Source organism: Diabrotica undecimpunctata, chromosome 1, assembly GCF_040954645.1.
Source record: "Diabrotica undecimpunctata isolate CICGRU chromosome 1, icDiaUnde3, whole genome shotgun sequence".
NCBI classification, from domain to species: domain Eukaryota; kingdom Metazoa; phylum Arthropoda; class Insecta; order Coleoptera; family Chrysomelidae; genus Diabrotica; species Diabrotica undecimpunctata.
Window position 1 is genome coordinate 81386020 of NC_092803.1, and position 139291 is coordinate 81525310.

The 139291-nt window shown below is 31.7% G+C and overlaps 2 protein-coding genes across 2 annotated transcripts; both read left to right on the top strand.

The window, feature by feature from the left end:
- Positions 1-40035: 40035 nt before the first annotated feature.
- LOC140432681 (uncharacterized) lies at positions 40036-92586 on the top strand. The gene is made up of 4 exons (XM_072520741.1): positions 40036-40215; positions 40274-40598; positions 85383-85629; positions 90654-92586. Exons 1-4 carry the CDS (start codon positions 40036-40038, stop codon positions 92584-92586), a joined length of 2685 nt encoding a protein of 894 aa, XP_072376842.1.
- An 18023-nt stretch (positions 92587-110609) lies between these two features.
- On the top strand, positions 110610-111545 carry LOC140432692 (uncharacterized). Its single transcript, XM_072520752.1, has one exon. The coding sequence runs from the start codon at positions 110610-110612 to the stop codon at positions 111543-111545; it is 936 nt and encodes a 311-aa protein (XP_072376853.1).
- The last annotated feature ends 27746 nt before the right edge of the window (positions 111546-139291 follow it).

Here is a 139291-nt window from a genome sequence, read left to right on the forward strand (position 1 = left end):
TACGGTCTAATAAGTAAATAAATAAATTAATTACCTAAATGATTCATTTTATATAAAAATAGGTTATAAAAATTTAAGTAATACATACATACTTTATTTAAAGAAGTTAAAGTAAGCCAATTTATTTTCTGTCAATTAAGAACAGATTTTATTAATGCCCATTATATTATTGGAAAAGATTTTAATGGTTTTAGGGTCTTACTATTTTAATTACCAAGAACTTAATCTTTATTTAAGTAGAATTAGAATAATAAATTTCAAACTACCTATATAGGGGAAAATATTAGTGAAATATACTTTCATTATTAGTATATCTATAGGTAAAAAGCATTTAGATTAAATGAAATAAAAATATGGCATTTAAACCATTTAAATTATTTAATTTTCCTACATTATCAAAACTAAATTATGCTTTTAGTACCCTCGCGTGAGCTTGTTTCCGCTGGTGTAATTCGGATTTTTAAAAATACTATTTTGCAATATTTCCTATTTTAAAGCTCAGGATTTATCGTTTATCCATAAAAAAATAAAAAAAAAATCTGACGTAATGAAAATCCGTAATTATTATTCGATAAATATTCAATATTCAATTTTAATTTGTTACCCCTAATTTATTATAATAATAAAATTCAAATAGAGAAAAAATGTTGGTAAAATAAATTGTATATCTAAGAATATCATTTTAATGTCTATAATACAGTGATATGATATCTTTTAATATCTTCCCATGTTCTACTGACCAAATAGATTTGGAGTTATACCTAGAAAACTGATAATTTCTGCTTTTTAGTCAAATATTTTCCAAAACTTCTATAAAACTGCTCCGGTTTTAGCTAGATAGAAAGGAGGCGGGTCAACTATATGAGTCTATAGTCTAAAAAACTTAAGATTTTAGTAAAGACGAAAACGTTCGCAAATTGTCTGTAAGTTGGTTTTTTAATCTTTACAGAAGAGAGAAGTAGGTACTATTGTACATTGAACCTAATTGGTTTAAGTATCGCCACTTAGCTAAGAAGCCGATTATGTAAGAAGAAACTACCACATATGTCTATACTTTTAAATCATCTTATACTATTTCATAAAAGTCTAATAACATTTATCTTTTATCTTTCAAAATGTTAATAAACCCTTACAATAAAGACATAGATTTCTTGGTTATTATCTTCAATGCGACTACGTTTACCATATTTGTCCAAAAAAGGCGAAAACCAGCTTTGTTATTACTGACTATAAATATATCTTAAAAGATTCTTGATTATTTTCTGTTTTAATGAAAAGATATTTCATCAGTTGCACAAACATGATATATTGTAATTTAGTCCTGCTTTTGAACGGCACTTTCGAACTAAATATGACTAGAAGTTTGAATATTATTAAATAGATAGAAAGCCGGGTCCAAACTATGTAAAAAACATGTTAATAACAAAGTTGTACAACTGTGTTCTGTAACTTGTTATAATATAAGTATCCCGACTATATATCAAAAAACAAAACAACAAAATTCAGATAACATTTGCAGCATTTTAGCTGGATAGCTGGTAGATAGGCAGTATATAAAACGGCGTCATACGTAGAGGATGCCGTCACAGCAGCAGCAGCTTGTGTAATTTTGTGAAGGCGATACCGCCGTGTTAAACGAAGATTTTGGGTGCGGCCTTTATTGGCAGCTCGAGCAAAATAAAGTAATACAGCTCTTTTAGCTGATCTGGAAAGAGATGACATAGCCCCATCGACAGGAGGCAATATGTCTAATGTGATGGCAATTTTAAAATCTTCTTAGGAATAAAAAGTTCTGATTTTGAATTTCTCATAAATGAAATCGGTCATAAAGTTAGGCAGGAAAAACAACATTTCGAGATGCAATTCCAGTAAGAGAAATATTAGCAGTTACGATAAGATCCTCAGCAAGTAAAGATTCCTGCCAAAGTTTAAGCTATTTATTTAAATTTTTTAAGCAAAGTATTTTGAAAATTGCGCCAAGTTTGTGACGCTCTCACTGATTGTTTAAGAGACAGAATCAAAGTAAGTATATTCTTTAAACTTTTTATTCATTGTTTTAGAGAGAAAGTAACATTTTTGTAAAATTTAATTTTTCAGTATTATCTTCTGCATCTGTGCATGATTGCGTGTCAGTGTCTATTTGGATTGATGTAGCTAGAGAAGTAGCAAATCTAAGTATAGTAGATGGAATGTAAAAAGGCTCAGATGTATTGTATGAATGAATGCCTGTGGGAGTAGCTGGTGAAGTAGTGTGTATCTGTGTAGCGAAAGAAGTGGCGAATGTTCCAGGTTGTACGTTTGAACACTCTGCTATGTAGAGAATATTATGTATGCCAAAGTTTCGCAGGAGGTTGCTACGTCATATTCACTATATATGTATATATATATATATATATATATATATATATATATATATATATATATATATATATATATATTAATCACGGAAGTGATAAATAATTAGGACTTTTGTACGGAAGTGATACCTCTCCTTTTTAAAAATACTTTTTGGTTTGATATGTATGGCTTCGTTAAATGTAGCATTTTTTTTTAACTAAAGGTGAAATTAAATTTAAAACATATTTAAACTGAATCCTATTCATTCCAAAATATCCATAATATTTTTCATCGTCATCAATTAATTCTCTGTATAAAGTCCAGTATTCACATTCCTTCTTCCTTTCTCTTAGCATTGGATGTACTTCAAAACTTCTTTTAAACACAGTTTTTCATTTTTCATCGTTAAGTAGAAGAGCAATTGCACACAATTTTTGTCAAGAAAAGCGAGATCATACCTTCACCGAACCAAACTGAAACGTTCTATGTATGAAAATGTGAACGCGCAGTCCAATTGCTGGAGTGGAAACGCTACGTGCCAGAAACTAAACGTGCACGATAATATATGCCGCGACCTATAGGTGTACGTGCAATAGTTTCAGCTTCAGTTTTTTCTTGATGTTTTTTTTTATAATTTTGCATCTTTTATTTGGCTGTAATCTCTCTTCTTACTGTAAAACCAACAATTTGAATTATAGTTACATGCCTAATAGAAATTCATTTAATGTAATCAATTGGCAAACAATATTTATGTATGTACAGAGTCAAGCAGCGAGGATTAAACACAGCCTTATTTTTGACTTTCTTTGTATTTTTATAAAAAACGAAAATATAAAAATATAAAAATTTAACACTATATATAATAACAATAATAACAGAATATAAAAATGTTAGTTAGAAAACAATTAAACTTTAAACAAAAGAGCAACTACGTGTAAGTATGTAGTCGAGTTTATACTCTGCCAATGATGGTCAAATTTTCAGATTTCCAATTCTTTATTAAATAATTACAAAAAAAATTTCTTAAAGCTCCTTTGCTTTACCAAATGTCCTCCTGTCAGCCGAACCACCGATAATAACACGATGGAATACATGGCTGGTATTATTTAATAGTCCCAATTTTAAAGCTCATAGGGTTTTTACTTTATTCGTTAAAAAATATAAAATACATTTTACATAAAGTCCTTTATAAGAAGTGTAAAATCACATGCAAAGAAGATTTTTATTGTATAATTATATTATTATATCAACACCAATCTTATAATATAATATAAGTTAAAATATTATTTTAATTATATTTTTAAATATTTTTTTGTAAATAATTCTTAGTATATTATAGTCAAAGATTCTTTGATATTAATATTCTTTTGATTACCAAGTGTATCGTGTATAGACCGAGTTACCAATATTGAAGTCCAAAAATGCTACGACCAACAGAAAGATATATTTATATGCTTTATAGACTTCGAAAAAGCATTTGATAGAGTAAGACACGACCTACTATTAGAACGTTTGCAAGAAGTCGGTTTAGATGGAAAAGACATCAAGTTCTTAAAAAACTTGTACTGGAACCAAAACGCCAGAGTTAGGATCGAAGGTTCCACATCCGCAGAAGTAGAAATTAGGAGGGGAGTTAGACAGGGCGAGTTAGTTCTGTCGCCTTTGCTGTTTAATCTTTACTCCGAGTTTCTATTTAAAGAAGCATTGGAGGATTCCAAGGATGGAGTCAATGTGAATGGCGTAAATATCAACAGTATCAGATACGCCAATGATACAGTGTTAATTGCGGATTCCGACTTAGGTCTACAACGACTCATCGACAAGACCAACTCGACCTGTGAGCAATTTTGTATGAAAATAAACATTAAAAAAACCAAAGTGATGTCAATCCGAAAAAACCAAAACGTACCTCAACCTTGCACAATAAATGGGCACATTTTAGAACAGGTCAACAGATTTAAGTACCTGGGATGTTGGATCGATAGCAGCCTAAATCCTGATCTAGAAATAAGATCGAGAATAGAACAGGCCAGAAAATCTTTAGAAAAAATAAAAAAACTGCTTTGTGATTCTCGAATAAAACTCGAAATTCGACTACGTTTACCAAAATGCTACGTCTGGTCGACTCTTCTATATGCAGTTGAAACGTGGACCCTTAAAACATCAACCGTAAATAAATTGGAGGCCTTTGAAATGTGGATCTACTGGAGAATACTCAAAATTTCATGGACATCGCATACCTCAAACGAAGAAGTGCTGCATAGAATAGGCAAGGAAAGAGAACTTTTTAACACAGTAAAAGTTAGAAAAACATCATACCTAGGCCACATACTGAGAAATAATAAGTAACAATATGCCCAACTTATAGTGAAAGGAAAAATCGAGTGAAAGAGAGACCTAGGAAGGAAAAGACTATCGTGGCTCAGAAACATCCGACAATGGATAGGGCTAAATTTTGAACAGCTAATAAGAACAGCTGAAGATAGAGAAGAGTTTAAAATTGTAGTAGCCAACCTCCATTAAGGAGAGGGCACTTTAAGAAGAAGAAGAAGATTAATAATATAAACATTTTAAGTTTGTTTATGTAACACAGATGCGTATTTCTTTGGTATTTCTGTCATCGTGATGCCGCTTAATATTGCGCGTCAAATAAATATCCACTTAGGTTGGTGTTGCAAGGAAGAGAATTCTCTTCTTTGCAAGTAGTATTGCAAGGAAGAGAATTACATCACTCGACGATAGATTGCGGAAGCAGTGAGTCATTATTTGAGTCCGGATTTTTCTTTAATATAGTGTAAAGTTAGTGAGCAGTTAATAGTTACAGTTAAGTTTGGATTGAGATTTAAAAGAAATAGCTTGTGGGTGTAGTCTTCTAAGCCGGCAAATTTTTTCGATTTGAAAGGTGAATTTGTACTCAAAATGCAATCTGTCAGTTTTTGATGAGTTAATCACCAAGTTGTTCGTGCTATGTTTTATCTGACAGATTTGTAAGACGGAGTTTCTAACAATTTGAGAGGTCCACTTGGTTTTAAGAAGAAGTTAAATGGCCAAGTTTTGAAGATTGCATTTAATTGTCATCCAGGATAATCCGATGCCCGTACTAGTGTCTAACTTCCAAAGAATTGTCTATTTGTGTTAACTAATCACTACAGACCAATTTGCAGCTTGTGTGGAAGACAATTGTGTTTGATTTGAGTGTTTTGGTACAATTCCAATCCCAAAAACTTCTTAAAAGCAATAACAGCAAGAGTGATATGAGGTACTTTTTGTTAAAATTTTTATAAGTAAAAATAGACATTTTTCATTAATAAAAAAAATTTTGCTTTTATGACAAACTAAAATTATAAATAATTTGAATTGTTTTGTTTAAAGGTTAACCTCAATGTAAGCTCCGTTGAAAAATCTAGATATTTTCATTTTTAATAACAATTATTTTAATTCCTACAAGTATCGCCCAACATCTGGAGCTTGTTACAAATGTAAATCGTTACAAATAGCTCCATTGTAAGTTTTGTTGATAAATTTTGTTAATATTATTTGTAATAACTGTTAATGTGAAGTAATAATAAATATGTAATGTTTTTCTCTAAACCAGCAGTTGTAGAATTATTTCCGTTAAAAATATTTTCACTTTTAACATTATTTTTGGAAAGAAAAGCCTTTCTTTCCATCCAGCGAGAAGATTTTTTTAAACGGCGTTCAAATTTAAATAGTTTAGGAACCTTCTTGTGTGTTTGTTGTCTAGGAAATCTTTGTAAGTATTTTTTTTATTTCTTTGTATTTACCCCATCTAGTTCCTCCATTATTCACTTTCTTACGACCCAGCTTTCGGTTTGTTTGCTTACCCTATCTCCAGTCCAGTAATTGCTCAGTCCCCACTTTCAACCCCCTATAAGTGATACCCAATATGGTAGGCAAAATATAACCGTTATACCGTTTGTAAATATAAGTTGCCAAGGCCGTTTATCTGATGGCGGAGTATTTTCTAATACAACATTTAAACAGTTACTTGAAACCTCTTCCTTAAATCTCTTATCAATAAAAGTTTTACCAGAAAGATAAACCAATGCTTTTTGAGCCCACAAAGGCAGGTTGCTATCTTTACAATTTTCTTCGAAGGGGTAGATAAACTTTATTCTACTGTCCACCAGGAACTGTTGATTCAGCGGACACGCTCACGGGAGAACTAATATCTAATACATGGAGAGCGAAGGTGAGCCAAATGGTACTTGGCTAAGACTTAAAAGGATTACTAGAAAAACCACTGCGCTACCTAAAGAAATACGCGAGGATTTTTTGTTTGTTCTTTACCAGTGAAGACGGGAAAGTGCCGTGGCAGAATAATTTTAGTGTAAAATTTAATAAATATATATATATATATATATATATATATATATATATATATATATATATATATATATATATATATATATATATATATATATATATATATATATATATATATATATATATATATAAGACCATAGCAAAAAAGGGCATGAAAAACGTCAAAAAAAAAGAGAGAAAGAGCTAAAAAAGAAACATTTGCAATAAGGCACTAAAAAACATAAAACAAAAAAAAATAAAAATTAGTAAAACTGATATTTGCGCTGTTAAAATTTTTCTTATGTAACTCAATATATACAAAATGTAAATTGGTTAGTAATTTAAAATGTGCTTACCTCAGCCGCGTTGATATTTCTAGTGTCCTGTGTATCAGTATATTATTTGGGAGAGAGACCACCTTCAATAGAATAAGGTGTCTCATTTTTATCTTTTAAAAATAAAAGCATATTAAAAAAAAACACTTAATTTTATAATAACATCGACTTCATCTCAGCTTTTCCTTTTCTTCAAATATCGCTGAAACTACCCAATCAGCATGCATATATTTTTTTTCAACTTCAATTGTATCTGTTTTCATTTCTGCGGCTATTTTAGTCCATGCGTCGTGTTTTTTATTTCTGTTTTTAAAATCCATAAATGTATGATTCCATAATCCTCGTTGCTCACAAAATAGCTCAATTAAATGAGTAGTTAGTTCTTTCGACCATTCCATCGCGTAAATAAGTCCACGTGAACAGAGCAAGGAAAAATTTAGCAAAAACACTCAATAACGAACAAAGCGATATGACTCTCCGACGGGTTGCTGCTCGCGTACTATGCCAGAGAAATGTTTCAATAACATGTTTTTAAGTGTAGATCAGTCGCGGTGCGATTTTACAACAACGGTTCATAACTTTCTTTGATATTTACCGATATCTGTTGGATAACATAAAAATGCTATATTACCAGCAAAATGATATACAACACTGTGTTTTAAAACCTTGTTATTTAATATGTTTTGTTACATAGTCTGGACCAAGCTTAAAAGGGAATTAAAGACTCTCTTATAAAAACTCTCGTATAAAAACTCCTATTTTTTGTAGGTCTAAATGAATGTTTTCCACCAGGTCATCATTAGACTTTCATTTTTCTTGAATCTAACTAGAGACAACAGCTAGGTTTACATTTGAATAACACAAAATTCCAATATTTTAAGTCAACATATATACGTTCTTGTGTACACAACAATCTTAATTGTGGAGGCCGTTAACAAACTATGAGGAATAGCAGTTGATTGCATTATTTGCTATTCCTCATAGTTTGGTAATACACCTTATTGTTATGAACTTGCACTAAGACACCAGAGTTGCATGTTCATAACTTCTATGTATTTGTTTTATAACAATGCCAAAAATGCAAAATTATCGAATTCCACTATCACACACACATCGAATCGTGACAAGAAAATGGTGCAACATAAGCTAGCAAAAGATCAACGTCATCGTATTCACAAAACTTACGATTTGTCAACGTACTAAATCGATATGAACCACAACCCCAAACATTATTTTTTGGTACACTTTTAAAGTTTATTAGAGCCTATGTAGAATTTGAATCTTTATACTACACTGCAATTGCTGATTAATTCAATGACATATCCTGATGAAAAAAAAAAAGAAAGTTTACGAATCGAGTTTAAAAATCAAATAGTAGTTTATATAGGAAAATGTTGTATTAGAACAGGAGGAAGAAAAATCGCCTTAGATATTTGTGAAGTGTATATATTTTTCAAGATTTTATTTCAGGAGTTTCATTTGTATACCACAGAAAAAATTAGGAAATAATCCCTTAAAAAACCTGTAATAAAATACTACTGCATACTTTTTGAATATAATATGTTAATTTCTTATGACTTAATTTCTTTACCGTGCTATTTTACTTTTGGTGCTGAATAAAAATTTCGCATAACTCAGTGCGTAACTGACCTTACAAAAGACGAAACAATTCCCAGACTTTTTATACAATTGCGATAATTCTGTAAATTTTACAATAGTTTGAGATTTCTTTCTTAATAGCGTTTGTAATGTGCCTGCGGTTAATAAAACATTAAAGCGATAAATGTACTACTTCCTCTCAGATATAGAAAGATAATTGGTTAAATCAGAAAATATTTGTAGTTCTATAATTAAATTTCAAAACATGTTCTAAAAATTAATTCTTACTTCAAACGAATTTTCGTTTTACGCGATCATAGTCGGTCCTATGGCAGTAGGACCATACAAACTTTAAGTTTAACTATCTTCCATCTATCCAGCACTAACACTACTGCATGTTTCTTAATCCATTTCACAACCCGTGATGAGATTTGATCTCTTTCATAATTCACACTCAGTCTCCTCCACAATGCGTCTTACCGCACGTGCGCAGCTGTCAAATCCTCTTCCAAGATCTTCAGCCACTGCTTGCCCTTGTCTTTGGTTTAGCTTTCCTCCTTGGTGTTTTTATGATTTCGTATAAAATTTTCTCTTGAGGTCTTAGAACATTATGAAAAACTTTTAATTAGTCTGTTTGTGAGAGTAGGTACATCAAGGTGAATTACTTGTCTGATTTTTTAAAAGAAAAAACCTGAGTTGAGAGCTTTGCTAAAGTATTTGTATTTAAATACTAATATTAGGAATTCAGGATGGAAATGGGTCAACACTATTGAAATCTACTTGTTATTTTTAGTGGCTAATACTAAGGAGTATACACATAATTTTAACTCAAAATTAAATAAAAATTAAAAAACAAGTTGCGTGTTGATCAATCCAGTCACTAGCATTGGAGCAAAAACTAAATTGTTTAAATAATTCTTGCGACATTTCTGAACTTTAACGCAATAAGGATCTTTTGTGTGCCGTTTTACAGACATTCACCAACTCGACAAAACATGACAATTTGTTACAAAGTAGCAATGAAATTATAAATAAAAAGGCAGACATTTGGCAGAGAAAACAAAAAGGCTGTTCTATTACTAAACGGTCCTATAGACATATCTCTGAGTTTAAGTACCAAAATTAATGAATCGCGCTTTAAATTAGTGCATACTCAATATAATCCATATTTGGCCCTTAAAAATTATTATTTGCTCCAAAATTAAAAAAATTGCTCCTGTAACAGATTTTCAACTGCTAGTAAATTAGTTTTTTTTAGAAAAAAGCTTGTATGTTTAACATTTACCATGGGAAAGGAATATAATAACACACTACCTTTCCTGGATCTTTTAATCACTAAGACAGATACTGGATATGAGACTCAGGTGTATAGAAAACCAACACACACCAATATGTGACGTGTGTGTGTGAGAGTGTGTGCGTGCGTGGGTGCGTAAGTGCGTGCGTGCGTACGTGCGTGCGTTTGTGCGTGCGTGCGTGCGTGCGTGTGTGTGCGTGTAAGATATGGCACGGAAACAAGTCCATTAGCAACAGAATGTTTTATTTATGTTTAAAGATATTTTTTTTGTTCTTGTTTGTTGTTTTTTTTTTAGATATATATGTATTAATCACCAAAGTTATACTAATTTATGTTTTAACTTTTACATCCTTAATAAAATTTATTATAGATGGTAAGGTTTCTCTATTAGCAGTTGCCAAAATGTCTGATAGACTTAACGGAACAAATATTTCATTTCAATAAGAGTTTGAATTAATTTATTAGATTTGTCTAAATATTTGTTGCATCCAAAGAAAATATGGTTAAGATCTCCGTAAGAACTTATATCACAACTGCAAGATGGTGCCGGTAATATTCCAAGCTTAAATAAATGCGACAGGAATCGACCATATTCGTTTTTTAGCGAAATACACTTAACGAGAAGAATTTGGTAGTAAATTAATTGAATATGTATTGGGGTGGGAGTGGTAAAGTGGGGTGTATCTGGAAACAACAATATTCTCCCATTGCTGTTCCCATTTCAGCCTTATTTTATTTTTTATTGAGTTAAATATATCCCTTACTGTATAAATATTGCAAAAGACTCCATTCTGCACTGCTTCCTTAGCTAGAGTATCAGCTTTTTTATTTCCTGGTATACCTGCATGGTCTCTAACCCAAATAAATGTTATATTTAAATTTGCAATCATGTTTTTTAAATAACATAACGTGGAACACTTCATTCCTTCAAGTTTTGTATTTTTTACAAGTCTAATGCAGATTTAAAATTTGTTAATATTACTCCTTCGAGTACGTTATTGGATGTTAACCAGGTAACACCTTTTTTCAATTTTATAATTGCGCTTTTTGCAATTTTATATTTGCAAAAGCTCGGCAGTATAAACGTTAAAAACAGGTGGTAATTTAGTGGTAAAGATTCAGTATACTTGGGAAATATAACTCTGTGAGTTTTTATTAAAGCTTTAAAAGGTATGGTGTACATTTATTGTAATTTGTTACTACCAAACAAATTTTGGACTCCATTGGTCACAATAAATGCGTCTGCGAGCGGGGAAGAATTTTTAGTTCCCAATACTGGTTTGTAAGTCTTCTTTTACAATACGACTTATTGTGTTGATCATGTTTGACTCCCGGGCTTTTAGTTTTAACAAAATATTTTTGCGATAATAAGTGACGGCTTAAAATTCAAAGGAAATTTATTACATTCTACCAGTATTGCATTCACTGGGGAGGATATCATTTCACCCATACAAGTTCTAAGACATTTATATTGAACTCTATCTATTTTTTAAGGTTATTACTTGAAAATCCGTATAAACAACATCCTTATTCAAATCCGTTCATCCGTTCTATGGATCGCACATAGGCTCCATAGAACAATAAAGCTATACTAGGGGTTGCGCCCCAACTTCGATTTGTTATGCACTACATAATATAAATTAAAACCTTTCTCGCATTTGCTTATTCGATAACGTATATGACTGGACCATAGTAATTTTGTGTCAAGTATGATACCCAAATATTTATATTCCTTAACTACCGACAGGGTACGCCTACACAGGGTAAGATTCCCCGGTGCACATAGTCTATGCCGAGTAAAAAACATAATAGAACACATTTCTGTGAAGAGGGTCATACCTATTTCGTCTGTCTATGCAATCACTGTATTCATAACGTTCTCTAAAGCTTCAGTGCAAGCATCATAAGTATCTTGAATGGAGTGTATACAGATATCATCTGCATATTAGATACATTTGATGGAATTAGAGAAAAGTTACCATCTGTTTTATTAAAAATTGATTATCCTGTATCGTTTATAAATAAGGATTTTCAAGAATCGATCGAATAGAACAGAACGACCTAGAAAGAGATCCTATAGTATACATAAGCATTAATACGAGGAAAATAAGATAAAAAGATTATCAGAAAAACTTAAAAAGAAAGGAAATAAGTTCAATATTTCATCAACAAAACCAAACCTACCACTGAACAAGAACGAGCAAAGAATTGTATTTATAAATTGCCTTATGAATGCCATCAGTTTTATTGTTTTATTTAGGTGAAACATTAAGGCTAAATAGAGTAAATACAACTGGCAACCAATTTGGACTGAAGATCAATAGAAAGAAAACTAAATTTATGGTGATCAGTAAAAAGAACATTCAACATATCGACCTGAATATTGAAGCCGAACGTATTGAAAGAGTACACCGATTTAAATATCTGGGATATACAGTAAATGATAAGTGGGATCCAGACGTAGAGATTAAGATCCGAATTGAAATAGCAATATCCAAATTCATCAAAATGAGAAAGCTCTTAAGCAACCACCACCTAAGCGTTAACCACCGATGGCGCGCCACGAAATGCTACGTACTCTCTACGCTACTTTACGGAGTTGAAGGGTGGACGTTAACAGCAGCAACTATAAAGAAGTTACCGAATCTAGAAATGTGGCTGTATCGATGCATACTGAGAATACCTTGGACAGACAGAGTGGCCAACACAGAGGTATTAAGACTAAAGGGTAAAGAGGTGGAATTTTTAACACATGTTAAAAGAAGGAAAGCGTCATATCTAAGCCATGTGTTTCGTAATGATAAGTACAGTCTGCTACAGCTTATCGTGGAAGGCAAAATTGAAGGTAGAAGAGGTTTGGGCAGAAAGAAGAAATTCAGGCTGAGAAACTTGAGAGAATGGTTTCAAATACCAGAAGCTGCGAACATAATACATACGGCACAAAACAGAAACCTTTCGTTTGATGGTCGCCAACCTTCGGTAGAAGACGACGACACATAAAGAAGAAGATTAAGGCCATTAAATGTTAGAATATGTAAACAAAGTTATAAATAAATAAATAAATTTTCTATTGAAAATAGAGAATTTGATAGATCTCAAATATGAAAACACTTATGTGAAAATGAACATAGGTTTCAATGAAACGGTTCAAATATAGTCCTAAGAGAAACAGATGGTAAAAAGAATAAAACCAAAGAAGCGGCTCTAATCTAAATGAGACCAATTCTGTCGCAAATTCCTCGGCAGTCGGCAGAACGCAGTAGGATCTGGTTACCCATATTAAAAGAGGAAAATAATAAAAGGAAAATACGACTATTAGTAAGTCAGTAACATATCGAGTATACATCATTTATGTTTTTTAAATAACATACATATAAAATCAGAATTTAGTGTTTATTGTTAATTATATAAACATTAATTATATTGAATGAACTCTCTTAAAATAAAGCCATCCCAGTAAATATCATTTTAAAGTCGTCTACTTTAAAATATATCATATATGTCTAAATTGTCAATATAAATGAGTCAGAAAAAATTAAATTATTAGGAGAATTTTTCACCAAATAACAAAAAACAAAATAATGTTTGTATTTTGGGAACGATTTCCGAAGTGGAAATTGAAACGTCAATAAACTTATTTTAAACTTCAATTGTGGCTTATTCCCATTAAGATAGTAATAACTTTATACAGATTTTTAATGAAAATTTATAATAAATAAATAAATCCTAATATAACTATAAAAGAATTAAGATTCTTTTGAAATAATGGTTACCATCCATAAAAGTAAACATAAAACAGAAGTGAAAGTAATTGAATACATATTAGAGTATGCCACAAAACGCCATAAATAATATTTATATTAACAATATCGCTGTAGGACATTTTTGTATACCGTTGGTTAATTTTCACCTACTTAGCGGATTGGATTATGAATAGATGTTCCTTAATGTGATGTTATGTTGTTTGTTGCGTGGTTTATTGTACAGAGTGGTTTTTGCCTTCTCGGCAAGCCGTCTGTTCTACACTGGTTGTAATGCAGCTAATATACCTATTGCATGTATGTCTTATATTAAGTCCCTAATATCGGACTTAATATAAAACTTCGGCTTATCTGCTATATATAAACTCTCTGACAACAGCCGACAGACTGTTTATTTCGCTCTGATGTACCCCGAACTGTTGTATCAAAAATAAATCAAACCTCATAGCAAGTGAGGAAGCTTTTTCTTCTTCTTCTTCTTATGCCGTTTAACGGAGGTTGGCGACCACATTTTTAAAAGCTTCTCTGTCTCTTGCAACGTGGAATAATTCGTCTACAGTCATGTTTGTCCAGTCTCGAATATTTCGCAGCCATGACTTCCTCTTTCTACCTATTCCCTAACTGTAATGAATGTTTATCTGTAAGACCTTAATTGGGGATATTAATACCTATTTATGGCAGAGACATATAATGCGACCAGGACAACGTCTCTGCTTATTCTCTTGTAGACTCTGCTCTGACTCTACGAATATATGAGTCACAAAAATCACTTATATTTTAGTCCTCTTTTGTGCTATCTATTTTTGTATCCATGTAAATTTTTCCCCATGAGTTGAAACGAAGGTCAACACAGTGTCAAGGCTATAATTTGTCATAGTTGGTCCGCTTACTAAATGATTGCTAAAAGGGACCTAGGGTATTTTTTATGTTTTTTGATTCGAAAGTATAACTCTTTAAGAGTATCCAGTTAAAATTTCAGAGTAATCGGAGCAAAATTGATGGAGTTATAGGATTATTTAGAAGTGAGTGAGTTAAGTGAGATGAGTGATGTGAGAAAGTGAGGTGAGTGGTAAGTGAGTGAGGTGATTGAGTTATGTAAGTAAGTGGGGTGAGTGAGTGAGGTGAGTAAGTGAGGTGAGTAAGTGTGGTGAGTGAGTGAGGTGATTGAGTGTGGTGAGTGAGTGAGGTGAGTGATTGAGATAAGTGATTGAGGTAAGTAAGTGAGGTGCGTGAATGGAGTGAGTGAGCTTAGTAAGTGAGTAAGGTGAGAGAGCATTCACATAAGAATTGAAATAAGTACAGTGTCATAGTTATGTACTCGCCGCAAATAACAATCGAATTACTGGAGCGGATAAAATGGCTGCAGGTGCCACAAAAAAAGACAGGCATCGAGTTCATCGAAAGCAGGAGCAAAATGATGCTCCAGATATTTTAGCAGGAAACACGTAACTATATGGGCCTTTTCTAAGTTTATTGTAAACGCGTTTTTCTCGAAATATTTTTTTTCAAGTCGGCTTTCACTGTATCTCAAAAACTACTTGATCGATCCTTCTTAAATTTTGTACACTTCTTTTTTAGATAAATTACTAGGTCGCAACGTCAAAACATCATCCATTTTGTTTTTATAATTAATTTTTTTACTTCTACAATTTGAAAGAACCTTAAAGTGAACAACATCTTAACATTGGACCTAGCGAAACTCATAAACTAACGAAATCTTTCCTAGTTTTTTTTTTCAACAGACGATCTAATTATAATTTAAGATAAAAACCGCAAAATAACTATTTTTTGCATCTTGGAAAATTAGCTGCCATTTTCTTAATTTTTAATATTTTTGTAAAAAAATTTTAGATAATACTCTTGAAATGTTGTACATAGTGTACTAATGTAATAAATAAATTTATATTTAAAAATTAAAAAAAATCTTAAAACTATGTTTAAAATATTGAAAATAAACCCTCTCCCCCCCCTTAACCAATACTTTTCACCCTTTTCATCGCATCCCATGGACATGAAGGTATACAGTCAATACATGCGCACGCGCAGTAGTCGCAGCACAAGTCTCACCGTAGATTAGGTATCATGTACTTCGCCTATTCAGCATGTTGGAGGTGAGTGTGTATTGTATGCGTATTTTGTGTATATGAGTAATTGTGTGTGGCACTTTCAAATAGCCAATCTAAAGTTAATGATATAGCAGCTGCTCTTATGTTATGTTCTTAGTTGATTCGTGGCTGTTTGTTTGGATATGTCTTATTTACATCTGTCCTATTATCCTATATATCCATATGACGTTCTTAACAGGTTACTAGAATGAGAACTTCCCCAACCAGTCTATCCTAGGTAGAGTCCTATTCGGTATAGAGCTTCCTTTGCACAGTTTTAGACACAGTTTTGTAGAAGGCAAAACATGAATGAAGTATTTAGGAACGAGCAGATAGAGTAATATTTTGATATTTTTACGACTGTTTGCTTAATAGTGAATCGTTTTTGTGGATTCTGTGTGTAAATGTATAGACAAATGTAAAGAATTTTTCCTGTGTTTTATTTATAATAGTTTTCAGTTATGTGCTTCGTTCAGTACCTCTTTTTAAGAACCTTCGTAATATCTGGATTCTTTTTTGTTTCCTATACTTTTTTGCTTTCATTTCGCTACTTAATATATGCTAGTATTCTTCTTTGAATTCTCAACTGCTCTTTTTCACCCTGTCCCTAACTTTTTTCTTAGTTGTAGGTATGCATTTATTTCTTTGTTCTTTGTTATGTATTTTTCTTCTATTGTAAACCACTGTCTGGCTTGTCTATTACCCAATACACTTATGGACCCTTTTATGTATATATTTTAAGTAACCTCTCAACAGTTGCTAAATTTATCTTCAGATATTTAATTAATATTACGCTACAAATTTCCATAAAATAATGTTACTTGTAACTGAAAAATTTTTATGATTCTTAAGTTTTTTTTTAATGTTTTTTTTATTATCGATCAAAACTAAAATAATTTTATAAGGTAATATTGTGACTTCAGAGAAAGTTTTGTCTCTCAGTAGTGGCGTGATTTGTTATTATTTCCTTAATTCTAGTCGCCAATGTGATTTGAGTCTTCTATCTTATTCTAATTCTATTAATTATTGCAGTAGGGTATTTAGATAGAGAACTCTTGTTTAAACATAGAAAATTTTTATATCTTCGTGTACTGCTTTTTTTTAACAATAAAATTTATGGTCACAATTTGATTTTTGTCTGTAAGTTTTTTCCCTTATAATTTACATAAACAATATTTATATCATTTTTTTATATCAAGAATATCTTTATTTTCCCTTTATTTTATATCTTTAATTTACGGATGTATTTGCAAAAAAGCATTTTTTTGCACTAATTCATGAATTTTATTAATTTTTTCATTAACAAAATAAAATGTTATTAATGCATTGAAACATCGGGAAATTACCGTCTTTTAAATTTGTGCGAAATTTCCCCCCGATCGCTCAAATAGTTTAAAAGTTTAATTTGTTTATCCCTTAGGCTAAATATTTAAACTATTGAACTTGCTCTATTAATGATGCTAGACACATTTAGCAAATTTCATAGGATTCTTTAAGAATTAAACTATCTCAGAAGTTAAACGCATATTGGGTTTTCATCGAAATTATTTACAAAATAAACGTTTGAAAAAGGGGTATGTTTTTACTTATAAACAATTGTAATTACTTCTATATTTTTCAAGCTACAGACTTGTACGTAAAACAGTTGGATAGCTGTTAAATTTACACCCCTCGAAAATCTCGCAAAAATCCCGGAAAATCAACATATATTTTTTTTCATTTTATATCAATGATGTAATAATAGTTATATATTTTATAAATTAAATTTTAGGTAGTTTTTTACATTACATTAATATTATAATGTTAAATTCCTTATATCAATTATAATTATGTTGATTTTCCGAGATTACCGGGGGGAAGGGGGGAGGTGAAAACTATGTCATCATTATTAATATTGCGAGCGACAGACTACTCCAGCCAAATTAAAAAAAAAAAAAGAAGTTTTTACGATGAATTTCAAATGGACTCAATTTTTTCGAGGTTTCCCATATTTCCCGACCAGTGAAAACTATGTAGTAGTTATTCATATTTCGACAAGTTATCCCAGATTAGAAAATAAGAGGCTTCTAGCTGCAATGGAAGCAGAGATAATGTAAATTTTTTCTACGTGTTTCAATTTGATCTTCCGATATCGAAAAAAAAAACGGAGCTGAAACAGCTGTCCCCTCCACTTTCCTATGTCGATCTTTCGAAAGTACCTTTGTTTCGAAGGGCTGTAAGTTTTGAAAAATTGGATGAATTTTATAGCTAAGTATAGCTTTATGAAGCTTCAATGTAGAGTTTAGATTTTTATTCAAAATTTTTGCAAATTTTACTTCTTAATGTTTATAAACAATGGAGATATGATTTTTTTTATAGTCCCTAACTTCGTTCTTATTGGTCATAGAAGGTTTTTTTTAACGATATTTTTTTTAACAGCTATCGAATGGTTGTACGTACAAGTCTGTAGAAGAAAGAAAAAATATAGAAGTTATTACAATTGTTTTAAGTAAAAAACATACCCTTTTTCAAACATTTATTTTGTAACTAATTTCGATGAAAACGCAATATGCATTTAACTTCTGAGATAGTTTAAGTCTGAAAGAATCCTATGAAATTTGCGAAATGTGTTTAGCATCATTAATACAGCAAGTTCAATAGTTTAAATATTTAGCCTCAGGGATAAACAAATTAAATAACTTTTAAACTACTTGACCGACCGGGGGGAAATTTCGCACAAATTTAAAAGACGGTAGTTCCTCGATGTTCAAATGTATTAATAACATTTTATTTTGTTAATAAAAAAAATTAACAAAATTTATAAATTATTTATAAATTAGTGCAAAAAATTGCTTTTTTGCAGAAATCTCCGTAAATTTTTTATCAATTTTAATTTAAAAAACGGGAAAATAAAGATATTCTTGATATAAAAGAATGATATAAATATTGTTTATGTAAAATATAAGGGAAAAAACTTATAGACCAAAAATCAAATTGTGACCATAAATTATTGTTTAAAAAAACGCAAGGTCAATATACGAGTACTTTTTCATCTATTCATCATCTAGTAACCCCCACCTATGTATGAAAAGCTTTAAATATCTGCGAAAAATGTTTCGAACTTTTTTTAACCAGACTGGGCTATTGTTACAAAAGTAATTTTAAAAATTTAACGATGATGAACCTTATTAGGCGATAGAAATTTGTAATATTTAGGTGTTTACCCTATTTTCTGAAGAAATATATTTAGTTGGCGATCACCATTACGAAAACTGCTTATCTTCTACCACATGGAATGATTGTCCTGCGTTTAATATCTGAGTCCATTAACGAATGTTTTTTAACCAAATAACCTCTTGTTCCTACACCTCTACGGCCTTCGGTTTTGTCTTGGATCAGCTGTAGTATTCTATATCGATTTCCCGATTTCTAATAGAAAACTAGACATTTTTTTTAATATTTTTATTATATTGAGGTTGATCTTATAGATACCAGTTCATTTTCAAACCAAGAAACCTCTTCTTCCTACACCTCTACGGCCTTCTATTTTGTCTTGGATCAGCTGTAGTATTGTATATCGATTTCCAGATTTCTAATAGAAAACTAGACATTTTTCTTAATATTTTTTCATTATATTGATCTCGATCTTATAGATACCAGTTGATTTTCGAATACTGAACTTCCTGATTTATTTTTTTTATCTCTTTACAACTTCCCAAATGAGCTTTAAATTAGGCTAAAATATATTCTATGGATTCTTTTATAAAAGTTTTGATTGATTAGCCGAGTAATAATTATTAGCGAAATAATAATTTTTGTGTAGTTATTGTGTTGGAAAAATGCCTTGTAAGTAAAGTCTGTTTTATTTTCATAAAAGACTTATCTGTAAAGAGTTGTTTATTGTATCCGAATGACTGCGGTGTGTTGTGTGAATAATATTCTAAAAGAAGATTGTTTTTTTAACAAAACTTTTCATCTTTTCCCGGAGTAGATCTTACGACACAACAGGTTTATGAGCTAGTAAGTTGACCACCACTACTTGTTTTAGTACTCGCACTTAAAATGTTCTTTCCATCCTTCATACATTAATTAAATTAATATAACTTCAATAAGTAAAATAATAAAAAGACCTTGGGTTAAATTTTTTAAGTCAATTAGGCAACCACCCTGTATACTACTTAGAAGTCACCGAATATAATTGTTCTCTTAGAAGTAACCTTGAACTATAGAGAAAGTATAAAAGCGGAAGACAGCCACGCTAATAGCAATTGTAGTAAAAAGATAGTTATATAATATTATATACATTCGGAACTAGTACCGTTACCAATGCTTCCACAATGAACAGGTGATTGCGAATGTTATTTCACCTTTGCCACGGATATTGGCATTCTCTGGAGATTTTTATAGCGTAATAACAATTAAGTTAACACTAGATAATATGACAGTATTTTATTATGTACAGAACTATGGTAAAAAAAATATTCTTTGTCTTAATTTCAAATGTTAATGTTTGTAAAAAAAAATTTTAAAAACTATACAATCAAAGATTTGGAGATAATTTTATGTACGTCAGATTAATGTTAGGTGCTACTTTTACATCTTATTTGTTTTCTGTATTTAACTCCAAAACATAAATACATATATATATATATATATATATATATATATATATATATATATATATATATATATATATATATATATATATATATATAGCAAAAAATACGACCGTTGATTAAATGCAAAATATATTCAATGGTTGAGAGGTTTTATCGGTCAATAATGGGCAAATAAAAGTCGTCAACTACTTTATTGATTTATTCGAATACGTTTCGCTTTTATTTTTAAAGGCATCATCAGTTCACTACAAATAAAAAAAAATTAGGAATGTAAGTAAACAACCAACAGGGTTCATACTTACAAAAACAATTTGTAGGGCTTTTAGATGTTATAAAAACTCTAGGATAACTTAACATTAAAGATTAACAACTAAACGAGAGAAACGAAACAAAAAAATACAAGAAAAAATGTAAGAACACTAGTTCATTTGATTTTAACCGATGGCTTCATTTGAATGTTGGTTTAAGCTCTTTCGAGGGTCAAACCACACTAATCTTTTCGATTGTTTTCTATAAGCTCTAGGATGTCATAATTTTCACATGTGGCTTGTTGTCGTACATATGTTTCTCTGGAATGTAGGAAGTAGGTACGATTCTTGAGGGAATTAGCGGGCGGAACGGGGACAGACCTTTTTTAAAAAAGGATTCATTTATTCCTTTTTCTTTAAAAAACAACCAAACAAAAAAAATGGAAAGAAGAATGGGAATGAAGTTACTGTCTTGTAAGGGATTTTTTTATTTGTTTTGTATGATGAGAGAGTGATATATCTGGCTCAAGTTGTCGATGTCGTTCTAAAACATCCATCGTCCCTAAATAAGAGAAAAGTACAATTGACAAATTTGATATACAAAATACAGCGCGTAAACTTAGTGGGCAAGTTAGTGAAACAAAAGGCCATTGGCAATGATAAATGAAGGAATACAAATAATAATGATTTGGATCAAAGAAAAATTTTATTTACTACAATGCCTGATAATGCCGAATGATAGTACGGGTGGACGAATTATCGGAAAAATATATATTGATAGATTACAAAAACAATCTAATGAAAATTAATAGTAAATTGATTGAATTGGACAAAAAAATGAAAGCAAATAAAGAATATCAAAAAAAAAACAGAAAAACGGATAAGAAACAAAATTTAGAGCTAAATATGGTAACGGAACAAGAACTGAGAAATAACCTCAGAAAGTAGCAAAGAAATTTAAGAGAAATTAAGGCCTCGGAGTAGAACCTAGAAGAAGAATAAAGAAGAAAGAAAATAACTACATGGAAGTCATGATAAAAAGTGAATTTAGAAAAAAATAAAAAAAAATAGCAAACCTTGATGAAAAACAAAATTGGAAAAGTTTTAAAAGATGGACGAGGAAGCCGTCATATAGAAACAAAAGAATGAGGACGTAATTGAGACCTTAGTGATTGAAGAATGTATTTTTCACGATAATATGGAGTACGAAACCAATATATGTGATCTAGAGGGTGAAAAGAAAGAAGGTTAATTTCCGGAGAAACCATGGACAATGAAGTACACTTTATTTTAAAAAATTATAAAGAGTTCAGTAATGAAGAAAACAGAGTTACAAGAAATTATAAACATTCATTTGAGATGAAAAATTTTCGATCAAAAACGTACAGGATTCCGTATAAATACCGACAACATGTTAAACAGGAGATAGAAAAGACGATAAAAGACCGGTTTATCGAAAGATGTGAATCTTCATATATATAAGTCCCATAATCATTGTAAAGTGAAACAGTGGGGATTTGAGGCTCTGTCGTCTAAATGCGAGAAACATCAGGACACCGTGTCACAATATGAATTACCGTGAATTTTTTTTTTTTTTTTTTTTTTTTATTTCAACTTTAACGTGCTCGGCAACTATGGCCACTTACACAGGTACTATAACATGTATTTTCATTACACAAACATTAAGTGTTACATTAAAAATATGTTACAATAATACGGAATGATAATAATATGTTATACAATGTCTAAATTAAAATCTAATTATATTTTTTGATATAAGTGTTCATCTCTAAGAAATTGTAGCACAGCTTTTATTTGGTCAGGGTTGTTTAGAATATCTCGTACTTCACTTTTGAGTTTGTATTGTAATCTTCTGGCCAAATGTTGATGACATTCAGTGAGAATATGTTTGATTGTCAAATATGATTGGCAGATTTGACAGGAGGGACGGATGCTAGAGGACATTAGGTAGCCGTGTGTGAGTTTTGAATGTCCTATCCGAAGTCGTCTTATCACAATGAGATCTCGTCTTGAGAGGGCTGAATAGTCAATTGTAGGCTGACTGGTTATTGACGGTTGTATTTCGTGTAAGATCGAACGGTTAGAGTTCCAATGCTGCTGCCAAAGGAGTCTGGTTCTTCTTTTAGTATATGATTTTAGGTCCTTACAAATTTGAATTTTATCGGTGATTTCAGGTGATGCTGTAGCAAGTTTAGCATAGCGATCTGCAGTTTCATTGCCTTCTATACCAATATGAGATGGCAGCCAGATTATGGTAACTGTTATGTTTTGGGACAAGATAATTTGGTAAGAGTCTAGGATCTTTTGGACGATTGGATGAAAAGTAAATATATTTTTGATAGAATGGATTGATGCTAAAGAGTCTGTGCATATGGCAACCTGCTTATTAGGTGGAGATATATGGTTAAAAGCTTGCAATATACTAAATAATTCGCCAGTATGAACGCTGCTGACGGCTGGTATAAGTGATGACTTAATTAGTGAATGAGAGGTTGTAACAGAGCAGCCTACTCCTGTGTCATTTTTTGAGGCATCCGTGTATAATATTAGGTCGTATTTATTTGTATCTATAATGTCTTTAAATGCATTTATAATGATCTCTTTCGGATGTTTATTTTTATCGAAGTTGGTGAGCGAGCTGTTAAATTTGGGTGTGGATATGATCCAAGGAGGAGATGGAGGGGGATAAAGAGGAAGGGTATGTGTAAGAGAGATATCATTAAGTGTCTGTGCTAAAATTAGTGAAATAGGTTTTATTGGTGGTAAGGAATTGGTATTGTGTAAATTATACGTGGACATTACAAATAAGGGATGCACTGGATTAGAGGGGTTAGCTGATACCGATGCTGCATAAGAGAGTGGCAGTTGTTTTCGTCTTATACAAAGAGGAGGTTCGTTAGCTTCGCAATAAAGATTATCTACAGGACTAGATCGAAAAGCGCCAATACAAAGACGAAGGGCTGTGTTGTGAATTGAGTTTAGAAGGTTAATATATGTTTTGGAGGCGGATATATATATATATATATATATATATATATATATATATATATATATATATATATATATATATATATATATATATATATGTGACAACCATAATCTAGCTTGGAGCGTATTAGTGATCTGTATATTTTAAGAAGTGAGTTTTCGTCAGATCCCCAATAATGATGTGATAGAGTTTTTATTATGTTTAGTCTCATGCTCGTTTCTCCTTTTATTTCAAATATATGGTGCTTCCAAGTTAGTCGTGAGTCAAACGTTAATCCGAGAATTTTGCATTGTTTAACAACAGGAAGAGGGACATTGTTGATCAAAATAAGTGGAGATGGAGAAGGGGGACGTCTACTAAAGTTTATAATTTTGGATTTTACATAGGATAAAGATAACCCCATGTCACTAGTTTTTTTAAAAAGTGTGTCAACAGCAGTTTGAATAAGCTTCGAGGTGGTAGAAGAGTTTTGTCCATGACAGTAAATTACTAGATCATCAGCATACATGATGTGTTTAATAGGGGAAATGAGATGAGAGCATAAATTACTTATTGCTAGATTAAAAAGTGTAGGACTTAGTACCGATCCCTGAGGTACGCCATCAGTTTGAGTATGAGTAGAAGATAAAATACCGTTGACAGAGACTCTGAACGATCTAGAAGATAAAAAATTTCGTATGAAGTTAAATATATTACCATTAATATTAAGAAGGATAAGTTTGTTTAATATACATTGCCTACTAATAGTGTCAAAAGCACCTTCAATATCAAATATGGCAGCTACGACTTCTTGTCTTTTGTTTAAGGCCTCTGATATATGAGTTTGGAGGATTACAAGGTTGTCTTGGGTTGAACGGTTCTGACGAAATCCTGACTGTTCACTATCAAATATTTTATGTTTTTCAATGAACCATAGGAGTCTTTTATTAATCATTTTTTCGAATATTTTGCACATCGTACAAGTTAGTGATATAGGCCTATAAGAGTTGGCCAAGGAACGTTCTAGGTTAGGCTTTTTAATGGGTATTACGATAGAGGTTTGCCATTGATTGGGAAATTGGTTAGATGACCAGATTAAATTATACATCTCAAGTATTTTGAGTAGGCTACAGTTGGAGAGCTTTTTGATAAATATGTAAGGAATGTCGTCAGGTCCAGCGGCATTGTTTTTACAAGTTTGAATAACTGATACTAGTTCTTCAAAAAGAAAGGGAGAATTAAGATGTGTGATGTCCATTATTGTTTCGGGTGAGGCACAGGGTGGGGCGTTAGGTAATGGTTTTCGTAAGGAGGAATCTATTTTACTTTTGAATTTAGTATCGAAGTACGTTGCTAGGGTTTCACCGATTTCTTGATTGTCAGTGATTGTAGTGTTATTTACAGCAATACTAGAGATTTTTAGGTTGGTGTTGTTTCCTTGGATTTGCCTAATCTTTTTCCAGAGATCCGCCGGATTGGTGCTTGAATTAATAGAGGATACATATTCTCTCCAAGATGATTTTTTACTTTGTTTTATAATAAATCGGGCTTTGGCTCTGGTTTTCTTTAGTTCAATGAGATTCTCCAGACCTTTTTTTTTACGGTAATTTTTAAGAGCTAATTTTTGTTGTTCTGTTGCGGTTTGGCAAGATGTATTCCACCAAGGTACTGCCTTTCTTTTATGGGAAATACTATTTTTGCCTATGTGCAAATTTGCAGCTTTAAGTATGGAATCTGTGATTATTAATAGATTATTGTTAATATTGTCGGATAGGGATAGAGAAGGTAAGGTGTTATCTGTTTGTGACGTATAGTCTATCCAGTCGGCATTTTTTAGACGCCAGAAGTTTCTGGTTATAGTTTGTTCATGGTTGGAGATATCAGATGATATAAATATTGGAAAGTGGTTGCTGTCATATAGATCATCGGAAGTTTTCCAAGTTAGTGAAGTATATGTTTTTGGGTCGCTAAAACTAAGATCTATCGCCGAAAATGTGCCAGAGGAAAAGTTCAGATGCGTATTAGAGCCTGTATTTAGTATACAGGAGCCTGTGCAATTGATAACGTTTTCTATAGTTTTACCTTTGCCATTAGTGTGGTTTGACCCCCACATAAAGTTATGAGCATTGAAGTCACCTACTAGAATATATGGAGCGGGGAGCTGATAGATAAGATTTAGAATTTCAATTTCTTTAAGGGGGTAGTTAGGAGGAATGTATACACTGCATATCGTAAGTTTATTAGGACACCAAGTAGTTACGGCGATAGCCTCGAGTTCCGTGGTGATGAGGAGATGGGATGAATATATTTCACTTGAAATAAAAATAGATGTCCCACCACTGGCTCTGTCACAATTAGTTCTGATATAATGGTATCCTTCGAACTTTTTTAGTGTGGGAAGCTTAGATATTTTTGAGTTCGTTTCTTGTAGACATATGATATCGGGTTGTTTTTCTGTCACTAGTTGTTGGATTCTTTCAATACGGGGAAAGAACCCATCGCAGTTCCATTGGATTAAATTGAAGGTGAATCTTGAGTTGAAGGGGTAAGGGGCAACTGAGATGGTTGTTCTGGCTGTTGGGAGAGGAGGGCATTGGTTTCATCATCGGTTAGGAGTTCAGATGAGACGCTGATATTATCAGAGTCATCTGAGTTTAGCTGTCTTTTGATTTTCTTTTGAAGTCTCGTAAGTCGATTTTTAAGGGATCTTTCCTTAGTTTCTGAATGGAGAACTGTTATGTCTTGTAAGAGTCCTTCAATATTTGACGTAAAAACAAAAGCTTCATTAAGTGGACTAGGATTACCATGTGTATTTTCTAGGAAAGCAATAAACTGAGTCTCAGTCAAAGTTAGACCAGATGGATTATTTTTATAAATGGCCGCTACGGATTGTAGTGAACTAGCTGTTAGATTATGTTCCTCTGATTTTGTAGTTTTTGTTTTTTTCTTGTGAGGTTTGGAGACAGTGTTTGTTTTTGTGGATAACGGAGGAAGCATTTGGTTAGACGCTGGTTCGGGTGTACTTGCTGAAGATAATAGAGAAGAAATATCAGAATTGCTGTCTGTTGATATAGCTCTTTTTTGTCCTTGTGTGGGTGGAATTGATGGGTGTGTAGTTTCAGTATCTATTTCAGTGTGGATTTCTGTGCAGTTTGAGGTAGTTAGGTCTGATTGAACAGGAGTGCTCACGTCAGAAATTATATCAGTAATTTCGATGTAGAGGGCTCTAGATGGGGTAGTTCAGTTTGAGAAAAAGTAGTTGGATTATTGGTACATGAGTCAGCGGTATGTCCGACCTCTTTACATAAAAAACAATGCAATTTATACGTAGAAATAAATATTCTATAAGGTGTGTTTTCATATGTAATAACGAAGTTTCTATCTACTGAAAAGTTCTCCTTATCGGGGATAATATACGTTACTCTTCGGAAGCTCATTATGTGTGCATAACCTTCTCCGAGTGCACCACATTTCACAAATGACACAGGAGAGACCAGCTGTAATCCAATATCTTTAAGGGCTTTCTCAATTATGGAATGTGGAATTGAAGGAGATACGTTAGATATAAGAAGGCGTTTGGCTGGGGTGATAAGTCTTCTGATGGGAACTACTGTAGAGTTGATAGAGATATTTTGATGTGTTTTTAGAAGGTTATCGACAACTGTAGGCGAGGAAAGATAAATACAGATGCGGTTATTTGGGATACGTGATGCAAAGGTAATGTTTTTTGGGATAACAATATCCCTTATAGCTTTAACATAGTCAAATAAAACTGTATTTGGAAGAGCATGCATTAAAATGGCTTGCTCCTTACGTGGGAAAGTAGGAGGTGGAGGTTTGGATAAAGTAGCAGCGACATATGATTTCGTGGGGAGGACTTGTGAAGTTGTGAGGTTTTGATTTGAGTTCATTTTTGTGAGTGTTCCTGGATACCAAAAACACTTCACTTAATTTTTAATATTGCAACAGACGTCCTAGTAGGACACTGTGGATAAAATAAAAGGAATTTAACAGTTACCTGTATCTGCAGTTTTTCTTCAGTTAAATATAATAATATTATAGTCCAATAATAATCGCTGTTTCCATAACACACAAAATAATTCGAATTATCACATAATTATAACAAACTATAAGAACTGGTTCGTAAACTGGTAGAAATCGAGAAGGTAATTAAGACTATACCTTTAAGGTAAGGTAATGTTTACTCGTTGGCTACCTGAATGGGAATGAAATTTAATTTTGTATTTTTTCGAACCAGGAGTCTCTTGCGAAAATTAACCGTAGGACATTTCTAACGTAATAAAATCTTACCGTGAATTAATAAAGCTATTTTCGGGAGAATAACAGGAACACATATATTTTGTATGTAGTCAATATAACTTGTGTATGAACCCTGACGGTTAACAGAGGTGACGGTTAATAGAGAGACGGATAATCGAGGTTCCACTGTATTATATTTATAGAATCGGTAACAGCTGTTTGTAAAAAATCACTAAAGAAAAAATTCCTACAACCGAATAAAACCAAAATTTTTAAAAATAATTACTTTCAGTACAACGTATTTGCTTAAATTTTGTTAGAATTCTTTATGTTTAACTGGATGATAGATACATTTTCAATGTTACACAATATCTTTATTTTACGAAATAAAAAAAAAATGGTGTGGAAATCTCTTTGGTGGAATGTAATATTTCATTTGACGATATAAATAGGTATATGATATTCTTTTTGTCCTCTCTTAAAATATTTGTCCCTTATCGAATTTATTTATTATTATTATTAAAATTCTTAAGAGTTTTTAAAAAACCTCGAATACTTCTTGAAGCTACTCAATATCTGTCTATCTATCTAATTATCTCGTGTACTATAATTTCGCGAACATATTGGTTTTCGCCGGGAGTCTAGCGATCAGTCATCATTCTTTTCGACAGTGTATCATCACCGCCATCACGTATCTGTCAAGTTCGTGATGAGGGAGAAAATGAAAAAGATTCGCCGTGAAAAATATATGCAACGGTAGGTATTTAGAGCGGCACTAGGTAATATCGAGCGGTATTATGTAAGCGAATGTTTCGTATGAGAAGAGAAAAACTTGCGAGATAACAACTTAACACACAAACACCATGTGAAATCTGACGAGCGATCTTATCGAAGAATTTGTTTAACGAAAAACGCAAAAACGTTGTTGATTTTTACGAAGATTATTTAGTTACTGCTACAATTCTTTTGGTTTTGGAATTCACAAACAGCAAAAGGTTGAAATAAAAAAGCTACATATCCTAGTGCTGCTTAAAATTTATTCAGAAAAGAATTTTAAAACATACAAAAGAAGTTAACAATAATCCGTAGGGCTTCTAAACATCATCGTTATTTTACCTGTAATAACTTGTATCTACAAAAGTCGGTAAAAAACGAGATAATAATTGCACAGCACATTTTGTTGTTTTTTGTTCTTAACAAGGTTAGTGTAGAGTAAGAGTATCTTCCGTACATTAAAATAAAAAAAGAGAGCCTGTAGGCCCCTAGCTTCTAACAACTTGGTTATTTAGCTCCATTTTTTTCGGTCCCTTGCTTTCTCTCTCCAATTTCTCACGCCTATTTCTGACAAGTCTTGCTTTACTGCTTCCAACCATTTTTTCTTTGGACGTCCTCTTCTTTTTTTTTTCCCGTTTCTCCCTCGTTCAGTATTGTTTTAACATTTCGATTCTCTGGCATTCCTATAATGTCACCAAGCCATCTAGCTCTTTGGGCTTGTATTTTTGCCTTAATTGCTGGTTGTCCATACATCCTTACTATTTCTTTATTCGTTCGTCTTCTCCAAATATTATCTGCCGTCTTTATTCCTCCGAAGATTTTTCTGAGCATCTTTCTTTCCCAGATCTCTAGTTTTGTTTCTTCCTGCTGGTTCATAATCTACGTTTCACTGGTATACATCACTGTGGGTCTGAATACTGTCTCATAGACTCGCAGTTTAGCTTTTTTTGACATATTTTTTGCTTTCAGTAATGTATATAGTACTGCTTCCTTTCATTAATCTTTTGTCTATCTCTTTTTCTTGTTTTCCTGTATTCGTTATGGTTACTCCTAAGTATTCAAATTCTGACACTTTTTCAAAACTATAGACCGTCTCTGCTCCTTTCATTTTGATATATTTGTTATGTCTCCTCTCATTTTCATATATTGCGTTTTTCTTTGGTTTAATATTAATCCGCTTCTTCTTCAAATTTCCGGAAATTTTTTTTTGTTCTCGCTCGTATCACCACATCATCCGCGTAAGCTATGTACTGTTCCCTGCTATGAAAATAGTCCTGTTTGTGCTTATATATGACCTTCTTACGATTTGTTCTAATACTAGGTTTAATAAATTCGTTGATTGCAGATTGTTTTAAACCTCTATTCACTGTGAACTGTCTTGAAATGCTTCCTTCCATTGTTACCCTGTTCATCGTGTTCCTAAGCGTTATTCTCATTAGCCTTATAAACTTTTTTGGTGTTTCTAATGTTCTCATGGCCTCATATAACATCGTTCGATTTAGAGAGTCATATACTTGTTTAAAATCGATAACCAGCATATGTAATCCTAAGTTTTTTTCGTATCCCAATTATTTTGTATTAATTTTAACATACTCATTTGATCAGTAGTTGTTCTTCCTGGTCTAAAACTTCCCTGGTATTCTCAAATCACTTTGTTTTTATTATATTTTATTAATCTTTGTTATCATATTTTATTAATCTTTTCCTAATAATTTTTGCAAGTATTTTATAGACGACTTCTAATAGCGCTATACCTCTATAGTTTTCACACTCCGTTTTGTCTCCTTTTTTATAGATAGGACAAATAAGAGCGCTATTCCATTGTTTCGGCATTTCTTTCTTTTGCCAAATTATTAGTGTCAAGTGAAATATCCTTTTCTTTAATATTTCGCCACCTTCCTTAAAAATCTCAGCTGGGATTTTAGGTCTCTTATTATTTCTTTTACTTCATATAGAGTTGGTTCTTCGCACATCCCTTCTTCATCTTCTTGCCAATTCTCATTTCCCTCAAGTTTCTCATGTTGGTCTGTATTTAATAGGTCTTCGAAATATTTCGCTCATCTGTTTAATTTTTCTGTGGTTTCACCTAGAGGTAAGCCTTCTTTGTTTCTGCAATACTGTGGAATATTCTTTGTAGTTTCTCTGGATTTCTTAACTTTTTGGTAGAAATTCTTTACCTCTTTGTTTGTGTAGGCTTCTTCTATGTTTTTGAATTGCTTTTCCAGCTGTTTTCTTTTCTTTTTTCTGCAAATTCTTTTCACTTTCCTTCTTCTTGCCACATAGTTTTCGATCGCATTTGGGGTATTTTCTTTATCTTTTTGTAGTTTTGCCCTGTTTCTTCTTGCCAAAACATTTCTACATTCTTCATCGAACCAGTCTTGCTGCTTTTTTATATGCTCTCTTCCTATACACTTTTCCGCTGCTTCCGACATGGCTGACTGCATGGTTTTCCATTCTTCATTCATGTACTTTTTGACAGGATTCTCTAGTTTTTTATTTATTTCTTTCTCTAGTCTGTTTACAACCTGCTTCTCTTGAAGGCGCTCTAATTGGTAATTTATTCTATCCCTAACAGGTTTTGGTATTGTTGGTAGTTCTTGTTTTAGTTTTGCTATTATTAGTGTATGGTCACTATTAGTATCTGCCCCTCTGTAACTCCTGTAATCGATTATTACCTTATCATGTTTGCTTTCAATTAGGACATGATCTATCCGATTTTTTATTTTTCCATCGGGAGAAGTCCATGCTATCTTATGAATGTCTTTGTAATCAAACCTTGTGCTAGCTATCTTCATTTTGTTCTCTGTATCAAATTATATTAACTTTTTCCCGTTTTTATTTGATTTCCTATGTAAACTTCATCCCCCTGTTATTCTTCTATATATTTCCTCGTTTCGGACTTTTGCATTAATGTCACCAATGATTATCTTTCTATCGTATTTCTGTATATTCCCTATTAGGGTGCTTAGCTTCAGTGGGCGCATGTACATTAATGATACTTATCTTCCTATACTTTCTTCTAACTCTCAAGTAACATATTCTGTCTGATATTGGTTGAAAATTTACAATTGCTTTGTTTACTTTCTCCGACATCATGAATCCCACTCCAAAATATCTCTTGGTTTCCCCATTAAAGAGTGTGCTCTTTCCTCTTTTTATTATTTCGTTTCCCAGTTGTTTCGTTTCTTGCAGGGCAAGGATATCTATTGTATATTTTTCCATAATTTGGTCTAAGTTTCTTAAAGCTCCCTGCTTATAAGTACCTCTCACATATCTCAATTTTTATTATATCCTTGGATTGTTGCCTTTCTTTTGTGTTTATTTTTCCGTTTTCCATGGTTGTATTCCTTTGCCTTGCCGTTTCGGTATATCTTTCCGGTTGTTTTTCTTCTACTAGTTTTTTGGCAATTTTTCTTTAGTTTTTTTTTTAGTTGTTGTTTTTCTTCATCATATATACACTCTTTCCCATTCACGAATAACTTCTTATAACCTATTTTTGCCTGTTTTCCTTTACTGTTTTCTTCCTTTGCTATTTTAACTATTTCTTTCTGTATTTCTGTTTCTTTTGCTGTCAGATCATTATTTATGTAAATGCGATCATTGACTGTTTCCCCTTTGTTTGTTTCTTATCATTATTTGTATCTATTTTTAAACTCGATATAATCAAAACTTTTTTTTACTTTTTTTCTTCAGTTGTTCCATTCTGTCCTGTAATTGTTTCACATGGTTTCTTAATTTGCTTTTTTCCTCCTTTATATCTTGCAGTTGTTAATTATTTTACATTTGTTCTTTCCTTATTTGCTCTATTTCATTCATCATTTCTTCATTTTTTCCATTAGTTGTTACATCATTTTAAACATGACATCCTCTTTCTCTTCCGTTCTCTCCTTGTCACTTTTAGAAAGTGTACGCTTTGTCATTTTAGTTCTTCTAAAATATTCATCCTGGTCTCTTCTCTTGCGTTTCGTTTCTTCATCTGTATCTATTTCGCTTCTTGTTCCCTTGTCATTTCTATTTATTTTCCTATATTAATTAAACTTTTTTTAAAATAACAATTATTGTTTATTATTTTAATTTAATTTAATTCGAATCTTAACTTTAATCTAATTTAGTTTAAGGCCGAATCTGGATTTTTGTAATAAATTTATATGGCTTTAGTTTTATATTTAATTTCTTGTCTGTACTAATTACTTTCCTATCTGCCAAAAAAAAACCGTAAGAATGCTTAAGCAGATCGACCCCTCGGACTTAAAACATTCCCCAAAACCAGTTTTTTAATCTTTCACACAATTATTGTTCATTTACTCAAAACTTGTTAAAATTATTAAAATAGTTCTATCTTACTTGTCTGATGGTATTTCGTTTACTCACTACCATCGCCTGTATGCACTTAACATATATATATATATATATATATATATATATATATATATATATATATATATATATATATATATATAATTTAGCTCCCCAGGCCTAGAAGGCCCATGGCTTGGGTTACTATTCTTTTCCATTCTTTTCTGTTTGTTGCTTTATTTTTCCAGTTTGGTATTTTAAGTTTTTCTATGTCTTTTTCAACATCCTTCTTCCACCTGGTTTTTGGTCTGCCTTTCTTCCTTTTTCCTCCTATTCCTCCCATTAGCATTCTTTTTGGCAGTCTCGTGTTTTCTATCCTTTGGATGTGTCCCAACCATCTCAGTCTTTGTGACTTTATGATTTCTACGATATTCGATTCTCCATACATCTCCTCTAATTCCATATTTGGTCTTTTTATCCATATACCATTCCATAATTTACCTCCAAATATTTTCCTGAGGACTTTTCTTTCCCAGACTTGCAGCAAGACTTGCTCGGATTTGTTCATTGTCCATGTTTCACTGGCATATAATACAATAGGTCTTATTACTGTCCTATATATTCTTATCTTAGCCCTTCCAGATATGTTTTTGCTTCTTAATAAATTGTTTAGTGCAAAAATACAACGGTTACCGGCCATAATTCTCGCTTGGATTTCTTCCTTCATATTTGGTCTTCTCGTGAATGTCGCTCCTAAATACTGGAATATTTCTACTTCTTCGAATTTATATGTTTTTTCATCTGGTATTACTGTCAGATATTGTTCTTGTAGGTAATCTCTTTCTGTCCATTCCATATATTTGGTCTTTTCTTCATTTATATACATCCCTTTTTTTCTCGCTTTCATTTCTAATCTTTTTATTATTTCTTTTAATTCTTTCTTTCTTTTCTTTATATATATATATACATATATATATATATATACATATATATATATATATATATATATATATATATATATATATATATATATATATATATATATATTATATATATGTATATAAAATAAAGTTTTATTTTATTTTTATTACATAACGTGTCAGTCAATAATACCTAACTACTTTATATATATATATATATATATATATATATATATATATATATATTGCAAAACAGCAAAATGAGTAATGAGTATTACAATACTTACTAAAATCATGATATTATTTGAACGTACTTTTCTTTTTTAATAATAAAGATATCGATGATTTTTTTACGAAAAAGTTTAAAAAATGAAGCTATCTCGAAATAATATTAATAAGATGTAAAAACCACTATATTTTTACACCCCGTATATGGGGAAAGCATTGGCATTTCCCAGAAAACATTAATTCACTAATTACTTAGTAGTAGATCTGCAATGAGAAAAAAAATGGTTGAAATCCAATTAAGGGTTCAAAAGAAAAATAGCTTAAAAATTATGATACAGTTGAGGAGTCACGTAATGCTTTGAACATACTTTTCTTTTTTGATAATAGAGATATCGCCAAGAATTTTTTACGAAAATGTTGAGAAAGGATGAGGCTATCTCGAAATATTAATAAGACGTAGCGTTTATATCTAATACATTCAACAGAATGTTGCAAAATTAGATAAAAAACACAACTTTATTTATACACCTCGTGTATAGTTAAAACGTTGATGTTTCTCAAAAAAAAAAAATTATATAGATATTAACTAGAAATATACCTACAATATAAAAAAGAATTCAAAAAGAATTTTAGATACTGAGCTTTATGTGCAAATATATTTGTGGAATATATTTAATTTTATTATCAGAATAACAAATTATTACTTTCTTTTATCTCTTCTCTTCTCGTGCGATTTTATCAGGAACAATCGGGAGAGTTTGGAGCTCTGTAACATATATACTGTATTAAAAGTAGATAACCCCAACAACTACTAAGATTCCTAAAGCTTGTTTAATTGAATAATTTTGGTAATTATTGCAGTTTTAGAAAAATTGGAGAAGTGAACCGAAATATAATCCAATTATGGAAGATGAGATGTCTTAGATCAATCAAGTATTACTGAGGATCGTAGCCAGCTATCAGTTTTCTGGATCAGTTTTCGTATTACCAAATGATTTGATAGTAGTTCTTAGTATATAATACATTTAAAAAAAAATTTATTTTGGTGATAAAGTCTAATTTTTTCTTTCGAACATATTTTCTATACTTTACGATAAAAAAGTCTTGTCCGGGATCTAGAAGTCAAAATATTAAATTTACAATTATTGCAAACGACTGATATGTTTTGTACACAAAGCGGCAGGCGGCAGGCAGGTAGTCTGCCTACCGCCCCAACTCTCTTTAGATCGTTTGGTGCTTGCATCGGTATCATAACCAAACTTTTAATGTGTTTTTGTGCTATCTTGTTAATGGCTGTTTGGAAAGTTAAAAAAATATATAAACATATAGGTATTTTTTAAAATTTGACCATAGCTCTGAAGATGGCTTTTTTAAGGCGAAAGCGACCAGCTAGGAACTAAATGCTTTACAGACTTTTAAAGTAATTGTTTTCAATTAATTCATTAAATTTACATTAACAAATGCTTTACAATTTTTTACATATTCGTTTTTACTACCAAATTATAAATAAGAAAAAATATACGAACTAAAAATATATTATAAATATGTGAACTTCAAGCGTAAAAGAATACGTGATATAAATAATAACGTATTGAATAAACTACATAACAAACAAAATTCACTGATTCACATCCTGTTTGATTAATATTCTGCTTTTGTCACATCATAATTTTTCTAGAATTTTAATATTTATAGAAACGCTTCTTTACTTCATCGATGCCGCTAATTTGTATTACAAGTATCTTTGTTCACATGGAGCAACATCCTTAATGCCTTTCTCTTAAATTAATGTTATTAAAAAGGTGATAAACAAGGCAATAATTGCAGTCTTGCAAAGAAAAGTAAATAAAGTTACAACACAATATATATATATATATATATATATATATATATATATATATATATATATATATATATATATAAGAAAAAAGAAGTACTTGTGACTCGTTTGGAACAAATATATAGTAACTGTTTTGGATGGGTTGGAGTCAATAAAAGGGCTATTGGTTAACTATTTTTTTAATCTCGAGCTTTCAACTGTGTTTACAATTATTATCAAGAGCTAAAAAAGACAAAATATCTTACAAGGTTGAACTAAAAAGAAAAAACAATTTTTGTTAACTTACCAAATAAAAATTAGTTTAGTAAGTAAAAATTACTGCTAATACATCTTCAAAAATAATTAATATAAAAATGTTTTAATCCAATAAATGTTTCTCTGAAAATTTTTATAATTTTGAAAACATTTTTATAATACAAAAATAATTTTGTTTTGTGAATAAGATGTGAATAAGAATATGAGATAAGTGTTTTGAAAACAAAACACTTATCAACTTTGTTTTTGATTCTAATATTTTTATATTTAATGGTGTCTTTTATAAACAAATTTTTGGTAGTCCTATGGGATCTAGTCTTTCACCCATTCTAAGTAGCTATGTCATGGATGATGTTATCAGTGATTGTATCAGTAATTGCACGTTTTTCATTCCTTTTATTAAAAGATATGTAGATGATTTAGTTTTGGCACTTCCTAAACACAAAATTCATGAAACAGTCAACATTTTCAACAGTCATAATCAACATATACAATTTACAGTTGAGGAAGAGGTAGATAATTCTCTACCATTCCTTGACATGAGAATTGTAAGAAATACAGACAATATGTTGAAAACCAGATGGTTCAGAAAACCCATATGTAGTAATAGATTTATAAGCTATTACTCTCACCATCCAAATAAGATGAAAATGAACCTTATAACAGGATTAAAAGAACGTGTTTTAAAACTTTCTCATCCAGATTATCTACAAGAAGATCTTCAATTATTAAAAAATATTCTAAATGAAAATTCTTATCCTTCAGATATGCTACATAGGATGCTTTTTTCTAATATTGGTAATATAAATAACTTAACACCATTTTTTGCTCAATCTCAAAACATTGTATCTAACAATCAGAACATCTATTATCATTCACTACCTTTTATACCATCATTAACACCTAAATTAATACAAACACTAAAGGTTATTGACAATATAAAAATAGCAACAAAGAACATCAAAACTATTTCATCTTTATATTCTAAAACTAAATATCCTATAGACAAATTTGAAAAAACGAATTTAGTATACAGCATTAGTTGTACTCAGTGTGAGGCTGAATATGTTGGTGAGACCGGAAGAAATCTTTCAAATCGCATTATTTCTCACAAAAGTGATTACAGAATTAAAAAGCCATCTTGTGCTTTGGCAGAGCATGTAATCGATAAAGACCATATTATGGATTTTGATAACATTAAAATTTTATGTAGTGAAAGTAATAAATTTAAAAGGACTTTTTGGAAATGGTTTGTATTAGCAAAAGTGATAATAATTTAAACAAAAGATCACAAATTCAAAATCTAAGCAAAATTTATAATTATATTCTTTCTTTATGATTTATATATAAAACTTGTAAAATGTCATATTTAATTCTCCATATATCCTGTTACATTTTTTCAGACATCTGTCAACAGTGAATAAATCTTCTTCTTTTTTGTTACTAAACAAAAAAGAATGTTTAAACGAAATTTTACTTTTGGCAATATATTTGTCAAAAATAAAAATTTTATGTTGGCATTTATGACATTGAGGCTTATTTGTAATTGGTTGCTATTTTAACTTATTTATAAATTCAATTATTTTTGTATTAAAAAAATGGTTTTAAAATTATAAAAATTTTCAGAGAAACATTTATTGGATTAAAACCTTAAAACATTTTTATATTAATTATTTTTGAAGATGTATTAGCAGTAATTTTTACTTACTAAACTAATTTTTATTTGGTGAGTTAACAAAAATTGTTTTTTCTTTTTAGTTCAACCATGTAAGATATTTTGTCTTTTTTAGCTCTTGATAATAATTATTGTATTGTAATCTATAGATCAGCATTTATACGCATGTAGCCATTCTATACCATTCGATTTTATATATTTTTGGCTGATAGAATTACAAATAAAGAAATACTGCAAAGTGTTGGTAAAAAAACAGAACTAATCACTACTAAAAAACAAGAAAACTGGAATATGTAGGCCACGTGATGAGAGGACCACAATATGAAATTTTGAGACTCATAATACAGGAAACGACTTATAATGGAAGGGAATGTGGAAGGAAGAAGAAGTCCAGGAAGAAGAAAATGCTCCTGGTTAAAGAATTCAAGCGACTGGACAGGCATGGACAGACATTCGATACTAAGAACAGCTCAAGATAGAGAGCAATTTGCTGTAGTTATAGCCAACCTTCAGTAATGGAGAAGGCACCTTAAGAAGAATACAGGAAAAGATTCAAGGAAGACGATGGATATCAATGTACATCTATTAATTTGTTTAGAGCAGCAAGTTTAAAAATGAAGAGAGCCATTATGATTGCCAACCCCCGTAGGGAGACCGGACTCTAAAAAGAAGTAGTCACACTACAAATCTCACCGTATGATAAGCCAATTCTGGTGGATGCGGTTTTCTGATTATGTTCTGATTGAGCGTGATGTAGGTGTCCATGTGTGTATGTGTATTTTATGTTTGTGTTGATTCATTACGTTGAACCAGCAAATCTACAATTATTGACTTGGCTACTAAATCTATGTCATTTTTCTAGTTTATCCAGTTTTTCCGCGGGTATTTATTTAATTATATTCACACCTATGATGTTGTTCTTTGTTTCCGTGGGATGTTCCAAACTAGCCTAGCCCTTTAAATATTTAATATATTTATATCTCTGTTGTTGGGTATTTGATGCAATCATTATGGTTTTTTTTTCACATTTATTTTTATGCCCATATTGTTTTGAGCAATAGAAACAGTAGTATACATTTCTTTTAATTTGCATATTTTTTGGCAGCTAAGTCCAGATCATATGCGAAGGCCAGAATAACAAGATTTATTAAAAATTATTTCGCTATTGATTTAATTCGGCATCTCCAACCACTATGTACAAAAATTGTTCTAAAAAGGAGTCACGTCAGCGCCTTTCCCTGTCATAGTTCGATATGGTTTTACAATTTTTATAAACACTCGCCCATCGTTAAACACTCGCCTGTCGTTAATAAGCGAAACCACTTCTAGCGAAATGTATTTTTCTACTTAAATAGGAGAGCGCGTCTTCAAAAATGGAAGAAGAATAAATTTACAGAATTATAAACTTAATATCATACACAACAGCATATACTCACATAAAGATAGGTTAAAATTAAATAAATAAGAAATGGTTGAATCCTCGAATATATGAGTTTTACAAATAAAAGGCAATTATCTAGCACAGTTCTTTATTAAATCTTTCCCTGTGGCAAGATTTAATAAAGAACTGTGCTCGATATTTGAAATGAAAAATTATACTATTTTGGGAAAGATGGAACAAAATGGAAAAAACTGGCAGGTCCTAAAAATGTTCGTACTCGTAGTGTATATATTGTTTCCCACGTACCAGGCACAATTAAAGAAGCTAGAAATTTAATGAATACAATTGAATCTTGGAGCTTATTGCTAAATGGAATTATTGAACATATTGTGAGTTTTACAGATATCTACACTAGAGAAGTGTCTGTCAAATAAAAAAATAAAAACGATACCCAGCTAACAACAATTACGGAAATAAAAGCGTTCTTAGGTTTATTGTATTTAGCTGGCTTAGATCATAGTGCAAGAAAAAATTTGAAAGACTTTTGGCAACAAGATGGCATGGGATGTCAATTATTTGTAGCAAGTATGTCACAACGACGATTCAGGTTCCTTCTAAGAGTTTTACGTAGGATTTAACGTATTTTACGTATTTTAATTGCTATAGCGTAGGAAAATACGTAACACTAGACGAAATGCTATTTCATTTTCGGGGAAAATGCAATTTTAGAATGTATATTCCCAATAAGAAAAAAATATATGGCATAAAAGTATTTGCAACCACAGATTCACGAACATTTTACACAAGTCACATGGAAATTTATGCAGGACAACAACCTGATGATCCCTACAAAGTTGATAATTCTACTGAAGCGGTTACTCTAAGAATGTGCCAACATTTATCTGGGTCAGGAAGAAATATTACCATGGACCGATGGTTTACTAGTTATTCAGTTGTCCAGAAGCTTTTAGCAGATCATAGGCTTACTGTTGTAGGTACTATAAAAAGTAATAAAAGAGAACTTCCTACAATTATTTCGAATATAAAAGGTCGTCCTGTTAACTCCTCTATATTTGGTTTTGGAGAGTATCGTTTGGTATGGTATGGTAGTGTCGTTCGTACCAAATAAAGGAAAAAACGTTTTAATATCATCTTTACATGACACTGATAATGTTAATGAAGAATGCTCTAAACTCGAAGTCATTTTATTTTACAATGTAGCGTTCATTATTACTAGACAAAATAATCCAGATATGGAATTTAGCAAAAACAGAAGATTATTTGTAAAAGCTTTGGGATTAGAGTTGGTCAATGATTATATGACTTCTCGAGAAACAACATCAGGGTTACATTCATACATCCGTAGTTCAATAGGTAAATATTCTGGTCGGCCAATCCAACAACAACTAGATCCACCACTAAATTAAAGAGGCCACTGTATCAGGTGGTTAATATTTAGTTTTGAGTTTATAAGTAAATTGTTTCACATATTTTTTATACAAAAACGTAATTTTTGTTGTTCATTTAAATTTTTTTTATAGTTTTGTAAATTAACAATAAAACGATTACCAAAAATTAGTGCTTTTATTTCGTATATCTATACAAAAAAAAGCAGAATTAACATTTTTTTAAGACATATAGTATAAACATACATCAATAGGTATTACAAAAAAAGAATTTTAATTTGTATGTACCAAAGGTTAGAAAAAAAATGACACAACTTTTGGTCCTGACAGACCACCGTGGTGTACTCATTTAATTCTAAAAGAGGTCGTGCATCGGAGTGTTAACTAAACTCTTAAAATGCTAATAAAACTATGTGCCAGTAAGATTAATAAAAAACAGGTAGTGAATGAAGCGCAACAAGATTTTCGACAAAATACATTAACTGTAGATGTTGTGTACGAACAGATTCAAATATGGGCGGAATTTATCAAAAAATCCTTTTCGGATGACTGACCTAAATTGCAGCAGACGTCGACGTGGGAAATGGGAGGTAAAACACCTAATCCTAGACGTAAAGGTAAAACATGAAATCCTAGACATAGAGGTAAAACATTCGAAACAATGTGCAAATAATTGGCAAGCTTTTGGACCAGACGAAATAGAAATAGATGTAATAAAACTAATAGATGATAAAAACATAAAACTACTAACACATATTTTTAACAACAGGTATAAAAAAAAGAGAAATACCAAAAGAATGACTTAACTCAGAATTATACGAATATATAGCTATAACAAAGAAATCTAGTTCCAGCACATACGACGAATTTGGACTCATTACTTTAATTTACTTACATTACTTACTTACATTACTTTTTTGAGTCACTTACTAGAAATATTCTTAAAGATCATACAGAATCGAATTCAAAATTACTAGAAAAAAGTATATCTCTGTTTCATCTACTACCAGAAGACTTTTGATAAAGTTCGGTACAAAAAACTCATTAGTTCTGTATTAACTACAGAAAATAAAACTAGACGGAAAAGATCTCTGCATTAATTCAAAACCTTTATTAAAACCAAGAAGCAACCTTAAAATATTCCAAACACACTACTTAAAGCCTCCGTATACAAAGAGATGTCCGACAAGGCTAGGTCACGTCTTCATTGCACTTTAACTTGTACTCTAAATGCCTATTTAAACAAGCACTAGACGGCGCCTAAATTGATATAAAAATAAACGGTAAATATATTAAAAATATCAGGTATGCAAACGATACCGTTCTAAAAGCAGAAAGTAGATAAAGTTTATAATTTCAGTGAAGCAATGGGACTTACATTAAATCTTCAAAAAACCAAAGTAATGGTGATTAGCAAAACCAATGAAAATTTTCGCATTGGCCTAAATAGCACTCAATCACAAGAAGTTTTCAAATTTAGATACTTAGGACTAGTATTAAGTGATAAGTGGAATCCATATATAGAAATAGAAATACAAATAGAACAGGCTAGGAACATATACAATAAAACAACGATTTTTTTTATTAACATCCAAGATTTTTTACAATCTGTTCACAATAAAAACAATAAGTAAAATTGTTTGTCTTAACAATGTCAGGGAGATGTAAGGTCCAGTAACCAAAGCATCAGAACAGAAATATAGGCTTTTTACCAGTGTAATGCGCATTTACATAGATACGCGAATACGAATACTAAAAGCGGCATATATCACAATGGCTGGAGGCTGTTCCCAGCGTCCACTACTGCAGGTACTGTCAGGAACGGTTTGGTAGGTCCAATTGATCATAGCCCTTCAATCTCTTCGCTTGTTGGTTGTTGAGATGATTTTATGCCAGGGTGTTAGGATGCACACACAGCCTGTTTTGATATTGTTTAGAAATTCTCTTGCACTCTTCAAAAACTGTTAGTACCTGCAGATCCCTATGTAATCGTTCTGAATGTACCAAGGGGCATTAGCGATTGTTCTTAGAATTTTAGATTGAAATCTTTGTATTTTCATAACATTAGATTTGTTAACTGGTCCCCAGAGCATTGAACCATATTACCAAACTGGTTTTATTATTACTTTGTATATCAGTAGCTTGTTTTCGATCGATAGGTGTGAATTTTTTCTCAGCATCCAGTAAAGTTTTCTGTATTAAATTCCTAGTTGTAGTCTTTTTGTTCATATATGTTTGATCCATGTTAATCCATAATTTACTTTAATTTTTTGGCGTTTAAGCTATTCATTAGTTTTATTTAGATGTAGTTGCACTATCTCTGATGCTACTTCTGGATTACTATGAGATGTTAGGAAAGCAGTATTATCTGCAAATGTTGCAAGCGTTAGGTTATTGCGTTAGTTAGCCGTATATATCAGGTATAAGATCAGTCCGAGCACACTATTCTGAGGTACACCAGATTTGATAGAGTAGAGTTTTGTATAGGCTTCAATATACCTTACTGGATATCTTTTTTTTTATAAGGTATGATTTAAGCAGTTTGAAGTAAGTGTAAGGTAGCTTTTTATTTAACTTGTACAGAAGTCCTGTGTTTTACACCTTATCAAAAGCTTGGGAGGCATCTAAAAAGGCTGCAGTATAGTATTGCTTGTTTTCAAGACTAGTTTTTATTGTTGTGTATAATCTGTGAACTTCTTCTAGTGTAGACCATTGTTGTCAAATATTAGTTTGATTTTTCCTCATAAAAGTTTTTTAAAAACCTTAGAAATTACTGGGAGTAGACTAATCAGACAGTATAAGTTGACATCTTTGGATCTTTACCAGGTTTTTAACCAGAGTATAATCTGTGCCACTTTCCATTGCAAATAAAAGTAGTGCAGAATTAACATAGTATTAAAGATCATAGTGATTATTCTGTAGCAATCATGGGTTAGTTCTTGAAGGACCTGACCTGTAATGAGGTCGTATCCCGGCGCCTTATTATGCCTAATTTTTTATTATCTGTTTTACTTCTTTAATGTTAAATTTGGAGATTGGTTAACTCCATTTGATATGGAGCGTCAAGAAAAGACTTTCTTCTTGTTCTAGAGACACTACTTTGGTAAATAGACTAAATACTTTCGAAAGATGTTCTGCAAATGTCTCAGATTTCTCTGTATCTGTTCTTGCTCATTTACCTTTGAAATTTTTTTAAGGAGGTATGGCGTTTTGTGATCCTTTTACTTTTCTCGTCGCTTTCCATAAATAATAGTTTATATCTTTGAACGGCATTAGATTTATAACGACGATTAAGAAAAGGAAAACCTCGTACTTAGGCCACATAATGATAAATGACAAATATAACCTGCTACAAATATTAATTGAAGGAAAAATATAGGGCCGAAGAGGAGTAGGGAGAGCCATGTCATGGCTTCACAATATCAGAGCTTGTACGGGCATGAAAATTTAACAGTTGATGAATTTTTAAGAGTGACGAAGAAAAGAGAACATTTTGATATAGTGATCGCAAACCTCCAGTAATGGAGTGTACCAGAAGAAGAAGTGGATATTATATTCATGTCCAGAAATATTAGTGGAAATTATTGGAATACAGTAAACTTGCCTATATGTGCTTTGTATATCTGACTGAAGCCTTTGACTGCGTTTTATTACATGTGTTACAATTAGGAAAAATAAAGATTAGCAGTCCAACAGAATGGTAAAGATCATTAAACACATTTTTTCTAGAGAAACAGTCTGCGGACATGGCTTCCTAGAAGCCCAGAATATGACAATAAAAATAGTAGAAACCATCTGAATTTCTTTTATACGCATTGATTTGCTTGAAATTTTGGCAGTAATTGAAAAATACCCCAAAAGTCATAATTTACCCTATGTCAATATGTGCTTTTCCTCTGGAGGTGGTTTCCACCTCAACTCTAGGATGGAAAAAGTTTATTCAAAAATAACGATAGTAATCGCTAGAATAGTGCATTTTATGACAAAAATGTTCTTAATTTTATAAACGGTTGCACTGAAAGGGCTTAAAGATGGTGCTAAACGCATGCGAAAACAATCTTTTAACAATCATACCACGTTTAATTTTTAGTCTATGGAAATACAAAAAAAAAAAAGATAAAAATCTTCAGAAACAAAAACCTGTTTATTTGTATTTTAGCAATTTTTCTCCTACCTTCTAAACCAGTTAGACTTCCAGAATGCAATGCTTGTTTATAAATGAATTAAATTATAAAGACTATAGCTTAAACCAGGGTGGTTTTGGCAGGGATGAGTTTGTTACTTCGTGCGTAACAAAAAATATAAGCAGACTTCATTTTAGTTATAACTAACTTATTTTAATTTTTATGTAGATCACTTACACTAGTGGTCATTTTAAAGGTTTTTTAAAGAACATTAAAAAAGTTTCTACAAGTATTTTTGCATATAAATGAATAAAACTCTACTTTCGAACAGCCGTAACTTTCTTAATATTAAATTTACTGTAATAATAAAACACGATTTTCTTTGTTTTATAAAATTCATTTATATTCAAACAGTTTTCCCGATAAAGTCCAAATTTTTGGAGTTACTCGTGAAAAACTATTTAAAACATGCTCTTTTAATGTGTAATTGGTAAACTTTCAGTAACAAATAACTCTTTTAATTTAAGGAATTTAACAAATGAACTTGTTTTACCAACGAGTTTGGGTTTTAACCACCTCCAGAGGAGAAGCAAGTATTGTCATAGAGTCTATTTTGATCTTTGATCTATTTTCTATTGGGGGAACCTGTAACCCTAGAGAGCGCGTCCCCAGGTGGCGGATAGGGGAATGCACTTACCGGCCTGTTTGCAGCTAGACCGGCGGGTAGGTGGGAAATAAAATACCACCCGCGGACCAACAGGTGGGGTAGATAGGACTCCTAAGCCGTAGAGAAGGCAACTTATCTAAGAGAAGGATACTCTGATTTAAAACCCTGGTCCTCCAAGTTGGGGGTTGAGGCATCGGGCCAACTCCTCGATACTCGGAAAAAATGATCAAAGGTTAAAAATTTCAGCAAAAAGCCTTAGAATTCGGACGGATTAAACTATAAACGATATTCGCAAAGAAAATGGATTATGAATTTGGGTGCTTGGAACATACAAGGAATAAGGACAAAACAGGAAGAGGTCTTCCGTGAACTGAGTGAAATGAAACTAGACATCTGTTTATTAACTGAAGTAAAGAAAAAAGGAAGAGGAAATGAAAAATGTATTAAATCATGGCAAGAAATAGATGAAAGAATTATCCTCAAGGAAATTAAGAAAAATTGCCATGAAATAGTGGTAATTGGAACATATGCACCGGTCAAGGGTTGACAGCAAGGAAGAGTACTTTAACAAGTTAACAACTGTTCTAGCCACAATTAATAAGAAGAAAGAAATTTGGATCTTAGGTGATCTTAATGCAAGAACTGGAAAGAGCTCCAAAAGTGAAATAATAGGGAGATATGGAGAAGACATTCTGAACGACAATGGTCAAAGATTAATAGATTTTTGCGAGGCACATTCTTTGAAAATATTAAATGGTTTCTTCCCCCATAAGAATATACACAAATTTACATGGACGCAGCCTACCAGGAATTTAAAATCAATAATTGACTATTTCATTCAGCGTAAAGATTCTAAACTAAAAACGAAGGACGTGAAGGTGTTTAGAGGGCCAGAATGTGGAAGTGACCACCATATGATTATTGCAAATTAATGGTGACATTTAAGAGAGAACAATCAAGTCACAAAAATGATGAAGGAACAGACATAGGAACAACCATAGAAAACATAAAATATAACCTGGAAAGCTTTAAACAAGATTCGACAAAGTTCTTATATAAAATTAGAATAGCTCAGAAAATAAAAAGTATAGAAACAAAGGACTTAGACCCTGAAAGTCTGTATGAGGTAATTAAAAAATATATTCATGAAGCGGCAAATGAAGCACTGGGAAAAGTTGAAAATCGGAAAAAAGGAAAACCTGAATGGTTGTCAACGGAACTAGAAGAGAAAGTTTTCAAGAAAAAACAGGCATATCACATATGGCTTCAATCCAAAGATCCTCAAGACAGAGAAATATACGTTAAATGGAATAGAGAAGTTAAACAAGACGTGGATAAGGCAAAAAATATAAACTGGGAGGCTAAGTGTGATGAACTGGACAGATTTATGGGTGGAACAAAAGTGGCACAAGCTTGGAAAACATTAAAGCAGTTTAGAAAAAATGAGAAAAATGAAGACAACATTTCTCTCATAAAGTTAAATGAATGGGAAGAATATTATACGAAACTGCTGAAAGAGGATAGAGTAGAGTAAAGATGGGAAAAGATAAGGGAATTAATAGACAACAGAGGCGAAAGACAGGAAATCCCTATAATAACATTATCTGAATTGACGGAAACCTTAAAAGAGGTTAAAAACGGAAAAGCCGCAGGGCCTGGAGACATTTCCATAGAGCTGGTTAAATATGGGCCGACTGTACTTTTAGAATTAATAGTAGACCTTTTCAATAAATGTATGTGTGGAGACCAGGAAATTCCTAAAAATTGGAATAAATCTTATATAAGCTCCAAATATAAGAGAGGGAATAAAAGAGACTGTTCCAATTATAGAGGAATTAGTGTGACGAGCTCTGTGGGCCGGTTGTACGGCAGAATTTAAAGAACAAAGCGGCTTTCGTACCGGGAGATCCTGAATTGATAATATATTTATCCTACGACAAATAATTGAAAAGCGTGTCGAAAGAAGTAGAGAGACCCATTTGGTATTTATAGACCTTGAGAAAGAACATGATAGTGTCCCGTTAAAAAAAATTATTGAGGTCCTCGAAAGGTCCGGATTGGATTCGACGTATATTCGAGCGATATATAAATTGTACGAAAATGCAGTTAGTTGTGTAAAATTGGAACCAGAACCTCAAATGAATTTAAAGTCACTAAAGGCCTAAAGCAAAGATGCTGTTTGTCACCGACACTCTTTAAAATATACGTCCAAGAAGCATTGAGAAATTGGAGAAATAAATGTAGATTTATGGGCATCGAAGTGGGACAAGAAACTCTGTATACATTGTTGTTTGCAGATGATCAGGTGGTGGTTGCAACCGATGAGGAAGATATAAATTAAATGAATCGAAAATTATTTAAGGAATATGCCAAATGGGGGCTTACTGTAAACATAAGCAAAACAGAATATTTAAAAATTGAAGGAAATACCACAGATCTGAGGCTTGAAAACGCAGTCATAAAAGGCTGCAACCAGTATAAATATCTAGGAAGCATCATATCAGCAGATGGTAGAGTTAAGATAGATGTACAAAACCGAATAACCCAAATGGAAAAAATGCATCCAAATACTGAATTCATTACTGTGGTCTAATAAAATAAAGATGCATACCAAACTTCGCGTATACAGAGCAATTGTAGAACCAATTACCAAATATGGTGCCGAATGTTGGACGATGACAAAGAATGAACGAGATAAAGTAGACGTTGTGGAAATGGATTATCTTAGAAGGTCATGTCGAGTATCGAGAATGGAAAGAATCAGAAATGAGGAAATACGAAACCGTACAGGAATTAGAGATACTCTTTCAGATAGAATACAAGAAAGGTAATTACAATGGTATGATCACGTGATGAGAATGGAGGAGGAGCGGTGGCCAAAGAAAGCCTTAATGTATGTTGCGCCAGAAAGAAGGAAAAGGGGAAGACCACCAAATTCCTGGAGAAGAGAAATTACAAAAACAATGCAATTTAGAGGCTTAGAAGAGGGAGATTGGAGAGATAGGAAAAGATGGAGGCTGAAATGCGGGAAGCGGCAATCGCCGTAGGACCCCCGTTATATGATGATGATGAGCTATTTTCTATCTACTGTCAAAATTTTAAGCAAATCCATGTATCCAAAACAAATTCTGAGCAGAAAACTGTCATATCCTAGATTATAGGGAGTTTGCTAGGTTAGCAAAGTATTCATTAACAAAACTAAAGGGGCTGCCAGTACTATATATATGGGCATCAGCTTGAAAGACTTTTAAAAACATAGGTACTGTAGCTTTCTTCATTAAAGCAGGAGTAGCAGCAATGATTCAGGCTGTAGACGCACTAGTGTTCCTGGAGCGGCATATCTTTGCAAAGTGCCGCTTTTTAACATAGGATTTGCAGATGGGCTCCCAAGGAAGACAATTCTTCCTTGAACGTATTGGCTCACCGCATTATAGTCATAAAATCGCACTATAATCATAATCATAATTCTAAAAAACATTATTTGTGTTCTGACCTTAAAAGTTAGCAGTCCAGTTGGTAGCAGCCGTCGCAGTGTCAGAATTCGTTAGGGAGCTCTGTAACTCTAATGTATAGTTCCCAGGCAGAGCGCTGATTTTTTTGCTTCGGGTTTTGATTTTGTTATTGCGGTTTTTATTTGCATTATCCTGATAGTTGAGTTCCACCATTTTCATCATAATAGCCATATTTTAAGTTTCTTCCAAAGTTAACGTCAAACTTTCTAACAATATTAATTGTATTTTTGTGAACGTCATTCCAGCGATGAAAATTCCACGGATCGTATCATTTTTGTTAGTCTCGGTATCTACAGCAGTACAAATTTCAGTATTTTACTATTACGGCACAATAAGAAGGAGACTAACAGTATTAATGATTTCTTGTGAGCATGGACAGTCTGGTGTGTCTATTGTCTTTTAGTGGTTAAATTGTGATAGGCATGGATGATGTTATTTAGTTTGAGGTATATTTACCAAGCGTTTGAACAGATTCATTGTAAGTTTTATAATATAAAATAATTGAATAGGTATATATACTCGTAGCGAAATAATATAGACTAACAGTCGTAGCTTTATATTATTAGTGTCTAGTGCAGCAGTACCATCAGCAACAACAGCCTGAGTGGCAAATTAGGCAGGTAAAAAGTTCATAATGTTTTTTCCAGTGGATCAACTCATTTGCTGTTTATTTAATAAATGGATTCCCATCGAACCTCTCGGACCTTAGATACTTCTCAAAACATGTATATTAAGGTTTTACTAATAGAAAAATAACTTGGCAGTGACACTGACATATGTCAAACGGTGCCAAACCTGATAGAATAAAGGTGTTTACAATATGCTAAGTCTACAGCCAATTCAATATCAAGGAGGTTAATAGTGCATCAAACCTATGAAGTAAACCATAGACAAATTATTTATCTAACCGTCTATAGACATATTATACAAATAGACTGACTCTTAAAATATAGGCCCGTTCCTCCAGTGCAACAAAGAAAACTGACATAAAGCATTCCCTGAATCTGTTTCTAATGGAACGGGTTTATCAGCGAGTCTGTATTGCAATAGTCAGTCTGTTTGTATTATATGTCTATGTATCCATCAAACAGGTTTACCTAACCTATAAGAATATTTTATATCTTCTTCATTATTTAATAATGTACAAACTCCCAGTCTATTTACTTTTCTGACAGATAGTGTATCAAATAAAAAAGAATAAACAAAAACATTTCGGCACTAACATAACAAATAATTTAAGTTCAAATAGTCCCAACATTTTTTGTTCTGTTTTGTCTACATTGCCTTTTTATATTTCGTGTGAAAGTATTCGTTCGACGTTGCCACTGTGGTAGCCAAATTTGTAATAAATTCAATTTGATATTTATAATATTTTAACGTCAAAGTATATCATTTAAATACGATAAGTTATTCTAAAGTAAGGCTATATTCAAAATTCAGTCTAATTTGATTGAAAGTCAAAGTAGTTGACTTTATGAAATAGCGTATATAACTTTAAAGATATACAAATCAAAACTGCTTCAAACTTATGGTGGCCCTAATCTAGTGGCTAATATACTGCATATTAAGCCGAAACGCAAGAGTTCGATCATCGGCACCGAGAACGAAATTTTCAGTTTCTCAAAATTGTACAAGCTGTCGCCGTTATTCGGAGGGCACGTAAAACCACCAGTCCCGGCTATGTAAGTAGCCATTAAGTCATGTTAGGGGCGCTTAAGAGACTAAAATCTCAAACTCCAGACCTAAGCCAGAAGATCACACAAATTGTACTTTTGTTAGCTTCAAACTTAAAAAAAAAACTTTTGAAAACTATTACTAATATAACATTTAAATGTTCTACTAATTAAATTACTAGAATTACTAGAAGATCTAGAAGAATCTATCACTCTAGCTCAAACGGAAAAAGGGATTCTTTTTAAGTTTTTGTACTAATCAAGTAAACTGCATATCACGATTTTTCTAAATGTTGTTTCAGTATAAGTATTGTTGTTTTCTTTATATTTTGATCTGCAAATCGATTAATTGACTTGTGACGCACACTTTTTTATATTTTAAATCGTCCCCCAAAAATCATTATTTCATTCATTACCATATGACATTATTTGTCATAGATATTGTTAATTCTGATTAGCGTTTTTATGTAATAAATTATTATATTAATAAATTTTTATCATTTTTAGTCGTATACTTCTTGTAACGGCATCGAATTCACTAACCCCATTGCTTCTTTTTATTTAACCTACACACTGCAATTAAAATAAATTCTTACGACCTTTTAGGGTCCTACCTACTTTGAATCGGTCATTATCCTCATAATTTCCTCTTAATTTGTGCATTAAGTAACACAAGACATGATAGTTTGGTTCGTCTCTCGCCTTCAAATGGGCAATCATCGCTCATTAATACCAAAAGTAATAACTTTACTGCGTATGGAGCAAAAGCAATGGCAGTCGTGTCGAGATTTGCCAATTTTTCGTGAGTTTTCAATAAAACTGCTAGTTTGGAAATTACCATTTGTTTCAAATAGCTGATGTTAATTACCTACCATGACAAACTACACGTAAATAAATTCCCCCCTGATCCTACAAAAATTTTGTTTTTTTAATGGGTTACTTGAAAATATAAATAATAAAAACATTTAACTTTAACCGTCCTTTGATGAAATTAGTACGCTTTAGGAGTAGTTGTTGGCATGCCAGAAAAATAAAATGTTTGTGGAAAACATGTCCGAACAGTGAATGCATTGTACCAGTAAAATTAGAATATTCCAAATTTTTATGCATCAGTCATCATTTTATCGTTATTTTAAATTGAACTTGGACGTGTAAATTTTCGTGTTTTCTGGTTGAGCAATTTTAAACAACATCTAATAAACAGTTCAAACGCTATAATTTTGCAAGCGTATGAACAACATACAAGTTTGTGGGATGTTGATTCTGATTATACAAACACAGCAGTTAACGAATAAACGTATATCCAAATATTGCAATAAGAATGGCAATTGATGGATCTCAATCAGGAACATAGGTCACTACAGGAAGAAATAAAACGTAGATATGATATAAGCAAAAGTCGCCGTAGGAAAGATGGCCAAAATATAGAAGGACTCTTAAATTTCACGGACTCTAAAAATGTGGTTGATCAACTGCTTAATATTCTCAATACTGACATACGGATGTAAATCTTGGACCCTACGACACGCGGAAAAAAGAAAGAGAGATGCCACTAAAATGTTGTGTTGCAGAAGAAAGGGCAAACAATTCAATTCTCAATGAGCTTTAATTCAGCAAACGGCTGTTCAACAAAATCCATCTCCCACAATTAAAATACTTTGGACATGTTATGATAGTAGACATAATAAACATCTTCTTCTTTTTCTTTTTATGTAGACCTGACTCTGTTTGTTTTTCGGTATGCCTCCAGTAAGCTGTTGTTCCATCGTTTTTGTGGTCTTTCTACTGATCGTCTTCCTATTGGGGAACCGTCTCTTGCCGTCTTTACTACTCTATTTGTTATTGGACTTATATGATCGTTCCATTCTACTCTTTTATTTCCTACCCAGTTCTTGATGTTCTCCACCTTGCATCTACGTCGTATATCTTGTACGTATATCTAGCTCTATCACATAGTGTCTTGCCATCAATTTTTTAAGTATTTTCATCTCTGCTGTTTCTAACATCCTTTTTGTCCTCTCTGTGTCAGGTCGTGATTTGCGGCGTATGTCATTATTGGTCTAATGACTGTTTTGTAAATTCTGCCTTTCATTTCTTTTTCGGCATTTTAATTTCTCCATATTGTTTTATTCAGTGAGCCTGCGGTTCTGTTTGCTCTATTCACTTGATCTTCTACTTCAGTTTCGAGCTTTCCGTAGCTAGATGATGTGATAACTATATATTTAAACTCCATCACTTGTTTTATTATCTGACCTTCCAGCTCCAATTTACATCTTGTAAATTTGCTCTTGTAACCATGCATTTTGTCTTTTGTGGAGAAATTAAGATGTTAAATTATCTGGCGGTTATATAAAATTGGTGCAACATACGTTGCAAATCGTCTTCACTTTGAGAGAGTAGTATTGCGTCGTCCACAGAGTAGATTATTTTAAGTTGTTTTTCTCCCATTTGGTATCCTTTTTAGTTCTAAATTTTTTTTATTGTTTCATCCATAATCAGGTTGAACAAGGAAGGACTCGGTGGATACTTTCGATCGTTTTGATTATTCCTAGAGGTATCTCTCTTACAACGTGTATAATGTCCTTTAATTTGACCCGGTAAAATTCCTTCTTAAGGTCCACGAAACATAAATATGCCGGTTTGTTGTATTCTAATGATTTTCCTTGCACTTGCCTCATTATAAATATAGCGTCGGTGCATGATCTTCCTGATCTAAAACCTTATAGTTCTTTTGTTAGTGTTATAATTTCATTCAGTTTATTTGTTATCACTTTGGTTGTTAATTTTAGTGTTATGTTTAATAAATTATTTCCTCTGTAATTTTTCGGATCCTTTGGTCTCCCTTTTTGAAGAGAGGTATTAGGATGATTGATCTTCATTCTTAAGGAATTCCGTTTTTTTCTTCTTCTTCTTCTTCCTCTTTATAAGTAATTCTGCTTGTTCATTGGCGGATTATTACATCTATGGAAGGTTGTCACTCCATCTTTTGCGCGGTCGTCTGATACTTCTTCTGCCGATTGGTGACTTATTTCTTGCTATTTTGACGCTCCGTCCGGCTCGCGGAGATAAGAATACGGCCGGGGTCAGAAAGCCCTGCCTGTCATAAGAGGCGACTAATGGGTAGGAATCGGGAGGTGGAGAGTTTGTAGAAACGCACACGGTCGCTTCGGCGACACGGTCACCGGTCTGCACTCCTAGTATCCGAGACGAGACTCGTGGGACCACTCTACTCTCATTCCAAAAGAGCCTGGTGAGGTTGAACGAGCTGGGCCCGTACATACCTCTCCTGACCTTGTGTCAGGCGTGGTGTGAATGCCCCGGCACGTACCCACCGGGAGATCCAAGAGTAGTAGAGGAGAGATCCTCGGCGGCGACCTGTCTACGTGCGAGGTGGAAATGCCTCCGCCTGCCAAACCTACCCGCCCGGGGGCGGGATAACGGGTAGGTGAGGTACTCGCAACACAGGTACTACGGGGAAGGTGGAGCCCCACGAAACGTTTATTTGCATACGTGGTGTGGCACCTTCACTTTGGTGTCGGACTCGTAGAGGCAGAGGTTTCGTTAACGGACGTATAGCCGACGGGCCAGGTAGTCCAGGGTCCTGCCAAAGCAATTTGGAGGGCGCAAAGCATAGCAATGCTATTTTGACGACACGGGTCTCCTCCATTCTGCTTATGTGGTTATTTCATTTTTTTTTATTTTGTGCCCATTTATTTATACACTGGACGTTACATTTTCTTCTAATGTCTACACTTCTCTTTCGATCTCTCAGCGTATTTCCTGTAATTCATCTTAGTATTCTCATCTCTGCCGTTTCCAGTAGCCTTTGTGTTGTGGCTGTGTCGAGTCTTGTTTCTGAGGCATATGTCATTATTTCTCTTACACTGGTTTTTTAAATTCTTGATTTTATCTCAGTGTTAATGTGTCTGTTTCGCCATATAGTGTTATTAAGGCACCCTGTCAGTCTATTTGCTTTTTGTACTTGAACTCTTACTTCTTTGTCCAGGTCTCCATAGCTAGACAGTGTAATTCCCAGGTATTTTATTTCCATTACTTGTTCAATACTGATGCCATCAATTTCTATTTTACTGTTTATATGTACTATTTATCTGGTTGGTTCTTTGCTGACTACTATTGTTTTAGTTTTCTGAGATGAGATTGTCATATTAAATTTTTTTGCTCTTATGTTAAATCTGTGGACCAGTATTTGCAGACTATCTTCATCTTAGGCTATCAATATTGCGTCGTCTGCGTAACAGAGTATTTTGATTTCTTTGTTTCTTATTCTGTTTTGTTTTATTAATTTTTGGATTAGTTTTAATAGTTGTTTGGTCAGATCTGGTCCTCCGTACTTTGGGAGTTCATTCGGTATTCTGTCCTTTCCTGGTGATTTTTTATTTTTTAATTTTCTTAATGCTTCCTTACCTCGCTAAACGCAACCATTTTCGTATATTTATCTTCCTTAATTCTTTTTTCTCAATATTTATTTCTTCATTCGTTGTCACCTCCGGCGTTGAAGGTTCATTATCGTCACGTTTAGCAAATACGGATCGAAATAAGTCTACCCATGTTTTCTTCTGAATATGTTAAATTTTTATGTGATCGTTTATCTCTTTTCTTTGTCCTCTGATCATTCTCCATATTTTTTTTTGTTTTTCGTAGAAGTCGTGTTCCATCTGTTTTAAGAAGTTCTGTCAGTGTTCCCTTTTTATGAGTTTAACTTAAGTATTCGTTTCATTTCTAATTCGTTTATAGTGGTTAAATGCCTGTTGTATTTGTTATGTTATGTATTGTAAAAAGGCTTCCTTCATTTCTTCACATTTTGTCTTCACTTCCTCTCTAAACCATGGTATTTTCTTTTTTGGTGTGTTAGTGTTTGTTACTTTCCCCGCTCCAAGTGATTCTGTTGCTGCTTTAATTATGTTTTTTTATTTGAAAGTCTTATTATTCAAGGAAAGGTAGAAGGCCGAAGATCGCAAGGAAGATTCCTAACAAAATTATCCATTAGATTACAGGTATATGCAAAAGACCTATGCATAAGTTAAAAGAAATGATTAGAGACAGAGATCTTTGAAGACGGAAAATACACGACATCACGATGACCACTGCCTCCGAGAGGTCATGATTGAAGAGGGCGAGAGAATCAGGAAATGTTAAAGATAAAATATGTTTACTGAAGAATGCTTACACCTTGGAACTAATCAAAATTTTAAACACAAACAAAATATTGATAACGTATATAAATCGAAAGTACCGTGGTTCCCAGTTGCTGATAGAATTTTGAATGAAAGGGTTCGAATAAGAGGCACACAATCAACAGAATTTATAATATTTTATTGGGTTAAAGTTATTACATTTGAAATCATACTCATTTGGCAAGGTACAGCACCCTCGTCGCAGAACCAATCAGCTAATTTATATCTAACTGGAGCTTCCCTTTAGAAATAATAATTATGACTCTCATTTGTTAGGGTTAAATCGAATAAACCGGTACCTTTAGTTTCGGTTCTTCACTAACCTTTTAATACCATTCCACTTTCAATATCTTCCTGATCCAGATTTCCTCTATTTTTATGTAAGTTGTACTTGTTTTTCGCAGTCAGTTATGTAGGCACAAGCTACTTTTACAACAACATCAACATTTTGAGAACCCAACGTAAGTGGTTTTACAAATGCACAAAAAATAAAAATTTTTGGTTTGTAGTTTAAGGGTACGGTGAGAATAGAGTTTCAATAGATACTCTTTCAATGGAAATAAATTATCTGCTAAAAAAACAGTATTATCAGGTATAGGTATTAAGCGCATTATTTTTCAACATTAGCCTTAATAAAAAATGGCTTATTAATATTTTTCATCCAGCGGCCCACCGTATCGTGAAAAGTTCCGGTTTGGATAATTTTTTGCTCATTTTTTTTTTGTTATATTTGGAGCCCAAAAATGTAAAATTTAGTAGAATTTAGCAGACAGTTAGAAAACGAATTATTTTCATTATTTAAAACATAAGGTAACAATCAACAGTGACTACTACACTCATTTATTTGAAGACCGAAATCGTAAATAATAGGCATCATTTGTTAGAGAAAAAATTGTTGGTATATCAAGATAATGCACCATGCCCTAAGATGATAAAAACGATGGCAAAAATGCATGAATTGGTGTTTGAATTACTACCGCATCCAATGTATTTTCCAGATCTGGCCCCCAGCGATTACTACCTTTTTTTTTCGATATAAAAAAATGCTCCATATCAAGAGATATCGCTTCAATAAGGAAGGCATTGCTGAAACTGAAACCTATTTGAAGGAAAAATAATTCGTTTTAAAAGTGTGGCGTCGAAAAATTAGAAAAGAGTTTGAATTTTTGCAAAAAATGGATCTCGAAATGGTCAATAGTTCAGCAATCGCGAGTTTTTTCAATAATGCTCTACATTTTGGGACCAGAATGTATTTTGGGCGAATGCTCAGAATGCTCTTTAGGGTTACAGGTTTTTGTGTTAAAAAATGATACAGGTTACTAGCCGAATACATAGTTTGTACCGTGTTTAAAAACATATTCGTCAACTGTTGCAGAAATTAAGTTATTTATATTTAAACAATATTTGCATATAAAAACTTAGATGTTGCATAAAAAAATGGGAATACATTAACGAATAACTCATAAAGGTAGAATGTGAAACTGAAGTATATGCTCTGATTGACAATGTTTCAGATCCAAAAAGTGAGATAGCGGGAAACTTCGGAGTGGCAGAAAATACTGACAACGGAGAAAGACGTAATAACATCGCGAAACGTGTGCGAAATACAACTTAAAGATAGATTATGTAATGGGCAAACTAAAAACAAGAATAACATTTGACAACACCAGGGTATACAGAGGATCCGAATGTGGCTCTTATTATTGTCTACTAAAAGCAAAAATCTATTTTCCATACTACAAAATGGCCTATACGGCATAGCAGCATATGAGTTTATGAGCAGCAAAGTTTATGAGAGATAGAAAAATACAAGCCAAAAAAGGAATACTGGTGAAATTATTCCATAGCATAGCTGGTAAAGGAAAATAACAGAGCATATAGTATATAATTGGTAACAAAGGATCAAGGGGAAAAAAATTAAAAGGATAAATCGCGAGGTGAAAAAAGTGATTTAAACAAAAAATTAGTATTGGGATAACAAATGCGAACCAGTAAGTAGCTATCTAAGGAGTACTAGATCAAAAGAATCTCTCAAAGGGTTGTTAGGACCCTTAGGATACATAAACAATTCAAAACTATAGAATCAATAGGCCTAGAAAACTGGAAGACCTGTTACGGAAATTTTTAACAAAACAAGATACTGAATTCTAATATAAGGACATGAATATATTTATATACATAAGGGACAACAGAGTAGATCACACTACATCTGACGAAGTGTATAAAATTTTGAAAACATTTAAAAACTGTTGAACTCCTGTACCAGGTATAATTTTAATGCAATGATTACAGAAAGCACCTAATAATTTTTTTAGTTGGTCGGCCCGGTTGTTTAATAAATATCTGAATGGAGAACAACCACCTGAAGACTTTAGAAAAGGCTTACTTATATGTTCAAGAAGGGTGACAAACGGAAACTAGATAGATATATCTTGAAAACCCGAATTGAAAGTCAGTTTGTAGACTCAAGACCAGCGTTGCTTCAAAACTGGACTATTCTGCGTAGATAATACTTTTTATATTCGACAAATTACAGATAAAAAACTTGCGCAAAACCTAGAAATGCAGTTAGTTTTTATGGGTTTAAAAAAAGCAGAATATCAGTAGCCTCTGGACTCCAATGAAGTATCAAAACATCAGTCACACTTATATAAAAACTGTAATATATTTTTCTACAGTAAGAATATAAGCTGTGTTAAAATCGGTACATCCCCCTGTCGGAAATTTCACCTATTAAAAAATCGAGACAAGGATGTTGTATTACCCCAACCTTCTTCAAAATATAACTTAATGAAGTGTTAAAAGAGTGAAAACACAAATATGGTAGAATGGGTATTGAAATAAACAACGATACTGTTCTCCCTGTTTTGCCTATGATCAGGTTAATCTAGCAGGTGACGAAAAAGACGACCAGTACGTGGTGAGAAAAATTAATGAAGAATGTTTCAAATGGGGTCTGGAAATTGGAGACTTGCCAATATAAAACCGATCATTAGTAAAAACTAGCCACCAATTCAAATATATTGGGTCATTCGTTTTAGAAAGGGGAGGGGGCAGCAACAGAAAAATATGTCATAGGAAAAAACTAGGAAACGTTGAAATTAGAAAACAACATCCGGTAATTGGAAACAACTAAATGGGAGAATAGTTGAAAAACTCGTAACGAAATTTTGGCGTCGAAGTTGTGGATTAACTAAATTGGACAGTCACTAATAAAGATATAAGAGCGAGATAGAAGGTTAATATAAATATAATATATCACAGGAGAAAAAAGATCAAAGTAGTACGGCCACTTAAGGCAAATGCCAGATAATAGATGGCCTTTGAAAATATGGAAGTGGGAGTCACATCATCGCAGAAGAAGAAGAAGAAGCAGATTAAGTCATAATTGGAACAAGGCAATAAAAGATGCCATAAGAACCAAAATCCTCCAAAATTATGAGTATAGAGGTAAGAAAAGGTGAAGGCTAGGAGACCAGATATGCCGAGTGGTGTAGACCTAGTCGCATATATGAATATAAATAAGTTCTTCTTATTTTACTAAATAATACTATAATTCTTTTACCACCCTATTGATAACTCCCCAAGGAGCATTGAATGCTAAAAAAGATAGAACTTAATAGACTTGAGGCATTTGAAAGGTAATTTTATCGGCGTAGAGTAGTAATATCATACAATAGCATAGTTTAAACACAGAACTTCATCACAGACAAACGTACGAGAAAATAAACAACACTTTAAACATTTGAATACCTTGAACATGAAAGTAAACCATGTTAGTATTGTTAAATCTGTCTATAAATATAAAGAAAGTTAAAATAAATGGACAGAATTAGTCTATTATCTCTGTATTAAGGACAAAAACTATTTTTTTTTATTTTCTTACTAAACTTTTATGGTAGTTCTTTGATGTTTCTTTTCGTTTTTCCAATCGAACCAATCGATACGTTTATATTTCTATTTATTTTCGAATTTCCTACAGTTTTCAAAGCTGCTCTGCTATCTCTTCCAAGATAGCTTTCTAATAAGCTATCAGAACAATATCCCTTCCGACGATTCGTTTAGACTACTTTTTTTTTAACTAAATACCACTTATATATATTTTTTTTAAGATATACTCGTTATACCTACATACTATGTTATACCGTATTCCATATTTAAAATTGTTTACCTGTCGTCTTGCTCTCTACATGTAATAGTATACAGTATGGTAAGATAAGTATTAATGTCAATGTTAAAAGCATTGACAGAATGCCGAGTAGATCATCACTACACTAACATAATCAAATATATCTACCAAAATGCCATAGCTAGCGTAAGAATATCTGAACAAGAAACAAGTAAATTCTGTTTCTAGCGAGGAGTACGGCAAGAAGACACAGTCTCTCCAAAGCTATTCACGACGCTTTTATAATATACTTATAAGAGGGCACATCTGAACAAGCATGGTACCAACATGAATGGAGAGATGCTCAGCCATTTGAGATTTACAGATGACATCGTCCTTATAGCCGATCGTATGGATGATGCAATAATAATGTTTTAAAAATTATATAACGCTTCCTTGGAGGTCGGACTAAAGATTAATATGAACAAGATGCAAATAATGACTAATCTGGTGCTAAATCGAAATATTGCTGTTGATGGAAGGGATATTGTACAGACTACATCGTATAAGTACCTAGGACATGAAATTCGGTTGGGCAGAGATAACCAGACATGTGAGTTCCCACGTCACATAGGATTAGCCTGGGCAGCGTTTGGTTAATTAAACTACGTATTTAAATCGGATCTACCCATATGTCTCATAAGGAAAATCTTTGACCAATGTGTATTACTTGTGGTCACTTATGGAGCGGAAACATTTACACTCACAAAAAAGGTAGTTAATAAGATTTGCGTGACTCAGATGGCTATTAAGAGCCAGATGTTGGATGTATCTCTGAGGGACCGAATCCCAAACGAAAAAATACGTCATAGAACAAAAACAACAGACGCTATTGAAGAAATCACGTCTTTAAAATAGAATTGGGCAGGACACGTCGCCAGATTATCAGACAACCGATGGACAAAACGTATTTTAGAGTGGAGACAAAGGCAAGAAGCAATACGGAGCAGAGGACGCCCACCAACTAGATGGACTGATGATCTGAAGCGTGTTAGCAATAACTGGATGCAAGCCGCACAAGACAGAGACAGAAGGAAAGAGCGGAGCAGCTGACCTATGTCTAGCAGTGGACGCATACAGGTTAATAATGATGATGCTAAGATAAGTGTGTTCTCCTTTAGTGTTAAATGACTTTGGTTCGATCCCTGCTACAAAAATTAAAAAGTATTGTTTTGGTAATTGCTGCGAATGCCCGGACAAATGAGTACACGTAAACTCATTACCAACTACCATAAATACCCTCATAGAGAGCACAAACTCATCAACGCAATAAAAGCAGGGATTTTAAAATAGACCCAGAGAGATTTGTAATCTGATGACTGGCTAATCTGCACCCTGTTACAGGTAAACGGTTGCAATCCGCTAAGGTTTGATAATTTGAAAGAATAATCCAAGTCCGAATGCAAATAAAATAACCAAGTTAAGGACTTTTTCAGATATAACTGGAAATAGCACATGCTGACAAATATTTTCATTAAGAAGTTTACTATTTAGAACCTATACAGCTGAATTTTCAGATTTCAATTTTGATTAGATTGGCAGATACGTCTAATAGGCTACTCACCGGGAAACTCCCGATATAAATATATCAGTTAAATTTTAAAGCAATTAGTTTAAAATAATTTCTAAATTTAATAGATTACAAAGTAAGAAGTGTATTAGGTAACAGGCAATCTTTCGCATTAGAAACCAGTGCCTTGGAACAACATTACTAGTGATGGGTTTACCTATATACGGTGATGAGTTTACCGATCTCCAAAGAATGCCGGTGATTAGTTTGCTATATCTCGGAGGGTGTAATAATTTTATGGGGGCCTATAAAGTGATGAGTTTGTAAACGTCCTGACAAAACACAAAGTTTAAATATGTCTAAAACAGTTAGTTGTTCGAATCGACGTTAAAGTTCAGGTACCCTATATCTGTGTAAGAAGAAGCGGTGCAAGATATATCTGATTTATTTTCATTTCTTGGCATTCTTACACTGTATATATTTTCTTAAACGCGATGCATGATGTCGGGGTTGTGACCAAGAGTAATTACCTTTAAATTTGATATTTTACTATACCCAATACCGTTTTTCTTATAATTTTACGAATATCATCCGAAAGAAAATTTCTTACTTCAGTTTGACTCGTGGTAAAATGGGAAAACTTTTTATAAAAATAAATCAATAATTCCTAAAAGAGCATATATATGAACTATTTTAAAATGATTTTTTTTATTCTTGTTATGTTCACATATATAGCAATATTTTATTAGCAACAAGAGCTCACTTTTTTTGTGCTTATATTGTTATTATCTAACAGTCGATATCTGTTTTTGTTACTTGTATTGCATTACATATAAATCGTTCTAATTCGAAAATATTTTATGAGTTTTTTAGCAAAATTTTTCACAGGTCGCTGATACAATACTGCAACTTTTCCTCTGAAGTTAGTTACTGAGCTTCTCAATCTATCTAGTATCTAAATCTTATAAAACAGAGAAATTATTGATTAATTTAGAAAGAAACATGTTTTAAAATTTTCTTCGACATAGTTTCATTATAAAAATAATTTTCGTATATTATTACCAAAGTAAACCACATAGTTAAAAGTTTTGAAATATGTTTGGTTTTTTATTCCTCGTGAAATGTTTTAGTGTCCTCTTTTCAAAATATGTATTTAAATATTTAAAACGCTTACAGTATTTTGAGAAGTTTTATTAAGTCTATGTCTTAATGTGTGGAAATGGCAAAAATCTTCAAATGTCTTTCTCGCCATGTATTGATATTAATCAACAAATAAAGTAAACAATTCCCAGAAGATGATTATATTATTACTAAAAAAGAAATCATATCCAACAATCACACATGAACGTTCCCATTCGTAACTAGAACAAAAAGTACTTTGTGAATGACGTAACGTTTAATATACGGTTTGGTAAGAACACAACACACTGTACATGCATGACGGATCTTGATATACAAGCGAGAAGCCTACACAGATCATCAACATAACCTTCAACACATAAATCTAATAAGAAGGTGAGATACGATCTTTCACAAAACGTAATGAATGTGTTGGATGTTTCGGATATAGAAGTGGTAAAGAGAGCAGCGGAATTAGAGAGGATGTGAGGATTATATAGATGCATTTCGTTTCGAAAATATCAGAATTGTAATATGCTGGATGTTTTATCATCAAGGTATGTAATAATTGATGTTCTTAAGAATATATTCGAAAGAAAACATTAATAAATAAAATATGATATGTTACTTTGCGAATTAAGTTATTAAGAGAGATAAGAAAGATTTCGTCCAAGATGTAGAATAATTTATTGTTACTTATTCTTTTGCAAACATACTTATTAACTGTTGTAGTAGTTCTCACTGGTCGTTGGTTGAAGAATTGTCCCTCTCTGAAGAATCATTTTTATATTTCCAGATTGTAGGATCAATGAAACTAATCGAGTTTGTACACCTACCGCTGCTCATCCGGTTCGATACGGATTCAATACGCAATTTATTAAATAAAAGAAGCTGCTTTTATCGATGTTAATTCTTCTTCTTCTTCTTTTTGCATCATAACCCTGGATGGGTCTTTGCCTGTCTGGCTATGTCCTTCCATTCAGATCTCTCTTGTGCCCTTCTTCTCCATTGTCTTATGTTCATTGTTTTCAGGTCGTCTTCCACGTCATCCAACCATCTCGTTCTGGGCCTTCCTTGTTGTCGCCTTCCTATGGGCTTCCATTGTAACATTTTCTTTGTTGTTTTTGCATCGGTTTGTCTCTGCACATGTCCCAGCCATGACAGTCTTTGACTTTTTACAAATCTTACAATGTCATAACCTTCATTTAACTCATTAACCTCGTCGTTTCTCCTGTTTCTCCATGTGCCATCTTCCTCTTGTACCGGGCCATATACTTTCCTCAGTATTTTTCTCTCGAATGTCCTGAGTTGGGCTTCATCTTTTTTCGTCATTACCCAAGTTTCACATCCATAGATTACTACGGGTCTAATCAGTGTTCTGTAGATAGTCATTTTGGTTCTTTTGTCTAATAATTTCGATGTCATCAATCTTTTATTAGCATAGTATGTACGATTCCCGCTGGAAATACGTGCAATAATTTCGCTACTTACGGAGTTATTCTGATTGATTTCTGTGCCGAGATATGTAAAGACATCCACTCGTTCGATAGTATAGTTGTCTATTGTGATATTATTTTCATTGTCAGTTATTCTTTTGACTGTCATATACTTCGTTTTTGCTTCATTTATTTTGAGACCCCTTTTTCTTGCTTCAGGATCAATTTGTTTGAACACTTCCATTAGTCGTGGCTTATTCCTACTAATGATGGCTACATCGTCTGCATATGCAGTAATTTGTACTGATTTGGTGTTTATATGGCCGGTTATATTGGTTTTTCTGATGACTGCCTCAAGAACTAGGTTGAATAGCATGGTTGATAGGGCATCTCCCTGTCTTACTCCCATGTTGATGTTAAACAAGGGAGTCAGTTCTCCATCTACTCTGACTGCGGCTTTTGAACCCTGCAATGTCATTTTTATGAGGCTGATGTATTTCTTAGGTATACCTAGATTACAAAGGTCTTCCAGCATTTTGTCTCTTTTCACACTATCAAAAGCTTGTTTAAAGTCTATATACATATTATATAGGTCTATGTCGTATTCATAAGCTTTTTCTTGTATCGTTCTTAGTATGAATATGTTATCTGTAGTGGCTCTATTTGGTCTGAATCCATTTTGATAATCACCAATTATATTTTCGGAGTATTCTAATAATCTATTGTAGATTATACCAGAAAGAATTTTGTATATTACATTTAGCAATGTAATTGGCCTATAATTCTGGCATTCCCTCTTATCTCCTTTTTTATATATTGGCTGTATGAGGCCAACTGTCCATTCCTCTGGCATTTGCTCCTTCGTCCATATTAATGTTATTAGGTAATGGATTCTTTCCCAGAGTTCGGATCCTCCATGCTTTAATAATTCTGCCGAAATTCCGTCCGTTCCTGGTGCTTTATTATTTTTTAGTTTATTTATTATCTGAACTACTTCTTCATAACTCGGATTTTCGATGTGCAGCTCCGCCATATAATATATTGCCTCGTTCTGATCATTTTCGTTGTCTGCATTTAGATTTTCTTCGAAATATTGTTTCCATCTCATTATAATTTTTTGCTTCTCTGTTAGTAGTTCTCCGTCCTTGTCTTTGCATATCGTTAGTTTTGGTCTATCGATGTTATCTTATCGATGTTAATTATTTTCTATTATTTTAGTTAAAAACAATGTCATTAGAGCTCTATGTGTCACCCAAGTAAAACTATGAGCAATATTTTTGGAAATAAAACAGATCAAAAATCCCATCAAATAATGTTCAATGTTCGCCGTACAGTTAATTTTTATTAAATAAAGCTACACCACTGGTAAAGGCTTCCCGTGAAATGTTCTTTTCCTGTGAAACGTTTTTTGACTTGTTTCGTGCTAAATCAGTTCGACGAAGTAAGTAAGACGAAGTTAGTTCAGTCTTCAGTCCCACTGTGATAGACGTAAAGATAAGATCATTATTGTAATAATTAATCGGTACGTAATGAGTTTGCCAGTGAAAGACACTAGGGGCACTACTAATTATCTTATATTTGGTGCACCTGCGAATATACCTTCTAATGTGCGATATCTACTTATTAGAAATAAACTAAAATGTATGGATTCCGGCAAGGATCCTAGTGTTATTTTCAATTACTTACCAGTGAAATCGAAACCATCTGAGAAAAAGCCTCAGTTCCCACTGTATCAAGCAATCGTATTATTCGATTAATTCGTGATATCCTGAGTAAGTACCAAACTCTCATCAGATATCCAAAACAAAAACCTAATGAGACTTATAATCTAAGAGTAAAAAAAGTTCAAAGATGATTCAAAAAAATTTTTGATATCGCTGCATGTAAATGTGTTCCTTCTGATTTATGTGTTTGTGATAGGAAACGTAAAATACCACCTCTAGAAAGAAACTTTATACAAGCTCAACGATCAAAGAGAAAATTTGTCATTGAAAATGTTGATGTAATCAAAACGGAAAAATTACAACCCAAGAAGAACGACAAATTAAGGCCAAGGAGTATGAAAGAATTTCAAAAGAAAAAGAGAAAAATTATCTTAAAAGATCACAATCCCCAGTATAGTGTACAAGATAATGTTACAAATTTTAAGGAAGACAATATATCTATCCTATTCATCGGATTCTGAGTTGTCGGATGAACTTGAGAATATTTCAGACAAACACGAGGTTAAACCTAAAACTTCAACAATCATATCACGTCGCAGTACCAGTCAGCAAATGAGAATATCTATTCCCAATTTAGCATGGATTTCGGATCAATTTGGCATATCAGACCGGTCCGCAGCAGCACTTGCATCTGCACTACTGCAAAATATGGGAGTTATTTCGAAAAATGCCACCTCTTCCGTTATTGACCGAAGTAAGTTCCGACGAGCACGTCAAAACACCGTTTTGCTGTGTAAAGTGAATTCAAATCATCCACCGCAGAGATAAGATACTTCGATGGCATAAAGAAGAAAACTCTGTGCCAAGAAAAGGTTGGAGATAAACTTCATCACAAATAAAAACCGAAGAACACATTTCGTTACTTGAAGAACCAGGTTCTAAATATCTAAATCACATTACTCCAACGTCAGGTATAGGAAGACATATTGCCACATCTATATTAAACTTTTTGAAGAATCCGGTATTGGCACAGGTAATCTTTTAGTAGTAGGCTGCGACGCCGACGGTACAGCAGTCAACACTGGGAGGAAGAATAGGGTTTTGCGGTTTTTAGAGACAAAACTGAAACGTCCTTTGCGGTGGGCAATTTGTCTGTTGCACATGAATGAATTGCCCCTCCGGCATATCTTTCAATATCTCGATGGAGAAACTTCGGGACCTCGTGAATACTCTGGCACTATAGGTAAACTATTGGAGTCTTGCGAAAATTTGCCAGTAGTCCATTTTATTCCTATTCATACCACTCTATCACAATTAGATGCTGCAGTTATAAGGGACCTTAGCAGTGATCAAAAGTACTTATACGAAATTTGTCATTCAAGTGAAGTTCTGTCAAGTGAAAATCCGTGTTTGATTTTAAGATCTTTGGCTGAATTTGTGGTAAAAGTTTATGTGCCAGTGTTTAATATTAAAAAAAGCCATCTTGTAGTGAAGGAGCAAGACACGTCTTTAAAGTGATTCACTTGTCACGCTACCTGAGCAACGAGTTAAAAGCCGTCATTGATCCTGTTATCAAAAGAAATTCGTATTTTTGTCATCCGGAGAACCTTCTCCTAGTGACGCTTTCTGATGATCGTCCTGCAATAAGACAACTTGCCTTACGCAGAATGTTGAAGACGCGCACAAAGATACCTACTTTGGACACGAATGTAAGACAATTTTTAATTCCTGATTTAAATTTCAATGCTAGTGAATATTATGAACTTATTGATTGGCAAAATTGCTCTGTTACAATTCCTCTCCTTTTATGTGCTACAACTGATGAGGATATTAGAAAATGTATTAATGGTGAAGAAACTTTTCCAATAAATTTTCTGTAATTTCCTTGTCATACTTAAGCAGTAGAAGATGTTTGAAAGGTTGTAACAGAAGCTTCTAATTCTGTCCTCGGCTATGACTCCAGAGATGGATTTATTCGGGCAAGGATGCCTTCAAGAACCATCTTACCTCGATTTAACACTAAGGCGCAATACAGTGCATACATTTTTTAGGAGTGTAAAGACAAGTAGCCGTTCAATTTCCATTTAATAGTCTAGGATATAATATTTAGTTGAATTTTTTTAAGAGAACCTGTTTATTTAATAAATAGTTTGTTTTCTATATTAAAAGTATTTATAAAATAAGGGATTTGTATTTTCTTGTCTATTTCAATGTAGAAGACTTTTTGAAACTATAGAAGTTGGTAAAAAGGCTAATAGTCATTAATATATTTAGCTTCCGCGCTATTACATTGGAAAAAAAAATTTATTATTTTTTTGTTTCACCCTGTAGAAACCCGAAGATGAAATAAAAAAAAATTAAAAAAACATGCTACTTCTCTCTACAGTAAGCAACTTTTCCGCGCTAATACATTAGAAAAAAAATTTATTATTTTTTTTTTGTTTCACCCTGTAGCACTCTGAAGATGAATGATGTTTTTGTTAGTCAGAGAAAGGTTCCGTTTAATTTTAGGTAACATTTTAAAATGCGACTTAAAATCCTAAAATCTCATTTCTGAACCAGCTTTATTTCTTCTTTACCTTTGTCCGTTAGACAAAGCCTTAGACGTTCATTATTTCATTATTTTCAATATGTTTTCCTGTGATGTAGAATGTCTCCCCAACTTTTGTAAGGTCTTCCTAAAAGTCTACGGCTAGTGCGATTGTCTTTATTTACTATTCGCACCCATTTATTTTAATCCATTGTTTTTGTATAACGCCATCATATTAAAATCGATGTTAGTGTCTCTAAGTGACTACCTACTTTCAGATGGTTTTTCCATATGCATGGCCCGACATTTAATTTTTGTTATTGTTTATATAAGTTTAGAGAAATTCTGTAACATATGATTTAATTTCTCAAAAGCTGTCCATTAACAGTATTTTGGTTTTCTTTCTTCTTCTTCCTGTCGTAGCACTACAACCCGGGATGGGTTTTGGCTGTGTGCACAACTTGCTTCCATCTCTAAGATCGTCTATGATAGTTTGGGTCAGTGGGTAGCCACATTGTTTTAAATCTGACCCTATGTTAACTCTATATCGCATTCGTAGATGTCCTAAGGGCCTTGTCCCTGTCGGGGTTTCCTCCCAGATTAACTTAAGGCGGTTATTAGGGAGTCTGTAGACATGGCCAGGCCATCTTGGACGTTGGGATTTAATCTCTTGGATTACATCGCTAGTCCGATATATCTGTTTGAGCTCGGCATTTGTTCTCATTCAGTGTTGGTTAGTATTTGGATCGTCATAATGTCAAAAGATTCTTCTGAAATTTTTTCTCTCAAAACATCTGAGTTTTCTTTTCATTGCTTTTGTCAACGTCCTTGTCTCGTACACATACATGAGCACCAGTCTAATCACTGTTTTATATATTCTGATTTTTTATGTTCGTGTTGGGATCTTAAATTAACTAGTGTTTTGGAGGCTGTATATACATCTGTTTGCTGCCTGAATTCTCCCTTTTATCTCTTCCGTGCTATCGTTATCTGTGGTGATTGTCGCTCCGAGATATCTAAAATTCTTGACTCTTTCAAAGTTATATGAGTCTATTGTTACATTTTGCTTTATTCTTTCTCATCTCTTTTGTCTGTTTATGCACATATAATTGGTTTTCTCTTCATTGATCCTTAGACCGGTTTTTTTTCTTTATGTCTAATTTATTGAAAGTTTCTTTTACACTGGAGACTGTTTCCCACAATGTCAATTCTCCAGGATTATTTCTAGGAAAGTTCTGCCACTTCATTTCACATCTGATCCCTTTCAAAACTATCGTATGCTTGTCGGAAATTTATGAAAAGGTTATGGATAGTTCTACAATATTCCCATCCTTTTTTAATCAGCCGCCTTAGAGTAAAAATCTAATCTATGGTCGATCTTGTTTTTCTTAATCCGGCTTTGTAACCTCTTATGAAATTTTCTACTAAAGGTGTTAGCCTATTTAATAGAATGTTTGATAAAATTTTGTATGCTTTATTAAGTAGAGAGATTCCTTTGTAATTAGAGCACTTGGTTTCATCTCCCTTTTTATGGTTGAAGATTATTACACTTTAGTGTTATTTTGTTGGTATTGGCTCTTCGTTGCATACAAGTGTTATTAGTTTGTGTAATTGTCTATGTAAAGTTTTTCCTTCATAATTAAGAAATTGTTAAAATGATTTTCTTTACCTAGTTGTTTCATATTCCCCTCTGTCTCACTTTTCCCCTCCTCACTGTTTCTCATGGTAGCTTCAGAACCCGTAGTCGCTACCTGTACGATTTGCTCCCATCTAATTAGGTCGATTATATCTTCCCTTCGATTTTATATTCTCAGGATATTTAAATTTTTTGAGGTTTTTAAGATATTTACATCTGATTCTGGGTCTGCCTAAGGGTTTCTAGCCAAATGAATTCTCCTCCCATTTTCGTTCGATTAGCCGTTTACTTTTGTCCTGCCACCTGAGCTTCTCGGCTTTTACCTAGTTGATTAATCTTGGGTGGCCGTGTAAACTTTAAAATTCTTCTGTTCTAATAAGATATTGCCCACTTGTGCTCTTAGTTATAGGATAATACATTATATTTTAGTCAATATTTTGCGTTCAAAACGCCTAGGTAGTAATATATTTTGTTTCGTGATATTTTCTGAAGTTTCTGAGCCGACTGACTAATAAGTGTTCTGTATATTCGGATTTCTGTGTTCAAAACATTGTTGTGAATTATGGTAGTACCCCCATGCTGGAATTTTTTCACATATTCAAAATGTATCATCTTTTTCGGCGTATTCTACCGATAATGGTGCAGCCTCCATTACGTAGTCGTTCTTTATTTCTGTCCACGATTGTCTAATAATCAGTTTTCTGTGTCATGTTGTACCGGTTTTTTTTCTTATATCATAGTCCCATCTTAAATATCGACATCTTCTTGGTCTCTTGCTGTCTCTTAGATACCACAATATAATTCTAGGCGACCATCTGTTCTCAATTCTTCTCGATGAATGTCCCGCCCTCTGCCACTTTAAAGATTTAATTCTATGGATTACATCAGTGACCTTGTTATATAATGATTCATACTATTCTTTTTTGATCTTTGTTTGTTAAACTCAGCATGCATCTCTCTATTGAGCTTTGAGTGACTTTAAATTTCGCCCTAAACTCTTTTTTTAGTGTCCAAGTTTTGTAGCCGAATATTATAATTCGTAGTATACACTGGTAGAATGCTTTCTTTTTCAGATGCAGTAGCATCCTCGATTTGAATATAACTGCATTTTTACCAAAAGATGGCCAAGTCAGTTTCAGTCTTCTGTTTATTTTTGGGAGTAAGGTGCTAGATTTATGTATTAATTGTCCCAGGTATATATACTTGTCTACTGTCTCAAGTGCAGTGCTGTTTATTATTACATCTTGGACATCCACTAGCTCGTTGTACATGGTTTTTGTTTTTGTCAAGTTTATTTTTGGGCTTACTTCATTGCTAGGTGCATTAAGGTCACTTATAAGTTATAAGTCACTTAAGTTCTTGTAGTTCTGCACGATTATTAGCAATTAGAACGATGTCGTCTGCAAATATTGGATGGCTGAGATATTCTCCATCAACGTATATTCCTTTGTTCTGCCATTTATTTTTGCGAAATATATTTTCTACAGTTATAATGAAGAGCTTTGGTGATATTTTGTCTCCTTATCGGACGCCTCTGGTAGTGGGAAATTCTGAAGTGTTTTCACAAATTTTTGCTTGTCTGTATATAATTGGTAAAGTCTCTATGTACGGTTTGTCAATACCTTGGTTGGTCAAAGCTTCTATTACTGTCTTGGGATATATAGAATCAAAGCCATCTAAAAATCTATTAAGGTTAATGCTAGAGGTATTTCACACTATTTAGCTCTACTCATTAGTTATCGAAGCGTATGAATATAATTCAGGGTACTGAAGTCACTTCTGAAGCCAACTTTGCTCTCTTGGTTGGGCAGCATCTAATGTATTTATTAAATGTTGTTAATGATTTTTGTGAATATTTTGTATAGATTGATAGTAGACTTATAGGTCTGTAGTTTTAGATATCCCCTTTCCTACCTTTCTTATGAATGAAAATTATGTTTGCTGTAGTCCAGTGGTCTGGTATGCATCTTGATCTTAGACCGTTCGTAAATATGCCTGCCAGGATTTTCCAGGTTTTTTTCCCAGCGTATTTAAGCAGTTTCAATATTATTATGCCATCTATTCTAGCTGCTTTACCTCTTTTCATTTTTGTAATTGTCGATTCTACTTCTTTCGGAAGGTAAATATTCTAGGTTATTCATTGCTTATTTAAGTGTTTCATGTGCTTTACATAGTTCGCTGTAGAATTTAGTCACAAGTTGTATTATTTCATTTATGTCTATAATTCTGGTGTTTTTGTTTTGTTTGATAGAGCACAACGATTTGCTTCTTCCCAGTGATTAATGTTTTTCTTGTTTTTTTATATATTTTTTGTTTTTTATTGCATTTTTACTATTCTTTTATTTTATGTTTTTATGCCTTTCTTCATACTTTTTTTTTATTATCTTTCAAAGTTCTGTGTATTGTAATTCTCTATATGGTGCTACTTACTTTCATTTCCCTTTTTTTTAACAATATTTTGCTAAATCTGTCGATTTGGTCATGTATTTTTTTATCTGTTACCCTTGGTAGTGATCTGAATTTTCTTTTGAGATTGTTAATATTTATTCCGGTTACCTTTAGTTTTGTGATTAATTTTATTCTTTCTAGTTTTATATCTAGAACAATTTTTGCTATGGTTAGTCTATAGTTTAAAATTTATATATTACCCTGACATATTTTATTGCAGACTCTTGTTGATTAGAATGAAGTCAATTTTGTTTTTAGTGGTTCCATTTGGTACTACCCAAGTCCATTTTCTGTTTAATTTTTCAGAATGTATTTGCAGTAGGCATGTTTTGGTAGTTGAAACTAAGCCAATTATTTATTTTTGGTTCGAATTTTTTGTATAAAAGTATCCGTTCCACAAATTGTATGTCGCGATAGGAAAAATATTTAATAATGACAAATTATTTTTAACAAAAATGATTTTCTTTGTTTCATAGGGTACAGTGCAGTTAAAAAGCTACGTAATAAAATAAAAATCATAGCAATACATCTCTGTTAAATATTTATTAAAATACACAATTAATCGTCCTACTTCGCAACGCCATAAACACAGTTGCATTAAATTACTTATAGAAATATGGAGCTTATTTGGCACTAAAAGTTTTATACCGTTCCTATCTGAACAAGTCTTGCCACACACAGCAATTATAATTGTGCATGTACTGACTGTAAGTACGAACGTTAAGGTTCAAGTATTGCAATAACGATGTTAATTGTTCTCATTTGGTAATGTGGTAATTAAATTTAAAAGAAAGTGAAAAACAAAGGGAAATACTTGAAGGAAATAGAAGGAAAGTAGGCATATAAGTACGGTTTAATTTTAGTTCGTATGACGATTATTATACAATATAAGATTATTTTGCTAATTCTGTTTTGGGAACTTTTTTTTATTTTACAAAATAGTCGCATCAACCTCTGAGGTTATTAGCGACGTATATACATAAGATAATTTATTTACAAATGTTAGTTTTATTTGACCAAATGTTCAATTTTACAATTTTCTCCTAAGATTTCATTTGTTGATCGAATGATGTGGTTGTTCTGTCTCTGCAACTGGTATCTTGGGCACTCTATAAGTACATGCTTAACACTTAGTACGGTATTACAGTTTTTACATAAAGTGGGATTAATGTGACCAATTATGTGTCCGTGGGTAAGTCGGGTTCAAATAATATTTGAAGACGTCACAAAAATAAACAACGTAACAACGGGTAGTTACCATCGTATAGTTAGAGCAAAAAATAAATATTTAAATGAAAGAAGAGAGAAAGGGGATTTTTAAAAAAACAACGAGGATAGATGCCTTTAAACTAAGAACAAATGAAGAGCAATTCCGAGAGGTCTTAGCGGATAAGTTCGAATCTGATCCTTCACATAATCAAGATCGAATTGACGATATTATTAAAAACATAAATAAAAACCTTCTCGCAGCAGGACAACAGTCGCAAAGAAAACAAGGACTAAAGAAGACAAAATAAGCAATGTAACTAAATAGCTAATGACGGAAAGGAGACAACTACTAGCGCAAAACAAACGCCATACTCAAGAATACAGAGAACTTAATAAAACAATTAGAAAAGAACTAAAACGCGACATACAAAAATGGAACGAGAACTTAATAGAACGAGTCATTGAAAACAACAGAGGTTTAAAACAATAAAGGAGAACGTCAAAAGAAAAATAAAAAACGTGGGATCAGAAGTACTACCAAATATAAAGGGATTCGAAATAGAAAGAGCTTTAAAACAGCTAAAAAAATAAAGCTTCAAGACACGACGGTATAATTGCCGAGCCCTTGAAAACAAGCAAGATATTAACAATCTCTGTACTAACAGAGCTATTTAATGGATGTCTCCATAATAGCAAGATCCCTAAAGACTGGAACGAGAGTATAGTAATACTCTTACACAAAAAAGGGGACAAATGTGATCTACAGAATTATAGACCTATATCGTTGCCCAGTCAAGTATACAAATTATTTATGAGAATTATTAACAACCGGTTAACGTACAAGATGGACAATTACCAACCGGTTGAACAGGCTTGCAGATGGGCGATGGACAAAGAGGTTATTGGAATGGAGGTCAAGGGAAGACAAGAGAAGCGTCGGTCGACCACCTACAAGATGGACTGACGATTTAAGAAGACTCAATAAAAACTGGATGAGAGCGGCGCAAGATAGACGGGGTTGGAAACATGAGGAAGAGGCCTATGTTCAGCAGTAGACTCTTGAGGCTGGATGATGATGATGATGATGAACAGGCTTGCTACAACTATGATTTAATTTTCGTTGTTTATTGATAATTCTTCTGTAGCCAATCCGAAGTGTTGGAAATTGTACCTGTGTGGGACTGTCCGAAATAGATCTACAGAAAGGAAAATTATTTGCCCTAACAAAAAGTAGATGATGATCGTGAAGAATCGTGTATTTTAATAATGGTAATTTTCGTGCAATTGAAAGTTTATTTTCTATTAATAATTTGAGAACTAGGGATCTTTGCGTAAAGTAATTCATAGAAATCTCATACGTAACAGGTGCCGAAGGTCAACTGACAGAGGTAATTTTCGATCCGACTTCCAACTTCACCATTCACGCTCAGACTTCGTCGCCAGTCGGAAGTCGGACCTTTAAGTCATCCCACTAGATGTTCTGACTCGTACCACTAGTTGTCCAACTAATCCAACCAGCCCACTCACGGTCCGATTTCAGATCCAACTGCAGAAGTTGGACCACTAGTCGGACTAAAAGTCGGAACGTAAATGGCCTGTCTAACGAGGAAACCAACAACAGATACAAAACTTGTGTTGAGAAACCAGCACTTTGTTTAGGACTTTACTTCGAATTGTGGCACATATAAGCATAAATCATTATCTAATGAGGAAACTTTTATATATTGGTTAAATAAAATATTTCTCATAAGTAAACTTATATATTTATTTGAACTGCATCAATCTTCGTGTCCTTCTAGGCATACACTAAATGCTCAGAAAGATCAGAGCGGCTATAACCGTCAGTCATTTTTGCAAAAAAAATGGATTATAAAATCTTTTAAACTACTGGCAAAAATTTCAGACCTATAGAACTCGCTGCATACAATAAATATACGTCAGGCATATACAGATGTGACCAAATTAAGGTATATTACTCATGCCAAAAATACAGTTTACTTTAATGCACACATCATCGACTTCCAGCAATATTTAAAATCTATCTGGTAAAAATCAGCACTTTGAAAAAAATATATATTTATTGTCCATAAAACTATAGCATAAATAAGTATTTATTGGTAAAAGCTAGGGAGAAAACCTGCAACAAAAGCACTTGTCTTGAGAAACCAGCTCTTTGTTTATGACTTTGTTTTAAATTGTGGAACATATAAGCATAAATCATTATCTAATGAGGAAACGTTTACTTTTATATTTTGGGTAAATAAAATATTTTACATAAGTATATATATATATATATATATATATATATATATATATATATATATATTGTGACGATTGGGGTTTATAGAAAATAATTTATAAGTTATATACTACATAATATTAGATATAAAAAAGTATTTGATTATTTTAAATAAGTTATATACTAGAGAATTTAATAAAAATATATTAAATTAGCATATAATAATTGTAAAAAGTTGTATTTTAATATTGTAAATATATATAAGTGAGCCATGTGCTAGGCAACCAACTATACATACTCCAAGTGTCAAATTAAGAATCATAATTACAAATATAAGTGGGGTTATATTGTTTGAAATGTGTATTTTATTAAATTAGAGTGTTAGTTACTAATTTAATTATATATTCTGATCTGAAAAGCCTAAATGTAAACAAAATTATTAATAGAAAAGAATGGAATTCTCTGGATCTCCGGAGATGGCCATGTTTGCGAAATGGTTTGTTCCAGAAAATTCAGACAAGTATTTGATAGAACAAATTGGAACATGATATCTTACGAGATGGTTCTAGAAATCCAAAAACATATAAATACCCGTGATTTGGATTCAAGATGGCAGTTTTTGGCAGTTTTTAAGTTTTTAGTCAGAAGTCAGGCCAGTTTATTATGAAAGTTAGTAGAAAGATACAATTAGTTAGTGAATATTGAAGTAAATTGTTCAGAATTTTCAAGAAGTCAGTCAGAAAAGTTTAGTAAGAAATATGAAAGTTAGTTGGAGTCAGTGAATCAGGTACAAATAGTCGAATTGTTTAATATAGTGAGTTAAATGAAGATTAAAAATTATGCATATAGTTAATGCACATATATAATTATACACAAATAATTATTGGAGATTATAAAAGTATATTGGAAGAAATTAAATTATATTATGGTTGGAGATTAATATAAATCAACTTATAATAATTGGATATTGGTATATTGAAAAGAAGAATAAATATAAATGCTGTTTGCTGGTTTGGTTGGTGGTGTATAGATGCTGGTGAAGAAAAATATATCTTAAATTGGTAGAAGCTGATAATTGAAAAAAGTAATTTAAAAAAAAAAACAAGGATAACTGAAGTACGAAGACATTCAGTGGTGATTAGAATCTATATACTTAGTGGAAAATAGTTCATTTAGGCATTCAGTGAAAGAAAGGTACAAACTTTTGTTAATATAATTTAGTTAGTGTCATAACAATTTCAATTTTGAAGATAGTTTGTTTAAATTTTAGATTGTCTATAGAATTTAATTAGTTTTATAAGAATATCAGTTTAAAGATAGTTTATTTTAAATTTACATTGACTAGGTTAGATATATATGTGTGTTTCATAATAGTTATAATAAAGATAATTTAAAAAAGTACTTACAAGCTAATTCTTTGAGAACCGCGATAAAAACCCTATATATTATATTATTAAAAATACTCATTGCTCATCATTCAAACAAAAAACACATCAAAACAATTTGGCGCCCAACGTGGGGCTCTCTATTTAAAAGAATTAGTTTGGGAAGATAAGTGCTCTCATATAATTAAATTAATTATCAGTAGAAAGGAAAAATTATAGAATTTATTTTTAATTATATTTGAACAAGTAAAGTCTCAAAATGTCTCAAGGAAAGAAAGGTACAAGAAGCAAAAAGAATGAAGAAGATGTGGAAGTAGAAACACAACCTATACAAGAGGAGAGTTTAGTTCAAGTTACACAAGATACTGCAGAAATGAATCCAGAAAGAGAGGAAAATGTCAATATGGCAGCTTTGATGTCATTAATGATGCAGATGAACAAGACAATAGAAGAGAATTCAAAAGAAATCAAAGAAGACATAAAAAAATTGGAAGAGAATTCAAAAGAAGTCAAAGAAAACATGAAAAAAATGGAACAGAAATTGGAAGAGAATTATAGAAAATTAGAAAAGAAAATAGAAGATAATAATAATAAAATTGTAAAACAAATGGAAAAACAAATGGATAAAAAACTTGAAGCTGCAGAAAAAAAAGTTGCAAATGAAATAAAAAGTATACGGAATGACTACAAGAAAAGGATAGACAATGAGAGGACAGAAGTAAAGAGGATTATTCAAGATAATAAAATAGATATAGAACAGAAAATAGAGTTACAGAAATGTAACTTAGAAGTAAAAATTAACGAAGACAGGAGAAACACAGAAGAAAAATTAGACGATATACAACAAAATATCCAAATAAATAGTAATCAAATAAGAAATGTGGAACAGAGAATAGATGATATTTCACAAATGAGAGACATAGGGAGACCTTACTTAAATTTAACAAATGAGACTGGGATTAAATTCTCTGGTAATATAAAAAATTTGCATCCTAGAGTATACATAAATAGTTTAAAACATAAATTAAGATTTGTGAATAATATTAATGATATTAAAGATTATATTAGAGTGACATTAAATGACAATGCAGCAACTTGGTTTGCTAGTATTGAAAATGATTTAGATAACTTTCAAACATTTGAAAATAAATTTTTAAATTATTATTGGGGTGAATTAGAGCAAGCAAAGTTTAGAGAAATTCTATATTTTGGAAAGTATAATCAAAATTTAAAATCAAATATGGTAGATTATGCATTGAAATTGATAACAGTTGCAAAATATTTAGAACCACCACTTAGAGAGGATGAAACAGTCTTAAATGTATCTAGACATTTTGATGCTGATGTTGTGCAAACCGTAACTGTACAAAATATTCAAACAATAGATAGTTTTATTAATTTTATTCAAAGAATACAAAGAGGCAATATGACAAGTAATAATAACAACAGAAAAAACAATAATAACTTTCAATATAATAAAAATGATAATCAACAATATAGACAATCATATAACAATAACACTAGGTATGGTGATAATTTACAAGATTTTAATAATAATAACAGTAATCCAAATAGACAGAACTTTAATAATAATACTAGTTATAATAGACAAAATTTTAATAATAATACTAATTATAATAGACAACATTTTAATAACAGTACTAATAATAATAGACAAGATTTTAATAATAGAAGAAATACAGAGCGACCTAACTATAACAGACAGGTAAATTGTGTTCGAAGGAATAGAAGCTGCGAAGACAGGGAACGAAATAATACAAGGCAAGAAAATGTGAGTAGAAGTCATAGTAGGGAAAGACATAGTACATCAGATCCAAGTGGTCAGATACAATCTGACAATTCTAATAATCAAAATTTTGTGCAGTAAACTTTCTGAATTACAAGTTAGGCCATTGCTATTATGAAAAACCTTCTGAATTTATTTCTTTAGATGAAGAGAAAATTATTGAATCTATTAATTTAATTTATATAAATGCTTTGGCCAAAAATAAAATGATTAAAATTATGATAGATACTGGTTCAGAAAGTACATTAGTCTCGGAGAATTTTATTTTTAATACATTAAAACTATCAGATATAATAAAGATTCCAAAAATTAAAATTATTGGTGCAAATAATAAGAAGTTGGGTGAAATTGATAAACTAGCCAATTTTAAAATTAATATTCTTAATAAAGAAATTAATATGCAAGGATTTATTGTCAAGGATTTATGTGTTGATATATTAATGGGAAATGATGAATTGGAAAGGAAGAAAGTAAAGATAGATTTTGAAGAAAAAATGGTAACTTTGGAAGGGCAAATAATTAAATTTATGCAGAAAGATGAGGTAGAAGAAGGAATAAGAGTTGATAGGATATTATTAAAAGAAAATAATGATGTTTATGAAGAAGAAATGTATTTTGATGATAGGGAAATGTCCCAGAAGAATGTAAAGAATAATTATTGTAGTGAATATTTAAGGAATGGAAATTTTAAGCAGATAGATGCCTACGAGGCGGAGTGCGTAAAATTGGAAGCAAGGAATAATGAGTACATATTGAAGAATAATGTGATTTGTAAAGAAGAAGATATGATGAAAGTTTTAAATTGCCCTGAAGAATATAAATCAATAGTCATTTCCATATTGCAGCAACACAAGGGACTTGTCAATAAAGAAAATAGAATTGCACAAAATTATATCCATAGTATAAAAGTTAAAGAAGAAAAAGATTTTAAAACAAAATCATACCCAATACCATATAAATACAAAGAAGAAGTAAACAAAACAATTAATAATATGTTAGAAGATGGAATACTAGGAAGAATTACAGAAATGTCATTTTTCACTAAAATCGATTTACAGCATAGTTTCTGGTTAATACCTCTAGAAAGAAAAAGTAGACAGTATACAGGATTTCAGATAGATGGAGTAGTATATCAATTCAAAGTAGTACCAGTTGGGCTTCAATCATCTTGCAGTGTTCTATGTAGATGTCTTCATGATATTTTGGATCAATATGAACATTTTGTAATTCACTACATTGATGATATATTAATTTTTTCTAAAACGGCTGAAGATCATGAGAAACACCTAAAAATTATAATAAATAGATTAGACAAAGTGGGACTAAAAATAAATCAAGAAAAATGTACATTTTTTCAAAAAGAAGTCATATATCTAGGTTATAAACTTAACACTAAGGGAATCGAAATGGATCCAGAACGGACACAAGTCATTCAGGAATATAAAACACCACACAATTTAAGAACTTTAAGAGGATTTATTGGAATAATTAATTATTATAAAAGGATGATACCAGATCTAAGTATAAAAGAAATTCCATTACTTGAACTACTGAGAAAAGGTGTAAAATGGAGATGGGATCAGAGAAGAGAACTAGCATTCCAAGAAATTAAAAACATTTTTCTGTCAAATTTGAAAATATACTATCCTGACTATACACAGCCATTCATATTAAGAACAGATGCATCAATAGAGAGATTATCAGGGGTATTATTACAAATACATGATGGGGTCGAATACCCAATACAATTCATTTCAAGAATCACAAAGCCACATGAAAAGGGTTACTCAGGTTCAGAATTAGAACTAGCAAGTATAATACACTGTGTCACAAAATTAAGATTTTATTTGTTGGGTAATGAATTTACAATAGAAACAGATCACCAAGCTTTAACGTCTATATTAAATAACAAATATGGAAACAGTAGAATACATCGGTGGAGTCTAATACTTAGTGAATACTGCTTTGAAATCAAATACATTTCTGGAAAATCCAATATAGTGGCAGATGCTTTATCAAGGTTAGAAAATACATCACAAAAAGGGCAGCGAACAATAAAAATTGGATTAAATCAATTAGTAGAAAGTACTGGATTATATTCTAAAGAAGAAATTATAAGAGATCAGATCAATTTGAGTGAAAAACAAAAAGTCCTTAGGAAAGATGGAGTATATTATAAAATAATAAATGGCATAGAAGTATATGTAATAACTAGAACTTTAGCAAAGAAAATATTGAAAAATTTACATAACAATTATATGCATATTGGTTCAAGAAAGCTATGGATGCTATTTAGGGACAATTATTTTGCAAAGAATGACATAAGTATAGCAAAAGAAATTACTACCCAATGCCCAATATGTCAACTAAACAAAGAAAAGAATTTCAAAAACCAGAACACATATAAATCTAATGTTGTATATGAAAAACTAAATACAGTTTCCATGGATTTTATTTCAAATTTAGTTCTCAGTCCAACAGGAAAAAAGCATATACTAGTGATAGTTGATTTATATACAAAATTTATTAAACTATATCCCTGCTCCAGAACAAATGTTAAAACATTAAAATTATATATTAATCAATTTTTCGAAGAAATAGGACCATTTAGAAATTGCATAATAGATAATGCTACATATTTTAACAACCAAAAATTTCGGGCATTTTGTGAGAAAAAGGGAATCAACATTCATTTTACAAGTATCAGACATCCTCAGGCAAATCCTGCAGAAAGATATATTAAAGAAGTTATAAAATATTTAAGGATACTGTGCCAAAACCAACATGAAACTTGGCAGCAACATATACCACAAGTAGAATAATTTTTGAATAATACACATAATTTGAATACAGAGGAAGTACCAGAATATTTATTGTTTGGCCATATAGGAAACAGAAAGTGGATTAGTGAATATAATCAGGATATGTTAGAACAAGTAATGCAGAAAGTGAATATTCGAATTAGGAGGAAAGCTGAAAAATATATCAGAAGACAAAATCGAAATATAAAAAAACCAATCACATTTCAAAAAGGAGACCTAGTGTTAATTCGTTCACTTAGAAAAAGTAATGTTAAAGAAAACCGTTGTAAGAAATTACAACCAATGTTTGAAGGTCCATATACAATTGAAAATCAGAATGGACTAAATAGTTATGTGTTAATAGATGCAGAGAACAGACTAAGAGGCATATTTCATATCAACGACATTTTTCAATATCATTAAGAGATTGAATAATGATTTCTATACCTTTAACACAAATATAATAACACTAATAACTTACTGATATATCCATTTTATTCAATAGACTTGATTTGTTAAATGGTAGATGGTAGATTTCATTATTTTGAATCAATTTGACATCATACTTGTTGAATTTTGTATATATGGAAATTAATTTGTACCCTAAAAATCATAATTTGGGGTTAGACACAAAATTGATACTATAATTGCTATAAAAATGTCTTTCTAATATAATAAAGTAAAAAAAAAAAAAAAAAAAAAAAAAAAACTTACCAATTTATATTGATGAAACTTATTTTGAATGGAAATAATTACTAGATTTTGTCTATAAACAAACAGAACACCATATCGATTATATTTTTAATTAAGATTATATTTTATTCTCTGATATCGCATCCATTGCCCCATTTGACATGACAGTTTGACCATAGAATAGCCGAACTGTGCTCCGTTGTTCTCTGCTTTGATATAGACAGCGAACAGGGATGTATTTAACACATTTTAAATAAAAAAAAAAAAAAATTGAATTATTAATTTATTAAATTTAATAAGGTATGAGAAAATTAATATTTAAAAAAATAATAAGTAAATTATTTATTTTAAATATTATTTTTGGGGTATTGTGACGATTGGGGTTTATAGAAAATAATTTATAAGTTATATACTACATAATATTAGATATTAAAAAGTATTTGATTATTTTAAATAAGTTATATACTAGAGAATTTAATAAAAATATATTTATGTGAGGGCATTTTTAATAAATTAGCATATAATAATTGTAAAAAGTTGTATTTTAATATTGTAAATATATATAAGTGAGCCATGTGCTAGGCAACCAACTATACATACTCCAAGTGTCAAATTAAGAATCATAATTACAAATATAAGTGGGGTTATATTGTTTGAAATGTGTATTTTATTAAATTAGAGTGTTAGTTACTAATTTAATTATATATTCTGATCTGAAAAGCCTAAATGTAAACAAAATTATTAATAGAAAAGAATGGAATTCTCTGGATCTCCGGAGATGGCCATGTTTGCGAAATGGTTTGTTCCAGAAAATTCAGACAAGTATTTGATAGAACAAATTGGAACATGATATCTTACGAGATGGTTCTAGAAATCCAAAAACATATAAATACCCGTGATTTGGATTCAAGATGGCAGTTTTTGGCAGTTTTTAAGTTTTTAGTCAGAAGTCAGGCCAGTTTATTATGAAAGTTAGTAGAAAGATACAATTAGTTAGTGAATATTGAAGTAAATTGTTCAGAATTTTCAAGAAGTCAGTCAGAAAAGTTTAGTAAGAAATATGAAAGTTAGTTGGAGTCAGTGAATCAGGTACAAATAGTCGAATTGTTTAATATAGTGAGTTAAATGAAGATTAAAAATTATGCATATAATTAATGCACATTTATAATTATACACAAATAATTATTGGAGATTATAAAAGTATATTGGAAGAAATTAAATTATATTATGGTTGGAGATTAATATAAATCAACTTATAATAATTGGATATTGGTATATTGAAAAGAAGAATAAATATAAATGCTGTTTGCTGGTTTGGTTGGTGGTGTATAGATGCTGGTGAAGAAAAATATATCTTAAATTGGTAGAAGCTGATAATTGAAAAAAGTAATTTCAAAAAAAAAACAAGGATAACTGAAGTACGAAGACATTCAGTGGTGATTAGAATCTATATACTTAGTGGAAAATAGTTCATTTAGGCATTCAGTGAAAGAAAGGTACAAACTTTTGTTAATATAATTTAGTTAGTGTCATAACAATTTCAATTTTGAAGATAGTTTGTTTAAATTTTAGATTGTCTATAGAATTTAATTAGTTTTATAAGAATATCAGTTTAAAGATAGTTTATTTTAAATTTACATTGACTAGGTTAGATATATATGTGTGTTTCATAATAGTTATAATAAAGATAATTTAAAAAAGTACTTACAAGCTAATTCTTTGAGAACCGCGATAAAAACCCTATATATTATATTATTAAAAATACTCATTGCTCATCATTCAAACAAAAAACACATCAAAACAATATATATATATATATATATATATATATATATATATATATATATATATATATATATATATATATATATATATATTTATTTGAACTGCGTCAATCGTCATGTCCTAGGCATAAACTAAATCCTCAGAAAGACAGAAGCGGCTATACCGTACGTCTTTTGCAAAAAAACTGGATTATTAAAATCTTTCAAACTACTGGTAAAAATTTCAAGTGACCAGTTTCGAACCTTTCAAAAAACTGTATCCAGTAACGTGTTAAAAAGTTGTTAGCTGTACAATACATTTTTTTTATTGAAGTTATAGTTCTATACGCGCGCTCCACGTTGGAAATTTGTATGGGAGTGAATCTGTGAAATCATTACATATGTAAGATAATAAGTAAGAGAGAGACAGAAGATATATTTTCTCTCTCTCCCTCTCTCGAATAAAAAAATGTTCCTCTTGTATATATATTTAATATTATATATATATATATATATATATATATTATATATATATTATATATATACATATAATATTATATATATGATAAAATATTTATTAATAATATTATTTATGTTGTAATGAAACGACACTATTTCGGTTACGCCAATGTCCTTATTTAACTAATCAGCACAGAGCAACTTTTCCTATCATCATTTAAATTAAACATTACTATTATTAAAGAATAAACAATAACAAATTTCCTTTGTTAAGGGAATATAATCATTTTATATCTCATTAGGAAATTACAGTCAAAATATTTTTTATTTAACTGCAACTAATTTCTTGTTTAAACTTCAATAGAAAAGTAAATAACATTTGGACGCTTACTGAACTTTGCTCATTAAAATAATAGAAAATATAAATTCTGATAGTAACGTCAATGATCCAACAAACAATATGAAATCTCAGTCAAGTAATAAAAATAGATAATTAGTAGAGAAAAGTCAGTTAACCAGTCAACGCGTTTGATCACACCTCCTCTCAAAAATCGATGTTAGTTGAAATAAAATAAATAATCGTCAAAATTCTCGGAGTGTTTAAATTAGTGTTACAAATCTCTTCCCGATCCATTACATAAAATTTTTGGTGTCAGAAGTGGGATATATAAGGTCAAAAATACTGAAAAAAGAGTATACCTAGAGTTCCCTTAGGTCCGGAAGAAGCATCACTAATTTTGAACTACCACAGCATCCAGAAATCAAAAGCAAAGCATCCCAGAACATCCAGAACTCCAGAGCATCTAGAACTCAAACCAGAGCATCCCAGAGCATCCAGAAATCAAAGCAAAGCATCCCAGAACATCCAGAACTCCAGAGCATCTAGAAATCATACCAGAGCATCCCAGAGCATCCAGAACCTCCAAAACTACATCTGCAAGAAAATGAAAACTCTCATACTGTAAGTCGAAATTATTTTTATTGAATTGTACGATTTTGGTTACCATATAATTTTCATATTTTCTTTTATTTTCTTTTTGCTTTCATTTTCTTCACTACTTATATTCATACCGTTACTATATTTTATATCTTTTATTTTCCAATTCAAATCCAAAAATGCCTAATTCAGTACAGACAACTAGTAATTATATCTCATTAGAGATGGCAGAAAAAATGTTAATAAAATACGATGGCGATCGAAACAAAGTTCACGAATTCATTGATAATTGCACTATGGCTTTGTCTTTAGTAGACCAAAGCAACAAAAATCTTTTATTTATAATAATTAAATCTAAAATATGTGGTAAAGCAAGAATGCTAATTAAAAATAGAGATTTTCAAAATTGGACTAGCTTAAAGAATCATCTTTTAGACGGATATACCGACAAAAGAACTGAAGGACAATGGCAACTCGAACTACATTCATGTAGGCAGAATCAAACTGAATCTGTTATGTCCTTTGCAAATCGAGTAGAAGACTGCTATGTTAAGCTACTCAGTACCATTAGCGAACCAGATGAACTAAAACGAACGGTACATACAGAAATTCTGCAAAATCAAGCGCTTAATGTATTCCTATTAGGCCTTAACAAGGAAATAGCACTAGTAGTAAAAGCTAGAAAACCAACTACGTTAGAAAATGCAATTAGTATTGCCTTAACAGAAGAACAGGAATTGAAATCGAAATCAGAAATTTTCAAGTACCAGAACATAGGTAATTCTAATCCCAAGTACTGTCACAATTGCAACAAGAACGGACATACTTCTCAACATTGTAGATTAAAAATCCAATCTTCTAGTTCCAGTTCCAATAGTAACAATCGATATCAAAATAAATATTCTTTCCAATCTCAGCCCAGTACCTCATATCAGAGCCAAAATTTCCAGAGACAAAGTATTCGTCATACAGACTATACTCCTAATACCAAAATTTGCAACTACTGTAAAAAATTGGGTCATTTAATTCATGAATGTCGTAAAAGACAATATAATAATCAAGCTAGGCAAAATAATAATCAACCACGAGACACTAATTCAACTGACAAACGGATCCCAAAAAACTTTTCAGTTCCTTGTCAAGAAACGGCCACAACAAGGAACACCAATATAATTCAGGCCGCATCTCTACCCTAAATTTTCAGGGTATCACAACATATTTATTTCTCGACATACCAGAACTAAAATCTAAATGCAAATTCTTATTGGACACAGGTGCCACTATTTCTTTAATTAAACTTGAAAATTTAAAAACTGACACTCCTTGTTATGAAGATGCACCCATAACACTTAAAGGAATTGATTGTAATTCTGATAGTAATATTAAAACTATCTGCTATTCTCATTTTACATTACCTTTTCTTCAAAACCAAACGTTTACTTTTCATGCAGTTCCTAATAACTTTCCTATAACCTTCGATGGCATAATTGGCAACGATTTTCTGAGAACATTTTCTAAAAATCTTAGTTACGAGGAAGATTATTTGATCTTGACTAATGATTTTAGAATACCTCTTTATCATATCTACTCATCTACCACTAACCAACCATTAGGAAGTAATTCTGATCCCAATACAGCTGACCATAATAACCTAGATAATTTAGGGACTAATCCTAAATGGCCTAACTCTCAGTTTCCTATCATTATATCCCCAAGATGCGAACAAGTTATTAAAATTAACGTACTTAACACCCCGAAAACTCGACAAGGTATTATTCCCAAATTAGAAATATTGGAAGGAGTTTACCTCTGCGAAAGTTTAGTTTCCGTAAACAATCATAATCAAGCTTTAACGTCCATTTTGAATACTACCGAAAAATCCATTAAAATCTCAGATTTGCAATTAAATCTTGAACTTTTCGAATCCAACTCTAATTCTCAGAGTATAGCAATATGCTCTCCTGAATCTTCTAACTGTAATTCCAATCGACTTAATCTGCTTACCCAAAACCTCAAAATAGAGCATCTAAATTCTGAAGAAAAAACATCTCTTATCGAAATATGTTCCGAATATAATGACATTTTCTTTTTAGAAGGTGATAAACTAACATGTACTGACGCTATCATGCATCAAATTCCTACCACTTCCAATACTCCTATTAATGTAAAAACTTATAGGTATCCCGAGATACATAAGGCTGAAGTCAACAAACAAATTAAATCAATGCTTAATCACGATATTATCGAACCTTCTACTTCCGCTTGGAATTCACCTGTATGGATTGTTCCAAAGAAAATTTCCGCCTCCGGCGAAAAAAAATGGCGACTCGTAATAGACTACAGAAAATTGAACGAAATTAGCGTAGGAGACTCATATCCTCTTCCTAATATAATTGATATTTTAGATCAGTTAGGACATTCTAAGTATTTTTCAACCCTAGATCTAGCATCAGGTTTCCATCAGATTAAAATGGGCCCTGATGATGCTCCAAAAACAGGATTTTCCGTCCCTTCGGGACATTATCAATTTAAGAGACTTCCATTTGGTCTAAAAAATTCCCCTGCTACTTTTCAAAGGCTAATGAACACGGTTCTCGCTGGTATCCAAAACTATCGTTGCTTTGTGTACCTTGACGATATAGTCATACATGCGGGAGATTTGGAGACACATAATCGACGATTACGTGAGGTTTTTAAAAGACTCTCTGAGTTTAACCTGAAACTCCAACCGGAAAAATGTGAATTCCTTCGGAAAGAAGTTATGTATTTAGGTCATTCTATAACCACAGACGGTGTTCAACCCGACCCTGGGAAAATTAGTGCCGTATTAAATTACCCTACTCCTAAGAATGTGAAAGATATCCGTTCTTTCCTTGGATTTGTTGGCTATTACCGTCGATTCATCCCGAATTTTAGCAAAGTATCTCAACCTCTAACAAATTTACTAAAAAAGGATACGATTTTTAATTGGACCAGTTCCCAACAAGATGCTTTCGAGAAATTAAAATTGGCACTAACCTCGAAGCCTATACTTCAATATCCTGATTTCGAAAAACCTTTCATCTTGACAACAGATGCAAGCAACTATGCTATAGGAGCAGTTCTTTCTCAAGGTAATCCTAAGGAGGATAAACCAATTTCTTTTGCTAGCAGAACTCTAAATAGGGCCGAATCAAACTACAGCACCACTGAAAAAGAATGTTTGGCAATAATATGGGCCGATAAACATTTTCGGACTTATCTGTACGGAAGAAAATTCAAAATTTATACTGATCATCGTCCCCTAACATGGCTTTTTAACGCTAAAGATCCAAGCTCTCGTCTTGTCCGATGGCGATTACTATTAGAGGAATACGATTATGAAATCATGTATACAACCGGTAAATCCAATAAGGTAGCCGATGCCCTTAGTCGAATTAAACCACCTGAAAAAGCTACTGACATTCATATAATAAAAAACGATCCAGAGCCTTCACAAACTTATAGTGACTTTTTAAACGCTTTTCAGACTAGTCTAATTCTTAATAACAATCTATATGAACATAGCACGTCCTTCTTAGATACAGGTACCACTAATAATCACGTAATTCTTCTATCCCGTGATTTAGAATTCACAGGAAAACCTCTGTTGGACTTACAGAAATCTTTTAATCCCAAACCAGAACTCTTAAGCTCGAACTTGCAAATAGGAGATATAAAAATAATAGAAACCAATAATCAGAAAGTTTTCTATCTAATTCATAAAGAATTTCATTGGGAAAAGGCTGACTATGAGATAACCTTTAACTTACTGATGAAATTAAAAGATATTCCAATCAATGACAACATCAAATCCTTTAATATACCAAGAAGCAGTTCAAGTTTCGACCAATTAAACTTCAAAAAGTTGAGGACAATGTTAAGATTCATTTTTAAAGAAACTTTAATCGAAATACATATACACCATGACGTCTTGATTAAACCGAATACGGATATCATACCAAAAATACTTCAGGAGTGCCATGCAAATCCTACCTCAGGTCACTCAGGATTTCACAAAACATACAGTCGGATAAAACAAACTTACAAATGGGAAAAGATGAAGGAAGATATAAAAACTTATATAAAAAATTGTGAATCATGTCAGAAAAATAAGCTAATCCGCAAAAAAAATAAAGAGCCTATGCAAATTACAACTACCTCTGAAAAACCATTCGAACGTATATCATTAGATATCGTGGGTCCTCTTCCTATGTCTATGTCAGGCAATAGATTTATTCTTACCTTATAAGATGACCTTACGAAATTCTCTCAGATTTATCCTATTCCAAATCACGAAGCCGTAACTATAGCCAATATACTTGTCCATCGATTTATTTGTAATTTCGGAATTCCAGAAGCTATACTAACCGATCAAGGACGCGATTTCACATCCCAACTCTTCCACGAGGTATCTAAGTTATTTAAAATAAAAAATCTTACCACCACAGCTTATCACCCTCAAACCAACGGAGCTTTAGAAAGATCACATGCTACTCTAGCAGATTATTTAAAACATTACGTCAATCAAGATCAAACTGATTGGAATGATTGGTTATATTTTGCAACATTTTCGTATAATTCTTCTACTCATACCTCTACAAAGTTCTCTCCATACGAATTAGTTTTCGGAACTAAACCCAATATTCCTTCGGAACTTAATAAAACCCCAGAATTCAAGTACTCATATGATGATTACCTAGACGACTTAAGAATAAAATTACAAAGAAGTAACCAAATCGCTCGAGAAAATTTAATTAAATCAAAGGAAGTTAACAAATCCTACTATGATAAGAAATGTAAAAATGTAACCTTTCAAATAAATGACATGGTTTATTTAGAAAACAACCGGTCATACACAAACCGTTCAAAAAAATTATCACAACGATATACGGGACCTTATAAAATAATCGAAATAAATTCTCCAGTAAATTCTACACTGCTCATAAAAAACAAGAGAGTAAAAGTACACAATGACAGAATAAAAATTGCACATTCAAATTGATCCAATTAAATTATCTTTATTTTAGGATTGCATACTTAATTTATGCAAGCCATGGAAACAATCAATTAATAGATATCAAAGAAATAGAACCATCACCTGGAATATACTATGACCACGTAGCTCATGTAAACTTTTATGAATCATCTTGGAAATTGGTAACTTATTTAAATTTAGATTCCTTTAAGAATAAGCTAAAATTAATTGATAGTAATTTAAGAAAAACTAAAGAAATATGTATGCATAACTCCCTTAATTCACTTTCTTTATGTAACACATCGCTCTTAGTTATTGAACAACTTGCACCTGTTATTTATGAAAAGGACAAAGTTCTTCAAGACTTAGCCCATACCACGCGAGTCAAAAGAGACATCATCGATGGCATTGGAACTGTTTTTAAAACCTTATTCGGTACCCTAGATCATAATGATGCCGAATATTACGATGCTGCTATTAACAAAGTAGAGTCAAACGACAAACACTTGATTACTCTCCTCAAAGATCAAATTCAAATCGTACAGACCACGATTTCTAACTTTAATTCTTCTATTACGAATGTTGAACGTAATAATAACATATTTGACAAAAACTTCAGAACAATCCAGAAGCTAACGCAAGATAACTCCAAAAATATCTTTCAATTAAACCTAAAACAAGTGATTGACGAACACTTATCCCTAATCACTCTCCTAATTAGCGAAGTCAATAACGAATATAGCAACATTATTAACGCTATTCTTTTCTCTAAGACAAACCAACTTCATCCTATTATCTTAAGTCCTCAGCAATATTTATTAGAATTAACCAAGACTTTACCTCAAATACCTCCTTCTACAGCTTACCCTTTACCGCTGGAAAAGCAGAATATCTTAGAACTCTTAAGCTTAGTCGATGTTCAACATTACTTTTCCGATACGAAGGTAATTTTTATTGTAAAAATGCCTCTCGTGAGTCAAATACCTTTCCAACTTTTTAAACTCATTCCACTTCCTACAGTTAATAATGCACTACAACATGTATTCATTCTACCTCGATTTAATTATCTCGCAATATCAGAATCAAAATCAACATACTCTAATCTAGACAATCTTGATGCTTGTAAAAAGCTCTCCACTGAAGATCTCATATGCATTCATCATTACCCGATATATTCTACTTATTCAAGAGCCTCTTGTGAAACAGATATGTTGTTTTCACCAACAAAAATTCCCTATTCATGCGACATCCGAATATCTCAATTCTACACTGACACTTGGTATCCTCTCTTAAAAAGAAATACTTGGTTATTTATTTTACCCAAACCAATCTCAGTAACCGTTCAGTGCAAAAATAACAGACCGGAAGATCACATGATATCTCGTACTGGCATACTAACTCTTAATGCAGACTGTAAAGTCTACACAAGCTCCACAATACTATCTTCTTATAAGTCAACGTCCTTTCAAAGCGTCACAAAATCAGTTTTACCAACTATAAATATACTACAAGACGACTGTTGTAACAGTAGTATAAAGTTCAACTTAACCACTCTATATGTAAGTCCCAGCCACATATTTACCTTAGATAGAGAAAACCTTAGCATAGCAAGCCATAAATTAGAGGTTTTAAAAAACACAATTAACGAAGTAGAACAAGAAGCAAATAGTCCTATACAAATCCTTCATAATTCATACTTTTTATACTTCTTATTAACTTTAATAAAAATTTTCGGTATATACTTATTATACAGACTATACAGATATTGCAAGAAGCATCACAAACATAGTCATGATACCGGATGCATATCAAATTGCATAACTTTTAACTATTGTAAAGAAATTAAGAATTCTAGACAAGAATCTTTACCTTTATCTTTTGAATTAGCTTCAAACCCAAGCACTAGCAATAATGGTACTATAACAATCTCACCTAAGTTACGAAGAAGCGATAGAATCGCCTCGCTAAAAACTAACACGGATTGACAATTTTTCGCCATATCTAATAGAAAAAAAAACCCTATATATATATATATATATATATATATATATATATATATATATATATATATATATATATATATATATATATATATTCACAAATGTAAATATGTTAAAACCTAATAATATAGTATACACACTTATATATGTATTTATCGTATTATCGTCTTCACAATTATAAAATTGTATTATTTTGTATTTTGTATTTTCGATACTTGAAAAATTTTAAGAAAATTTTTGTTAAGGGGGAAGGTGTAATGAAACGACACTATTTCGGTTACGCCAATGTCCTTATTTAACTAATCAGCACAGAGCAACTTTTCCTATCATCATTTAAATTAAACATTACTATTATTAAAGAATAAACAATAACAAATTTCCTTTGTTAAGGGAATATAATCATTTTATATCTCATTAGGAAATTACAGTCAAAATATTTTTTATTTAACTGCAACTAATTTCTTGTTTAAACTTCAATAGAAAAGTAAATAACATTTGGACGCTTACTGAACTTTGCTCATTAAAATAATAGAAAATATAAATTCTGATAGTAACGTCAATGATCCAACAAACAATATGAAATCTCAGTCAAGTAATAAAAATAGATAATTAGTAGAGAAAAGTCAGTTAACCAGTCAACGCGTTTGATCACACCTCCTCTCAAAAATCGATGTTAGTTGAAATAAAATAAATAATCGTCAAAATTCTCGGAGTGTTTAAATTAGTGTTACAAATCTCTTCCCGATCCATTACAATGTGATATGTTTTGTATTATTTATTAAATGTTCATAATTATATTAGTCTTTTGTATTTCAAAATAATAATCTCAATAAATCACTGTATGACCCAGAACTGTCAATTTTGAAATACCTTTTTGTCATGTCCTCGGTAGTATAGTAGTCAGTATCCCAGCCTGTCACGCGGGAGACCGGGGTTCGATTCCTAGTCGGGAGGACTTTTTTATTAATATTACATGGTAAATTAAATACATATGCGTAAGTAGAAAAGTTATGTATATTATTGTCATTTTTAAATGCTTATAAATATTGCATTTTAATTTGTATTGTATTATTATATTGAATTATGTTGCAGTGTAATTGTATTGTATTTTTATATTAATAACAAAATAAACAATGAATTTTACTGCCGAGTATGTGTAAAAAAATTTTTGCATTCAACTCCTTTCATACATATATGAAAATAAAAATATACATTTTCATCAAAATATTGATTCAATCCTTCATTTACTATACTTCTATTACAGGTCAAATGTTGTTTATTAATTGTTAGTAAGTTGTTATTAATTCTGTTTCTCTTTCTGTTATGTCTTACCTATAGCATTACATATTTATTGATTGTGCAGATTGACTCCCAAATAAATTTGTAACGGCGAATGCGTGTATAGAAGTGTAACTTCTACCGGCAGTCCCACTGGACTGCCACACCCGTTTTTTTTTATTTTTTTATATCATCTATTTGCCCCTAATTTCCTTTAATTGGAAATACTATCATTGTAGATTCCTATGGTGTCAAAAGTTCTATAATAAAAAAAATAAATCTGTGAGAGTGTTGACTTTATATGAACTAGCTAAATTTTCTTAAATCACTTGCATTAAAACTCACTGATAACAGAAAATTTTGAAAATAAAAATATTAGAGTAGTAATCGTCAAACAATAACAATACTTGCTAGCTTATGAATTTGAAAGTGAATATAAAATCACAGTATCCTAATAATTGAGGCGGCGAAAGAAAAAGTGGTATAAGTCGTCTGAGCATCATTTTGAGATACAAAAGGTTTTATTAGAAATAGTGAACATATATAAACATGTTTGTGGTATTTTTTTATTTATTATGAACATATGTAACTCTACCAGCATTTTTGTACAAATAAAACTATGTTAACTGTAGTTTTTAAGGGGTGAAATGACTTACACCACTTTTCTTTTAAGAGTTTAAAGAAAATGTACAGAAAGCAAAACATGTTTATTGTTTTTAAATTAGAAAATCAAAAATAAATTCACTAGATTATTGGTCATTATTTTCTTCCACATCAGAAATTGGTCCAGCTTCTTCATTGACTTCATCAGATGATATAAGATTTCTAAAATTAGAATGGTGAACTAGGGGAATGTATGGTAGTAAATCACATATATCCCGTTTTTTGGCTGGCATGACTGGTCGAGGTGCTGTGTACAGGTAATTCAGTTAAAGATTTTTCAACAATGTTGTTCTTTTCTTCTGCTTGCTTCGAAGGATATTAATTTCTAGTAAAAAAAGTAAAAAAGTAAAATTCTTCATTAAGTGTTTCTTTACAATTGAAGATGGCTCATCTTTTTTGACTCTAATCCACTGCATTTTTAACCATGACACTGATTGGTTATTCGTATTGGTTTTTCTTTTTGTAATTGATTTAGTGAGTTATGTCAGATCTTTAAAGTCTTCTCTAAGCTTTTGTGAAAATGAAAGCTTTTTTCTTTCTACACCGAAATATGACTGAAAACCAATCTTCAGGCACATAAATCTGTTTACCTTTAGAGTGAGTGAGTTTCAATTGAACCAAAGTCTGAGTCATTTGGTAAGTAGAGTGTCCGCTTACCATAAACTTTTTATCAACTATTTCGATACTATTATTTTCACTTTGAACTAACTGTAAAAAGGCCAAGGCAAAATTTCAGTTTCTATTTTGGCCAGTGCAGCTGTCACTGTACAATACAACATGTTTTGAATTTGCTGCACGTAATTCTATGTAGTCTATGACACAGACACTGATTTCCTGAGATCCTCTCGAAGCAGTTATTTCATCCCATCCATACATGTAGCCTAAGCCAGATGATAGCTTATGGCTGCCCAAGTTGTAAATGTACATATTACGGTTATAGTATGCGCTAGATTTGGTTAGTTTTGGAAAAGCTAGGGTTTTCTCTAGGAAAAAAGTGACTGCATTGTAAGAATCGCCAGTCTGGGCCTTTTCTGTATCACTTTTTATAGAAGTACGTGCAAGCTTGGCCTTTTTAAGTAAAAATTCGTGCTCTACTTCAATCCGACTTATTTCATTATTATTTGTTATTATTACCAGGTCGTGACTGATCCACAACCTGAGTTGCGAAGCACTTTTTTTTTTCTTTTTTATTTTCATGCCTTTGTCGTTTTCGTGCCCTCTTGGGTTGTTGAACTTCTAGTTCTTCTCTATTACTTTTCCTTTTATGGTCTTGGAGAGAGACTTCCTTGTTTGATTCACAGTCTGAAACAAACCAACTTTTTAAAATAACACTCGAAAATGTTGTTCTATTTATAGGAGTTTATTTATTGTAAGTGTAAAGAATTTTACATTTTAAGGTTAGTTTTAATTTTATACAAACAAATATAATATACAAGTTTAACTTACCAGTACTTTCTTGTTGAGAATCAGATGGTATCCACTCATCTCCTGAGTAAGCGAAAATACTAGGCTCATCACTCAACATTACTTAAACGGTTGTCATCTATTGTATTAAAAAATCACAACCGCAAAATACTAAATAACTGCCTTAGGAATGAAGGAATAGTGGTGTAAGTCTGACTTGCACCACTATTACCCCTACTGCTACAGAGATTTTGTTTGACTGTCAAGATTGTGCTGCTATCTGTGGGCAAATAGTAGAGCTTTAACTTATACCAGTGTTGCTTGAGATAGATTTAAATATGGAGATTTTGAATATGCACTTATCTATTGTATAAAAAAAGTGACTTACACCACTTTTCTTTCACCGCCTCAATTGATACAACAATTTCCCTCTAATGGTATATGATCATAACGTTATTATGGTCTTAGTCTATACTGGAGGTTTTAATATTTATGACTGAATATTTTATGATTGTAAGTTTTAATGATAACTTAGTTTTAATATCATAAATAAAAGTAATATAATAGTAATCGTCAAACTAGCGCAATTCTTTTTACCTTTTAAATTTGAATGTGGATACGAAGTGCACATAATTTCAGTGTTTTTAAATAAGATTGACATTGATCAGTACAAAACTTACTTCAAAGTAGTAAAGTCGTAGTCATTATTTGTTATTAGATTCTTAATGTATGCTAAAGGTTTTCATAATATTGTTGTGAAGCTATTTTCTTGGAGCATTTTAATACAAATTACTATTTTTACTAGGAATAATTCACAATTTTGCTTTAAAATAAGTTTATTTAACTTTTCGATTTCCACTTCGGAAATCGTTATCAAAGTACAAAATGTAATAAAGGTTTTTATATTACCATTTTATGATTGTAATTTTTTAACGATGTTCTCTGTAATTGTAGTTTAATCTTTTATTGCAAACTACTATACAGTGTAGTTTTTAATAAATGGTCTAACACAGAAAGTTGTCACTGATATTATAGATACTTAAAAATGAAATAATAAATGATCTCAAAATAGTAAATACTAGCGGACCAACTCGACATCGAGTTTTTTAAATGAAATTTTCATTTTGCGAGAAAAATTACAAACATCAATCAATATCAACAGTAGAGATCAATACAAACAATATAAGCAAGAAGGTACATAATATTCATCAATAATAATGCAAGTAAAAAAAAAAGTGATTATGGAATAATATATATTGTGGGGTCTAAAACTTAAAGTAAATTTTAACTTTCGGTCATCTCAAAACTGGAAGTGAATTTTTGTACCAAAAGTAAAAAATATTTTAATTGGTTTTTGAGTAAAGTGGTGGACAAGAAAAGGGCTTAGCGTTTTAATATATAAGATTTTTATGGTATTTTACTATGAATTTATATAACGATATAATTTGCCTACCACATTGAGTATCACTTATAGGGGATTGAAAGTGGGGACAGCAATAACTGGGCTGGAAATAGGGTAAGCAAACAAACCGAAACCTTTGTAAACGGTCACTCTTGATTTTTTTGAGAGCTGGGTCGTAAGTAAATGAATAAAACAGGGATTGGGAGGGGTAACTACAAAGAAAGAAATTAAGAAATACTTACATACATTTCCCGGGAAATACACACAAGAAGGTTCCTAAACTATTTGAAAAGGACACCGTTTAAAAGAATCCTCTTGCTGGATAGAGAGAAAGGCTTTTCTTTCCTAAAGGATATTAAAAGGTAAAAATCTTTTTAAAGGAAATAAATCTAGAACTCCTGGTTTAGAGAGAAACATTAAATATTTATTATTATTTCACATCAACAGTTATTACAAATAATATTAACAAAATTTATCAACAAACCTTACAGTGGCGCTATTTGTATCGATTTACAACAAGCTCCAGACGTTGGGGACACTTATAGGAATTGAAATTATTATTAAAAATGAAAACTATCCAAATTTTTCAACGGAGCTTACATAGGGTTTACATTTAAACAAAAACAGATATTAAAATTATGGATATGTACCATATAACAGCTACCCAGCTAGAAAAACGCTCCTTGATAGACCTATTGTTCAAAGAAGAAGAGGAAGACCCAGAACAAGATTCCTAGGTAACATAGACCAAGATATAAGAAATATGGAAATACGTGCTTGGCGGAGGAAGGCGATGGATAGGGACGACTGGAGAAAAATTCTTGGGGAGGCTAGGACCCACACAGGGTTGTAAAGCCAAAATGATGATGATGATGACCATATAACAGAAGAGGATAATACAGATTGTCATATATCGAAATGAAATATTAAACTTGTTTTGAAATATTAATTAATTATTGTTAAGTTTATTTAAAAGAAGACTAATATGACAATTAGCTAATCCATAAAACTTTTAATTATAATTGTAATTAACATAATTTTATTTTTTATTTATTTATAATTTTTGTTAGTTTGTTATGAAAGCAAAATTTTTTTATTAATAAAAACTGTCTGGCTTGTATTTCATTTAAAAAGTTTTTGGGGTTGGAATTGGATCAAAAACACTCTCTCACACAAACTGTAAATGGTCTGGGACGACCATGGAGCACAGAAAAATGGATAAGTCTTGGGGAGGCAGGACACTGATTCGAGCTTCGGATTGTCCTGGATGACAACAATGTGCACTTTTCAAAAGTCGGCCTCTCAAACGCTCCTGCTTAAAACCATGTGGACCTTGTCAAATTGTTGTACTACAACTTTGGACAGAGAATGTGGTAACCCAAATGAGAATGTAATACCAGAGATAATAAGAGATGAGGTTGTCGAGGCTTTAAATAAGATGAAGAATAGTAAGGTAGTAGGACCTGATGAAATACCTGTGGAGAAAAAGGGGTCGATGTGTTGTAGCAAACGATGAGCAGAAGATATATAGAAGAAAGAAAGCTTATTTCATGAAGGAAGAGCGTGATGGTATAGAGATAACTGGGATATTTAGGACTGTAAAAACTATAAAAGGATAAAATTATTGTATATGTGGTGAAGAACTATAGAGCTAAGATTAAAAAGAGAAACATCGATAGAAAAAGAGGAAGGAAGACAAAGGATGCCTGATTTGTGTTGGAACAGTTGATAGAGCAATAAGGGAAGAAATTTAAAAAAACACTTGGTGTTATTACATCTGTCAATGATGAATTTTTCGGTTTGTGGTAACATAATTAATAAATGGTTTTTGGCCTTTTGTAATAGAGAAAGTATACTTGTGTTGTTCCTTGTGTTAAAAATAGGTGTTATTAATACGTAGTTTCTTGACTGCACATATTTGTAGCACTCAGCATAGTTCCAATATTTACCGTTTCTTTAATAAAACGGTGCACAATTCATTGGTCAGTTTCGAAAACTGGACTGGTCATAAAAACGAATATGAACTAAAAATAGACACAAAGAAAACTAAATCTATGTTGATATCAAAACTCAAAATAATTATACAAATATGACAATTAACGCTACGATCCTTGAACGTAAAGAAACTACAATGAGCTTGTCAGAATATTCAGTCACACATACAATTATTCTAAGAAAATTAAAAAGAAAGAGGAAAAAACTTTAATAAATTAGGAAAAGTATAATAGACTTGGGACTGGGTTGAATCATTAGGCTTGCAATATTTTCTTGATACTACTCTACTGGGCAATAGAACAATATAAATATGTTATAATTTATATGAAAACGTAACTATAATAGTATAAATAGACGAAAATACAAATCCCATCCCCATTAAGAGAGAAGTTCGACAAGGCGACGGAATATCGCCAAAGCTTTTTAATTTTGCCCTAGAAGATCTTCCTAATGGCAATAAGTTAAATCATCTCAGATTCACTGAAGACATCTTGATTATAGCGTTCACGTTCGAGGAAATACAAATTATGATAGAGGAACTCTCAGGCAGCTTCCAATACGTGGGCCTAAAAATGAATATGACAAAGACAAAAACAATGATAAATACAGACGATCTTAGATGTATAACTATAAATAGCGATGAGATAGATCAAGTCCATGAATATATCTACATAGGCCAAATTCTGAAACTTGATAAAGATAACCAATGTGCGGAAATTACTAGAAGAGCAGGACTGTCATTTGCATGATTTGGAAAACTCAGTTAAATACTTAAGAACCGCAAAATGCTTACAATAAGCAAAGTGTTTAATCAGTGCATCTTTCCTATGGTAACATTTGTATCTCAAACCTAAACACTAACGAAGGCAAATATAAACTAACCACAACTAGGCAATGAAAAAAGCAATGTTAGATATACGACTTTCAGATAAAAGAGGAATGATTGGGTACGATTATAAACAAGGGTCAAAGATATAACAACAAAAATTTCAAAAAACAAATAAAGCTTCGCAGGCCACACTGCTGGACAAAAAGACTAACGTTGGAACGCCACAATACAATATTAAAGACCTTGCAAAGGTAGATGACCAAGAGGAAGACCACAGATGAGATGGCTGGATGACATAACAAAACTATCCGCACAAATTGGAAGTGTATTGCTCAGGATAAGGGGGTCGATGTAAGGAGTTCGGAGAGACCTATATCCAAAAATGGACGACAGAAGGCTAAAAAGAAGAAAAAAAGACTCTACTTCATCATTAAATCAAGAAAACTGCTATACCTGGGACACATTAGGCGGGAGTAAATGCATTGCATGCCTAAATGACTTAGAGAAGTAGAAATTCAGAAAAAACCTTAAACTTAAGGGCCATGCATTTGACAAAATGAAGCGAGATGGAATACATAGATAATATATTATAGCCAAACAAATACAAAAAAAAGAAAGTCTGTATTAAGACGAATGGAGAAAATATTGTATGAATCAAATATACTTGCATATCTTTAATTCTCATACAGGCATAAAATTCCATAACAGGAGAGTGCACAAGAAGTGAGAAGACACTTCTTAAGCGTTAAATTAAAAATCTAAGGAATAAAAAGACACTTTATGGCGTTTCTCCTGATCATGGATTTATCAAGTTATCCCCGGTGAGTATAATGGATAATGTTTTATATCATAGTTACATTTGTATAAGATATCTATTTATATCATAGTTACATTTGTATAAAATATAACCTGGAAAGCTTTAAACAAGATTCGACAAAGTTCTTATATAAAATTAGAATAGCTCAGAAAATAAAAAATATAGAAACAAAGGACTTAGACCCTGAAAGTCTGTATGAGGTAATTAAAAAATATATTCATGAAGCCGCAAATGAAGCACTGGGAAAAGTTGAAAATCGGAAAAAAGGAAAACCTGAATGGTTGTCAACGGAACTAGAAGAGAAAGTTATCAAGAAAAAATAAGCATATGGCTTCAATCCAAAGATCCTCAAGACAGAGAAATATACGCTAAATGGAATAAAGAAGTTAAAAAAGACGTGGATAAGGCGAAAAATATAAACTGAGAGGCTAAGTGTGATGAACTGGATAGATTTATGGGTGAAACAAAAGTGGCACAACCTTGGAAAACATTAAAGCAGTTTAGGAAAAATGAATACAACATTTCTCTCATAAACTTAAATGAATGGGAAGAATATTATACGAAACTACTGAAAGAGGATAGAGTAGCGTACAGATGGGAAAAGATAAGGAAATTAATAGACAACTGAGACGAAAGACAGGAAATCCCTATAATAACATTATCTGAATTGACGGAAACCTTAAAAGAGGTTAAAAACGGAAAAGCCGCAGGGCCTGGAGACATTCCCATAGAGCTGGTTTAATATGGACCGACTGGTCTTTGGAAAATTCCTAAAGATTGGAATAAATCTTATATAAGCTCCATATATAAGAGAGGGAATAAAAGAGACTATTCCAATTATAGAGGTATTAGTGTGACGAGCTCTGTGAGCCGGTTGTACGGCAGAATATTAAAGAAGATTGTTGAAAGACAGATACAAGATATTGAAGAACAAAGCAGCTTTCGTACCGGGAGATCCTGCCTTGATAATATATTTATCCTACGACAAATAATTGAAAAGCGTGTCGAAAGAAGTAGAGAGACCCATTTGGTATTTATAGACCTTGAGACAGCATATGATAGTGTCCCGTTAAAGAAAATGTTTGAGGTCCTCGAAAGGTCCGGATTGGATTCGACGTATATCCGAGCGATATATAAATTGTACGAAAATGCAGTTAGTTGTATAAAAATTGGAACCAGAACCTCAAATGAATTTAAAGTCACTAAAGGCCTAAAGCAAGGATGCTGTTTGTCACCGACACTCTTTAAAATATACGTTCAAGAAGCATTCAGGAATTGGAGAAATAAATGTAGATTTATGGGCATCGAAGTGGGACAAGAAACTCTGTATACATTGTTGTTTTAAATAAGATATAAATTATATGAATCGAAAATTATTTGAGGAATATGCCAAATGGGGGCTTACTGTAAACATAAGCAAAACAGAATATTTAAAAATTGAGAAAAGACCACGTTGCTCAAATCAGCAGCTTCATTGGGGGTGAGTAAGGATAAAAATGATAGAAAAGTACAGATTAACTACAGACAGATAAACGATGAATAATAATTAGATAACAAAATATGATAGTTTGACAAAAGAAAAGTTGGAGATACAGAATAGAGGTAAAGTACAAAACAAAATAAGCGACAATGAATTTTAACCTAAAACTCATGAAGAAACTGAAGTTTAAACAAATTAAATATTTTTCACAGACATTAAAGATAATAAAAAAAAATACGCCACGAAACATACCAAAGAATTATTAACAAAAATCATAACAATTGACATATTTACCCATAAGCTGAAAAAAAGGTTAAATTTTAAATAACATGCTTTAAAAGAGGTAAGTATATCGTCTCTACAAAAATAAAATAAAAACTTCGAAAAATTGTTTATTAATAATCAAAAAAATTATATACAAATACATGACATAGTAAAATTTGCGAACATTTATTTACTAAATACTAAAAAATAACAATAAACATTGTTGTCAATAATCTTATCATTGAAAGCGCCTCAAAAATTAATCAATGAAAATAAATAAAATATGAGCTATAATCTCGTAAAAAAAACGTAAAGTTTTTTGTTTCTGCCTAAAATATGGTACATAAAAGAATGACACAACATTCTTCTTAACGCTGAAAAATACATTATTTTAATAATGAAACTAAATATAAATTAATCAAAAACACTTTAACATAAATGATCAAAATAAAATAAAATATTTACACAATCACTTTAACAGGTCGATGACATTCAAAAAGAACATATGATACTTCGAAAGCAGGTGCATTTGGGATGACCTTTTTCTTATCGCCCAACTAGCTAACCAAGCAATTGATTTTTGAAGAGGGAAAGTGTACTTTTGCTCAAAATATTTATTCCTTTTAGATCATAACAACGCTTCAATCAAATTAGGCTAAAACCAATAAATTTTTGAGAGTGATTATGTAAAGTCGCTCTAAAGTGGACTAAATTAAGAGAGAAACGTACATTAGAAATTAAATACTCTCACCCTCAACATAATTTATTACGAAAAGGAAGTTTTACACACTTAACGTATCCGAAGCGATAAAAATCATAATTTCGAGACAGAGTCAACTGAAAATACAGTCTCGTCAAAAGTGTTAAATTTATGAAATTCAAGAGAAATTAACATGCCGCAACACTTGATCGGGTTATACGGTATTTGCCTATTGTGCAGAAGACGTATAATAACGTTTTAGAAAGTAAATAAAGTATGATGATAACTGAAAAAAAAATACATTTTTACCAACCTATGGAACAGGCAGGTTTTAACAAAAAAGATTGATACCAACGACCACCTCCATTGCATTAATTGGATTATAGAAAAAGCTATCGAATACAACAGACCATTGGTTCTAGCTATCGTAGACTTTCACAGAGCATTCGACAGGATAGAAATTAACAGCGTATAAAAGTAAAAAGGGGAATCAGGTAAGGAGACACGTTATCTCCTAAACTATTTACGGCAGTTCTGGAACATTATTTAAAAAAATTGGGGTGGGAAGCCAAAGGAATCAGTGTCGACCGCGAAATGCTTTTCCAGCTACGATTGGTGGACAACATTGTTCTGAGATCAGATATCTTACAAGAGATTAGAACTATACTTACTAAGTTACATGCCGCCTGAAACAAAGTTGGTTTGAATGTAAATTTTAAAAAGACGCAATACATGATAAATCTGATACCAAGAGAAAATCCAAAAGTCGGCTGCAACGAAATTGGATTAGTTCATAAAAATTTAATCACTTAGCTCATGAAATACAAATTGCTAAGGACAACCAAACTGCTGAACTGCAAAGAAGAATCACTTTAGCATGGGTCGCATATGAAGCTCTAGTAGACATCTTCAAGAACAACATGCCAAATTATTTGAAAAAGAAGACGTTCAACCAATGTGTGCTTCCAGTCATGACTTACGGCTTCAAAACACTTTCCTTCACCCAGGCTACAGCAACCAAACTCAGAGTAGCCCAAAGACAAATGAACCGCTCGCTACTTGGACTGACTCTCAGAGACAGAAATAAAAACGAAGAAATAAGAAGAAGGACAGGCGTTACAGATGTCAGAGTGCGTATAGCATGGCTGAAGTGGAACTGGGCGGGCTATGTGGCCAGAATGAATTATGGGCGGTGGAACCAGATGACGTCAAAAGAATCACTGAGAATTGGCTGCAGAAAGCTCAAGACTAACAGAACTGGAAGAAATTAGGGGGTTTATGTACAACTTTGGACGCGGAAGACTGGATGATGATAATGGTATGTTGGACTCAATTATCCAGCTATACGTCTAAGTATAAATATGATATGCGTATAGGACAGCCTAATCTGAATCCTTCTTTTTTGTCTTCTCAGCTAGTAATATTATTGATTTTATTTATTATAATCTGTGATGTAACTTTTAATGCTCAGTAATTATAAACTTCTGTAAAACGGAGTTATTTTTTTATCTGCTTTTATAAAAATATAAATGGTTGTGCATTGGATTCCGGTGACTGAACGTGTGAAGGTCGTTCTGTATGTCGAGAATCGTTATTTAAGTTTTTAAAGTGAATATTTGGATTGTAAATTTACTAAAGTTTGGACATATAAACATAAAGGTGTAGTGTATTGGAAACTGCTGTTATCTCTTGCCTACGAGTAAGCGTAAATGTAATATTTAATATCTGACTATAATTGTTGCATTGAACTGTTTATTTTGTTTATCTTTGAAATTTTGTGCTCATTAGTGAAACACTAATATATTTCAAATCGCCTTTCGCTTTACGCCAATTTTATAGGTAACCAGTAATACGAAATGGTGTGTTGTTGTTATCTAGATACTTTCCAATAATTACAACCACTATGGATAATCCTAAACCTGTTGCTTTTGACTACAAGGGCAACCAAATTGAACAAACTACTTCAAACGTAACTAAATCAATATTGTTAACGAATGACGGAGAAAATAATACACGTACAACTTCATACGTTGCTGCAGCCAAAACAAGACCTAAACCTATTTTTCCAAAAAAAAGAACAAACAATTATCATACATTCTTATCCCAATCTTGTGTTATTGGACTACATTAAAGCAGTTGGAAACATCGTTAATCCCAAAAATGTTTTGAATCGAAAATATCAAACAACCGAGTGTGTATCTACTTATCAAGAACCCAACTTGTAGGCCAACTTATATTAGAGCATTCCACTGTAACTGTAAATTCCGTTGAGCTGAGTATAAGAAGACTAATTTCTCGAGCTAAGAGAATATTAATATCAAATGTCTGTCCATCCATACCTAACGAGGTCATAGAACAGGCACTCAAAGATTTCGGACTTCAAATGGTGTCGCCTATATCATTATTCAAGGCAGGTATCCCAGGAGATGATTACTCGCATATTATGAGTTTCAGACGTCAAGTCTACGTTATTCCAGCTACTGAGAACTACGAGCTTCAAACGTCACTTTTAATACAGCATGAGAATATCGCATATAGAATATTCTTGTCTACAGATCGTATGGAGTGTTTCCTTTGTAAACAGCCTGGACATACAGCAAACAAATGTCCTAACACAAATACACAAACAACCTCATTGCCGCAATCAAATAATTTATCATCAACATTGTCAACACCTACAATAGTTGATACAAATTCTGAGAATCTTCAAGCAACTACATTATTACCAGCACCAGGTGTCAAACGACTGCATTCATCAACTAATGACACAAATTCTCTTGAAGACCAGACATCCGACGTTGATGTAATGCCCCCACCTGAGCACTCCTCCAGCACTGATAAACCAAAATTAGTTAAGAAGAAACCTAGGATGCAGTCCACAAACGAAGCTATTCTATCAGACAACACAAAGACAATTATACAAAATCTCTGTAACATAAATCCGAATGACTATTCGTTAACAGCTGATCAGATTATTGCATTCCTCGAGAACTCATTTGGCAACGGCAAATTACTACAGATATACAGGTCCTGTTGGACGATATGTATAAGATATATCCTTCTTTAACAGAAAGATCTGTTAAGGGTAGAGTTACTAGAACAACGAAAAAACTAACCACAGATAATAGCAACGCTGAAGTATCACAATCATCAACTGACGACGATTATCTCTCAGATACATCAGAAAAGTCCCAAAAATCTACCTTTTAAGTACTTAGTTACTTTTCAGTAGTAATATCCCTAGGACATTGATAACAGACGAGATAATTTCATGACAATCGAAAGATCGTTCCTTGGTAACAGCACGAAGCCAAAGGCTGAGTGCTGTTACCAAGCAACGAGCTTGAGAAATTTGTCATGAAATTATGAGGCATTCATCAATATCCGAGGGATATTCGGCGGATAATTTTTCGAAAAAAAAATCATAACTCAACATAACGAAACGTTTATTTATTAAAAATACAGTTGGTGAAAGTACAATTATTAAAATTTAAGTTAACATTAGATTCGTTGCTGTTCTCTACTATAGAAGATCTATTACCACGCATAATATTTATAATCTTGTTGTGGTGTTCTTGATCAAGATTCAAGTATGGTTTTATAGAATTCTGATTGCCATGACCAGTAATTTTTAGCAATTGTTGTTCTTCTACACCACTTTTGCTAATTCGCTAACAGCAGTTGATCTATTCGAGTGATTTGTTATCTTTTTCTCCTTTACATTCAAGCCAATTGCTTCAGCAGAAGATTTAGTCCATCCATTCATTGTATTTCTTCCAACAGGTACATTATCGTACCATTTGTCAATTTCATTTTTCCAGTGTCGATTTGGTTTTAAGAACAGTCGTGGTGAGGTAATATTGTCGCCTCGTTTTGATATCAGTTTATGAAAAAGACGTACAGGGCATCTTTGTCTCTCACTATTGAGAACCAACCATTTACTACTTGCACAGCTTTTAGAACCACCTTGGCACGTTTTACTGAATACCGGATTGTATTCAATGCGATTTGTTGGAGTGTCATCGTTATTTTTCTCGATTTGAAAAAAATCCACCAGACAAGCAACTGCCTCTCCTCCTCGCCACGCTAATTCTACAGCAGCAATATGGTAAAATTTACGCATAAGACCTTTAGGGGTATGTTCATCCTAAAGCAATATTATTTTGTTAATTTCAGACCAATTTAACGAAACTGAACTGACCTTGCGTTTACATGGATCTGCTTGTAGTTTCTTCCTGATTGCATCGCCGGCATCTCGGGCTGGTTTAAACACTATATTGTTAAACGGGTCAATCATAATATTATAGTCATTATAGTACTTTTCTTGTAATAGTTTGCACGAAACGTTCCACATTGTCTTCACCGTTGCCTCTTTGAATTCGTCCCCGTTTTTCTTTCCCATATTGACGGCCCAATCTTTTAGTATCAACGCCAATTCCTCTAAGCTTCTATGTTCATTCAACTCATATTCTCGTCAGCAGCAAAATTCCATGAATATTCCACAAATATATTTGTGAATGTAGGTTGTATTTCTGGGAATTTTTTCTTTGATTAGCGTATTTATACTTTGAACATTCTCATTGCCGAAACGTGACATTTTGAAATTTGTTTGGATGAAGTTGTCAAACTCGATCGTGTTGTCATAGGGATTGAAAATTGCACTGAATGCAATTATCAGTCTAATGTTGACATGATTGGGTGAAATTGTTCCACATGACACAAAATGACGAAATTTGAATGGTTGTTAGAACAGTCGAAAAATTATCAAATTAATTTAATGGAATTGTGACGGATTCTATCCGAGATACGAAAGAATCCAACAATTGATCGCAGAAACAGAAGCAGATTTTATATGTTTACAAGAGACAAACTTTAAAGATACCAAAATTGAACAACTCAAAAATTACGAAGGTTACCATTGTCTACGAAAGGACTTCCTGAGAGCCTGTGGCGGCACCTCAATTTTTGTTTCCAGAGATCTGTTTTCTACACATCACATACTCACTACTGGCGTTGAAGTAGTCGCAGTCTCCATCTGGTGCCCCAGCAAAATTACAGTATGTAGCATTTACATACCACCTAATTACAAACTTTCAGAAGAGGAACTGTATGATTTAATCCATCAACTCCCCACTTCTTATCTTCTTGTGGATGATTTCAATGCACAGAATATTATGTGGGGCTCTGATAAACATTTGGAAGGGAAAAAGTCATTTGAAATGTATTAAATTGTTTTAGCACTTGCCTATTAAATACCGGATCAAGCACATACTGCAATATATCTTCTGGCACATTTTCAGCAATTGATTTGAGCTTTTCTGACCCAAAGTCATCACCTCTATTAAACTGGCATGTCCTCGACAGTCTCTTTGATAGCAATCACTTTTCAATTCTGATTTCAAATAGCGAGAATAAATCTAGAAATTATAATGTACCCAAATGGCGAATCGACAATGCAGATTGGATTGGCTTCTGCTCGTATCTCGAAAAAAAACTTCCACTTCTGTCTCTTTCTGATGACGTAGACGAATCTCTGAACCTTTTTATCCACTGCATTATCTCTGCAGCTGATTTACATATTGGCAAAACTTCTACAACCTATACACGGAAGAAAGTACCATGGTGGAATAAGGACTGCGAATATGCAGTTCGTCAATGCAAAAAAGCATTAAACAGATATCGAAGAACTCGAAATAACGAAGATTTTGTGCAATTTAAAAAACTAAAGGCCAGAGCCAAATACGTACTAAAAGAAAACAAGAAAATTTCATGGAGAGAATATACTTCATCACTAAAAACCAACACTCATTCTGCCCAAGTATGGACGAAAATACGACAAATGCAGGGCCGTAAGACAAGTTTTGATATTCAAAGTATAAGTTATGAAAACATCGTTATCAATTACACACAACGCATTGCCAATTTAGTAGCTGATACGTTTGAACAAAAAACCAAAAGACAATACTCACCTAACATATCATCAGGCACATTAACCGAAAAGGCCTCCACAATAAAAACTGTACAAGAAATCGATCCTATTAACACACCATTTACCTTAGAGGAACTAATGATGGCACTTGATTTGTGTAAAAACACAGCCTCTGGTCCAGATCACATTCCTTTCATCTTCTTAAAGAAATTATCGACTCCTTGCATCATTGTTTTATTAAAATTTTACAACGGTATTTGGAACACTTATAATTTTCCTAAGCTGTGGCAAGAATCATATTTTATACCAATTAAAAAAGTTCATAACCAAACACAAAGCTTATCTAATTCATATAGGCCAATATCACTGACGGTCACCATGTGCAAATTAATGGAGAAAATGGTAAACAAAAGATTGGTCTAGTTTTTGAAAAAAAAATAGAGTTATTTCACCGGCACAATCCGGTTTTAGATCTCATCGTTCTACATCAGATAATTTGGTAATTTTACAATCACATATTTCCGACTCTATGGCCTGTAAACAAGATTTATTAGCAGCCTTTTTTTATGTAGAAGGAGCCTTTGACACTGTTCAAAAATCTATAATACTCCAAAATCTTCAACAATGTGGACTTGGTGAAAACATATACTACATACTTTGTGCAGAATTTTTAAGATGATAGAACTTTTAAAGTTATTTTAAAGGGAAAGCGGTCATCTACTCGTATTCAACATAATGGAGTACCACAAGGTTCTGTTATAAGCACAACTCTGTTTAGTTTAGCATTTAATGATGTAGGCAAAAGTATTCATCTTCCAGTTAAACACGCATTATACGCTGATGACCTTGTACTCTTTTGCAGAGGAAAGAATACCGAAACAACCTGTCGACTAATGCAAACAGCCATTGATAATATAGAAAAGTGGTCGAGGCATATTGGGCTTTCCTTCTCTTCTCAAAAAACTAAAATCATGAGATTTAGCAGAAAACCGACAAAAGATAATCCAATTTTGACATACAACGGAGTATTACTAGATGTCATTGATCATCATAAAGTCTTAGGACTGACCTTCGACTCCAGACTTACTTGGAATACACACATACAGGAAACGAAAGGCAACTGCTTAAAAAATATTAATATCCTAAAAAGTTTAGCACATTTTCATTAAGGAGCCGATGAAGAGGTATTGCTTACAGTTTACAGATCCATTATTCGCTCAAAAATAGACTATGGTAGTTTTGTCTATATGTCTGCCTCCAAGTCACATCTGAAAGCTCTTGACTCCGTACACAATACGGGTCTTAGGATCTGCTTAGGTGCCTTCAGATCTAGCTCAGCTCAAAGTATGTACTGTGAAGCTAACGAACCACCACTCTGGTTAAGGAGACAATATCTTCTTTTGTCATATGCAGCTAGCTTATCAGCCAATCCACAAAATCCAGTCTATCAACTAATTATACAACCAAATAATCTCATTCATCATTCTCAGACCACTAGAGCTGCACAACCCCTCTCTTGCATACTAAATTCTATTTTCGGCGATTTTGATCTTTCTGCAACTTCACCCTGTCATATCTCTACACATTCTCCGTGGCATAAGCAACTTCCGAATGTCAACATTTCCCTTTGCTCTTTCAATAAACATGATACTCCTAAAGCTATAATTAAACAATTGTTCCTAGACATACTTAATCGAAATCAGTTTCGTAAAGTTCTTTATACAAATGCCTCTAAAAATGATGTAGGGATGGGTAGTGCTGTTGTTTCCTCTTTCAGCACTACAAAACTAATCAAACTTCCTGCCGTTTGTAGTGTATACACTGCAGAACTATACGGTATCGTCGAGGCTTTTCGTATGTCTGAACCAACTGACCGCAATGTAGCGATTTGCACAGACTCCTTATCATCAATACAAGTAATCAAAAACATGTTCTCAGATCATCCTCTGGTAAATTTAATACATGACATATATAATAAACTTACAGATCATGGAGTAATTGTCACTATTGTCTGGGTACCTTTACATGTAGGAGTTGTAGGAAATGAGGCTGCAGATGTAGCCGCAAAAGAAGCTTCTACTTTGGATATACCTATATCAAATATCCAGTTGCATAATATTAAGAAAATGTTTAAAAAGCGTATATATGCCAAATGGCGAGCTAATTGGAACACAACTCCTTAGAGCTACCACCTATGCCCAGAAGACACAAGGATATTCTAAGAAGATTAAGACTTGGACACACTCGTCTTACACATGGCTTTCTAATGGCATCTACCGATCCACCTTCATGCAGCATTGCAGCAGTCTCTTAACAGTCAGACATTTTCTTATAGAATGTCCGCATCTTTCTGCTAAAAGAAAACAACACCAGTTGGGAGATAATATTAAAGAAATGTTAAGTGAAACTCAGGAATTTTTAAACCTGTTTAAATATTTAAAAGACATTCAAGTGCTTAGTAAACTCTAAAGTTTAATAATTGTGTGTAACGCTTAAATTTGTAAAAAATAAGTACTGTATATTGTCAAATGTAAAATTGTATATACTTTATATTGTATTATACTGTCATCGTGCCAATGACCTCGTAGTCGAGACACGTTAATTAGAATAAAAAAAATGGTTGTGCTTTTTCACCATTCGTTTCAATATTGTTGTACTAAAATTAAACGGTGTAAAATAACACGTCTATAACATACAAAAGATTTAATTTAATGAGACAGTTAGCATACAATCTAGATAGACTAACTATAATATATTCTGTTTGATAGCTGGTGTTGTTTTGAACATATTTATTTCTTTTATTCCATTCTTTACTTAATTCGGTATAAAACATGTTCCCATGTCAATTAGTTTCACAAAATCACTTAGTATATTTTTAACAAATTCGTCTATAATATAACATAATATAATATAACATCATATATGAGAAACATATGTCTGATTGATGTCTTTATTTTTTGGCTACTAATTAAAATCCGTTCTGGTCCCATAAAACTAGACTACTAAATTATGATACTTTCCATTTCTCGTTGAAAAGCGTCTCTAGTCTAATGAATATCGTATCTACTAATTAACTTTTTCTCGTAAAAATAATATACTCGGTGTTTTATTTAATGGAGTTAGCCAACCGGTATCTATAGATATAAAATCAGAGATTTTTGATATATCTTTGTATTGTTATGATATTTTTGTTGCGAGAATTGAAACAATTTATATTTTTTATAGTCAAACAATTTTTTATCTTTTACATTGATTATAATATTAATCAACAGCCCAAATTTTGTATGCTATTCGGCATGATTTGTTTGCGACCTTCAATTAAAAGTACAGATCACTTCCAATATCAATTCTACACTTCTTTCACATTTGTCTGTTTTTTTTCCACAACTATTTTTGGTTCTTTACTACCATTATAGTAGAAAAATAATTTCTTAAGGAAAAGAAAAACATTTGCAAAATATCTAAAACACTCTGAAAAGTTTAAGAGTATTGAAAATCCACTACTAAAACTAAAAAGACATTATCCCAAGAGCTATAAAAATTGGTGAAATGGACGAAGCAATATTAATTCATAAGAATTTTGCAAAACAAATACATAAATAAATTTCATTAAATAACCGTGTCATTAGTACAGGGTATAATATATATATATATATATATATATATATATATATATATATATATATATATATATATATATACAGGGTATATATACAGGTATATGTACAGGTATATAGACAGGGTATTCCAAGATGTTTTTAGTAGTATATACTTCAGGAAGTAATGAATATTTTTATTTGAAAATTAGGAAATGTTAATTGATCCTTTGTCAAAATGAAAAAGTTCCTATTCAGCCGGGACATAAATATAAACTTGAGAACGAGAATGTTAAGGTGCTATGTTTTCTCCGTTATGCTGTACGGCATGGAAGCCTGGACACTGAAAAAGATAAACATCAAAAACATTAAGGCATTCGAGATGTGGTGTTACAGGAGAATGTGGAAAATACCATGGACAGAAAGAGTAACAAATCAAGATGTTTTGCTGAAGATGGGGAAGGAATACGAAGTCATAAAAACCATACAAACGAAAAAACTGGAATATCTAGGCCACATAATGAGAGGAGAAAAGTACTCTCTGCTTAGACTCATAATCCACGGAAAAATCTCGGAAAAGAGAAATGTGGGACGTAGGAGGATTTCCTGGTTGCGAAATTTAAGGGAGTTGTATGGGTGCAGTTCAATACAGTTGTTCAGAGCTGCAGCCAACAAAGTAAAGATTGCTGTGATGGTAGCCAACCTCCGATAGGAGACGGTACTGTAAGAAGAAGAATTGATCCTACAATACTAGCAATTAATGTATACATGAGAACTGTGACGTTATCACGGACGCTGTGACGTCATTAAGTTGGAAAAAATGAAATGGGTCAGAGAGGTGAAACTTAGATTAGATGAAATGGTTTTTTATCCCAAATTCAAAAGTGTACCACAATAAGAGGATTCATTTAAATAAGTACGCTAAATTTTCAATTTATTGTTTATTTTCAAAATTAATCAATAACATTCAAAATGTATAATAATTTTATAGGAGGTCTTCAAAATTTTGAAGAAGCAGAAGAACTTTCTTCTGCTTAAATACAAGCGTCAAACCATCGAAGTACTTAACGTATACATACCGCATGTGTCATCTCTGGCGTAATTAGTATACACGCATGTCTAATTTTAATTTTTAAATCGTCTACATCTGTAGGTTCTTTGTTATAAACGATTCCTTTTAAATAGTCGTTTACAAAAAAATCTGAGAGTGATAGCGTAGGCAAGCTTGGAGGCCATTGGACGAGTCTGTTAGTTCCAATCCATCTGTTTGAAAATGCATCATTAAGGTAATTGATTACAATACCGCTGTTATGTGAGGGTGCACCATCTTGTTGCCATACAATAACTCCTCTTTCGCATAAAGGAATGTTCTCAAGTGACAAAGGTAGCTCATTTTTCAGAAAATTCAAATATCTCTGATCATTTAAATATTCTTCAAAACAATATGGAGCTATTTAACGCCCATTGTAGTCCTCGTACTTTATCTGAACTTTGGCTTTGTTGAAGGCTATGCGTGCAGTAAGCTTTAGTTTTTCTAATTCCGTGTTCCACCAATGCATATCTCGATTGCCGGCTTTATTTTTGACTAATAAGCTTCCGTATTGCACTAAATGGATGAAAGAAAATTGTAACTAAAGCTAAGTCATACAACAAACTCTGAAAATGCACAAGAGAAATACGGAGTGATTCACCGCAATAAGCAAGCTCTAAATAAGATCGGCAAACATTTCATCAGGAATGAAAGGCCTTAATGATTATAAAGTTTTCTTATAATATTTTCAAATCGTATACTCCCTCAACAACAAATAATTAAAATTTTTTTTTGTTTAGCGAAATTATTACGAAAAACATTACTAACACATCCCTAATATTATAAGACCAATATTATGAAAGAGTAAAGGAGTACCTGAGAACATTAATAACAGAAAATAACGACTGCACTGCCGAAATAAAACTTAAAGTTAAAAAAAACACGTGGCAACTTTATAAAATTTAATAAAATTTATAGTATTGTTACGATAAATTCTGACCCAAAACCGTAAATATATTTATTACTAATATTTTCATTCATTCACGTATTTTTTAGGTAATGCCTACCTGACACACGATGGGTCCCCCTTTGTGATAAAAACAACAATTCGAACCTTCTGGAGACAAGCCGATTTAACCATACCGGTTCTGAGAACAATTCGCCGCTCTGTCTAGAAGGCCTTTCAGCAAAACAGCGGTCTATGTTCGATGTGTTTCGAGAAACAACTGTTTTCATTCTCGAATAACAGGACTTTATATTTATAGAGGAATTTTGGTTATGGAGGGACAGTTAATAAAGAACATTCGCACTCGCGATATTGTTGTTACGCTCGCCTACTAATAAATTATTGTATATGTAGTGATAAATAAATAAATATCAGTTATTGTGCTTTTTAATGAATTAAGATAAGAACAAGACATTATAAATTAAATAAACAATTAATAAATTCACAACAGTATGTAGATATTTAACATAAACCCCAAAAATACCGTTGACTAAATGTTACACATTGTTCTAGTTACCAAAATACGGTAAGAAAACATAACTTCATTGAGATGTAGATGCATAAAGGGATTCTGAAGATTTTTGGTAATAAAGATAGATAAAACGCATTTAATTAGTAAAATAATATTTTAATTGTGTCAGGATATTGTTGTATAACGTTTTACAAAACTGTTAGGAATATTTCTAATTTTTGCATTATATAGTAAATATTGATTCTGAAGATACCATGATAGGTTCACATTACATACCTTAAAAATACAATAGAAGAAAGAATCTGCAATGTATCGAAACTATAATGCTTTGTGAATTCTAAAACATCTTGCAGCTCATAGTCCAAAGCAAAACAGAGGGAAAATGGAGTTTAAGAGGACAACAAATATCTTGGCTAAAAAATATTTTGCAGCTGTTGTTGCAGTTACAGTTCAAAAATTTATTTTTGAAAAGTTGATAAAATTTACAGTGACGAGGATTATTGCCAGCCTTCATAACCAATAAAGAACATGACGGGTTGCTAATTGCTAGAGAGATAAAGAACAGCAAAAGGAAACTGAATAGAATAATGTCACTATATTCTTAAGAATAATAAAGGATACAGTTGAAGAAGACTACTTGCCTTCCTACTTTTTTAAATCTTATATTTAACATACCTACGATATTTTGCACTTTATAGTAAGATTTTAGTAGACCTAATCATGTATGTTTCAAACTTGTAGGCACTGATAATTATGGATCTGAATGTAACACTTAAAAGAAACAAGCCCTATTTATGTTCTCATACTACAATTCATTCCATAATGCATGTCTAAGGTCACACCTTAACGTCTTTACATTATCTCTCATTTGATATAAACTTTGAACATTCATGTCACTATAAAATATAGTAAACTGGTATATTCCGTAGATGCCACTCAATACAGAAGATGTTTAACCACACTCGTGCCACTGAATTATGATCTACCTATCATTTAACGTATTTATTGTATGCCTACGTTTGTTTTATGTGAATGTTATCAGTATACATAAACAAACAAAAAAATATCAACACGAAAATAGAAAAAACTAATTATGTAATAATACTGTCTGTCAACAAAAACCAGCATTTGGTATCGTTTAAAGTTAATAGACAAACAAGAAAAACAATATTATGTTTATCTATTAAGTTGAAAAACAATTTTATATATACTTCCTCATTGTTCTCCGTTGGTCGCCAATCCGATAATATATTTGTTTAAAATGTCACCATTTTAACGCGTATGGTAACAAAACATCTATAATAAAACTTCTTTTCATCATAGTCTTTGGCTGTAACTAGTCCTCAACGAAAACAAAAGTGCTAGATCCTCTTTCCACACTATGGCGAGTCACGAAGCGACGGAAGAGAAGAAAATCGCGACGAAACCTCATGAATCACTCGCTGAAGCATAAAGCAGACACGAGCTGGTAGTAATTGTCGCATTGTTTGTCTTTTTCACCATTCTAATTTATACTCTTGAACTAGTGTTGGCAATCGCTGTCTCACGAACTACATTTTGAATTTATCGGGAGGCAAAGTGGATGATTTTGCAAATCAGATTTTTAAAATCGGTCTGCTATTACTGTTATTAGCATATAGGGAGAGTTAAAAATATTTTCTCATTTTTGAACACTCAGCACACAATTTTGTATTATGGATTTAAGAAATATTAGGTTATTTATTATTTTTAATGGAAATTTATCACAATTTAAGTTTAAAACACTTTTATTTATTGATGTTTCGATTACCTCTTCGAAAATCGTTCTTAAAATATAAATTAAACAATTTATTTTGTTTCGTTATTTGGAAATAGAAAAAAATTCTAATAATTTAATTGTATCTGCCTCATTCATTGTGACATCTTAAACATATATTTACTTTATATCACTTTTAAAGTAGATGACTTTAAAATGATATATTTTTGAGATGCGTTCCTGAGACAACTTTAAGAATACCCGTCAGAAAAGTCATAGTATGTGATTTATTTTAAGAAAGACAACCACACCTAATCATCACAGTAAAATTCTCTTGTTATTCATTTCACTGTAAATCAATTTTTTTTGCTGGTTTTTTATCATGATTTACAATAGAATTACTAACGAGATAATTTTACTGCCATGATTGCGTGTGCTCTTTTTAAAGGTTGCTTTTTTCTCTTTTGGGAGAAATTGGAGTGTTAATATCTTTGTCTCGGGTTAACTGGATACAAGTCCTTATAATCTCTCAATGCTAGTTGATGCGCATATATCTGTTTCAAGTGGAGCCTTACCCTATCAATAGTCAAGACCGTAATGCGTGGCGAAGAGTAACATCAATCATCATTACCAAGTTAAGACATATAGGAATCCATCCTGGACCAGTTCATGATTGGACATTACGAGGCAGAGCAACAATAGTTTAACTGGATTTTATACTGCGATGCAGAAGGGCAGTTGAGGGCATTATGGAAGTCGAAATAAATAAATCTTATAATAATCTGCAGATTAAAACACATTGACATTGCAGATAAAAATGGGGTATGAACAAATAGCAGGGAATAAAGAAACTCATTAGAAATCCTGAGAAAAGCAAGCAAACTAAAACAAAAAAAAATACATGACCACTGAAATCCTATAGCTGATGAAAGAGAAGAGACTACAAAAATATAACAAAGCAGAATATAATAGAATCAACAAAATTATCAAAGTACCAATCAAAGAAGCCAAAGAAAAGTAGGTAAATAAAGAGTGCAAATACATAGAAACACTTGAAAAAAAACTCGGTAGTGATACAATTTATTATAAGTTTAACAGAAACATGTGAGGTTAGGTATGTATAAAAAAGAAGTCAAATTATAAGAAGGCAGATAGTGGTTAAATATTAACTTACCCCAGAAAAGATTTAATAAATAAAATGAATTTTGAATCGAAGCGTGCCTTTTTATAGAATAAGGATATTTCCATGTCTTCAGAATTAAAGTGACATGCCAGAGCAGAGTTTTCAACTGACAGATATACTGTTTATTAATGTAAGGCATATAAATTTATATGCCTTATTTATATGCATTATAAACTCTGCCTGTATTGGTGTGGGGTGAATTGAGTAGCTCTATAACTCATGCAGCCGGTCCCAAACCCGGATAAAAGAGGAGGGATAAAGGAGTTTGATAGCACCCTGTAAGGTCTCCTTGTCTAGGATTACCGACGAAGGGTATAGGATGCTCTTAAGCTGCAGTGAAAGCAAATTGTCTGAAAGAAGAAAAACTCCAAAATTAAACCCTGGCTCTCCAAGTTGGGGGTTGAGGCATCGGGCTAACTCCCCGTTACTCGGAAAAAAAAATTAAATGTTAAAAAACCCAGCAAAACGCCTCGGAATGACTCGATCAACACACGACGACGTAAGCTACGAAAAAGGAGTATGAATTTCGGATCTTGGAACGTGCAAGGTTTTAGACCTGAAACAAATGAAATAATGTATGAAATGAGTAAGCTGAAATTGGACATTACAGTAATCACCGAAACAAAACGAAAGGGCCAAGGATCAGAAAACATCGGAGAATATGATCACTTCTACAGCGGGGTACCAAAGGAGAAATGAGCTCAACAAGGTGTTGCCATATTAAAACGTAAGAAGCTAAGAAAATACATAACTACTTGGGAGACCATAAACGAGAGACTAATAAAAATGAACCTTACGATTAGAGGACACAAATGCACAATCTTGGGTGTATACGCAGTAAATGATGACGCACCAGTAAACATTAAAAACGTTTTTTTTTTGAGAAATTGAATTTAGAGGTTGCAAAAGTCGGTACATCTCGAGAAATTATCATCTTAGGAGACTTAAACAGCAGAACTGGAAAAAAACTCATAACGCAGTTATAGGTCAATTCGGAGAGGACCAAGTAATACCTGATAATGGTACCAGATTAATATCATTATGCGAACAAAATGAACTGAAAATTTCAAAAGAATTTGTTCAACATACACAAATACACAGGGGCGCAAAATACGAGAGAGTTAAAATCAATCATAGATTACACAATAATACGACAAAAGACAAATATGATTGTACAAGATATAAGAGTATTGAGAGGAGCTACCTGTGGAAGCGACCACCACTTATTAAAAGCTGAGATCATATTTGGAGTAAATAAACCTAAAGAAGAAAAAGAAGAAAATGAAAGGGAAAAAGTAATACAAAAGAGCTATAACCCAATCAGCTTAGAACAAGAAAGCGTGAGAGAATTATACAGAAATAGATTAAATCAAAAGTTGGAAAATAAACAATTTAATAATAATGAAAAACATTACACTCACATAAAAAGGTGTCTCCAGGAGGCAGCAACAGAAGCCATTGGATACCAAATCCAGAACCAAAGAAAACTTCCATATTGGTTTGACTAAGAAATAGAACACAAAATAAAGAATAAAAGAGACCAATATCAAAAATTCTTAAATACAAAGAATATAACCAATAAAATAATCTACAAGGAGTATCAAGCTAAAGTACGAAAAATGATATGTCGGAAGAAAAATGAAGCATGGCAACAAAAGTGTAACATGGTAAATTCACATCTAGGAGAACCAAGAAGCATAGAAACTTGAAGAGTCTTAAAATCTTTACAGCAAGACAAGAAAAGAGACATAGTGTCAACAATAAAAATGGATGACTAGGACCAATATTTTAAGAAACTCCTAAGGGAAGATAGACCACAATTTAAAGACAGCAATGAAACACAAAATATAAATATTTTAATTTCGCCCATACGAATAACAACGAAAGTGGAAGATGTATGTAGATCTCTAAAAAATAACAAAGCACCGGGTCCAGGTAACATCCCTGCAGAGTTAATTAAACACGGTACAACCAAACTATATACAAGTTTAGCCAAACTGTTCCAAAACTGCATTAATAGAATGACAACCCCAGAGGAGTGAAAGACATCATTCTTATCCACTATACACAAAAAAGGTAGAAGGGATGAATGTGACAATTACAGAGGCATTGCCGTGACAAACTTGGTCAGTAGAATATACGGAAAAGTAATTAAAAACAGAATAGAAAGCGAATATAAAGACTTGGAGGTTGAGGAACAGGCAGGATTAGGGCAGGTAGATCTACTGTTGACCATTTGTTTTGCATTATACAGAATATTGAAAACAAAATAGCCGTTAATCAAGAAGTACATTTATTGTATGTAGACCTACGAAAGGCTTATGATAGCGTACGACATTAAAAATTATGGGAAGCGTTAGAGAAAACAAACATAAGCACGAATTTAATAAATGCGACGAAGGAACTGTACGCTAATGCTAACTTAAAGGTAAAGGTTGGAAATAAAGTGGATTCCAAATGAATAAAGGCTTTAAGCAGGGCTGCTGTCTCTCCCAAATATTATTTAAAATTTATCTAGAACAGGCTCTAAAACTGTGGAAGCGCAAATGTAGAAATATGGAAATGCAGATTAGCAACAATAACATATACACTTTGTCATTTGCAGATGATCAACTACTGATAGCACAAGATTATAAAGAGTATATGACTCGAAAATTAATCGAGGAGTATAAAAAAGGGGGCTTGAAATCAATATCCAAAAAACCGAGTATATGTGTATCGACGGGAAACAAGAGGACCTCATATTGAAAGATGGAGAAGTTATCAAACATTGCAACACATATAAATATTTAGGTACGATCACCACAAAGAAAGGCAACGTAGACGACACAATTGAGGAGAAAAACAACCCAGCAAGAAGAGCAATTTCCCTTCTGAATAGTATACTTTGGGATCAATCAATCTCTAATAATAACAAGCACAAGATATATAATACAATCATTAAAAGTATAATTACCTACAGTAGTGAAGTATGACAAATAAAGGAAAGATAGAAGAGAAAACTTGAGGCAACGGAAATGGATTTCTGGAGACGTTCAGCTGAAAAATCTAGACTAGAAAGAGTAACAAACAACACAATAAGAGAAATTATGAAAGTATAACATACAATAGTAGACGATATTGGTACCCAACAACTCAGATGGTACGGTCATGTACAGAGAATTTCTGAAGAACGTCTCCCAAAACAAGTCTTAATGTGGACCCCTCACGGAAGAAAAAAAAAGAGGAAAACCCCGCCTTAGTTGGAGAGAAGGCATCAGTAAAGAAATGAAAGATAGAGACATAGAAGAAGACTTATGGATGAATCGAGAGGAGTGGCAACTGGGTATCGGAAGACGTAGGAGAACGTTTTAAACCGACCTATATATATTATATATATATATATATATATATATATATATATATATATATATATATTTATATATATATATATATATACATATATATATATATATATATATATATATATATATATATATATATATATATATATATATATATATATTGTTATGATGTGTTGTTTGTTTGAATGATGAGCAATGAGTATTTTTAATAATATAATATATAGGGTTGTTATCGCGGTTCTCAAAGAATTAGCTTGTAAGTACTTTTTTAAATTATCTTTATTATAACTATTATAAAACACACATATATATATCTAACCTAGCCAATGTAAATTTAAAATAAACTATCTTTAAATTGATATTCTTATAAAACTAATTAAATTCTATAGACAATCTAAAATTTAAACAAAACTATCTTCAAAATTGAAATTGTTATGACACTAACTAAATTATATTAACAAAATTTTGTACCTTTCTTTCACTAAATGCCTAAATGAACTGTTTACTACTATATAGATTCTAATCACCACTGAATGTCTTCGTACTTCAGTTATCCTTGTTTTTTGTGAAATTACTTTTTCCAATTATCAGCTTCTACCAATTTAAGATATAGTTTTCTTCACCAGCATTTATACACCACCAACCAAACCAGCAAACAGCATTTATATTTATTCTTCTTTTCAATATACCAATATCCAATTATTATAAGTTGATTTATACTAATCTCCAACCATAATATAATTTAATTTCTTCCAATATACCTTTTTTTATCTTCAATAATTATTTGTGTATAATTATAAATGTGCATTAAATTATATGCATAATTTTTAATCTTCATTTAACTCACTATATTAAACAATTTGACTATTTGTACCTGATTCACTGACTCCAACTAACTTTCATATTTCTTACTAAACTTTTCTGACTGACTTCTTGAAAATTCTGAACAATTTACTTCACTATTCACTAACTAAATGTGTCTACTAACTTTCATAATGAACTGGCCTGACTTCTGACTAAAAACTGCCATCTTGAATCCAAATCACAGGTATTTATATCTTTTTGGATATTCTAGAACCATCTGGTAAGAGATCATGTTCCAATTTCGTTCTATTTCTTCGATATGGATGTTCTCGAAAAAATATCTGTTCCATCCACCGACATAATCATTATTCCAGAATGTTCGACCGTAAACAATGGTCACACTCTGCACTCTGGAGAATTCGTTAATGTTCCATTGATAATTTTGTTGACATTTAGGCTTTTCAGATCAGAATAAACATTCAAATTAGTAACTAACACTCTAATTTAATAAAATACACATTTCAAACAATATATTATTATAACCCCACTTTATATTCCTTATAATTCTTAATTTCTATCTGTCACTTCGAGAGTATTTTTGGTTGCCTATGCACATGGCTTACTTAAATATATTTACAACATTAAAATACAACTTTTTACAATTATTATATGATAATTTCTTAAAAATACCCTCACATAAATAATTTTTATTAAATTCTCTAGTATATAACTTATTTAAAACAACCAAATATCTAATATTATGTAGTATATAACTTATAAATTATTTTCTATAAACCCTAATCGTATCAATACCCCAAAATAATATTTAAAATAAATAATTTACTTATTATTTTTTTAAATATTAATTTTCTCATACCTTATTAAATTTAATAAATTAATAATTCAATTTTTTTTTTTTTTATTTAAAATGTGTTAAATACATCCCTGTTCGCTGTCTATGTCAAAACAGAGAACAACGGAGCACAGTTCGGCTATTCTATGGTCAAACTGTCATGTCAAATGGAGCAATGGATATTATACCAGAGAATAAAATATAACCTTAATTAAAAATATAATCTATATTGTGTTCTGTTTATTTATAGACAAAATCTAGGAATTATTTCCATTCAACAGGCTTTCATCCATATGAATTGGTAAGTTTTACACTTTTTATAAAGACATTTACACAATCAATTCTGTATCTAACCCCAAATTATGATTTTTAGGGTACAAATTAATTTCCATATATACAAAATTCAACAAGTATGATGTCAAATTGATTCAAAATAATGAAATCTACCATCTACCATTTAACAAATCAAGTCTATTGAATAAAATGGATATATCAGTAAATTATTAGTGTTATTATATTTGTGTTAAAGGTATAGAAATCATTATTCAATCTCTTCATGATATTGAAAAATGTCGTTGATATGAAATATGCCTCTTAGTCTGTTCTCTGCATCTATTAACACATAACTATTCCATAGTCCATTCTGATTTTCAATTGTATATGGACCTTCAAACATTGGTTGTAATTTCTTACAACGGTTTTCTTTAACATTACTTTTTCTAAGTGAACGAATTAACACTAGGTCTCCTTTTTGAAATGTGATTGGTTTTTTTATATTTCGATTTTGTCTTCTGATATATTTTTCAGCTTTCCTCCTAATTCGGTTATTCACTTTCTGCATTACTTGTTCTAACATATCCTGATTATATTCACTAATCCACTTTCTGTTTCCTATATGGCCAAACATTAAATATTCTGGTACTTCCTCTGTATTCAAATTATGTGTATTATTTAAAAAATACTCTACTTGTGGTATATGTTGCTGCCAAGTTTCGTGTTGATTTTGGCACAGTATCCTTAAATATTTTATAACTTCTTTAATATATCTTTCTGCAGGATTTGCCTGAGGATGTCTGATACTTGTAAAATGAATGTTGATTCCCTTTTTCTCACAAAATGACCGAAATTTTTGGTTGTTAAAATATGTAGCATTATCTATTATGCAATTTCTAAATGGTCCTATTTCTTCGAAAAATTGATTAATATATAATTTTAATGTTTTAACATTTGTTCTAGAGCAGGGATATAGTTTAATAAATTTTGTATATAAATCAACTATCACTAGTATATGCTTTTTTCCTGTTGGACTGAGAACTAAATTTGAAATAAAATCCATGGAAACTGTATTTAGTTTTTCATATACAACATTAGATTTATATGTGTTCTGGTTTTTGAAATTCTTTTCTTTGTTTAGTTGACATATTGGGCATTGGGTAGTAATTTCTTTTGCTATACTTATGTCATTCTTTGCAAAATAATTGTCCCTCAATAGCATCCATAGCTTTCTTGAACCAATATGCATATAATTGTTATGTAAATTTTTCAATATTTTCTTTGCTAAAGTTCTAGTTATTACATATACTTCTATGCCATTTATTATTTTATAATATACTCCATCTTTCCTAAGGACTTTTTGTTTTTCACTCAAATTGATCTGATCTCTTATAATTTCTTCTTTAGAATATAATCCAGTACTTTCTACTAATTGATTTAATCCAATTTTTATTGCTCGCTGCCCTTTTTGTGGTGTATTTTCTAACCTTGATAAAGCATCTGCCACTATATTGGATTTTCCAGAAATGTATTTGATTTCAAAGCAGTATTCACTAAGTATTAGACTCCACCGATGTATTCTACTGTTTCCATATTTGTTATTTAATATAGACGTTAAAGCTTGGTGATCTGTTTCTATTGTAAATTCATTACCCAACAAATAAAATCTTAATTTTGTGACACAGTGTATTATACTTGCTAGTTCTAATTCTGAAACTGAGTAACCCTTTTCATGTGGCTTTGTAATTCTTGAAATGAATTGTATTGGGTATTCGACCTCATCATGTATTTGTAATAATACCCCTGATAATCTCTCTATTGATGCATCTGTTCTTAATATGAATGGCTGTGTGTAGTCAGGATAGTATATTTTCAAATTTGACAGAAAAATGTTTTTAATTTCTTGGAATGCTAGTTGTCTTCTCTGATCCCATCTCCATTTTACACCTTTTCTCAGTAGTTCAAGTAATGGAATTTCTTTTATACTTAGATCTGGTATCATCCTTTTATAATAATTAATTATTCCAATAAATCCTCTTAAAGTTCTTAAATTGTGTGGTGTTTTATATTCCTGAATGACTTGTGTCCGTTCTGGATTCATTTCGATTCCCTTAGTATTAAGTTTATAACCTAGATATATGACTTCTTTTTAAAAAAATGTACATTTTTCTTGATTTATTTTTAGTCCAACTTTGTCTAATCTATTTATTATAATTTTTAGGTGTTTCTCATGTTCTTCAGCCGTTTTAGAAAAAATTAATATATCACCAATGTAGTGAATTACAAAATGTTCATATTGATCCAAAATATCATGAAGACATCTACATAGAGCACTGCAAGATGATTGAAGTCCAAATGGTACTACTTTGAATTGATATACTACTCCATCTATCTGAAATCCTGTATACTGTCTACTTTTTCTTTCTAGTGGTATTAACCAGAAACTATGCTGTAAATCGATTTTAGTGAAAAATGACATTCCTGTAATTCTTCCTAATATTCCATCTATACTCATTGGTGCTTCAAATTGCTTTTCAGTAATCTTGTTAATATTCCTTGCATCCAAACATAACCTGATTTTACCTGATCTTTTTCGTACTACTACTATGGGGTTAATAAAACGTGTGTCTGCCTTCTCAATGATCCCATCTTCTAACATATTATTAATTGTTTTGTTTACTTCTTCTCTGTATTTATATGGTATTGGGTATGATTTTGTTTTAAAATCTTTTTCTTCTTTAACTTTTATACTATGGATATAATTTTGTGCAATTCTATTTTCTTTATTGACAAGTCCCTTGTGTTGCTGCAATATGGAAATGACTATTGATTTATATTCTTCAGGGCAATTTAAAACTTTCATCATATCTTCTTCTTTACAAATCACATTATTCTTCAATATGTACTCATTATTCCTTGCTTCCAATTTTACGCACTCCGCCTCGTAGGCATCCATCTGCTTAAAATTTCCATTCCTTAAATATTCACTACCATTATTCTTTACATTCTTTTGGGACATTTCCCTATCATCAAAATACATTTCTTCTTCATAAACATCATTATTTTCTTTTAATAATATCCTATCAACTCTTATTCCTTCTTCCACCTCATCTTTCTGCATAAATTTAATTATTTGCCCTTCCAAAGTTACCATTTTTTTTTCAAAATCTATCTTTACTTTCTTCTTTTCCAATTCATCATTTCCCATTAATATATCAACACATAAATCCTTGACAATAAATCCTTGCATATTAATTTCTTTATTAAGAATATTAATTTTAAAATTGGCTAGTTTATCAATTTCACCCAACTTCTTATTATTTGCACCAACAATTTTAATTTTTGGAATCTTTATTATATCTGATAATTTTAATGTATTAAAAATAAAATTCTCCGAGACTAAAGTACTTTCTGAACCAGTATATATCATAATCTTAATCATTTTATTTTTGGCCAAAGCATTTATATAAATTAAATTAATAGATTCAATAATTTTATCTTCATCTAAAGAAATAAATTCAGAAGGTTTTTCATAATAGCAATGGCCTAACTTGTAATTCAGAAAGTTTACTGCACAAAATTTTGATTATTAGAATTGTCAGATTGTATCTGACCACTTGGATCTGATGTACTATGTCTTTCCCTACTATGACTTCTACTCACATTTTCTTGCCTTGTACGATTTCGTTCCCTGTCTTCGCAGCTCCTATTCCTTCGAACACAATTTACCTGTCTGTTATAGTTAGGTCGCTCTGTATTTCTTCTATTATTAAAATCTTGTCTATTATTATTAGTACTGTTATTAAAATGTTGTCTATTATAATTACTGTTATTATTATTAAAATTTTGTAAATTATTACCATATCTATTGTATGATTGTCTATATTGTTGATTATCATTTTTATTATATTGAAAGTTATTATTGTTTTTTCTGTTGTTATTATTACTTGTCATATTGCCTCTTTGTATTCTTTGAATAAAATTAATAAAACTATCAATTGTTTGAATATTTTGTACAGTTACTGTTTGCACAATATCAGCATCAAAATGTCTAGATACATTTAAGACTGTTTCTTCCTCTCTAAGTGGTGGTTCTAAATATTTTGCAACTGTTATCAGTTTTAATGCATAATCTACCATATTTGATTTTAAATTGTGATTATACTTTCCAAAATATAGAATTTCTCTAAACTTTGCTTGCTCTAATTCACCCCAATAATAATTTAAAAATTTATTTTCAAATGTTTGAAAGTTATCTAAATCATTTTCAATACTAGCAAACCAAGTTGCTGCATTGTCATTTAATGTCATTCTAATATAATCTTTAATATCATTAATATTATTCACAAATCTTAATTTATGTTTTAAACTATTTATGTATACTCTAGGATGCAAATTTTTTATATTACCAGAGAATTTAATCCCAGTCTCATTTGTTAAATTTAAGTAAGGTCTCCCTATGTCTCTCATTTGTGAAATATCATCTATTCTCTGTTCCACATTTCTTATTTGATTACTATTTATTTGGATATTTTGTTGTATATCGTCTAATTTTTCTTCTGTGTTTCTCCTGTCTTCGTTAATTTTTACTTCTAAGTTACATTTCTGTAACTCTATTTTCTGTTCTATATCTATTTTATTATCTTGAATAATCCTCTTTACTTCTGTCCTCTCATTTTCTATCCTTTTCTTGTAGTCATTCCGTATACTTTTTATTTCATTTGCAACTTTTTTCTCTGCAGCTTCAAGTTTTTTATCCATTTGTTTTTCCATTTGTTTTACAATTTTATTATTATTATCTTCTATTTTCTTTTCTAATTTTCTATAATTCTCTTCCAATTTCTGTTCCATTTTTTTCATGTCTTCTTTGACTTCTTGTGAATTCTGTTCCATTTTGTGTTCTATTTTTTTCGTATTCTCTTCCATTGTCTTGTTCATCTGCATCATTAATGACATCAAAGCTGCCATATTGACATTTTCCTCTCTTTCTGGATTCATTTCTGTAGTATCTTGTGGAACTTGAACTAAACTCTCCTCTTGTATAGGTTGTGTTTCTACTTCCAAATCTTCTTCATTCTTTTTGCTTCTTGTACCTTTCTTTCCTTGAGACATTTTGAGACTTTACTTGTTCAAATATAATTAAAAATAAAATCTATAATTTTTCCTTTCTACTGATAATTAATTTAATTATATGAGAGCACTTATCTTCCCAAACTAATTCTTTTAAATAGAGAGCCACCGCGTTGGGTGCCAAATTGTTATGATGTGTTGTTTGTTTGAATGATGAGCAATGAGTATTTTTAATAATATAATATATAGGGTTTTTATCGCGGTTCTCAAAGAATTAGCTTGTAAGTACTTTTTTAAATTATCTTTATTATAACTATTATGAAACACACATATATATATCTAACCTAGCCAATGTAAATTTAAAATAAACTATCTTTAAATTGATATTCTTATAAAACTTATTAAATTCTATAGACAATCTAAAATTTAAACAAAACTATCTTCAAAATTGAAATTGTTATGACACTAACTAAATTATATTAACAAAATTTTGTACCTTTCTTTCACTGAATGCCTAAATGAACTGTTTTCTACTATATAGATTCTAATCACCACTGAATGTCTTCGTACTTCAGTTATCCTTGTTTTTTGTGAAATTACTTTTTCCAATTATCAGCTTCTACCAATTTAAGATATAGTTTTCTTCACCAGCATTTATACACCACCAACCAAACCAGCAAACAGCATTTATATTTATTCTTCTTTTCAATATACCAATATCCAATTATTATAAGTTGATGTGTGTATAATTATAAATGTGCATTAAATTATATGCATAATTTTTAATCTTCATTTAACTCACTATATTAAACAATTTGACTATTTGTACCTGATTCACTGACTCCAACTAACTTTCATATTTCCTACTAAACTTTTCTGACTGACTTCTTGAAAATTCTGAACAATTTACTTCACTATTCACTAACTAAATGTGTCTACTAACTTTCGTAATGAACTGGCCTGACTTATGACTAAAAACTGCCATCTTGAATCCAAATCACGGGTATTTATATCTTTTTGGATATTCTAGAACCATCTGGTAAGAGATCATGTTCCAATTTCGTTCTATTTCTTCGATATGGATGTTCTCGAAAAAATATCTGTTCCATCCACCGACATAATCATTATTCCAGAATGTTCGACCGTAAACAATGGTCACACTCTGCACTCTGGAGAATTCGTTAATGTTCCATTGATAATTTTGTTGACATTTAGGCTTTTCAGATCAGAATAAACATTCAAATTAGTAACTAACACTCTAATTTAATAAAATACACATTTCAAACAATATATTATTATAACCCCACTTTATATTCCTTATAATTCTTAATTTCTATCTGTCACTTCGAGAGTATTTTTGGTTGCCTATGCACATGGCTTACTTAAATATATTTACAACATTAAAATACAACTTTTTACAATTATTATATGATAATTTCTTAAAAATACCCTCACATAAATAATTTTTATTAAATTCTCTAGTATATAACTTATTTAAAACAACCAAATATCTAATATTATGTAGTATATAACTTATAAATTATTTTCTATAAACCCTAATCGTATCAATATATATATATATATATATATATATATATATATATATATATATATATATATATATATATATATAGTTTTGAGTTTCTTGAACCGTACTATATTTAATATAAATTTAGTTTTTCTTAAATAAATTATACTAGATGTGAAACTAGATTTTATTTTCCATATAAACCAACGTTTTGGCAGGAAACCCTTGCCTTTGTCAAAATTCAAAACGTAAAACGGGACACTGACAATTAATGAAGTCAGTGCCAACTTGAATCACTAACCTTTGAAAGAAGACGAGCAATAAGCAGAAGATTCTCACTTGCCTAATGTACTATAGAATATATGAAAATATAAGTTTTTAGATGATGGTTAAATAACCCAATGGCAACAGATAAAAGCCAAATGCAGATAACTCAAACCAAACACTAAAAACTTAAACCTAATAACTTGCGACCAGTAGCGTAAGCCAAAGACAACTAAATTGAACCGAAAATGAATACTGATTATTTCTGCTGATTAGGCCGCAGTCAATAATGTTGCTAATACTTATTTGTAGTAATTTTGAATTTAATATTTTTTTTTAATATTGTTAATTTAAGGTTATTTTTCTCGAATTAACATTTATTCAACTAATCAAATTTTACATTTTTACCTAAACTAGACTCTATCATGATTGAAATAACGGTAGGCTTTTTACTCTTCAAAACGAAACCAACAAAATGTTTACTCCTGAGATTTGGAGTAAAAATTGTTTTATACCATAGCAAGATTATTATTTCAGTGTGTAACACTTACATATAGTAATTATGTATATTATATTATGTAAATTAATTTATATTAGAGATCATTATTTGATATATATAATACAAAATTATAAAACAAATACTTCCGAAATGAATATATTAAGTAAATGATTATGCAGTTGACGACAAAAATAATTTACGCTATGATGAAAATGTTTACTCCAGTTTAAAATAGTTTACATCCTGTAAAATCTTTTTTTTTTTTTTATTTAGAAAAAACATATAATCCACATCAACCACGCAGAGTTATTAGTGGAGTAGCGTACACAAGAGTTTATTTTATTTACATTAAATAGATGTATATAAACGTAAATCTTTTAAATAATTTATTACATGGTCAGTGTTTATGGTTAAAGTGGTTTTGATGTCATCGAAGATTCGATATTTTCTTCTTGTTTCTTCGTGGTACTGGCAGTGAATCAGAATATGCTTCACCGTCAATGGGAGAGAACAGTTTCTGCAGGTTGGAGGTTCTTTGTTGATTAAGAATCTATGGGTCAGTGCAGTGTGTCCAATTCTTAGTCGGTTAATTATTACTTGATCCCTTCTATTGGATGGATTATTCAAGATGGTCTTCACAAGGGGATAAATCTCATATAGTTTGGTTCCTGAATCTTTCCAGTAGTCTTGCCATATGTTCATACAGTGGTCTTTAATTAGGTATTTGAGATCGGAATATGGGTAATTTATTGATTTGGTTGTGTATTGTGAGTTTATTTGACTTTTGTTTGCTAGGTTATCCACTTTCTCATTTCCAGCTATTCCTACATGCGACGGTACCCAGATAAATGCTACTTCTTTTCGAGTTGATTGAATTACATTTATCTCACTTTTTATAGCCCGTAATATTGGATTTGTAGGGTATATTTGTTTTACACCTAATAGCGCATTTAATGAGTCAGTGATGATGACACATTTATTCTCACTACACGTTTTGAAGAAAATTAAGGCTTCCAAAATGGCTGTGGTCTCGCCTGTGAGGATGCAGCAGTTTGTAGGTATGGATATAGTGTGAGTAGTGTATTTACAGTAGTATGCAGCAGAATGTCCGTCATGAGCTTTAGAGGCATCACTGAAAATTTGGAGATGATTAGGATAATGAGATATCACTTCGGAGTACAAGTGTTTAATGAAAATCGGATTTGTAGTTGATTTGGGGTATTTTGTGAGGGTTAAATCAATGGTAAGTGGTTGGATTATCCATGGAGGAAAATTTACACTGACTGGTAGAGATCGATTTAGCTTATCCATATCAAAGTTAGAAGATTTTATTCGTTCTATAAGGGGTGTACTATCTTTAATTGGTTTTGTAGTACCAATACTGGGATGGCTTTGGGAGAATACTGGATGTTGTTTCTGTGCTGATATTTTCCCTATATAGTTTAGGGATAGAGGTGGTTCTCTCGCTAAAACTTGTAAGCTACTAATAGGACTAATTCTGAAGGCACCCAGTGCTAATCTTAAAGCTGTAGATTGTATGCCATTTAGTTTTTTTTAAAGCAGTTTTGCTTGCAGCACGTTGTATATGTTGTTACATGTGTCTCTGTTGTGTGTCTGTTAAGTGTCTCTATCACTTAAGTTTGTTTGATATTGTTGATTACAGGATTCTTGTGTCTAAATAATATGTTTTTAATTTAAATTTATTTGATCTTGCTAGCCAGAGGATTATTTCCTTGATTACATCATCTGCATGTGACTTAAGTTCTCTTAATGGCTTTGCAGATCATAGGGTTTTAACTTGACTGTCTCGCGTTTAAGTTCGTTAGCATCAAAATTAATATTATTCTAAAGTTATTTTCTTATGGCATCTTAATATAATTTACTATCTTTACTTAAAATTAACCACTATTTTACTTTAAATTTAAGCTAATTATGTCAAATTTTAGAATAGAGAAATAAACATCAGCAAAGTTTATACCCTTTGACAGTAATAAACTCTCCGTGGCACTTAATTGTCTATTTGATAGATTGAATATTGAAGTGAAAATCGACACATCAAAATAAATATGTTTTAAACTAAAATTGTGATTATTTCTCGGTAAAAATAGTAAATTGCAACAGAATTGTTGGGATTAATTTGCCAAATATTTAGGTATTTTAATCTTGCGACCTATAAAGTTCTTGGGTTTGCACATGGTTATGTGATTATGGTTTTTGATTACATTTAGAAGAAAGTTCTCTATCGCCCCACTTTGGATCGACCTGTGATTGGCGCCGGTAATATATTTTTTTTATTTTCGAACTTGAAATTTTCCCAGTCTAATCCTGTTTGGTACAGTACAATAAAATACTTTATAAATTAATGATTTTATTTTAACACAGTCTTAAGGATTTAACTAAATTGTAATAAATTTTTATTATTATTCAATATAATAAAGTAATCCACAAACTTCACTGTTCGACCTCACATTAAAGTTTATGAAACTATCGAGTACAGAATGGCTATGATAGCATTAATTTTATTAGGAAGCGCACGTTTCGCTAACGCAACTGCAACAGATACCAAGAACTCCATGTAGAATTTCATTTATGGCTTCGTGCAATCGCAATTTTAGATAAAAAGTGTGATGCAAATTTAAAGTAATTGAACAATAATCTTTTTTTTTTATTTGTCAAGGTAAGTTGAAAATTGAGGTAATAGCTTCATTTTACGAGGAGTTTAATGCATGTGAATGTTGATTCTCTTTTTCAGGTTTATAGTAATGAAGAAAAATTATGAGGACGACATAATTTTTTATCTCTTTGTATAAAACTAGTAAAAAGAAACAAGCTAATTGGGCCAGAGCTCATTAAATGTTTTGCAAATATAGATAAATGGTATAATAAGTATATCTTTAAATATAACAGAATAGGTTTAATTTAAAAAGCCGTAAAATTACCAATGCGTAAATATAATTTGATGGATGGGACGGTAGGTAAGCGGGCAGTTCCGGTTAAATAAATTAAATGTACAAACTCTTTATAGATCAGTTAATGCTCAAACAAGTTAAAATGTGTACTTTTTAGCTTTATCTTTTTCTCTAGCAATCACCTTTATCACAAATGGTTCTATTTCTTCCTTCATAACCTTCCTTATTTTTTATAGCATATTAGTTTAAATAAACTGATTGATTTCAACGGGCATATAGCTTTTAAATAAAACTGAAAAACAAGGAATACACGTCTAAAAAGTAGAGAGAATACAGAAATAACAAAAAATGCTAAAATGTCCTAGATTGCAGAACAATATAACAGCAAAAAAATAAAGTCAAGTTTAAAAAATAATGGTATGTACAAGAAATTAAATGTTACGGTATAAACAAGATACAAGAACACGCATAAGAATTCTTTAGAAGAAAAATTCTTTAAGATGAAGTAACAAATAATATATATTAAAACTAGAAGAACGCGATGGGCCCTGGAACATCAGACGATACCGAAGCTTCTTACAATCTGCATGTAAAATAATAATCTTCATCCGCTTCCCCCAGCAAAGGAAAGAATACCAAACGAACCCCTAAAGTACGGAGGACTAGATCTGTCCAAATAACTATTAAAAATAATCCAGAAACTATTAGAACAAAAAAGAACACCACAAAAATATAGATCAAGCGTATTAATACTTCTCTACAAACAGGGGGAAAATCAAACCTAAACTACAGAAGAAAACTACAGAGAAACACAACACTAAAATTACCAAGTAAAGTCATAACAAATAAGCTAAATGAAATTATAACACTAGCAGAAGACCAAGAAGGTTTTAGATCTTGAAAATCATATTCCGACGTTATATTTATATTAAGGCAAACCCAAAAAAAAAACTAAAATACAACAAACCGGCTTATTTATGTTCTGTGGATCTGAAGAAGGTATTTAACATGGTCAAATTCAAGGACGTTATTCACATTTTATAAGCTAGAGAGATACCTTTAGGAATAATCAAAACGATCAAAAATATATATCAACACGGCATAATAAAAATAAAAGTAAAAGAAGAATTAGCCAAGCTAATTGGGGCCGGCAATGGCATAAGATAGATAAATTTTCTGAGCCCCCTATTTTTCAACCTGATCATGAATGTAGCAAAATGTAAATAGAAAACTAGGAACTAAAATGGACGCCAAATGAAAGAAAAACAACTTAAAATAATGTTCTATCTATGTTTATCTCGTCTATGTAATAGACGACTCAGTACTAATCTCTCAAATTGAAGATGACTTATCTCGTCTATGTAATAGACGACTCAGTACTAATCTCTCAAATTGAAGATGACTTACAACATATGATTTACCAATTTAATATAACTACCAGAAAATTTAACATGACAATTGTACCAAAAAAAGACAAACTTTCAGCATGATTTCATTGTTGCTAATATGGTATTGTTTATATATTACTACTGTGACATTGCCTTTGTCACTTCTCACTATATAGAGATCCTGGTGGCTTTTTAGGAATTGTTTGTACTCATTAAACATTGTACTCATGCCGTCATTCCTGTTTGTTTCTCATTGTAAGTAATTAGTTATGTTATAATGTTAGTAGTGGTTGCTCTAAATTGATCAATTTTTCCTTCTTTTACACTAACTAGGTATGATGCTTGTCTTTATATCGAGTTCTCTTGTTGTAGGTGTTAGACTAAACTTAGGACCAAGCGCCAAGAGTTTTTTAACATTATATGCAATTTTGATGTTCGTTAAGTTTTTAAACCATTTACCTTGAAAAGGTATATTCTTAAATAAATTTGTTTTTTATATATTGTTAAACTTGTTGATGTTAAAATCTCTAATTTTAAAGAAATGGTTATTATATCTAATCTGTTGTCTTCTAAAGAACTTCTAATTAACTATATGAATGGGCAGCATCGAATGTACCGGCCTTTGGGTGTTTACTAAAGAACTCTCATCGCTTATAAATTTGATTTCTGTAATTGTTGTACTAATTTTCAAGTTCAAAATGTTGCTCTTAAATTTTCTGTCTAAATTATGGACTCTGTTACCCGTTTTACCTTTGCTATGATGTATTAAGTTGTTCACATTGATAAGGCTTGTTCGTGAATCCTTATTTCTTTATTTTATATTGAATATTATTATAATACTTAATTTATTTCGGGTAGAATAAGTTTTAGATCTTTAATAATTATATTTCCTTGAAATGATGCAGAATAACCTTATGTGCTTATTTGTCGCATTTCATTCAAAAGCGCGATTTAATATGATTTTACTTCCACGCACACAATCGTTCATATATCCAAATGGGCATGCTCCAATGAGTAGATTTTAACCGACAAGGTACGACTTCGCTTCCAACCTTCAACGAAAACGGTTAAGAATTCGGGACCTTACGTATCTCGCGGTACCGTCTCGCGTCCAACAGGAATTTCATGGAAGGAATCCATTGAAGTGATTGAGCAGTGATGAATTGAGTAATCACATTTGGGTCTGCATACTTAACCAAATCCCCTTGGTGGATGGTCTCAAGGAATCCCATACCATTTAATATTTTATTTTTTAGGGTTTTGTGACTAGGTGAACATTAATCATATAGATGTATTGGGTTTTTTAGTCATCGATTCGGCTTTAAGTAAAACTCTTTAAGGTCTGTTTCAGCATTCGAGTTTATTTAACTTATTATCAAAAAGATGAGTTCTATTCTTCCGGTTTATGTTAAACTAAACTAAAAATATATCTAACAAAAATAGAGAAGACATGTAGAGTTTAAATAACATTTTATAAACAAATGAGTTGATAAAGTGAAAAGGAAAAAAGAAAATTATATACATAAATTAAAATCGTTATGTTAGGTTACGCTAGTAGTTTTAGTATTGCATTTCCACAAGGTACGTTTTTGATAATGAGTTAAAAAAACGTATATGCTCCGAAAAAGTTTCACGGTTAGAACAATCAAACCTAGAGTTTAAATTAAACTCAACAGGCTTTCGGGTTGAACCGCTTCGACTAATAATGCACCAAGCTTTCGACATCCTTTCTGATGTCTTCTTGAGGGCTTTTGAGGTCTCAGTCTCCCGAGTCCCTAGACACTACTACACTGATTACTAATTAATACACTACTCCTACTGGAAACAGTGGATGGCTCATTTTACCGTCGATTATGACGTGGTTTGGGTGGAGTTTGGCATTAGGGGTTAACCTATTGGGTTGGCGTGCGGGTTGACTAAGACCTCGGAAACTCTGAAAAAGACATCAGAGAGGAGGTCGAAATCTCAGCGCAGTAATAATCGACGTTGTTTAACTTGAGTTGAGTTTGACTTGAGTTTAATATTAATTCTTGTAATAGTATTAGCTCTAGGATATATATATATATATATATATATATATATATATATATATATATATATATATATATATATATATATATACATATATATATATAAACGTATATATATATATATATATATATATATATATATATATATATATATATATATATATATATATATATATATATATATATATTCATATTCATATGACCTATTCTAATATTTACACTTTAAATTCAAATTCTGATGAATGAATTATTCATCGCACATTCATTTTATTCTTGTTATATTTTATAATATCAATAACATCTGGTTAGAATTAAATATCACGAAAACTTTTTCAGGATTTACGCTGCAAGGAATATATACTTGCGGAAATGATTGATACAGATAAATTGAACTAGTCTGAGACTCACAGATTTTTCTAGTAAAGTATAGAACAATGTGTAATAGGTTGATGTTGATTGGAAAGTATAAGAGATGATTTCTGGTTAAGCAGAAGTGTCAAAGAAAGAAGAAGTATAAGCAAAGATTGGTTTAATGATAAATGCAAAGATTTGATAAATAAAATAAATGTAGCTATACTGAGAATATAAACAGACAAACAAGATAATTCATAGGCATATTAAACAAAAAAATAAAAATGCTTAACAAAAATGGTAGAAAAAAGCTAAAACTTCTAGACCTCTGACGACTTCTAGATGGCAGAGAAGTAGCTAGGTGTTCAGAATAAAATAAACAGATTATCTGGTATGAGATTAGATGAAAGTTACATTAATAGATAAGTTTCCAGTACTTGCCATGGTCTATACAGGGGTACTTTATCATAAGCTTGAGTCCACAAAAATAGATGAGTATGTCCCTCCCCAGTCATTTTTTTTTTTCATTTAGTTGGGTTAAAATTTAGATATAGTCGATACAAAATAGTTCAGCTCGAAATCCTACTTGCTCTTTCAGCTCAACTGGTTTATATTCGTTTTCAACTAGGGATTTCATAACTTTTCTGTACAATCTACTGGAAGTGCTGCTAACTGGTAGTTTTTGCAGTCTGCCTTATCCCCTTTTTTACGGATCGGGTAATTCATCCGTCTTTTCAGCTTTCAGGTATATTATCTCTGTTTAGGTATCTGTTAAAAAGTTTTGTCAGCATATTAACAAGCTTTGGTGTTGTATGTTTTAAAAGTTCAGCGGGAATTCCTTCTTGTCCAAAGGCTCTTTTATTTTTCATGGTTTTTATAAGTTTGGCAATTAAGTTGTCTTCGATGTTTATTTCTGGTCCATGGATTTGGTATCTTCTGGGTATTTTTTCTTATTCTTATTTTTCTTTATAAGTTATTCTGCTTGTTCATTGGTGGATTATTACCTCTAAGGAAGGTTGTAACTCCAACTTTTCCGCGGTCGTTCAATAGTTACTCTGCCAATTGGTGACTTATCTTTTGCTATTTGGACGACACGGATCTCCCCCATTCTGCTTATGTAGTTATTACATGCTTTTTTTATTTATTTTCAAATTGTTTATACAGTTATGTTTCATTTCCTTCTAATGTCTTCACTTCTCTTTCGGTCTCTAAGCATATTTCCTGTAATTCTTCTCAATACTCTCATCTCTGCCATTTTCAGTAAACTTTGTGTTGTGACTGTGTCAAGTCTTGTTTCTAAGGCATATGTTATTATTGGTCTTACACTAGCTTTATAAATTCTTGACTTCATCTTAGTTTTAACGTGTCTGTTTTGCCATATAGTTTTATTAGGGTATTCTGCTATTCATTTGCTTTTTGTACTTGATATCTCACTTCTTTGTCCAGGTCTCCATAGCTGGACAGTGTAATTATAAGGTATGTTATTTCCATGACTTTTTTAATGCTGATGCCATCAATTTATATTTTACATCTGGTTGACTCCTTGCTGATTACTATTGCTTTAGATGATGAGATTGTCATATTAAATTCTTTT

Coding starts and splice junctions, on each gene's coding strand:
- LOC140432681 (XM_072520741.1), top strand. CDS start 40,036: ATGGAAATTTATGCAGGACAACAACCTGATGATCCCTACAAAGTTGAT. Junction 40,216..40,273: donor CAGATCATAGGCTTACTGTT/GTAGGTACTATA, acceptor CGAATATAAAAG/GTCGTCCTGTTAACTCCTCT. Junction 85,630..90,653: donor AAAATGAAAACTCTCATACT/GTAAGTCGAAAT, acceptor TCTTTATTTTAG/GATTGCATACTTAATTTATG.
- LOC140432692 (XM_072520752.1), top strand. CDS start 110,610: ATGTCTGCCTCCAAGTCACATCTGAAAGCTCTTGACTCCGTACACAAT.